At 41.4% G+C, this 144,179-nt stretch overlaps 1 protein-coding gene across 1 annotated transcript; it reads right to left on the minus strand.

The window, feature by feature from the left end:
- Window positions 1-26,336: 26,336 nt before the first annotated feature.
- prima1 (proline rich membrane anchor 1) lies at window positions 26,337-100,659 on the minus strand. Its single transcript, XM_041214664.1, has 4 exons — window positions 99,819-100,659; window positions 99,582-99,729; window positions 53,583-53,712; window positions 26,337-29,106 (listed from the first exon to the last, which is right to left on the minus strand). The coding sequence occupies exons 1-4, from the start codon at window positions 99,900-99,902 to the stop codon at window positions 29,007-29,009; spliced, it is 462 nt and encodes a 153-aa protein (XP_041070598.1). The 5' UTR covers window positions 99,903-100,659; the 3' UTR covers window positions 26,337-29,006.
- Between the last annotated feature and the right edge of the window lie 43,520 nt (window positions 100,660-144,179).

A 144,179-nucleotide genomic window follows, 5' to 3' on the forward strand; every position in this document is an offset into this window, starting at 1 on the left:
TCTTTACTGGGGACAGTGGCTCATCCCATACTTACACTGTCAGGGAGGGAAATACCAGCAGGGTATTGGACAAGGGAGGGGCCACAACCATGGCCACTCTCCTCAACTAACACTCATTTTCAGTGCAGTTGACTGGATAGTAATAAGGGGCTGAATTTTTCACTGAGTGGGCAGGCGCGCGCCCAATTGTAAAATGACACGCAATGATGTCAGGTGAGCGACCTGACATCATCGTGCACTCGCGCGATATTTTGGTCTGCGGGCACACGTGGGAGTTGGCAGCGCGCCCGCCGACAATTGACTGCCTATTAAGGCCATTAAAGTAACAATTGAATGAAGCATTTCACTGACAATTTTGGATTTGTTATGAAATCTCATCCACGGGCGGGATGAGGTTTCCAACAGGAATGGAAAATAAAATAAAAATTTTGAAATATCATTTGCGACATGGCCCTGCTCATGTGAGGGGACATGTTTTTAACATTTGTAATTTCTTTATTTTTGGGTTTATAAATCTTCAGCTCCCTGAGGCAGCTCTGTGCTTCAGGGAGCTTTCATTGCACACAGCTGCGCACATGCGCAAACTTCCATGCTCACCCTCCTCCCACCCCCATTCCGGTAGCACTCAGCGTTTGACGCTGGTTGACCATTAATTGTCCAGCCAGCGTGAAATCGAGCTGGGGGCCCGATCACGGGCAGCCACAGGCTGCACAACTGCTCCAAGGCCCACCCAACAAGGTAAAAATCCTGCCCCAGGGGTAGAAATCAATTGTGGCATTCTACCACCCAGTTTGGGATAAGCCAACTCAGCAAAGAGTTAAGACTGCTCAAGCACAGTGAGCTGAATAGCCTTTCTGTGCTGTAAGTTTCTATAACTGTATATTCATCTTGAGCTAATATGGGCCTATATGGCTCAGGTACTTACTGGATGGATTCGAGCAGACCTAGATCAGATTTGCGAATGAATTTCATTCTCGTTTATCTACTAAAAATTTTAATTTAGTCTCACATGATAATTGGTGCATTGAAATATACATTGGATAGACTAACCATAATGTGCAGCCTTTTATGTGCATTTCTATTTTTATAGAGAGATCTATACATAGCTAATACCATTCAGGTAGTGAAATCCAAATTTGGCTGGAATGAAAAACAAACAATTCCTCTTTCCATTGGAAATTGGGCAGGGTGTGTATTAAAAGGCTAATCTGCTGGCACCATTTTTGCAGCTCAGCTAAGTTAAATTTCACACCTTTCAATGTCCAGCCTGCATTCATGCCAAGTGCAGTGAGTTTCCTGACCTAAAATGGTGCTAAAGTTTCATTTCATCATGATGGTGCTTTTCTCAGAGAAATATCAGAAAGGAAACATTTTTCACCCAGGGCTATATTTAATTCTTTAATAGAGTTGACATCCATACAAATACATTAGTCTTGAGGCAATATCTTAATTACCTTATTTGGTGATATTGAGTGCTATTTTGCATCATTAAATAAATAGTACTAGATCCTTTCAATGTATTTATTTCCTTTGTATTTTGTATGTTAGAATTTCACTAAGGCATCAGTCAGAACGTGATCACTTGCAATTTCTGAGGCTGTGTAGATGCAGCAACGATAATTTTTTTAAAAAAGAAAACATTTCATTTAATTCTACTAACACCTCAATTCACCTGGATTATAGAACAGCATGGTGATCACATCAGACATGAATCTAAAAATATATTGGAACAAAATTGCTTTAGTTTTATAGAAGATTCACTGCAACATTATAAGGCTAGGAACCTATAAGGTGTTCAAACTTTGAGATGTCAATTATTGCCATGAAGCAATTAATGTAAATAATATTATTGGAAAATATTTTTCTTTTAAAATTGAGTTTAAGTCTATGGATGTGTCTTATTTGGGTTAAAGCCAGCTAGTCTGGGCGCTTTGATAGGTACTAGTTTTGAGATGTAAACAGAGAGGTAGAGTGCATTTGCATTTTTCAAATAGAGCATTCAAGATTGGGGTGAAAACTGACGCCGATCTAGCAGATACCAAGCAATATGTTTATATTACTAATGAAATTGCTACTATGAAAAGGGTTTTATTGTTAGAGAGGTTTAGCTCAGAGGTTCGTGATACAATGAGGGTTTATATTCAATGGGGGTGGTAGGTATAGCTTCAGCAGTTTTCGTGTGTACAGCGCAGAAGCAATGTAACATCAAAGCAGCTGTGAGCCTACCAAATTGAAAAGAACCCTGTTTTGAATTCATAAGCTGAAAATGCTTTGCCAGGTGTTTGGTTAAGTCTATGGGTTGCTGTTGCCTTGATGGAGATTAGTTTGGGAATTTGTTGAAAGTTATGATAGTAGTAATTTGAAGCCATGTGTATATATATTTTAACCTGTGTAAATTAATAAAATGTTTCATTTAGTTTAATGTATAGCCTCGAGAACTAGTGGTCTGATTCCTGAATTTAGAATCACAACTCAAACATAACACTTAAAATTATAGGTTATGGCAGTTGTTTAAGCTTCCCTCTGGGAACTTTTAAATAACTCAGCTTTACCAACTGTATTGGTCTTGCTTCAGACTGCAAGGACCTTATGGCAAAAGAAAATCATGACATGGACAGCTGCAGGCAGAGCTCTCTATGCTCTGCTTCAAGGCAAGCTTTGTGGCTGCATCAAGAGTCATAGCTCCACATTAACCTGCTTTGTGAAACAAAGATATATCACAGAATTATTCAGATAGAAGTGCTCCCTGAAGACCCATGCTGGGTCTGACCTTCTGTGCAGTGCCTATCTCCTCTTCCACTGTCCAGCTTCCCCTGCAATCTTCTGCTTGCTTTGGTGCGCCCCATCATTGTCCAACCTTAAAGACATCCCGACTAAACCACTCATGACTGCTGTAAAACTGTTTTAAACACTGTCAAAAATAGTGTAGCATCAGCAAAAACTTCTCAGAAGTCAGAATTAACTTTAAAGTTATAAAAGAAGCATGCAATGGCCTGAATTTTGTGCTTATAATGATGGTATAATTGTCAGGGTTTGCTGCCATGACTGTCATACTGATGTCAGTGATTCCCTGGTCCTCCACAGGGTGCGCAGTTGAAGTCCCCACAGAGTACAATCAATTTTAAATAATTGCATTTGGCAAAAACTTCTACGTTTATGCTGTAGTATTGCTGTTTAAAATTCCTGAAAAAGTTAGACCGTGTCAAGGAGGTATAACTGCATTTTTAATGGTGTACAAAGAAATAACTACTCATCAACAGCCTCTCTGGCCCTGAAAAATTAATTTTATACTTGTGTAATGTCATTTTTTCCAATATGATGAACATTTATTGGTTCAAAATATTTTTAGATTTATGGATGTCCCATCCTTGTTTTTCTCTCTGTAAAACTTATATTTTAAAAAATCAGAATGTTTTGCTTCCAGGTTTTCTGTTGGTGAGAATTCTTCAATGTGATTGACTGTTTACTCTGCTTGATGACAGCATTGATACTAGATACTGGGGACCCCTTGGCACCAAATTCAAATGAATGCCAAGAAAGGGGCAATCCACATCACAGAGATCATTGGATCTTTGTGGACAGCTTTCTTTGAGCTCTCAGCAGAGAGCATAGCCGCTTCACCACTGACTGCAAAATCTGGATCCATGATTGATGAGCAAGTTTATTGCATGGTGAGTCAGGTGCCAAGGCAGAATAATATCTCAAAAGGATCCTGCAAAAAGTGTAGAACATATATTTAAATATTTTATTTAGCATTCAACATGCTTCCAAAACACACCCTGGACGCCTGTGGAGCAGCCGATCCGAAATTGGATGCTTAAGTGCCTGTTTGGTGCCAGAAGTACAGGCACAACACCAATGAATTTCTGTGCCATAGAATTTTTCAAACTGGACCTGAAATTAAAAACAGACAAAGGTTTTCCATTTAACAATAAATGAGATGAGCAACTAACATAAGTTCTCCATTATTTTTATTGGCAGTGGCTGGAAGGGAAAAAACAAGTAAAGGGACTATAACAGCCATATGGACCACTGGAAGAAAAATATGCTGGAGCTAATTCAGTCTTTTTAAGAGCTAAACACCTGGAACATTTGCCTCATGATTCCTTAACTCACTCTGGCAAATACCAATCTGGTGCCAAATGTAGTTGATTTATGCAGAATAATTGATTATTTGAATACCATTCCTTTTATTTCTTTCTAATCCTCCCCAATCGTGCAGCACTTCAGATCACAGAGAAACAACCTCACTTGATAGTTACAGAATTCCTCACATTTCAAACAATACCAAAAAGAGAACCAGTCAAACCTACTGACAATTCTGAACAACCATCAAAAAGATGATTTTATCATCAGTAATAAATAAGTTGAATTTTTTTAAAAAATTCATTCACAGGATGCGGGCTTCGCTGGCTGGGCCAGCATCTCTTGCCCATCCCTTGAGAAGGTGCTGGTGAGCTGCCTTCTTGAACCGCTGCAGTCCATGTGGTGTAGGTACATCCACAGTGCTTTAGGGAGGGAGTTCCAGGATTTTGACCCAGCAACAGTGAAGGCATGGTGATATATTTCCAAGTCAGGATGGTGAGTGACTTGGAGGGGAACTTCCAGGTGGTGGTGTTCCCATCTATCTGCTCCCATTGTCCTTCTAGGTGGTAGTGGTCATGGGTTTGGATCGTGCTGTCTAAGGAGACTTGGTGAATTCCTGCAATGCATCTTGTAGATGGTACACACTGCTGCTGTGCGTTGGTGGTGGAGGGAGTGAATGCTTGTGGATGTGATGCCAATCAAACAGGCTGCTTTGCCCTGGAAGGCTTCTTGAGTGTTGTGGGAGCTACAATCATTCAGGCAATTGGGGAGTATTCCATCATACTCCTGACTTGTGCCTTACAGATGGTGGACAGACTTTGGGGAGTCAGGAGGTGAGTTACTCATCGCAGGGTTCCTAGCCTCTGACCTGTTCTTGTAGCCACAGTATTTATATGGCTGTTCCAATTCAGTTTCTGGTCAATGGTAACCCCAGGATTCAGTGATCGTAATGCCACTGAACATCAAGGGTGATGGTTAGATTCTCTCTTGTTGGAGATGGTCATTGCTTGGCACTAGTGTGGCGCGAATGTTACTTGCCACTTTTCAGCCCAAGCCTGGATATTGACCAGGTCTTGCTGCATTTGGACATGGACTGCTTCAGTATCTGAGGAGTCGCAAAAGGTGCTGAACCTTGTGCAATCAAAAGTGAACATTCCCACTTTTAACCTTATGATGGAAGGAAGATTATTGATGAAGCAGCTGAAGATGGTTGGGCCTAGGACACTACCCTGAGGAACTCCTGCAGTGATGTCTTGGAGCTGAGATGACTGACCTCCAAAAATCAGAACCATCGTCCTTTGTGCTAGGTATGACTCCAACCAGCGGAGAGTTTTCCCCCTGATTCCCAATTACTCCAGTTTTGATAGGGTTCCTTGATGCCACACTCGGTCAAATGCAGCCTAATGTCAAGGACAGTCACTCTCAGCTCACCTCGGGAGTTAAGCTCTTTTGTCCATGTTTGAACCAAGGCTGTAATGAGGTCAGGAGCTGAGTGGCCCTGACGGTACACAAACTGGGTGCCAGTGAGCAGGTTATTGCTAAGCAAGTGCCGCTTCATAGCACTGTTGATGACCCCTTCCATTACTTTACTAATGATTGAGAGTAGACTGATGGGGTGGTAATTGTCCGGTTTGGATTTGTCCTGCTTTTTGTGTACAGGACGTACCTGGGCAATTTTCCACATAGCCAGGTAGACGCCACAATGGTAGCTGTACTGGAACAGCTTGGCTAGAGGCACAGCAGATTCTGAAGCACAAGTCTTCAGTACTATTGCCGGATTATTGTCACGACCCATAACCTTTGCACTATCCAGTGCCTTCTGCCATTATTTGATATCATGCAGAGTGAATCAAATTGGCTGAAGATTGGCATCTGTGATACTGGGGACCTCCAGAAGTGGCTGAGATGGATTATCCACTCAGCACTTCCAGCTGAAGATTGTTGCAAATGCTTCAGCCTTTTCTTTTGCATTGATGTGTTGGGCTCCCCCATCATTGAGGATGAGGATACTTGTGCAGCCTTCTCCTCCACTGAGTTGTTTAGTTGTCCACCACCATTCATGATTGGATGAGGCAGGACTGCAGAGCTTAGATCTCATCTGTTGATTGTGGGATTGCTTAACTCTTTTCTATCACTTGCTGCTTATGCTGTTTGGCACGCAAGTAGACCTGTGTTATAGCTTCACCAGATTGTGTTTGAGTACAATTCTGCTGCTGCTGATGGTTCACAGCACCTCATGGATGCCCAGTCTTGAGTTGCTCGATCTGTTCAAAATCTATCCCATTTAGTGTGTTGGTAGTGCCACACAACACGGTGGAGGGCATTCTTAATGTGAAGGTGGGACTTCGTCTCCACAACAACTGTGCAGTGGTCACTCCTACCAATACTGTCATTGCTAGATGCATCTGCAGCAGGCAGGTTGGTGAGGATGAGGTCAAGTATGTTTTTCCCTCTTGTTGGTTCCTTCTCCACCCACCCCAGATCCAGTCTAGCAGCTATGTCCTTTAGGAGTCAGTCACCGGTAGTGCCACCAAGTCACTCTTGGCAATGGACATTGAAGTCCCCCGCCCAGAGTACATTCTGCACCCTTGCCACCCTCAGTTCAACTGTTGAAGAGCCATACAGACTCGAAACGTTGACTGTGTTCCTCTCCACAGATGCTCTCAGACCTGCTGAGTTTTTCCAGGTATTTTTATTATGAAGGAGTACTGATCCATCGGCTGAGGGAGGGCAGGATATGGTAATCAGCAGGTTTCCTTGCCCATATTTGACCTGTCCTTCATGGGGTCTGGAGTCAATGTCTAGGACTGCCAGGGCAACTCCCTCTGTAAGGCAGCACTCCCAATTTTGGCAATAGCCTGGTCTGTCCAGTTTCATTTCTTTTTTGGAGCGATTTGATACAACTTGAGTGGCTTGTTCGGCCATTTAAGAGTCACAGGTAAGGACAACAGATTTTCATCCCTAAAGGGCAATCGACAATGGTTTCATGGCCATCATTAGGCTTTTAATTCAAGATGTGTATTGAATTCAATTTGAATGCCACCCTCTGCTGTGGCAGGATTCGAACCAGGGTCCCCAGAGCATTACCCTGGGTCACTAATTCAGCGACAATACCATCGCACCATAAGGTCCTTTGCTCTATTCCCCTGAATTAGCATCAGAGGACCTGTCAGGGGCTACTCTATGGTCCTTCTGCAATACATGTGCATAAATCTCATTTGTCTAATCAGAATTTCGATTGGTTCTTATCTGTTGCATTTGATCTAAATTCTGAAAGTGTGAAATAAGGCAATACTCCTAAAATCCTACTAATGTTTAATGTACAGGATATAGAGGCTCAGTTGTAATTATAAGGGTTTAAATATTCACAGCACAACTGCTGCAGCTTGGCAGCACATTTCCAAGTGCCCTAATTACCCTGCTCAGTGATATTTTAATATCTTGGTATTTTATTGAAGCTTCATCTGACAATAGCCAATCACTAATGCTAAAATCTATAATTCTAATTAACATATGATAAGGTGGGATCCGAGGTCATGCAGTGACCCAAGCAGTTTACTTTGCTTTAGATTCTGTTGATATTTTGTGAACTTTGTACACAACTTTAAAAAGTACAATAATCAGTTGATATCAAGAATGATTATTATTTCCACACAGGAGGAGGCTATTTGACCCAATATGCCTGTGCTATTTCTCTAAAAGAGCTCTCCACTCAATCCCATTTCTCTGACCTTTGAAATATTTAACATTTTTTTCTCTAAACATTTATCCATTTCTCTTATAAGAGCTATTACTGAATCTGTTTTCACCACTTTTTCTGCTAAGACATTCCACAGCTTCAGAACACTCTACTGTAAGTGGAAACTCCTACCCTCTCCTTTCATCCTTTTGCCGATGAGCTTAAATGTATGCCTTCTGAGTTACTAACTCAATGATAGCTGGGAATACTTTTCATAGGTACATTATAGGAATCCAGGCATCATGTTGGAATGAACCTCCAGCCTGCAAATATGCTTGGGCAGGGCCCCAGGAAAATGGCAGTAAGTCAGAATGGAACAACAGCCCTTTTCCCACACACCAGAGTGCTTAAAATGGGCTTCAATTAATAATGCATTACTATCTTCTCACTTTGGACATTAATTGAGGATATGATACTGGTGACCTGCAGTGATGGCTTTTTACTTTAACAAAAGAAGTGAAATATACCACAGGCGTGATGCTTTAGCTCTTTTGTTGGCATGGGGTCTAGGTACAGCATTAGCCATAACTTTAAATCAATTGTGCTATAAGGTATTGCGTTAAATAATTGATATTTTAAATATTTTATTTTCAATGCCAATGCAAAGGATAGTAGTGTTATCCTTCACAGAATATCAGCCTGGTGGGTGGTTTTCTCAAAGCTCATATTAGTATGAACTTAGATTTCTGCGCATTTGTGTTGGAAAGGGAATGAAATCACATTTTATAATTATTAAGTGGATTCTCTTACTATTCTTATTTTGGATCGCTGGTCTGCAATTATTAGTCTTTTAGAGAATTTCAAATTTCTGAATTTACCTAAAAAGAAAAAAAAAAGTTCATGTCTAAGAAGAAGCTTTCACATTAGCAAACCCACTCCAGAAATAAAGCAGTTTTTTGAATTCCCTACTTTCAAACAGCAAGATGACATGATAATTTCAGCCTCAGCTACAATGTGTAGAAACTATACCCAGGCAGCTGAACGCACCTGGGTGGAGCAATTAAAATCGGAGATGCACAAGAAGCCAAAAATACATGAGCTCAGCTTTTTAGGCAGGTTTGGGACTGGAATAGATTATAGAGCTGGAGGGCTGAATGGTCCCAGATTTGCACTAAGTGCGGTAGCGGGCGTGAAAAAAAGATGTTTTAACCGCTGGCCGCAATGGCGGATTTTCACACTGTATCATCACCTTCCCGGCGTGTCCCTCCTCATTAATAACGCATTCACAGGAAACCCGCCGGATCACTGGCGGGTGGGCTTGAATTTTCCCGCCACGCTGTGACCTCAGCGCTTCCTCACGCCGGGCGCCATACTTAAAGCGCACGAGAGTGCAGCCTACCTCACGTCTTCAGACAGGACTGCTCCAGGCAACAGACGACCCTGAAAGCAAGGAATACGGAAGCCCCCAAATTCAGTGCCGCCTCTCTGGGGCAGCTGCTGGACGCAGTGGAAAGCTGCCGCAGCGTCTTCTACCCCCGAGCTGGCCACAGGAGGTCCACCAGAGTTATCAATCCGGTCTGGAAGGCGGTGGCAGTGGCAAAGCCACTGGAGCACAGAGGAGGTCAGCCATCCAGTGCAGGAAGAGGATGAATGCTCTCATCCGTTCCACCAGGGTAGGTCAATCACCTCATCACTCTCAACTCACACACTCACAAACCCATCAAATATCCACAGGGACCTCACACCTCAAGGGACAACACCACTAACTCTCACAGACACCCTCACATCTCCATCAGGCTCATATCCTCTCGAGCTCGAATCCTCATCCCGTCCATGGCTTCTCTCACCACATAAACATTAGACGCAATGGCATGTGCCCTACTCACACTCTCCCCATTTGTTTTCATGCAGGAGAAGCTAGCTCACAACAGGAGGGAGAGGTCCCAGACTGAGGGTGGAGTTGCTGACATTAGGCTCCTTACTCACTTAAGGAGCATGCCATTTTGTTGACTGGTGAGGATGTGGGCCCTGCCTGCAGCGATACTGAGGTTGACGGCGAACGTCTACGCGAGGATCCTGCACCACCTCATCCCTCTCTCAAGGCAACTGTGAGTGCTCTCTCTCCTGTTTTTGACTCTGCTGCCTTGCACTAATTAACTCTAGTTCACAGGGAGCACTGTTAAGTGATCAACGCCCTCAGCCAACCAGTCCCTCAGCTCCTTCCACGTCCTCACCTCCAGCCAAGAGACTTATCCTCCACTAAAGAAGTTAAGGAGCTGTAAATGAGCAGCGTTTATTACAGCGCTTACCCACATCCTCCAGTAGTACAGGGAAACACTTCAGCGGGACCTAGATCTAGAGCAGGCTTGCGTTCACAATCTGGTGGTCACCACATAGACACGTGTCTGCAGCAGGAGGAGGCAGGTTCAGCCAATCTCCCCAGCACTTGGAGGACTGCTGGGGAAGAAGCATTACTGAGGTCCGAGTCAGATGACGAGCCTCTGGATTCAGCCTTCCAACTCATCGTGGAAAGTCAGCTGAAGGCGGGGGAACACCATACAGGGCTATTGGAAGCCTTCAACAGAGTGGCACACGAGTCAAACCATCTGCTCCACCTGCTCTCTGATGAAGTGGTGCCCACATGTGTGTGCATGGAGGTCTCCATGGTGTCATGAAGAGATATTAATGTCTATAATGTTATTTGAAATTATTTTTAAATTAGAATTGTAGTAGGGTCTATGTCTATGTTTGTCTTAGTCACATGCACAGGCTGTCTCCACCCCTGCTGCGGATGTCAGGGCAGCACCTAGAAGTGGAAGGCCTAGAAAAGTTAAGAAATTCTGATCACAAGTGGTTGCACGGGTGAACACATTTTGTCACTTTATAATCTGAAAATATATTCACTTTCACTGAGTAATATGTAATGGTGTCTTTCAGCTCCATTTACAGGCTTCATGAGTCCTCCCCCTGCATCCCCCCACCCCCCACCTAGCAGTTCAGCTGCACACAGCCGGACCACAAATGTTTCTGGAGAGAGAAGAGTATGTGTGGCAGGACCTTTCGGAGCCTCGTGCAAGCTCTCTCCCACGCATGGGGAGCCTTCATCCATCACACTCATCTCAATGGCCTGAGTATTTTCAATGCTGCCTGCTGGGGTTCTCCTTCAGTTGTCCATCTGAGCCGACCTTCATCTCTGCCCACCCACTGATCACACTCCCATGCAGTACCTGTGTCCATCCAACACAAGGCTCTGTTCACATAGTCGTAGTCAAGTTTCTCATTAGCTCCCCTGCCCTTTCCCCTCCCCCATCATCTCCTTTCCCCCATCACAGTTAGTCCCCGGGCATTACCTTCAACCTCCCCGCTGTTACCCTATAGACCAAACCTTTGTCATTCCAGGATGTTCAGGTGAACATGCACGTTCCCTACCTTCCTGAAAATCCCACCCCCATCCACATTGACCACCCTGGCTTCCTCCTTCCCACCCCCAGTGCCCATGTTTGCCTCCATGTCCTCCCCAACCATCCTCTGCATTCCTTCTACCAGTACCGATCCACCTTCATCCTCCCATCCTACCGGTTCCCTCTTCCCTCTCTCACACTCACCATTCCCTCCTACCATGCCCACCCTGAGTTTGCTCCCCAGGAAGCAGTTGTTGAATCCACAGACCCCTCCCTTGCATGTTCACCTGGATATTCCACCCTTCTTACCCCTTCCTCCTTCCTCCACCCTTACTTCCTCCTCCTGCCCATACTCCCTCCCCCCTCCGAACTCCCTCCTCCACCTGTCACCTGCCCCCCTCAGAACTCCCTCTTTCCCCCAGACACCTTCCCTGGACCGAACTCCCTCCCTCACACCTTCCTCCCCCCTTATACCTAGCTCCCCACTTGCAGCATTCTCCCCCATTACATCCTCCTCCTTTTGTAATCCCTCCTCCCCCCGGACACACTCGTTCCCCATCCCAACCCACCGCTCCCCACCCCACGACCAACATCTTTGTCCCCCACCTTGCTGATCATCTGTATGAGCCCATGGTGAAGTCTTTGAATTTCCGAAGCCGGACCGAAGCATCAACGCAGACCATGGAAGATAGTGCGAGGCCATGCCGAAGTCTGTGAAGGACTGAAGCCTCAGTGAAGTCAAAGTTGTTGGGTGGTGACCTTCCTCTTTCCGAGAGCTACTTTGCAGCAGAGCCATGTGCATGAGGATCCTACCAGCATGCGATGCTTGTGTTCCTGCAGGGTCCAAAAGCTGTAGGGCTCCAGCATCATCTTCTCCTCGGATGTCCGCGATCTAATCAATGACCTAATGGTAAGTGCCAACTTCTGCATGTTGCGCTTTTTCAGACATGTTCTGGGCTAGCGTGTTTTCCCACCAGTGTAACGGTAAATCGGGCGGGGGGGGGGTGGGGGGTGAGCGGGGAGGGGGACGATTCCATTTGGGCCTTACTTTGCATCCCATTAGTGGGATGCAATTTGGATTCACAGTGGCCTCCAGTGGGATTTGCGATACCAGCGGACACCGTTAGATGAACCCGCTGTGATTTTACAAAAATGCCGTGAATCTGATTTCTGCCCCTCCCACCAAATTCTGCCCCACCATGATGCTCGCTGCCAATGGGAGTGGAAAATGCCAGCCAAAGGCCATGGAGGGATTTGAAAATAAGGGTTAGAATTTTAAAATCGAGGAATTGCTAAAGCACAAGCTGGTGTTAGTCAGTGAGCAAAGGAGTGATGGGTGAATGGGACTTGGGAACCAACTGGAAAGCGATAACTTAGATCTCATCGTTTCTAAATAGGATTCTAGTACAGCAACAACTTGTATTTATATAGTGACTTTAACATAATAAAACATCCAAAGCTGCTTCAGAGGAGCTTTATAAAGTAAAATTGGACACTAAGTCACATAAGGTGATATTAGGGCAGATGGCCAAAAGTTTTGTCAAAGAGGTCATTTTTAAGAAGCATCTTAAAGGACAAAAGAGAGATGGAGAGCAGGAGAGGTGTAGGGAGGGAATTCCACAGCTTAGGACCTAGGCAACTAAAGGCCCAGCTACCAATGGTGGAGCAGTTAAAACCTGGGTGCTCAAGGGGCCAGAATCTGAGGCAATGGAGGCATTTGAAAACAAGAATGAGAATTTTAAAACTGAGGCATTGCTCGACCGGCAGTTAATGTAGGTCAGTGAGCACAGGGGTCATAAATGTTTGGGACTTGGTGCGAGTAAAGATATGGTTCTGGACGACCTCAAATATATGAAGGATAGACTGTGGGAAGCTGACCAGGAATGTTTTGGAATAATCAGTCTAGAGGTAATAAAAACATGGATGAGGGTTTCAGCATCAGGTGAGATGAGGCAGGGCCAGAATTGGGCAATGTTATAGAGCTGAAAGTAGGTGGTCTTAGTGGTGGGGTGAACATGTTATCAGAACACATCTCAGGGTCAGATGTGACACCAAGTTTGCAAACAGCCTGGTTGAACCTCATACAGTTGGCAGGGAGAGGGATGGAGTCAGTAGCTAGGGAATGGAGTTTGTAGCGGAATCTGAAGACCACAGACTGGAGGATTTTCGTGGATTCCAGAGGTCTTTAAAAATGACGGGTGGGACTCAGATGTGGAAATCCTGACCCCCATTTCTGGCGGATCCCATTTTTGGCGGCTGAGCATAAACCATCCAGGTAGGAAACCTGAACTCAGCATTGCCATTTGAAATTTGTTCAAACAGACCCCATTTTTGCTGTTCCAAGGGTCTTAACTTGTAGTGTGGGAACCTCCATTTTATGGAGGAAGCATAAACACTCTTGTAGAGTCGATAAGGTCTGTTTAAGTGGCATGATCTGAAATGATTTAAATCCCCAACCCTTTAAAAATTGAAAAAAAATCACGCTGCAGCTTTCAGTTAGAGTAAAAAGCAGACACCCATTGCTGGGTGCATTGATTAACAGGCCATTTGGTGTAGCTTAGAAAAAAACTATTATCCATCTGTTCCTGCAGTTTTAGTAGGCTTCATTGTTGAAATTTCCAAGGGTTGTTAGCATTATGAATACTTGTCCGAATTTCAATAACTCCAAGACCATTTATCTCAGGGGGCTGGTTTCAAATTTTGATTGACAGTTTTAAGTAGATATATGTTTGCTTCTTTTTACAATATCTGACCACTTGGAGGGAGTAAAATTGTTTAATGGGCTTAATGAATGAGTTTTTTTTTCAGTTTCAAATGTACATGAGTGAGATCTCCCTTAAATTGTTAGACATTTAATTGCTTTTTCCCCCACATGACTCCTGAGATCTGCCCATAGTGGACATTGGGTGAACAGCTATGGAAGTGCCATGGGGGCATGGAGGTGTCATAGGGTTAATGGGAATCTGAATGGTGAGGCTAGGGGGCCTAATAGCCTTTTATACAACTGGGCCTAAATCTCAGAGAATCAATTGTGCTTCCTAACCTGCACACCTCGGCACTTGTCCACCTCAGTGCCACCTCCGAATTGCCTCTGGAGGCAGCAAGCTGGACTCCATGCTGGCCCTGCCTTCCCAGAATGAAAATATGGCCCTTTAAAAGGTGGGACTGCTGAGTTGTGATACTTCCTGGTGCTAGCTTCACACTCTATGCCAAAAATCCAGCTTAATAGTTTTGATTTCCAAATATTTAGTTGGAGGAAATTTGTACTTGATGTTGGGCAAGAAGTCTGATAACTTAGCAACAGTGGAGAAGTCAAGAGGCTAAAAGCAAAATACTGCAGATGCTGGAAATCTGAAATAAAAACAGAAAATGCTGGAAAAGCTCAGCAGGTCTGGCAGCATTTTTAACTCTGAAGAACCGTCACAAGGACTCAAAACTCTGTTTCTCTCTCCACAGACGCTACCAGGCCTGCTGAGGTTTTCCAGCATTTTCTGTTTTTATTTGAGAAGTCGAGAGGGTTTGTGGTGAAGTAAAACTGGGTGTCATTAGCTTACATATGAAAACTAACAATGCACAGTTAATGCTGTAGCTATACTGTATTCAAATAGCTTCCACTAAAAACACATCACAAAAGGTTATTTTTATTTTTGCCTAATTTACTAAGTAAGGATCATGAAGCCAGTTCCAATAAAGCAGATAATCGAGCCCTTAATAAAAATGTTAATGGAAGAGCAGCAACTAATCACATAAGATTTACTTTTCCTTCTGGCTCTGACACAAGTCCATAATTTAGTATTACATAAACATATGCAGCTTTTCTTTCAGGCAATAAAATCCTATGAGCTGAAACTCTTCATCTGCCATCTCAGTGGTGATCCTCTCAGGAAGATGGGTCAGTGAACTATAAGCTAATTAATAACCAATGCTATTTCATCTGCCAGGCAGACAAAGTTGTCCTTGGGTAACATCTCAAACTTCTGCGGAAAACAGTGTCTGAAGATCACTTGTCACAAGATATTATCATCTCTTATCGTTGCCTATGGCTCTGAGACGGAACATAGTTTCATTGTACTGTTGCAAAGAGGTTTTTGTCCTATTATTTGATCACACTAAACATCAACACTGACATCGCCACTTGTTTTACTGGGATCAGACACATCTTGCATTGTTTCCAACCAGTAATGAAAGAAATCCTGGAGACAGTCAAATAAAATTCAGGATCATTACTCATTTAAAGAAAAAGTTTTGCAGCCCTTAGACCTTCACCAAAAAATATTTCTTGAATTTGTCAAGGACAGCGCTACCTTTATTAAATTGTAAATTGGACAACGATTTTTGGCAACCTCAGATGGACAGTTAAATGCAGAATTCAGGAAGTTGCTGTCCAAGACGCTCTGCTTCTCTAGAAGCTGCGCTAGAACATTATCTTACCAAAAGATTCATTATTGAAATCCATGGAACTGTGTGAGGTTGTGGTACATATTTGATGGAACTAAACTCATCAGAACAGTTAGGCCACAGATTCAGCATGATCTCACTGAAAGGTAGAAGAGCCTTCAAAGGCAGTGTGGCTGATTCCTATTCCTTTGTTCCTAAAAGGTTAGGGCTTAAATATTAGATATGCTTTATTTACTGCAAACAACCTCTCTGGCACTGAAAATTAACTTTTCATGCCTGGAGCCTTATTCCTTCAGTTTTAATTATTGTTGGAAATTTGAAAAAAAAATATTTTTTACTTTTTATTTCTCTTTCATCTCTCTCTTAATCCCAGCTTTCTTTCCCTATCTTTATTTCATTTTTGTACCTGATTTGACATTGAATTAAATATTCTAGTTGGCACTTCCTGTTTCAGACATTCAATGTTCATTTAACAATTCTTCAATCTGGTTGGCTAAGGAGATACACTATTGCTTGGCCCTGTTCACACACATACCATTTTTAAACTTTGTTCATGGGAGGTGATGTTGCTGCCTAGGCCAGCATTTATTGCCTATCCTTAATTGCTCTTGAGAAGGCCTTCTTGAACCGCTGTAATCCATGTGGTGTAGATACACCCACAGTGCTGTTAGGGAGGAAGTTCCAGGATTTTAAACCAATGACAGTGAAGGAACAGCGATATATTTCCAAGTCAGGATGGTGAGTGGATTGGAGGGGAACTTCCAGGTGGTGGTGTTCCCATGTTTCTGCTGCCCTTGTCCTTCTAGGTGGTAGTTGTCGTGGGCTTGGAAGGTGCCATCTAAGAAGGCTTGGTGAGTTCCTGCAGTGCATCTTGTAGATGGTACATACTGATGCTACTGTGCGATGGTGGTGGAGGGAGTGAATGTTTGTAGAAGGGGTGCCAATCAAGCGGGCTGCTTTGTCCTGGATGGTGTCAAGCTTCTTGAGTGTTGTGGGAGCTGCACTCATCCAGGCCACCACACTAGTTTTAACTATCTTACTGTAAATAATTTCCGGTACAAAGTCCAATAGAAAGTGTGTGGTAAATGTACGTGAAATGAACCGATGACTCCATTCATTTGCTGTAGAGAGCATGCACATGGCTGTTCCATGGTAGTAGGATTTCCTGTGATACAGGGAGAGATCAACCCCACACTTATGACTCTGCGGGCACCAGCACCACAAAGAGTTCCACTTTATTGATGTGCAGTCGGTGTGTGACTATGCAGAGGGCATCATGTTGGTGAATGCCCACTATCCTTTCATCTTGCACCAGTCAGGTATTCAAGCTACCATGGTGAACCAGAAGGCGGTTACTTGGTAACAAATTCTACCCACTCTATGCATGCTTTGTGATTCCCCTCTGCCACTCATCCACACATGTACAGTGCATGTACAACAAAAGTCACGTTGCAATCAGGAGTGTGTCATGGAGCAAACCATCAACGTTCTAAAACAATGGTTCAGTTGTCTAGACTGCTCAAGCGAGCCTTACAATGCTCGTTGGAGCATGTCTTCAAATTCACGGTGGCTGCTGTGTCCTTGCCACCAGGTCTTTGATGAAAACCTCAGGAGGAGGAAGAGGAGGAGGAAATGGAAGTCTAGAGGCATTCAGAACAATACAGCTTTGGACAGGTTGTCCACGAGTGGCTAATCAGCCCCCAATTCCATGAATACAGCCCCACATCACTGCTGTTTCATAATTCCCTACCTTTCCATCTCTCTGCAATGGACCATCACAGTGTCCTCTTGGCCAAAACCCTGAAATGAGAGACACCACAAAAAAAACTATTTCATAATAACTTTATCCAACAATACCTACAATAATATATTTAACATTGAACAAGTCACCCTTGTACTTTCGCTTAGTGCCAGCCTTGCAAGTGCCTTTGCCTAGCCTATGCAGGGATGTCCCAGGGGTTGCAGCATGACTAGTGTCAGGCTGTTGTTTTTCATTGGGGGAGGCTGCAGATGGCCTTGCAGGATGACCCGCTAGTAGCTCTGGGCCTTAAAAGCCTGACTTTGGACTGCACCACCTCAACATTGGGCTGAATGGCTGAGAGGCAATAGCAGCAGTGGTAGTGGAATGGCAGTGTTGGGAGCACAAGTGCTGTCGTCCTAAGAGGGAACAGCAGGTTCTTGCACCTTGAAGCCACTGCCACTCCCTTGGGGAGCCAATCGTAGTAATCTGCTGGATCACAGAGTGTTGGGCTGCAGTGAGAGCCTACATGCTCCTTTGAGCACTGGTATCTGCAGCCATGTTGGCAGCAGACTGAGCCCGGCATGGTACCAAGCTTGGCCTGCATGGCAACAAGTATAGATCTCATGACTTGGACACCTCAGCACCAAGATACTTGATGGCTTCTGTCTCTGTTGCAATGGAAGCTGAAACAAAGGCCACCAAATGCTGCAGCAGGGCTAGGTCCACAGGTGCTGTCATGTAGTTGGCTATCACTTCCACATTCGAAAGGGTGAGCTCCAAGTTCTGCAGAAAGTCCTGTGCCAAGTTCAATCATAGAATCATATAGAAACCAGCACAGGCAAGAGGAGCCAAATGACCTCCTTGTGTGCCGTAAACTTCCTATGACTCGACGTTGGAATCATATTCCTACATGCTCCTTGACAATGACAACAGGTTATCTGGCAGGCCTACCGATGCATGAAGCATCTCTGTGCGCGTGTCCATCAGCCTTTTCTTAAACCCCACCCCATCATTTTCTGAGTCCTCTACTGCAGAACACGTCTGCGCCCTCACCCTCTAGGGAGCTAGCACACATGCTCCCCTTTCCCCGGCTTCGCCGCAGCTCAGTCTATCCTGATGACTCACCACGTGCTGATCCCACCTCAGTATCTGAGCTGGTATCTGTCGGTATCAGATCAAGTGACGGTGCTTGTTCATCAGACATATGCTCTTACTCACAGCCTTCACCATGAGGCTACACTGGCTGGTCAGACAGATGTTCTTGGGCATCTGAAAAATGCAGAGGGGTTGAGGTGAAGAAAGGGGAAGGGGTTTGGTGGAAACAAAGAGGCCCACGGTGGCCTCACCTGCAGCTTGTACTTCATTCCAGATTTTGGGAGAAGGTGGAATGGGATTTGAGAAGGTGCATATGGCAGGAACATACCATTATCCCGAATGTTCTTGGTGACATCTGTTGCAAAGGCTGCAGTCACTGCCTACTGATGAACAACACATCTCCTCCACAGAGCTTAGGAGTTGGAGGTATGCTTATGATCTGCGGTTCTCTGCTACTTCCCCTGCTATGTACAAGCTTGTCTTGCAAGAGATGGGGAAGAGTGTCAGTGACTGTGTTACAATATATTTGGGTGATCTGCTTGTCATAGTGAATTGCTTCAAGTATGTGGAAATTGTGTGAAGTCTGTGTGAGGGTGAGGTGCAGTCGTGAATATCAGGCATGAGTCCCGCTTGTTAGAGGGTGTGGCACATTGAACAGCGTGTGAGATTGGTGAAACAGTGGGTAGGTGATGGCATTGGAATACACATTCACTGACCATGACAGGTCGTGTGAGGTCATTGCACATTTACATTACACTGCAGTCTTGCTAGATGCCTTGAAATGCCTTTCATTGCTATCTGCTCCCATTCCCCTCACAATGTATGCCTAGATGGCCGCTTGGTCCCCAGCAGAAACATGGGGTGGAATTTTCTGCAGAGGTGGCCCCTCCCTCCTTCTGAAAAGTTGGGGGCAAGCCTGTCTCCACTGGCTCGGGAAGCCATGACCGTATTTTGTGGTCCAGCTGTTAATTGCCTGAGGTCCTGGCTTCTTCCTCTACGTGGGAGGAAGTCCTACCTTCAAGAACTGCCAGCCAAATAGATGGTCAGCAATGCTCCAATCCCAGCTCTCCGGGGTACTGACCACTACTGAGACTGCAGTCAGTCCCCAACAAAGAGCTATGGAGGAGGCCGAATAATGAGGCAAGCTGGGGCAGCTTGACCAGGGGCAGTCAGGTAGTCGCTGCATTTGGGGTTGGTGAGGGGCAGAAGGAAAGATGCTGATTGCTGGTGGAAGGTGTAAAATTGTGGTGGTGATATCTCTCCTCTTTCCACCTCTTGCACTAGGGCCTTCAGTGGTGCTTCAGAGAACCTGTAAACTCTCTCGTTGACCTGCTACGCTTGTTATATGCTGCACTTTCTTCCTTCTCAGGAACACTTCAGGAAATAATTCCACCGTCTGCTGTAGCCCTAAGAGGTGCAGGCTGGCTTTAAGAAGTGCAGGCTGCCTATGAATAATACTAACCTTGCATGTGAGGCCTCTTCCTGAGTGTGCAGCCATCCAGCAGCGCATTTAGCATTCTACAGTCATGGTAATGAGCAGGCAGCACAAGTTTTGGCTGCTGACTGTACCACCTCAAGCAGGCATAAGATAATCGCCAATCCCCACACCCAAAAACAGGCACTATCTGATTTTTAGCTGCATATTTTGAAAGCAAAACATAAACTGCAGCCTTATTGTGTTTAATACCAGGGTGCAAAATGCTGAAATAGATCTAAATCAGTTCATCTGTTTCAACAGTTCAAAATTCTGCATGCCTCATATGATTTTTTAACAGAATTTCTGTTGAAACCCAGAGAGAAATATTAAGTTACAGATATTATTAACTAAAATTTTTCAATATATAATATGAACAAGTTAACGCATTTACTTTTTAGTCAGTATAGGTGTAAGAGGGAAATTATCAATAACAAAATGTAATGTGAATTAGTACACAAGCATTAACTTGATCAACTTTCCTCTAATCACATTGTTACTTCCCTTGTTAGCCTACTGGAGCTGAGTGGATATGAGGTTAAGATCTGAAAGCTATCAGTTATGTTTAATAAGTATCCAGAAGGGCTTTGGACACAATCTTCGAAAATCTCTTTGTAAACACATTTCTTTCCTTTTTGTACATTTCTCAAAATAGTTTTCCTTGTAAAACATCATTTGTTCTCAAATCCTGCAAGTCTGTCCCTTCATTGAGAAGAACTCAATGAACTGGCAATCCATTACATTGTTGAATATTATCTTGCAGCAGCAGTTGAAGTACATGAACAAATTACAAATGAAAATATAAGATGTTGATTAAAGTGTTCCTTTAATTTATCGTAGTTATTTTGTACCTTTTCACCAAGTGTCAAGAAGATCTCATTCTGGCTCGATATTTGCTTGTTAATCAAGAAAGTCAAAAAAATCTATTGTGTAAGGACTAGCAAATGCATATAAAAGGCAATTTTACAGTTTAATTTTATTGAAAATAAAAAGATCAGTGGGTGCATTATAAATAGACTGATGTACAATACATGATTAGCATACTGGGTCAGCATTGAAAAAGCGTATTCTGCATCAACCTATAGTCACTACAATGTACATTAAAGGCTTGTTCTGAAAGGATGACAACAATAAATTCAATCTCTAATTTAACTTTTCCACCAAAGTTCATTTTCTATAAAGATATTTCTTCTGTATGTAAATGTGCTGAAGGCAAATTTCTGAATCTTAAATATTTACATTCATGCATTAGTTCGCACTATTGGTTGTGTCTGCAATACATTTTAGATTATAATTTCAAATGCACAGATGTTGGGTATATTTTAAGTTTATATATCACAAGAGCCAATGTAACCATATTTTGTTGGATGAATCCGCTCTTGCAAACAGGAGTGATTATGTACGTAGCAACTAACATCGGCTATTTATTGCTAAAAAGAGCAGCTGTATCCAGTAGCTCACGTGTGCTTGAGCTGGCTGTTTTAAGGCCTGATAAATGAAAACAGTAGTATTTAAAATAACATTACAATGAAATGCTGCTGCAGTCCATCTTGGTCCAGCATGCTGCTTGTATTTTTCTCTAGCATTTTCTTCAAGGGTAAGTTATTCTTATGCAAGGAATCACCTTTGTACTTCGTAGGAATTCAATGGAAAATCCCTACTTTAATCTACTTTTTTTCAGATGTTGCATTTGACTTCAAAAGCAATGTGCCTGTAATAATCTCATTATGAACTTGACAGAGAACTTCCGATTCTGGTCTACTTGGTTCCCTAAATCATTCTTTCACAGAAGTTCATGGTTAGCAAAATGCCTCAAAATGCAGGTAGGAAGGCAAAAAGTCCAATGATCCAAATATCGAAATGGGTTGTGGGGGTGAAACATAGAAACTAGGAGCAGGAGTAGGTCATTCAACCCTTCGAGCCTGCTCTTCCATTCAATATGAACATGGCTGATCCTCTATCTCAAAACCATACTCCATATCTCTCCCCATACCCGTTAACAACTTTAGAGTCTAGAAATCTATCTATTTCCTTCTTAAATATATTCAGTGACTTGACCTCCACCGTCTTCTGCAATAGAGAATTCCACAGGTTCACCACCCTCTGTGTGAAGAAATTTCTCATCTCAGTCCAAAATTACATACCCATATCCTGAGACTGTGACCCCTTATTCTAGACCTCACCAGCCAGGGGAAACATAATATTATCCCTACATTCAGTCTGTCCAGCCCTGTCTGAATTTTGTATGATCCAATGAGATCCCCTCTAATTCTGCTAATAGCCAGTGAATACAGGCCTAGTCAGCCCAATCTCCCCTCATACGACAATCCTGCCATCCCAGGGATCAGTCTGGTGAACCTTTGTTGCACTCCCTCTATGGCAAGTATATCGTTTCTTAGGTAAGGAGACCAAAACTACACACAATACTCCAGGTGTGGTCTCACCAAGGCCCTGTAAAGCTGCAGTGAGACATCCTTGCTCCTGTACTCAAAACTCTTACAAAGAAGGCCAACATACCATTTGCTTTCCTAACGGCTTGCTGCACCTGCATGCTTGCTTTTAGTGACTGGTGTACAAGGATACCCAGGTCTCTTTGTACATCAACATTTCCCAATCTATCACCATTTAAATAATACTCTGCCATTCGGTTTTCCCTACCGACGCTATATATTATAAATTATACTACATATATACACACACTTTAGGGTCTATATATGTATATATATATAGATCCTAAAGTTGATATAAATTCAGCAAGTCATCTGAAACTCTAGAGATTTTTTTTATAAAAGGCTGTGTGAGATTTTAAATGAATCTTTATTTTTAAACTGCCTGTCAAGCTTTCATTCTGATTTGTTGCTGGCATTCAAAGAAACATTTGTGACTGAAGTACTCTGACACTTGTGACAATAGCTTAGATATTGGTGAGAAAACAATCATAAAAATAAATTATATACCCTTATGAAACTGCCTGTATTACAGGGATGATGTTCTGTCATTAATTTAGTTTGTTTCTCTCACTTTGTCATTTTCCAGTGTTGCCACAATATTTCAATGTATTTTCGAGTGAAAACTGTACTCAGTTGTACTCCAGGACTGGAAATGAACCATGTCAATTAACAACTAAGAAATATACAGTGCCAAAAAAATGTTGCAAATGCATAAAATGCTGAGCGCGTTGAACAAAGCAGCAGCTACACATGTCATGCAGCAAATGTAAAGTGATTTTCAAGGAAGCAAACCTTGACAAGACTTGTCAGTATTAAAGGCGCAAATAAAGAACAACTAGGTATTATCTGGTTTATACCTTTTACGATAACAAAATTTAATCTTTCTATTGGATGTAAAATGCTTTGGGATGTCTTGTGGACATGAAAGGATATTATATAAATCCGGGATATCTTTTCTTATGTATTAATACAATGGCGTAGATTTTCATCTTTACCACCTGAGTGGAGCACAGAAAGGAGAAAATGGCAGGGAGGATTTCACGCTGGAAGTGGGTTCTGTAAGAGACATGTGATCTTCCCTACCATATTTCCCTTTCTGTGCTATGCCCAGGTGATCTTTCATGTAGTAAAGATACAAATCTCACTCTATATATACAAATGTCAACTTATATTTCTGTTGCAAAACTAAATATGTATAATATATAGCTGCAAGTAAATCTGGAGAAAAGGATGTTATTAGAGCTTTGATTAACTTGCTATAACTCAATTCGACGGACTGAATCTCAAACCCCCAAACTGTCGGGTGGAGGTCATGTGAAACATTAAAATCTTAAACCTGCCCCCAACAAGTCCACCTCCGTGTTTAAATGAGATGGAACAAGGGCCGGGCAACCAACTCACTGTTAGAAGGCGGGTTCACCAATTGGATATTTTAATGAGGCTAGAAGCCTCTGATCTAATCTGATTTTCAGGGCTCCCAGGTCTCGGGAAAGCGGAAGGCAACTTTGGACAGAAGCTAAATGCTTCACCCTAGCTCCCCAAATCAGACATCATCTCCCGACCGCCCCCAAAACAAATCAGGGAATCGGGCCACCGTCACCCCACCCGCAACGAGCAGGAGGAGGCAACTTACCTGAGCTGCAGTCTCCTCCAGAGTACTCCCCGCTTGACTGGAAGCCAAGCCTGTCAACAAGTTGACTTCCGGATGGGGAGTCTGTCAAAGCAAAATTACACACACTGTGGAGTCAAAACTCCATGTTATGTGGGGAAACCTGAACTTCTGGGTTTGCCAACGGAATCTCTGATCCCCAGCCTGTGCAACTTACCCCAGTCAAGATTCAGCCCAGTGTTTCGGTGAGCCTTAAATTTTCCACATTATATTCCATGGAAGCTCGATCATGAGGGGGCAGTAATGCTAAGGCAATTTTGTATAGTTGATAGCTTTTATGGGTTAGCATGTTGGAACATTCTAGAAAGCTCTATGAAGTGGTAGAACGTGGGTTTGTACCTGTGAGCCCTTGCATAGTCTGTTAACAGTCTCAACTGTGATGTTAGAGAGAAGCACTGTGCAACAAGAGAGGTATTTCTCTATGGAATGCAGTAGAAGTTTAGTTTGCCCATCCTCAGATCAGTAACAGCCAAATGTTAATTATAAATCTCAGCCTAACACATTACTGTATTAGCCTGGCCATTTTATAAACAGAAGTTTTGTTACAATGTGTCAATTTGTATGCATTCATTTTCCTTCCAAGTGGGCAGCTAAACTGTTCTTAGACCTCCGCCAATATTTTAAAAAATGTATTCGTTCATGGGGTGTGGACATTGTTTGCGAGGTCAGCATTTATTCCCATCCCTTATTGCCCTTGAGACGGTAGTGGTGAGCTATCTTCTTCAACTGCTACATTTCATGTGGTGCAGGTACACCCACAGTGCTGCCAGGGAGGGAGTTTCAGGATTTTGACCCAGCGACAGTGAAGGAATGGCGGTATATTTCCAAGTCAGGATGGTGTGTGACTTGGAGGGGAACTTGCAGGTAGTGATGTTCCCATGTGTGTGCTGCCCTTGCCCTTCGAGGTGGTAGAGGTCATGGGTTTAGAAGGTGTTGTCGAAGGAACCTTGGTGTGTTGCTGCAGGGCATCTGTAGATGATAGCGAGCAGGTCTCCCTAATTAATCAACTGAAAGATTATGAAATTAACAGCGCAAAAAGCGAGAAAGGAGTGTAAATTTGGGTGAGTGAATTCAATGTCAGATGACAATACAGAAAGAGAATTAGAGGAGGAAAGAAAAATTGGATTGAGAGAAAAGACAGAAATGAAAAAAATACTTGCTTTTAATTTTACACTTTTTATAATCTCCAGCAATTGAAACCTGAAGGAGTTAGAATCTGTACTTGCAATAGATAATTTTCAGCATTGGAGAGATAGCTATCTCTCTAATAATTAGTATGTACTACATCAATAAAAGGGCATTTAGACTTAAATGGATAGGACTTAACTTTCTGTCCAGAAGCAAAATACCGAGGATGCTGAAAATCTGAAATAAAAGCAGAAAATTCTAGAAATGCTGGCAGGTCAGACAGCAATCATGGAGTGAAAAACAGAACTTCTGATAGAAGTTCACAGAGCTGAAAGCCAGGCTGGATTTTACAGGCCATCTGCGAGAAGGGAAGCAGGGCAGGTGGACCAATAAAATTGGGTACTGTGCCATCCATGGCATGCCTACTGGATAACCGCCCACCCTGTCGTGATTTTATGAGTGGCGGGGTGGCAGCGGTTGGGCCAGCTGCCCATGGCCCAAATGAGATACTTACTCGGGCAATTAATACCCACTTAAGGACCTCAACCTGCGCTGCTCAGGTTTAGTAGGTGGTGAGAGATGCCTGCGCCCAATATGCAGCCCAGCTGATTTGACCCTACAGACTGCTATCCAGTGAAGGGGGGGGGGGGTGCCTACTTTCTGGATCCCTGGTGCCAATCAGAGGCACCCCCACCCCCCCCAACAATTTTCTCTGCCTGTGCTCACCCTCCCCTCTTGCGCTGTCCAACATGCTCCTTCATTCCCTTTACCAGGGCCTGCCAATCCAGCTCTGGCAAGATCCCGAACTTGCCTGGGTGCTGGAGAATACTTGATTGCTCTTGCCCTGGCCCTCATGCAGTAACGGCAGTGGCCGCCACTCCTGGTGGCACTGCCAATACTGCAGGGCTGCTGGCCTCTGACTGACTTCCTCCTGGAGTGTGATAGGAGTCTCACCTCATTATAATAATTAAAGGCCTGTTGGCCAAAAAATTAAAGCAGGGCAAGTCAGCCAAGCTGAGCCTTGGTATAATCCAGCCCATTAACTCTGTTTTTCTTTTCACAGATGCTGCTTGACCTGCTGAGTATTCCCAGCATTTTCTGTTTTATTTCAGATTTCCAGCATCTGCAGTATTTTACTTTTGTTTCAAAAGTTAAATGTTGCCCATTTCAAAGTACCCTTTTAATGACACAGTAAGTACTAATTACTGCCAAGCAATCTCTCTGGTACTGAAAATTAACTATTGCAAGTATGGAGCCTAATTTCTTTCAGGTTTAATTATTGGAGATCTCAAAAATGTAACTTTGTGTGGTGAGTTTGTTTGTTTCTACTGCCCATATACAGCAACTTCACACCGTTCAATGCATTTTCATAGTGAGGCAGGCAGCAACTCGTCATTTTCACAAAACTAATGGTGAAGTGGCACAACTCAAACATCAACTTTTGAATATTTGAATTCAATTGTGTGTCTGACCCTCATCTGAAGTTGCTGGAGCGTTTGCGCTAAAATAAGAATCATTAGTCTCATAATTATTTTGACAGTAAGTTACGACTCAATGTTTATTAGGATGTTATAGTATCTGGAGGATGTGCAGTGATCATGGAAATATCTCAGATCTCTAGAGAATGCCATTTTATACAGTTTAGCAGCCTTCTGCAGATATCCACGGCAATTGCCAACAGGAGTTTTTCTACTTGTCAGATTCTATTTTGACTTAATTACTACTTCACTGCTTAGGAAAGTACTTCCATAATGAATGGCAATAGAATTGGAACATAAGTTTCAACTTAAGAAACCTAGTTGAAGGATCCCTTTCAAGGCTGAAAAGAGCAAAGAGTAAATTCAACATCCAACACTTCCAGTGCTGAGCTACCACAAAAGCTGGGAAATTATGGGTACAGTATTGTAGCCCTTTGTGATCAACATTTCATTTACGTGCAGATCAATAAGTTTAGATGTAGCATAGTGGTTGGAGGCTGTCTAGCTTGGGTATCAAAAGGATGCTGATTCTAGGAGGAAAACTGACATTGTTCAAAACTTTTGCTCTGTGTTTAATTCTATACATGGACTTCAATCATGGCCACAAGGCATCAAAGCCAATTTCTGACTCCTTTGTAATCATCTACAGAAAAGTACACTGGTTGGCTACTAAGTGTTGATGCAAGCAACATTTGTTGGATAACCTGCACAAAGTTGCTTCACTGTTTAAGAATTTACAAGAACAGGTATTTACGAATTAAATGACTAGATTATAAACCTATGTGCTTCTAAAAGCTTTGTGGAGAGTTTAGAAGATTGCAATCAGAGGAAGCTGATCCTGAACCTGGGCCATGCTAATCATTTCTGCATTCGGTCTACGTACATTCTCACTTTTGCATGCAGTCAATTTGAATATGTAACAAAAGGCCATGTTCTATGTGTACAAATCATAAACATAAAAAGGAATAACTCAGGAACTTTACGGTTAAGATTTAGACAGTTTAACCCATTATTGAATATTATCAGCAGTTACCACAGAACATAATTATTTGTTGTTCATTAAAGAAGAATGAAATGTGGCTTTAGTATTAGAAAACATCATAAAACCAGAGATGTATTTTAGTCATATCTTCGATAAATTAGAGCCTTTTTTACACTGGACTACATTTGCTTTTGAAGTCAATTCGCTTCAGTTTCAGAATCATAGATGTGAAAGGCACACACAACTCTTTCAAATTTCTTTCATGTGTCATAAAAGAACTCCGAGCCTAAAACAGGCCATTTGCAGAACATACTCTTAGATTAAAAAGGAAGTTTTCTTTGTAAATTAGAAGCAATCTTTAAAGTACAATGGAAAATGTATTAGAAATATTTATATAAACAAGAATCCAGAAGTGAAAAGCATCAATGCAAATAATGCAAAAGTTTAAGGAAATGGGAAGTGATGAGAAATCTGCCCTGACTGACTTTGACAATATTCATTGGTGGCAGAACAAGTTCAACAATGTTTATTACAAAACATTATGTTCAAAGTTCTACAAATCATTATACAGTACATGTTTGATATAGAAAATAAATGTTTCTAAGTTCAGTTGAAGTATAAACCACTTGATTTGGTCCTGAAAAAAGAAATGTAATATTTTACCAAGTTTGTGACTATTAACAGCATTCTTTATTGTGATTTAAAATAAGCAACCTGGGATAAAACCTGCCAGTGTAAAAAAGGCTTTAACCAACAAAATAAAACTATGATATGCCAATGAAGCACCTGTTTTCAAAGTGATTCACAAAACTTTACTGGCTATATTTTCTGAAAAAATTAGTACATTTTGATGAGATGTCTTCAGTTAAAGGAAATTGCATAGTCAATCAGACTGCAAACGCGCTGTGTGTGATGAACTTTGTTGGTCCATTGGTTTTATGGAAGCGATCTGCTCCCTTTCACTGTAGCCTGTTTTATTCTGGAGACATTGGTCAAGCAGGTAAAGGCTTCAACATGACCACCTCCGGTCGCAACTGAATACAGCATGTTAAAACTATTCTAGTAGATTGCAGTTATTTTAGAGAGAGTTTATAGATTGTTTGCAAGAAGTAGTTGAGATTCACCCAGGATTGAGGCATCTTGAAGTTGTTGCTTTCAACGGAAGCTGCAAGCAGCGATTATGCCTTATTATGAGGCCTTGTCTCATATTTAGTTTGATTGGCAGGCTTATCCTTCACCTCACAGTCAATGTGGCTGAAGGGAAGTCTGTTTCTCTGCTCTGAATAACTGATGTGTTCACTTTTTTCTTAAATGAAGTCCTTATCTTCGGAACACCTTTTCAACCTTTACACACAACACAAGTGTGTATTTTAAACTAGACACTCTCTTGTCTTGAAATAACTTGGTGGCAGTATTTTTAAGAAGCTAAATGATTGCACTATTTGCGTCCGGCATTTTGTCATTTTGGGAGGTCATTGCATATTCAGCTCGACTTGTCCCATTCTCTTCTTTCCGCATCGGCTTCCTGATTCCAGTGAGGGAAGGATGGTTAAATGTAATGAAAAACAAAACAGAAAAAAATATTAATTGTTAGTACTTATTAATCCCATGCATTTTATATGTTTTTGGAAAAGGGTCAAGTTTGCAGTTTTAAAAGGGAGTTTTCCACCACTTTTGGAAACTGAACGTTGAGCAATGTTTAAACTGTTAAGATTAGTCTGAGTGCTTGAGGAACTATCACACACCCCTTTCATTTTAATCACCACATTTCTGCATCAAAGACTACAGAAGTGTCATCATTAACTGTTTAAATTAAATTCCATTACAAAGGATGTCCCATGTATCCAGCATGCTTATTGGGCTGCTTTTACAAAATAGAGGATAAGAAATTCAAGGGCATCATGCCCAGGATTTTCCAATATTCACTCCTGAAGGAAGAGGCTCTGCATTGGAAGGCCACAACTGTAAAAGTTGCCCTTATGCCTTAACTGTTAAAGGACGTAAAGCAAATAGTTTTTCACAGAAGCAGGCAAATGACCCAATCCTTTTAACAAAGCATAGTTTGGGTTTATGAAGAAGAATCAGCAGCATCATTTTCCATAATTATTATAAATTATTGTTCAATGATTACATTGTTATCAAAGTTCACTAATTATAAACTGGCCAACTGGCTTGTTAAAATCCCACAACTTTTTGCTTATTGTTGACAGCTATGATTACAGATTTGACAATAATCTATTAAAAAGACCCTCACCTAAACAGAGAATACAACATAGGTTATTTTTCGGAGAACCAGTTACATAAGAGACAGCTATTTATAATCGAAAAGCAGTTTGATTAATTTTTAATGATTCCACACTAACGCACACTGAGAATGTGTCTTAATATATTATACATTTCTCGTGCTAAAAAATCCTTAAAGTCATTAATGCAGTACAAAAGCTTTGCATGTCAGATTTGCTAAGTACATTCATAAAAATGGTCCTTCCACAAAGTCTTAAGCGAAGAGGACGTGCACTAGACTGCAAGAGCTGTTCATTGCTATAAAAAATCTCCAGTCCTGAAATGTATAATTTTACTACAACAGTATATACAAGTCAATTCAAATAAGAATCGACTTTTGATTCAGTCCAGAATGGATCTCATGACTGCAGAAACAATTAATTACAAACCATGGAAGTTTATTGCAACTCAAGAGTGGAAATGCAATTCCAATTTCTGACTTAAAAATGACCACAAATCAATTCTGAAGTAAAGATATAAAGTACTTTCTATCAAATTCTAATAGAAAAGAGTTGCATGTTTAACAAATGTATATGCCACAGGGTAGAAAAGCACAACATTCCGTTTCAGACACAATAGGTGGGATTTTCTGGCTCCGCCCACTGCCAGGATCGTCCAGCCCCGAAAATCAATAGCTGGGCCACTGCATCCTCCCGGTGGATCATGCCACAGTGGGGACAGAAAATCTTGGCCAAAGTCAGAGATGTGGCCATAATACCACCCAAACTGGGAAGCCAATGGCCAGCCTGAAATTGGACATCAGCCCCTACCTATATTACATGAGTCTGTTGCCGGTGCCTGTCATGGGCTTTTTCTATCTAATGTGGCATGTTGCCAGTGTCTGCCATTGTGCTTTACCTATCCAACATGGACATGTTGCCGGCACTGTCATTGGGTCTTGTCTTTTTAACTTGGGCGTGTTGTCAGTGCCTGTCATGTCTCCACAGGCAAGCTGGTTCTTCTGATTCGAATTTTGGGAGAAAACCAAAGGATTTTCATTGCACCAACAGGAATTTATCATGTTTGAAGACTTTGATAAGAGTGCATACTGTTGCAATAGATGACTTGGTCTCTTTCCTTTAACAGATACCACCTTTCCTTACAAAGGGTGACAGCCTCACACCTCACTTGTGTTTTTATATGCTGCGATGCTCTTTCAGGAATAATTTGTAAAGAGAAAAAATAGTTTGATAATCTTCGTAGAAAATCTTGTCAGAAGATCAGTAGCCTGAAGCAATTTAAGTAACAACAGGTAGAGAAGACTCAATGCTGTGGCTAGGGGAAATTGCTGAAATTAAGCATGCTGCCTGCTTGCTACAGGCAGTGACAGGCAAGGGCAACTTGATAAGTGGGCTTGTGTCAAACTTTTACAATGTCAAGCAAGTGATATCCAAAGATCAATTGGACAAGAGGCAGCCTTTGCAGTGCGTGAAGAAAGCTGAATTAAGAAGAATATAGCCAATTAAATGTGAGAGAAAATTTCATCTTGACACAAAGATCATTTGTACTGGTACAATTTTCTAACTAGTCTACACTTGCACACAGAAAAGGCAGTTTTAAATTTTTGTGCATTAGCTGATGTTAAACTCAGCAAAGGATAAATGGGGCAAGGTAAAAAAAAAACATTGGGAGTAGTTGGAATTTTGTGCTGAAGTTGCCAAAACACAAAGACAGAAGATGATGACTTCTAAATCTCATGGCTGGGAAGTGGCTGCTTCACTGACCAATGGGAAATAATGTAAATGCTTTCAGATCAACTCAAAGTTTATGCTGAATTCCAGTTAGTTTAAGAGTGAGTGCGATGACAGTACAACCTCACCAATAACTATAAAATTGACTGTTGTATTCAGTTCCCTGTGTTGTTGGTGATTCTGCACAGTTCAGTGTTCTGTTACTGCTATGCCTGCATCAGCTAATTTGTAAGGGGTAACTGTATAACAATAGCCAACATACTACTACATTGGTTGATCAAGAATGTTACGTCGGTTTTGAATTGACTTTGAAGCATCAGTAATAAACACAGTGGCTGCAAAATATGGCTCCTTAGTGTCCTTATTTTCGCTAGGGGCGAGATTTAGTGCATCAGTGCCACCCGTGCCAGATTCCATTTTGGTGAGGGTGTTAGCACGGGTGTAAGGAGTGTGCACTGAAAGCATGCAATGTAGGCAGATCGTGAAGTCAGACAGCGTGTAATGCTGATTTGACATGAACCATGCCATTTCTGACCTCAGTGTTACAGTAAACACCCTCTCTTAAGCACACGCAACTAAACATGAGGAGTTCAGCATCAGGGAACAAGCCCCCGTCAGTGCTAATTAAAGGGATCATCAATTAATTTTGGCTTAGTTGCTGATTAATTTCTACTGGTTGCTGCTGTGTTTGTACAAGTGCTGTGAGTTTTCTACTGTTATATAAAGGTGGGGAAATCTACAGGGAGAGGTGTTATATGTGATAAAGTCCTTGGTTCTGATTTCAATGGTTCAGCTCAGACCACTTGCTGCTTGTTATGGACGCTGTAGTTACCATCTCCCTTGGGCTGCTGCGTGACAGCACAATTGAGCAGAAGCAATGTAGAGGACAAGCTGCTCACAAAGAACACAAGAAATAGGAGAAGAAATAGACCATATGACCGCCATTCGATACAATCGTGGCCGATCTTGGGCTTCAACTCCACTTCCCTGCCCGTTCCCCATATCCCGATTCCGAGACACCAAAAATCTGCCAATCACCCACCACACCCCCTTAAATGTATTCAACAATGGAGCATCCGCAACCCTCTAGGATAGAGAATTCCAAAGATACACAACCCTCAGTCCTAAATGATCGGCCCCTTACCCTGAGACTTTACTCCCGTGTTTTAGATTCCCCGACCAGTGGAAACAATCTCTTCGCGTTTACCCTATCAACCCCCTTCAGAATCTTATACGTTTCAATGAGGTCACCTCTCATTCTTCTAACCTCCAGGTAAAATAGACCTAATTTGCTCAGCTTCTTATCATAGGACAACCTCCCTCATCCCAGGGAGAAATTTAGTGAATCTTCACTGTACTGCCTCCAATGCAAGAATATCTTGTCTTAAAGGTGGAGACCAAAACTGCACATAGTACTCCAAAATCCTGTACAACTCTAGCAAGACTTCTTTATTCTTGTACTCCAATCCCCTTGCAATAAAGGCCAACATGCCATTTGCCTTCCTAATTGCTTGCTGTATGTTAATGTTTTGTGTTCCTTGTACAGAGGAGGAGAAGGTTGAGGATGGGGGGTGCTCTCAGCAGGAGGCCCTTTTTACCCGTGTTCTCAGGGAACATTTCTTTTATCTCAACCTCACTGACCAGCCATATAAGTAACGTGGTTACAGGAGAAGGGCAAAGGCTGGAAATTCTGTAGAGATTGACTCTTCTTCTGATTCCCCAAAGCCTGTCCACGATCCATAGGCACGAGTCAGGAGCGTGAGGGAATACTCTCCAATTGCCTAGATGTGTGCAGCTCCGATAACACACAAGATGCTTGACACCATCCAGGACAAAGCAGCCCACTGGATTGGCACCCCACCACCACACTAAACTTTCACTCCCTCCACCATCAACTCACAGTTGCAGCAGTGTGTACGTCTACAAGATGCACCGCAACAACTCACCAAGGCTCCTTCGACAGCACCTTCCAAATGCGCAACCTTTGTCACCTAGAAGGAAAAGGGCAGCAGATGCATGGGAACATCTTTGCTTTATGAAAGAGGTGCTCATTGAAATCTGCTGCTTCTTGCAGGTGGGCTGCAGAAGTGCAGTGAGAATGACTGCCCTTGGCAGCATTTGGGCGAGTGTGGCATCAAGGATCCTTAGCAAAACTGACAATGAGAATCAGGGGAAAACTCTCCAATGGTTGGAGTCATACCTAGCACAAATGAAAATGGTTGTGGTTGTTGGAAGTTAATCAGTCAGTCCCTGGGCATCGCTGCAGGAATTCCTCCTAGGCCCAACCATCTTTAGTTGTTTCAACAATGAACTTCCCTCCATCATAAGGTCAGAAGTGGGGATGTTCACTGATGATTGCATAATATTCAGCACCACTTGTGAATCCTCAGATACCAAAGCAGTCCATGTCCAAATGCAGCAAGACCTGGACAATATTCAGGCTTGGGCTGATAAGTGGCAAGTAACATTCACGCCACACAAATGCCAGGCAATGACCATCTCCAACAAGGAAGAATCTAACCATCTCCCCTTGACATCCAATGGCATTACCATTGCTGAATCGCCCACTAACAACATCCTGGGGGTTACCATTGACCAAAAACTGAACTGGAGCAGCCATATAAATACTGCAGCTACAAGAGCAGGTCAAAGGCTGGGAATTCTTCAGATAGTGACTCACCTCTTGATTCCCCAAAGCCTGTCCGCCATCTACAAGGCACAAGTCAGGAGTGTGATAGAATACTCTCCACTTGCTGGTTGAGTGCAGCACCAACAACACTCTAGAAGCGCGGTACCACCTCGGACAAAGCAGCCCATTTGACTGGCACCCCATCCATCACCTTAAACATTCACTCCCTCCACCAGCGATGCACAGTGGCACCAGTGTGTACCATCTACAAGATGCACTGCAGCAACTCACCAAGGCTTCTTTAGTAGCACCTTCCAAACCTGCTACCTCCACCAACTATAAGGAACATGGGCAGCAGATGCATGGGAATGCCACCACCTGGAAGTTCCTCTCCAAGCCACACACCATCCTGACTTGGAAACATATTGCATTCCTTCACTGTCACTGGGTCAAAATCCTGGAACTCCCTCTCTAACAGCACTGTGGGTGTACCTATGCCATAGGGACTGCAGGGCTTCAAGAAGGCAGCTCAACATCAGCTTCTCAAGGGTAATTAGTGATTGGCAATAAATGCTGGCCAAGCCAGTGATGCCCACATCCTGTGAACAAATAAAACAGGGCAGGGATGGCGCTGCCAGTGGCTATGAAGCTGATGATGGCTATGAGCTCCTTTGTAATGGAATCCTTCCAAGTGGGAACAACCGCCAACTGTAACATCTCTCCATTTGACATTCACTGCTATATAATGGTGTCACTGATGCTCTGTATGCCAAGACATGGGAAGACATTGCATTCTGTCTGACCAGGAAGAAGCAAGTGGAGCCAAGTTGGTGCTGGACTCCTCTACATTCATTGACAGCGATCGCAGGTTTCCTGGCAGCCTTCCCAATGCATCAAGCATTTTATTGCGCATGCCCATCAGTCTTATTCTGTACACCATCCCATTGAAGTTGCATCTCAGTCCTCTGCAACAGAACTCGGACACAATCTCGCTTTCCAGGAAGCTGACACCTACGCAGCCCTTTTGCCCTGGCCTAGCTGCAGTCCAGTCATGGCAGCTGACTCACCACGTGCAGATCCCATCTCTATGTTACCCTCTGAAATACCTGCAGTGCTAGTATCTGAGCTAAGTGGGTGCAAGCATGTGACTGAGTGATGCTGTTTCATCATCGTCAGCCTCTTCTTCTTGCACTTCATCTTCCATCACTGCCTGGTCAAGTGGCAATTCTTGGGTGTTTGAAAGCAGAAATGCATAAGGATAGGGTTGCTATGAGGGGATGGGGAAGGGGGAAAGCAAGTTGTGCATGCTTACTTAACCTGCAGCTAGGGAATCACAAGGTATTGTGGGATTGGTGGTGGTGGGGGGGGGGTGGGGGGGGGGGGCGGCGGCGGGAGATGGGATTTGAGAAAGGAGGGTTTGAAAAATACAGTCAGTTCTTTCAGCCACGACGCTGGCCACAGCCTCAGTGATGACCACTGCATAATGGCAAGCTACCTTTTATCCACTGGGGTTAGGACATGCAGTGTGCCTTTTCCCTTTCAGTTATGTGCCATCCCGTACTTCAAGAGAGAAGGGGCCGTGTCAATGAATGCGGCGCAGGGTGCTTGGATGATGTGGTTACCGTGTGCCAGGTGTGATATGTGCATATGATGCATCCAACACAGCTAAGTGTGCGAGGCAGAGGCGAAGCTATGAAAGTGAGGCATGATTCGTAATTGTTGGAGATTGTTGAGAGGTGTGTGAGGCTAGTCGTGCAATTGGTGAAACATTACATTTGAAGATGCATTCACAAACATTAGCCATTCATGTGAGACCACTGAACATCTTTTGACACCAGTCCTTGGGACTACACTTCTGGAATTGACCAGCACAGCTATCTGCTCCCTCTGTCTACTCAAAATTTGTCCAGTGAGCCTCCTGGCCCCACTGGAGGAGTACAGGATCTCCCTCTTCCTATTGATCTACCACATCAAAGGCTCTAGCTATGATGAAGAACCTTGGAGCCCACTGTCTGCCATGTTGTGCCATTCAATTGTTGTTTTTCAACATGGAAAATTCAATGAATTTCAGCACCTGCTCCAACCAAAATGCTCCTTCCCTTTAAGAGGTTCATGCTGCTTGAACTAGTGCAGCCTAGCTTGAACTTATAATACCCTCTCAAGATTTTGCGCTCCATGATAAGAAATGCAGCCACACAACAGTATGCATAGCACTGGCTGCCCTGTACAATCAGTATAATGAGGAGGCAGTACTAAGTTTGCAGGTTGCCTACATTACAACAAAAAGGTGAGGGTTAATCGGGTATTGTGATTCCCTGCATCTGTTTTCAAGCCATGTCCAATTTTTCTCCCAGTGACTGCCCAACTCTATTAATGTATTAAGTAAGTTGTAGAGAGTCTATAGGAGAATTTTTCCAGGCAGATAATATACTTGAATGGCCTTTCTTTTTTCTATATTTTTTCTGCTACTAAGTGAAAGCCTTGTCTGCTTACTGAATTCAGTAAACGATAAGGAATGGGTTAACAATTTACCCAACAAACTACTCATTTTTTTCTTTTTGGTTAGATCTTTGATCATATTTGACAACCTATCTTGTTCACAACTACTACAATTTATATTTTTCAGAGATTTCAAAAACAAAAGGTGTACATCTTTACCTTTTATTCATTTTAGTTTAAATGTATTGCTTTCAGCCCAATTAACTGAGTAAGCTGGATAATCTGCAAATTAAATCTGCAGTTGTCCACCATATTTTTTTTTTTACATTAACATCCGGCAACTTCAAACTAATTTAATGTTTTTTGCTTCCCAAGTCTCAATCAAAGAGGTTGTCGGGTTTTTAGATTACAAGAAGCAAGTAGGTAATTTTGATGTCACTATCATTAAAACTTCCTTTTAAGAGTAAAATGTTGTTGCTTATTAGGTAACAAACCTAATTAAAGGTTAACTATTAGGCAACAATGTAAAATAGTGGCAATCCATTAGGTAGCAGCTTTGGGAATTGCAGAAGTTAGTGATCAAACTAATATTGGTAAAATTCTTCTAATTAGAATTTGATCTGTTCCTCAAAAAAAAAATCAAAGCACAATAATTATCTTTTTTTTTAAGCTCCTTTTAACAGTCATGGACAAATATTCTCAGCCGTACATTTTCATGTGCAGACTTAAGCCACATAAAAATGTCTGCCCTCTCAGATCTGGGTTGTAATGGCAACATGTTGAGGGGAAGCAGACTCGCAGCCTCTGTGCATCATTTATTGAATTTTGTTTAAAAGGTATTTGCTCCTACATAAAATTCTAACTTTGTCCTGAGATCATTTTGGTTGCTTTTAGAATACAGTAATGCCTGAAACATATCCTAGACTTAGCTATTCCTTGTTTGAAATATTAATTATGTGCCAAAGATTAATATTAACGTTCATTGTAAATTTAGAACTGGAGCAAAAGTCAGGGTTAAGACTGCTACCTATAATTACCTAAAGTATCATCCACTTACAAGAGTTCTGAGGATTATTGTTAACCTTGTACAATACAGGCTAAAAATGACAATGTAGAGAAATTTGATTTTTAACATTAAGAATCACAGAATGATGGTTCTAGCATTTGGTATAATGATTGAAGCTATTTAGTGTCATCTGACTACAAAGACGTTTGCTTAAATCTACTCTATGAAGAAATGTGGAATGAAACATACAATTCAGAGAGAAAGCTGAATAATTCATGAGACTTACAGGCAGTAATACGGTGGTTGCTGACGAATAAGACAGTTTTTAAAAAATTAAATCATGGGATGTAGGCATTTCTGGCAAGTCCAGAATTTATTGCTGATAACTTTGAGGAAATGGTGGTGAGAGGCCTTCTTATATAGCTCCAGTCTCTGTCATGAAGGTACTTACTCTCACAGCACTGGTGGGTAGGGCAGTTCCAGGATTTTGACCTGGCAATGCAGAAGGGGTTATATTTCTAAGTTAGGATTGTGTATTTCGAAAGGAAGTTTCAGGTGGTGATATTCCCATGTCGCTACTCTGATTTGCCTTTGTAAGTGGTAAAGGTTGCAAGTTTGGCAGGCACTATCAAAGGAGCTTTGGCAAGTTGCTGCAGCCACTGTGCGCTGGTGGTGGAAAGAGTGAATGTTGAAGATGGTGGATGGGTGGCCAATCAAGATTTTCCCGAATGGTGTTGAGCTTCTTGTGTTGTTGGACCTGCACTCATACAGGTCAGTGGGCATATTTCATCACATTCCTCACTTGTGCATAGTAGATAGTGTACAGGCTTTGCAAAGTCAGAAGCTGAGCTATTGGGTGCCAGAATTCTGAGAGGCTGACCTGCTCTTGTAGCCACAGTGCTTATGTGCCTGGTCCAGTTCAGTTTCTGGTCAATGGTGACCCCCAGGATGTTGATGGTAGAGATTCAGCAATTTTAATGCCGTTGAATGTCAAGGGGAGATGGCCGAAATCTCTCTTGTTGGAAATGGTCACTGCCTAGCACATATGTTACTTGCCACTTATCAGCCCAAGCCTGAATGTTATCCAGCGACTGTGTACAGACATGAACTGCTTCAGTGGGAGGAATCACCTGCCCCTGTTGGCGGCAGGCACCATGGCAGGGCAGGGGATGCATGCAGCTCACTAAACTCTGGCCATCCAAGTGGCGGTCAGCACTCTCCGGCATGTGTTAAGCGGCCTTGAGATGGAGCCAGAGCCACACATGTAAGCATGAGAGGTCCCTAGGAGACCATTGCTAAGCCATGCATCTCTCTCTTTCATCCTGCAGGAGCAGTACATCAGGAGCCTGGTGACCTAGCTGTACGCCTCATGGCTTAAAGGGGGCGGAGACAAAGGAGAAGAGAATGATGGAGGCAGGTGCGCTCAGGAGGCCCTCATAGCCTCTAGATTCATGGAAGATGATGACGACATGCAGTAAGGATCCTCACATTGCATCTGTGAACCTTTGACTGGCTGATGGCAATGCCCATACCCTCGGTGATAAGGCTTCTGTCATGGAGATGCAGCAGATGCCCATAGTCTCTATATTCTAAGAGGATGATGATGACATGCAATGGGGACACTCCATAGATCCTCACATAGTTTATGTGAATGTCTGACTCCTGTCTGGCTGACGGCAGCTCACTTGCGCACTGTGAACAGGTCATATCATGGCGATACAGCAGGGAAACTTTAACTTCTCCTGATCTTATAGCATCCTTCGTAACCTGAACCCTTCAGGACCACACTGTCGCTGGGCACAGATGCTGATGCGGGGAGTTGGGGGTGGTGGCGGGGGTGGGGGGATGTTGGGCATCATTGACAAGGCCAGTATTTGTTGCGTATCCCCAAATGCTCTTCCAAAGCACTTATTTTTTTTTAATGTGGATTTATCCTGGGCTGCTCCTAGCATGTTTAGAGCTGCTCGGGTGCATAGTCCTTTAGATCAATAAGAGTGTGAAAGCACTCCTGTTCCTCCAGGTTCCGGCATCCCCCTCCACTAGTTCCATTCCTGGCTCTACTCCCCAGGACTCCCTCCCTTCAGCACCCCTGGCTCTGCCCTCCTCCCATGCAGCAATCCCAACCCCTCCATCCTACCCACTCAGTCCTGCTGATGTCACAAACAGCACTGGATTGACAGGAGGTGGGTGTGTGTGAGGGAATTGGCGGGTGCAAGAAGTGGAGGTGTAGGGAGATGCAATTAAAAGTACATCAAATAGAAAATTGAAATTCAGTAAAAACCACTTGTCTGTCATTGAGCTGAAGACAGAACTCAAAGGCATGTCTTCAGCTCATGACATTAAAGGGGGTGTCGTTTCACCAATAATGTGCTGCTAGGCCTCTCTAGTCAGTTTGTCACTGAGCTCACACTGTAGCCAGGAGAGCAAATGTCCGCTGCTGCTTAGGGAAAAGGTAAATTTGTATTTTTTCACGAGGTCAGCAGCGATCGCCTCCACTTTGTTGCTGACTGCAAGATTTGGGCCATAAAAGCAGATAGTAAAGGCGCTTAACTTTTCCCTTGGCAAGTGGCAATCCTGGGCAACTCTTTTTGCAAAGCCAGCAACATTAGGGGCAATTTTAATCGATGCTGGCCATTGTTATAGTTGTGTGCTGCTGTAGCCTATTGATATGCCATCTAACATACACACATTATATAAATTTAGAGCTAATTACCATTAAAAGCAACCCAGACTAATCATAGAGATAAAAACAAAAAAACTGCGGATGCTGGAAATCCAAAACAAAAACAGAATTACCTGGAAAAACTCAGCAGGTCTGGCAGCATCGGCGGAGAAGAAAAGAGTTGACGTTTCGAGTCCTCATGACCCTTCGACAGAACTTGAGTTCGAGTCCAGGAAAGAGCTGAAATATAAGCTGGTTTAAGGTGTGTGTGTGGGGGGCGGAGTAGTCATGACTATGTAGTTTACTATGTGCTTAAAGCATTATGGGATGCAGTAGTATAATGCTAATGTTGCTGGACTAGGGATCCAGGGAAAGTGTTCAATTCCCAGTTGGGGAATTTAATTTCAGTTAATAAAATCTGGAACTATTAATTTTGTATCAGTAATGGTGAGCATGAAACAACTGAGTTATTGTAAAACTCCCATCTGGTTCACTAATGTCCTTTAGGGAAGGAAATCTGCAGTTCCTACCCGGTCTGGCCTACATGTGATTCAAATGTGGTTGACTCTTAACTGACCTCTGAAATGGCCTAGCAAGACACTCAATTGTATTCAAGGACAAATACAGATGGGCAATAAATGCTTACCAGCAATGAACAAAAAAAAACATGCTGTTTTGATTATGCAATGATAATTTTCATACTCCATCAACAACCATGGATAGCACCTCAGTTAATTAATTCTCAAAGTATATTTGTTTCTGTTGTGCTATTAGACTAATGGATTCACTTTACTACTAAATCCCAGCTGGTGGAGATTTGCAGCAGCTATAAACTACCTTACTGGCATAATTAACATTTATACAGGGGATGGCTGTTGTTTCTTACAGTTTACCCTTGTCAGCACACAAAATGACTTTTCAAGTATTTATAGCTGTTTTACTGAGTACTGGGTGCAGCGAACCTTGCCACTACACATTAATCCTATAACTGCTGCTTTGATTACTGTGTTATAACATCAGGCTCACTGGCACAGCTTTAATCAGCATGGAACAAGATTTCCTCTGGTGGTGTTAGAGGCATTCTAATCATTTCAAGCAAAGTTATGAACACTTTCTTCAAATTTCTAAAATCTCTCAAAGCTAAATACTGCAGATGCTTATTTTGCCAATTACTAAATCTGTGATTGCTTGCACAGGTGGGAATAGTTTCTCCCTATTCACTCTGTCTAGACCCTTCATGATTTTGAATACCTCTATAAAATCTTCTCTTAGCCTTCTCTACTCCAAGGAAAACAGCCCCAACTTCTCTAATCTACCTTAATAACTGAAGTTCTTCATCCCTGGAACCATTCTCATGAACCTTTTCCTAAAGTATGGCACCCAGAACTGGATACAATGCTCCATTTGAGGCTGAATAAGTCTTATACAAGTTCAACATAACCTCCTGGCTCTTATACTCTATGCTCCTATTAATAAAGCCTAGGATACTATATGCTTTATTAACCACACTCTTAATCTGCCTGCCATCTTCAATGACTTATGCACATGTACACTCAGGTCCTTCTGCTCCTGCACCCACTTTTGAGTTGTACCCTTTATTTATATTGTCTTTCCATGTTCTTCCTACCAAAATGAATCACTTCACATTTCTCCACACAGAACAACATCTGCCACTTGTCTGCCCATTCCATCAACTTGTCTGTCCTTTTGAAATTTTACACTACCTCCTCACAGTTCAAAATGCTTCCAAGTTTTGTGTTGTCTGCAAATTTTGAAATTGTCCTTTGTACATCAAGGTCTAGGTCATGAAGATACAAGAGAAAGAGAAAGGGTCTCAATACTTAACTTTGGGGATCTCCACCATAAACCATCATCCAGCCTGAAAATCATCCATTACTCTGTTTCCTGTCACTCAGCCAATTCTGTATTCATGTTGCTACTGTTACTTTTACGTGTTATAACTTTGCTCACAAGTCTGTTGTGCCGCACTGTATTAAATGCCTTTTTAAAATCCATGTACACCACATAAACAGCATTGCCCTCATCAACCTTCTCTGTTACCTACATACGAACATACGAATTAGGAGCAGGAGTAGGCCATTTTACCTGTCAAGCCTGCTCCACCATTCATTAAATCATGGCTAATCTGATTGTGGCCTCAACTTCACATTCTGCCTACCCTGATAACTTGTTAAGACAAGATCGTCTTCAAAAAACTGCAGCAAGTATAGTTAAACATAATTTTCCCTTAATAAATCCATGCTGGCTTTCCTTAATTAATCTGCATTTGTCCACCTGACTATTAATTCTATCCTGAATTATTGTTTCTTGAAGTTTCCCCACCACCAAAGCTAAACTGACTGGTCTGTCTTTGTCGGGCTTATCTTTACATCCTTTTCTGAACAAAGGTGTAACATTTGCAATTTTCCGGTCCTCTGGCACCACCTTCGAATCTAAGGAAGGCTGGAAAATGATAGCAATTTCCACACCCACTTCTCGCAGTATCCTTGGATGCATCTCATCCCACCCTGGTGCCTTATCAACTTTAAGTAGACAGCCTATCCAATACCTTCTCCTTATCAATTTTAAACCCTTCCAGTGTACAAATTACCTCCTCCTGTGCAGCATGTTCTTCACTGGTAAAGGCAGATGCAAAATATCCATTTAATATCTCAGCTATGCTCCCTACATCTATACTTAAAAGCCTTTTTTGATCCCTAATCAGCCCTACTCCTCATTTTAACATTTATATGTCTACAGAAGATTTTGGGGTTCCCTTATATGTTAGCTGCCAGACTATTTTCATACTCTCTCTTTGCTTCTCTCATTGCTTTTTCACTTCCCCTCTGGACCTTCTATATTCAGCCTGGTTTTCCATTGTATCATCCATCTGACATCTGTCATATGCACACTTTATCGCTATCTCTTTTGTCATCAGGGAGCTCTGGATTTGTTTGCCCTATCTTTCCCTTTCACGGAAATATAACTTGTGTGTGCCTGAACTCTCTCTTCTTTGAAGGTAGCCACTGTTCAGCTACTGTTTTTCCTGCCAACCTTTGACTCCAATTGAATCAGCCCAGATCCAGTCTTACCCCACTGAAGTTGGCTTTCCCAGTTAATTCTTTCTACTCTGGATTGCTCTGTTTTTCCATAGCCAATGATCACTGTCCCCTAAATGTTCCCCTACTGACACTTGACCCACTCATTCCCAAGAACCATGTCTAGCAGTGCCTTCTTTCTCACTGGACTGGAAACATAATGCTAATTTTCCTGAATACACACTAGAAACTCTTGCCCCTCTCTGCCCTTTACGCTATTACTATCCCAGTCTATATTCGGATAAATAAAGTCTCCCATTATAACTACTCTATAAGTCTTGCACTTCTCTATAATTTCCTTGCCAATTTGCTGCTCTACATCCTTCCCATTAGTTGGTGACCACTAGACAGCTCCAAGCAAATGTAATTTAGTCAAGCATAACAACCCATTCCTAAAGACACAATGACTGCCTTGCATTAGATTCTTCAAGAGGCTCCCTTATATTATGCCTTAAAATACTTTCAAACACTTTTCCAATAGAAGGAAGGCTAGCTGGACTATAATTTGATGGTTCAACCCTCAACCCTTTTTTCAAAATACTGGTCACATTTGGTATTTTCAGATCCTCTGGGATTTGACCTGACTTCAATGAACTCTGAAAAATATCCACTAGAGGACTTATAATCATTCCTTAATACCTTAAAAACTTTGGAGGGAAAGCTGTTAGATCCAGGAGCTTTATTTGCCTCGAACTTCAATAATCTCCCTAATATGTCCTCTCTTTTTCAGTCTACATTCACCTTTAAACTGTACTCCCAATTTTGGCATTCCTCCTCCACTTCTTTTAGGAGCCATGCTGGAAAAAAACAGTTAAGTATTCTAGCAATTTCTCCCTCTTCGGACTACTTCCCCATTCTCTTATCTTGGTGCATCAATGCCTCTTTGCATCCAATATTTACTCCTTAAATACTTCACTGTATTGCTTTATAACTCTATCTATGCTTTCCTTGTGATCCCTCTTTGCAGCCCTAATCAGTTTCCTCGCATTCCTCAGGTCTGTATTTTGTAGATCTCTCCATCCTGTTTCTTTCCTAAACATTTAAAACGCATGTATGTGTTCTATTTCTCTCTAATGCCAAGAGCTTTGTTAGTAAGTCAAATTGGTCTTAGTCCATGACATATTTATGGGATTATTTCCTTTTTGCATCTTAAAAACTATTCTGTTGAAACTCTTCCACTTTGCTTCTATGTGGCCCTCTCCCGGTATCTCTTCCTATTTTAATATCCCTATGTATTCTCTCAAACTATTGAAATTAGCTCATTTAAAATTTAACTTTCTAATTGTTTCTAACATGAATGTCACTGGATCCCAAATGTTTCCTCACTCCTATTTTGCTTAATGTTTTCTCCTCATTCATTAGAATTAAATAACTCACTAAATTAAATCCTGGAATGGAGGGATTGTCCTATGAGAAATGATTAAATAGGCTGGGCCTTTAATCTTCTAAACTCTAGAGAATAAGAGTGTTAGGGGGAACTTAAATATATATATTTGCTAAACATACTTAATCTCCAAGCAGCAAGGATGCTAAACCTATTGACAGCTGAGGGTAAGCAGATGGACAGTGCACACAAAGGGGCTTTGAGTTTTGTGTGTCTTACAAAGTTTCAAGAGATGAGCTAATGTCTAAGCACAGACAGAACCATTCAAGTAGTACAATGATGTGTTGAAGCCTTGAGAGCTGGACTGGAGATAAAACAAAGTTAGTTTAGGTATACTCCTCTCTCAGATAGGGCAGGTGGTTTAGCTTAGGTATGGAATGACACACAAAGACAAGAGAGGTCTTTGAAGAAACACAAGCAGTCTTGAGTTGTGTGAACCAAGGTCTTTGTGTACATGTTTTAATTTTGATTGGATAATATAATTATGTATACACCCTTTAGAATAATTGGTTAGCAAAATCACATGTCTATGTACTCAATAGATTAGTTTTAACATGGTACCTATGTGTAGGTTACTGATTGGATATATTCAAATGTACTCAAATGTATTGTGATAAAAAGTACAAAAGTAATGAAATGTAGTCAGTTAGGGAGCTGGGTCTTCATTCTTAGGAATGATTGCGGCTCCCTTGCATATGCTTGAATAAAACCAGTAAAAGAAGCCTGAGTCTCTCTGGTTGCTATGTGGTCGGGTTTGTAATTTCTCCTCTTCAACTGCCCTATGTGGTAATTGCAGGATTGGAGGGAACACCCTCTTCAAGAGGTGATCTCATTCAAATTTACAAAATTCTTACAGGGCTTGACAGGGTAGATGCAGGAAGGGTGTTTCCCCTGGCTGGAGTGTTTAGAACCAGGGAACAGAGTCTCAAAATAAGGGGCAGGTCATTTACAACTGAGCTGAGGAGGAATTCCTTCACTCAGAGGGAGGTAATCTTTGGAATCCTCTGCCCAGAGGACTGTGGAGGCTCAGTTGTTGTGTATGTTCGAGATTGAGGTCGATAGATTTCCACTTATTAAAAACATCAAGGAATATGGAGACAATGCAGGAAAATGGTGGTAAAGCAGAAGATCAGCCATGATCTTACTGAATGGCAGAATGGGCTTAAAGGCTGAATGGCCTTCTCCTGCTCTTACTTCTTATGTTCTTATATTGCATTAATACTTGTGGGTTCTTTAACGTAAAGAAGAATTGCAATTGCATTAAATCTTCACTCGCATATAGACTGTCTCCAATAAATGTCTGTCACACACTAACTCTTTGGGTGGAATTTTCCATTCTGGAGGCTAAGTGGAGCGGTAGGCAGGAAAGTTAGCATGATTCCTACTGGGTGGTGGTGGTAATCCATGCAATCTTCCTCTTTTCAGCTAATTAATTATGCATCAATGAGGAGCTTGTCAACTCTCATGGTGGGGTTGACAGGGATTTGTCTGCCCTGCTGTTATCTCATGGGGTCAAAGTCCTGGCACCATACTTAAATGGCACCTACACAGACTTTCACTCACTGCAGGCCAAGTGTGTTGTTTCATTCTGGTTCTTAATGGTGTCCAAAAGAACCAAACTCTCCGCTCCAACATTCGGCAAGGCCTCCCTGGATACTCTCCTCTAGGTCATCTAGGAAAGGCGGGAGGTCCTCTTTCCTCGGGATGGGAGCAGGAAGTCCTCCCACCTGCCCACATGGCCTGGCAGAGGTTGCCAGGGAGGTCAGTGCAGGAAAAGTATGAATAACCTGATCCACTCCATCAGGGTAAGTAACTTCTACTCACTCCAAACTCTCACTCTCATAAGAGCATCAGGCAGTCTAAGAGTTAGAGTCCACAGGGATGTCACACACTACCAACAGATGGGACATTAGCAATGAATGTCTGCTAGCTACTTTAAGTTCACCATCTCATGTTGGTTCTTGCACAAGTGGAGTGTTAATCCCTTACTGGGGAGGGCTCAGCAGACACAACAGGCATGCATGCTTCTGAATTGTTCTTTCATCCATAGTGCTCACAGTCAATCCATCTGTCTTTATGCAATACAAGATTGCCCACCACAGAAGGGAGAGCACCAAGGCCAGAGGGGGAACAACAGAGTTGAGGGCACTCACGTGCAGGCAGAGTTCGCTGGAGAACACAGAGATCATTCCTGCATGGTAGGCGAGATTGGCCTCCTCCAACAAGCCAGTGAGGGTCCATCCAGTATACATTGGCCACATGCAGACAATGACGGTGAGTGAAGCCTATCATGTTGAAGCCTGCCTAGTTAATCACTGATTATCTCTTCTCTCTATGCCAGCTACCAGCAAGAAATGGCAAAGGCCGTCCTCAAGCAAGCAGCTTAGCCCCAGCAACAGACCAGCTCAGATGAGGATGCCGAAGAACCACTGAACGAAGTCCCATGCACCCTCCACCAGGACAGATACTTGCACCTCGGTGGGACCTAGTTTTAGAGTAGGTCGGTTTACAATCTGGTGATCACCTCATCGATACGGGTCCACAGCAGACGGAGGCAGTGACAGCCGAGGTCTCTGACACTCGCAGGACTGCTGGAGACCCGGCCCCTGCTGAGTCAGAGTCAGACAACGAGTCTCGGAGAAATATTGGAGATACAGAGACTGGCAGGAGAAAATCAGCTAGAGTTGTCAGAGGCTGTCACCGGACTGTAAAGTAAATTGAACTGGTCCATCCACATTCTGTCTAATGTCGTGGCTCTGGCATGCGAGCGCAACGAGGTCACCATTAGAAGTGTGGCGGCTCCTTAAGAAACCCAGGTTCAGCAATTTTTGCCAAATTTGCGCTGAGACGTGTGCACCATCGCTCTTGCACAATGGTGGTATGAGTGTTCATTAACTGTATATATTCTTCACCATTGTAAATATAGTTCACATTTATCCTTCTCCCAAGTCTCAGGTATTCAATGGCTAATTGATATCTTGCAAGGACCCGCCTACGTTCATTCAAGGGTCTAAAATGTACCACCCCAGCCAATTATCTCCCATCTGGATCCTCAGTTCCATTAACTCTCACTCAGTCTCATCACAGTGATTTGCCCTGACACTAAATGATTGAAGAAGGTTCCACTCGGTGACATTTGAAATGTCTGTGAGAGAGGAATGAAAGTCTGATGGCAGAGGTGTGTGCTCATTCTGATGAAGCCGTTTACTCACCTGTGAGGGTCTTACTCTGCTCCTGAATAGCTGCCTAGTGGTGCTTTATGGAATACTTCTGTAAAGGCACAGTATGCAAATCAATGTGGAATTCATTGCATGATTGTGCACTCATTGACTTAGGGTAGATAGAAAGGTTTTGCCTTTGTGAGATGGGCAATGTTGAGGACTGTGATGCTATGAAAGCGATGGCTTGGCACATCTCCTGGGTACTAAGCAGGATCTACGAAGGGAAGAAGTTGTCGGTGACTGCTGTGTCAATACTGACTGGGCCTCGTCTCTCCCAAATGCCAAGATAACATAGAACATAGACTTTACCCTACATTTGTAAGAAGCCTGTCATGATTGCTTGTAAATAATCAAATGATGCTCCTACAGAACCACCCTCTGTGCAGACAATGTGAACATAACTCGTAACTTTGGGTCCATTGTGTCCTGATGTCCAAAGGCATATTGGGGCTCAGTAGCAATATGAGGACTCCGCATTATTCATCCACGAGAGCAGAAAGCAGGACAAATCCAACTTGACTCTGATTGTTATCACTACAGTGACAGAGATTGAGGGGCAACTTGATAGAAGTTTACAAAATTATGAGTGGGATAGACAGAATAGATAGTCAGAAGCTTTTTCCCAGGGTGGAAGAGTCAATTACTAGGGGACATAGTTTTAACGTGAGAGGAGAAAACTATAGAGGGACAAGTTTTTTTTTACGCAGAGGGTAATTCGTCTGGAATTCGCTGCCAGAGGAGGTGATGGAAGCAGGTACGATAGTGGTGTTTAAGAGGCAGCTTGACAAATACATGAATAGGATGGGAATAAAGGGATACGGACCCTGGAAGAGCAAAATGTTTTAGTTGACAGGTAATATGACCGGCGCAGGCTTGGAGGGCCAAAGGGCCTGTTCCTGTGCTGTACATTTTTTTGTTCTTACCAATTGCTGACCTACCAGGCTACTCTTGATCATCAGCAAAGTGATGAAATAGATTGTCGACAGCGACGTGAGAGTGGACAAAGGGAAATTTTCATCACATCCACTGACTTCAATGATTGCTGGCTCTGGGGGTGGGGAGGGTGGTCTTGAGGCTGGCGTGAGAAGAGATCCACAGTACAGCCTGTGGCAGAGTTGTGCATAACAGAGTGTAACCTAAGGATCTGCATGATAATTTGTACTTGTGCCAAGTCCTGGGCCTGAAATTTTTCAGTCGGTGGGTGGGCTCGGCGGAAACGGGCAGGGTCGGAGCTGGCCGCAACCCCGCGATCGGCTCTGTGCCGCCATTTTAAGGCAGGTGGGCCAATTAAGGTCTGCCCAGCGTAAGGTGCGAGTGGTCACCTGTGCGGGTGGGGGGAGGAGAGGGAGAGAGAGAGAGAGAGAGAGAGAGAGAGCGAGAGAGCGCGAGTAAGTCAGGGCCAGCGCTCTTTCGTGCATGTGCGCGAGAGTGCTTCAATCTCCCTAAGGCACAGAGCTACAACCGTCACAAAAGCAAAAACATTTCCTCCCAAATTTTGTCTGAAGGCACTAACTATTCCTTGGGTATTGGCAGCAAGCTTCAAAAGGTACTAGTTGCCCTCTATTAGCCTCCTAATACATTGTATTTGAGTTTATAACTTGTGTGCAAGCCAGGCCCTCTTCTTGTTTAAAGGCCACACACACACACTCTCCTTCAAGGACTAATGGATAATAATCAAGCGTGGAACCCCTCATTGATTTTTATCGTCCTTGCTCAGAGGAATCTGAGGTGAATTCTAACACCCCTACTGCTACCCAGAAATGAGATCATTTAACACAGGGCAGACATGGAAGTGAATCTGGAAGCATTAGGTGATGGGTTCATCCATTAGCCTAGAGAGGGCTCAGTTCACCATTTATGGGAAAATGCATATTTTCATGGAAAGACAAGCCACATCTGCAACCTATGCGGACTTAACAGCTGTCACAGCCAGAATCCCACTGTGACAGAGGATAAAGATTTGTTAAATACTCTACCAGAGCTTGCTGAGATGGAGTCGTGTGATTGTTCCACTTGTCAATAAAGATATACCTCAGAAGTACCAAACTCAATGTAATCTTAATTCCTCCGCATGAGTGACAATGAAAGAGATTTGGGTATTTGCTTCAAACTGTGAACAGAATCCTTCCATTTGTCACCACTAAGCTCCAAGGTGGGGCATCTGTCAGGAGTAAGTAGGAAATTGGCTGTACAGGAGATATGGTAGCCAATTTGCACCTTGTAGCCAAGAGACTTAATGTAGCCTGAGGCAAAACTTACACCATCAAGGATAAGCAAGAGAGGCTATACTTGAAGCAGAATCCTGCAGAAGTGTTTTATATAAATGTACAGAAAAACAAATTAACAGTCTATCAACTTCCTGTCAAGGTTACTAACATCAATTATTGCACCATTAACAGAACTAAATGATTTTAATTAAATGGGATGGGCAAAAATGACACAGTCCTAACTGAATGCTATATATTCCCTAGGTAGACAACCATGTTGTGGTAAGAAAATCCACTGCATTTTACCCCTGAGAAAAATGAATGACAGGAGTGACATTAACACCAAGTGGAAAGTGACAAACACACAAGCCGATCATCTCAATCTCACATTTGTTGTTAAAGTAACAGGCTATGAAGTTGACCGGTGGAGGACTAATATAACTTAACCAGCAATCAATAAGCACTTGTGGCATGCCAATAGGCTACACGAGAAATTCAAGTCTTTCAATCAATCTACAGGTCTTCATTCTGTGATGGAACACAGTGGAATGGATTATTACCAATTCATCATGGCTTCTGTTATGACATTCAGTTTTTATGCTGGTTAAATAGTAGGCGAGTAAACTCGATTGCAGTTAAGATACTAAATGGGGTCATGCTTGGCAATCCATCATGTAACAGGACAGCTCTAGAAGAGGAACTTAACCTGGTCTGTCTTATTAAATGTACATCACTATTTCACTAATCAAAACTGTATATTCTGAAACACGGATTCAATTTCATTCTTTTTAGCAATTTTGAGAGATGTACAATGGAGAACTAGTGTAACCCTGTCATATCTCCATATATAAAAATAAAAATTTGTATTTGTACAGCACCTTTCACAATCTCAGGGCAAAAGTGCTTTGTGGCCAATGAAGTACTTTTTGAAATGTAGGAACCTTGGCATCTAAGTTGAAGATGGTGGTGTAATGGTAATATCATTGGATTAATAATCCAGAGGCCCAGGCTAATGCTCTGTGGACATGGGTAAATTTCACCATGGCAGCGAGCGGAGTTTAAATCTAATTAATAAATCTGGAAAGCTTGCCTCAGTAATGGTGCCATGAAACTCTCATCGATTGTCCTAAAACCGATGTGGTTCACGAATGTCCTTTAGGGAAGGAAATCTGCAGTCCTTACCTGATCCAGCCCACATGTGACTCCAGACTCACAGCAATGTAGTTGACTCTTAGCTACCCTCTGAAATGGTCTGGCAAGCTGCTCAGTTGTGCCAAATCACTCCAGAAAAGTCAGAAAGAAATAAAACCTGATGGACCACGACTTAGGCACCGTAGACAATGGCACATCCTTCCCAGTCAACCCCACAAAGTCCTCCTTACTAACATGTGGAGGTTTGTGCCAAAATTGGGACTAGTCAAGCAACAGTCATACTCAATCCTCAACATCTGTGGGTATGCAATTCCTTTTCTCCTTTAAGACAATCCTTAAAACTTACCTATTTGACCAAGCTTTTGGCCATATGCCCTAATATCTCCTTTTGTGACTTATGTCAAATGTTGTTTTATAATGCTCCTTTAGAGTACCTTGGAGCAATTTATCACATCAAAGTGCTATATAAATATAGGTTATTGTTGTTCACTTTTCCAAATTTTTAAAATCTGCCATCACAGAATGTAATTATGTATCTAATGCCAGAAGTCAATGAAGTTCAAACCATCTCAACAACTGAAAGGGTCAAGAAGAGGTCAGAAAGGGCTTTAGGATTGCGGTTGAGCCGGGAAGAGTAGAAATATTTCTCCCAGATCCACATTCTGGTAAGTACCTTTTTGGCGATGGCTTCCAATAGCCATAGAAGCACAGACAGGTGCAAAGACAATTTGTCCCATTATGCCGTTACCAGTTCTTTGGTAAAGCTATCCAATTAGTCTCAGTTGCCTGCTCTTCCCCTAGATCTATAATTGCTTTTTCTTCAAGTAATTATTCAATTCTCTTTTGAAAATTACTAGTGAAATTACTTTCACTACTCTTTCAACAGAAATGCCAACTTAATGAAAATAAATAGGCTACTTTCTTCATTAGGCACCGAAAAAAAGACTTTTAAGCACATTATTCACTAATATTGTATGGAATGTTTCAACCCATTTGCATATTATCCCCTCCATAACATGCACCTTGTGTTATTTGTCTACATGACATATTCCTACAATCTTCAAAATACATTTAATCCTCAAAATTGTGCAGTGAGGTACAAATGTGCAAGTGATTATTGACATCTAATTCTTCTCTATTTCAGTGAAGGTGCTAAACCATTTATTTTAAACAGGCTTAAACCTGAATAAAACAGTGGTGAGAGTAATTCTGGAAATTGGAATCTGACAATGTAGTTAGTCTGCAGTACCTATCACCTGATGCTGCCGGTCTTTGATTGAAACTTACAGAATACTGAAAGGCCTGGATAGAGTGGACATGGGGAAGATGTTTCCATTAGTAGGAGAGACTAGTACCTGAGGGCACAGCCTCAAAGTAAAGGGAAGACCTTTTAGAACAGAGATGAGGAGAAACTTCTTTAGCCAGAGAGAGGTGAATCTATGGAATTCATTGCCACAGAAGGCTGTGGAGGCCAGGTCATCGAGTGTATTTAAGACTGAGATAGATAGGTTCTCGATTGGTAAGGGGATCAAAGGTTATGGGGAGAAGGCAGGAGAATGGGGTGGAGAAACCTATCAGCCATGATTGAATGGCGGAGCAGACTCGATGGGCCGAATGGCCTAATTTCTGCTCCTATGTCTTATATGGTCTTATTGTGAAAATCAGCAGTGGTTATAATTTTAATGGGAACACTCTGCAAAGCTTCACTGCCGTTGGGCTTGGACACAGGTCTTGATTATTGGTTACAGTGAGGTTTGTTCTTATAAAAATCCACTCCATTTCTAACCAACAAGACATACAGCCATCAGGACCATTGAATAACACATATGTGTATTATACAAAAGGAAAAGCACTGCAGATGGATTTAAAGGCAGCTGTTGTTCAATTTTGCAGTTCAAGTAGTGTTCATAAACTGTTCCAATTTGCTCTTCTTGTTTATGAACTGAGCTGTAGAACGTGTTTTAAACTTTACCCACAAAATCACTATTCTATATATTCTCCTTAACACCTCATAATAAGCAGATGTGACTATGTTACGGTAACTGTAAAATCCAAACTGCAGGTATGCAAGTTATTACCATTTATAAAGGCCACGTTTTGGTTTGGTTTTTATGCAAACTGACTGATGAAACAAGGAAGGTAAAGCCATAAAAAGAAATACCACAATAAACCAATAGAACACTCATATAAGTCAAATTGGTCCACAGAACATGAAAAGTTTAGGCTTACCTTTTTATTGCTTTGTAGCAGACAATTACAGCTATCACCAGGAAAACAAGTGTGGCACAACCCACAGCGATTAAAATGACCATGTCCTTCCACCAGGGCTTTAATGGAGGATAATCTGTTGGTTTTACAGCTGTATCAAGAAGAAAAAAAAAGTTTTTTTTTTGCATATTATGAATTCCCACTCATGTAGTAAAGAGCATTCCAATGGGGCTGGTGGAAAATATTGGGAAATAACAAGAGCATCACATTTCTCCAAAATCATGCTATTTGAAAGCAATGAATATACAATTTCCCAAGATGGCCACAGATTGGTGACTGAAAACGCTGTAGACTTTTTTTTTTTATTACTGCCATTTTAGCATGCTTTGAGTGGCAATGTTGTACAGTACAGCAGGTTAGTAGATTTTATTTAGCATACCTTTTCCAACTTGAACTTCCTCTTTTGATTTTGGTTGAAATGTCGCTGCATTATTTTTTATAATATATATCACACATTTTTATAATATGTTTTTATGCTAATGTGCTTTTATGGAATTCATTTGTTCACTGTCTTAATGAAATTATTAGCCTGTTTAATTATTTTAAACTGATTTTGTTAAAACACTAAACAGAAGATTTTCAATTACAAAATAACCTCTAAATGCAAATTACATGAATGAGGGAACTGGGTAGCAGGAATTTTGGTGTTCGAGTAAGGGAGCTGAATGAACATCTAAAAATTAAAACATAATTGTTGAAGCACACTGAATTAAAACTAAAATTTCTCTGCAAGTCCATTCATTTCCCTTGAACTGTCAGGTTCAGTACCTCTTCCAGCACAGCCTTCATAATGCCATCAACGCTCACTTTAAAAAGAATCTAGACCAGATAAATCTCTAGACTGAAGATATATCTTCTATATGTATGGTAATGCCTGTGGAACCATATTGTTGTAGGGTCAATTGTTAATAAGTTATACCTGCTAGCTCATCTTGGAATCCTAGTAATAATTTAGAGGCCGGGATAAGGGTCTTAACCTGACGTTTGTCCTTAGGTTAAGGCACAGTTATAGCAATCAAGCATTTTCCACTTTGAAGTAACCACATAGGGAACTTGAAACAGATTAAGTGAGTTGCAAAACATCACAATAAATTAGTACTCCATAATTTCCATTTCTCTCCCCCATTTGTCTCTGTCATCATTTCGGGTAAATATTTAGACACTTGAAAATTTTAATCTCCATCCACAGGCGGGATGAGGTTTCTTGAAGAGTTTATAAGTTTAATAAAAAATGTTATTAAAATTCATTGATGTCCCAGCTCATGTGCCACTGTCACATGAGGGGACATGTCTTAAACCTTTTTTTAATTCAACTTTTCATAATCAAAGTAATTTCCCTGAGGCAGCTCCGTGTCTCAGGGAGATTTCTGCGCTCTTTCACGTGCACACGTGAAAGAATGCAGGCCCCGACTCTCCCTTCTCCCCTTGACCGCACAGGTAGCACTAAGCGCTTCCAGCTGTGCGTCACGCTGGCAGGCCTTAACTGGCTCAAGAAAATTCTCCCCACGAAGTTTAAATTTCACTGGGGGTGAGGGGGGTTGAGGAAGCAGGAGGCAGGTTTGTTTTTGGTTCAGAAACACGCATCTGGTGGGAAACTGATTAAAGTTCAGATTTTCACAAGGCTGTGTCCTTAATTGATATGGAGTTGGGTTTCCTATACACTTAGAGCAGGGCAGATGTGGGGGTCGGCCAGTTGAAGTGTGGGACTCAACATCCCATGGCAGCCATCACTGAGGCTGCTGGTTGTCCTAAGGGGGAAATCTGCTGATTGTGCCAAAACTTTCCACTGCACCAGAGGGAAGTGAGATGTTACAGGAGAGTCACGGGTTAGCTCCCAGGACAGGGCAGACCCTCACTTCATTGATGCCGACCTAGATCTAATACTGGGCACTGATCAAGAGCAGGGAGGTCTTCTTCTTGGAGAGTGGCAGAAGGAGGCCATCTCGTCATGCAGTAGGGGTACCTCTCTATTCTGCATCATCTTCTGCCTCCAATTCCTCCTCCTCTCTGGAGGACATGTTATGGGGAGTGCAGCGGTCCTCAACAATGACGGAGACTTGCACGAGGGCATTGAAGGGCACCACCCGATTGGTCCAGCCATCAGAATCACAACTTCAGAACCCTGCTGGCATGCTAAATGCTTGTTCTACTGAGCAGGTGGCATTGGTTGTATTGCCTTTGTATCTCTGTCTGGGACTCCCTTAGCATGGTCAGTTGCCATCTCTTCTTGGGATTTCCCTTCTTTCTCAGAGTACATCCTTGCACTTTGTTTGGGGGGGGTGGGTGAAGTGAAGACCTGAGGCAACTTGAGCTGGTGGAGGATGAAGTGTTATGACAGCTGCCAGGAAACTAAATGCACACATGGAGGAATCTCTTGTTGTGATCCCAGACCAGCTGGATGTTGAGGAAATGGAAGCCCTTCCTGTTGGTGGATCTTACTGGCCAGTCACTAAGTGCCTTATTGGCCATGTGGGTACAATCAGCGATTCCCTGCGCCTGGGGGAATCCAGCGATGGAGGTACACACCACTGTCCTCTGTCCCTGTAAGGCCAGCATGTCATTAAGGGAATGTGCTATCCAGCTCTGGCAATGAGGGCAGCAGTGAGCAGTGAAATATATGAGTAGCTGTTTTTCAGATGCCGCTCAGTTCTGCAGCTAATCCTTGGAAGGAGTCAGAAGCGAAGAAATTCCAGGACACAGTGATTGCCACTGGCAGGGAATGGGGACCAGTGCTACAAGGTGCGAGGTCTCCAAGTGTCTGTGACCACTTGCCTGGAGTCACAGTATTCTGTGGCACTGGAACTTGGTCATATCCAGGTAACTCCCTCTTTGGTGGTCAATCCTGTATTGAAGGTTTGGCTCTGTTGTCTTGCTGCCCATCTTTCCTCTCCTGTGCATTCCTGATGTCCGTCTGGGCTCTGGCTTTCTTGCTTGCCCCTCATCACCACAGGGCTCAAAATCCGACAGTCCTGCCCCCCGTGCCAGCTGCAGCTTTCCTTCTGGGCAGGTGGCAGCCCAATTTTCCTTGGTAACCTAGCCCCATGCTCTTCTGCCCCCACAATTCCAGCAGTGTGGACACATACCCACTCTCACTGTTGCCTGTGAAGTGCCAAGGACACCCCTTTGTCAAGTGCCCAGTCCCCCTTTGCTCCGCTGACCCTTCAGGGTGGAGATGATGCCCTGGGGCATCCTTAATTGGCTCTCCACTATGCAACTGTTTCCCTTCAGCTGTTCCGCAACTAACAGCTGCTGAGCCCCCATCTGCCCCTTCAGTTAGGCCAACCTTCCTCTTCCACAAACTCCAAATGAGCTTTTGAACAAGTTCAATTGGCCTCAGTTGGAGAAAGAATGGGATTCTTGCCACACACTCATCAGCCCACGCCCCCACCATCATTGCCGGTGCTGGTATCAGCGCCTTAATGTCAACATGCCACCCGGTGCCAGTATTTTTGGCACCCCCACCCCACCCTGACCCCACACCCCCCCCCACCGCCATTGTTTCCACTTTTGGGGCAGGCCCTGAAAATTCAGTCCTCAAAATCAACAATAATTTTGATCTCAAGGCCTCCCAGTTGTCCAGGTATGTTCGGGACATAATTGCACAATTTTAAACCCGGTGACAACTGAAATCAAAAATACTGTAGAGCATAAGCTTGTTGCACTTTGTGATAAGTAGACACACTTGTGCAGGAGTCTAAGGTTGAAGTTAAATTGTACGTCTTAATTTGATACTGAACTAGTACAGATGATCAAGTTGTTTCTTTAACGTACCAAAGAACCTACAATAAAAATAGATGTGAAATGAAGAGCTATTCAGAATAATGCTCTGTCATTTGGTATATTTTAAACTTAATTATTATAAACTTATTTTAAGTAGGTGTTGCACACATACATATATATTTCATATCATTCCTATGCTTTATATGTATCGTCCACATTCAAAAATGCCACGTAAAATGATTGACTTTATTTCTGACTCAAACAGACTGATGCAAACAGATCTCCACCCAGAACATCCCTGCCGCTGAATGCTGCCTAAAATGCATTACTGATTCCAGATTAAGTAGCAGCATTAAGTCTCTTGTGACCTGACATTTCAAAATGTGAAGGTAGAGTCTTAAAAGTATACTCAATGCATGGATGGCATATGCTGAGCTCTTCTGGTTTACAGCATGTGTATGCACATTCCACATCTAAGAGATTGCACAGGGAATTTTTGCAGCCCTTGATCTATTCTGAAAACTATTAGCCAAGTCTTCAAACTGAGATAAAGAAAATGGTTGCGCTACATGGTGGAATTAGGGAACCAGCTGCTAAAATGTAAATTCTAGGAAATTTATCACAGAACTAAAATTGCTTAGGAAATAGATTGGTGCATTGCCAAAATCATGAGGAAGAGACAAACGAGAAGAAGCCTTTCAGCCTCGGATTTTTCCCAAAAAGCATTTAAATCATTGTAAACCTATCAAAGTTATTAATGTAAAATAAGTGTAAATTTAAAAAAGTAGTCTGATTCTTTGCACCTCACAATTCCCAAAAGCAGCAAGCACAATATCCTGCACATCCAACAACAACCTCAAAATCATATTGGGAGCAGAAGGATTAAATCTCTACCTATTTAATGAATCTGATGTTTCTAACACTTACAGGGATTCTCATTATTGATTCAATAATCCAGTCATTGGCCAGAATCTGTATTGTAGTATTTAATTCAAATCTTGGCTTATTCCTACAGTGCTGAGTGAGGGAAAATACCTTCATTTGTATAGCTGAATCAGTGTTCTGTGATACATATATATTTAATAATGTGCCTACATTAAAGCAAACAGGTTACACCTGAGAGAGATCTAAGGCAAAATAAAAACCTAAAGTAATTCATACTAAGCAATGCGCAATTTCTTCAGAACTACTTAAATGTCGTTAACTTTAGATCATCACAGGTTTATTTTAAAATGCCTGACTAGTTCCTGGTGCAAGCATGGAGCAACACATGTATCCTGGTGCACATATACTGCAATTTTGCTCATCTCACTGTACATATTTCCACTTCAATGGTAGTGAGTGAGTGACTGCCAGTTGTTGCTGATCTCAAGGCCTCAATTAGGAGTTAAAAAAAACTGCCAGTTGTTGTACTTGAAGTGGCTGATTCATTTTTCTAATGCAGCGTGCCTCTGATCTGGTGGAAGTAAAAATTGAGAGCTTTCTTCAAAAGGGCTGGTAATGCACTTCACCGCTTTGCCACCCAAGTAAGGTAACTGAAAATGTTTCAAATAATTAGCATACAAAAGGAGAGTTCAGGACTAACCATCATTTTCAGAAAAAGTTGTTCACAAGATTAAATCAGCTGTGACAGGACGAAATATAAAACACATGCTAGAAAGTATTAGAGGCCTTAAAAGAGGTTCAGAATTGGAAACATAAACACCACTGTCAGATTGTAAATTGAAATCTGGGAGTTTTGCCAGAAGAAATGTTTGTAGGAAAGTGTATTCAATCTTGTAAAAATTATTATTGGTATACAAGGCAACAGACTAAAACAAATGATAAAGCTTTCATGTGTTCACCTTGTCTGAGACATTTTTGTAAACCTTTTATGAATCACAGACAAATAGATCTTGGACCTCATGGTAAGGAATTTTGATATATTTGCCACCTTCTACATGCTAATTGCCCCAGAAAACTAAACATAGTTAAAATAACATTACAGGGAAATGCAATTTTGGGAGGTCATTTGGTATCATGCCATTGATAATCAGAACAATGCTTGCTTTAACTTAAAGGGCTAAAACACGTAAACCAATAAAACATAACAATCAACATAGTAGTTGTAATGTGAAATTTTCTTCATCTCATTTAATCATCCACTTTGGAATAAGTAATCAAATACAAACCCTAACTGGACATTTTGAAAATAAAAAGGAAAAGAATACTTCCATGCAACTGTAATAAATATTCGGGATTAGTCTCAGTTTTGTTACAGTTGTGAAGAATTTTAAGCACGTTAACTCCTCAGCTAAAACAACAGACAAACGTCTGACAAATGAATTTAGCGTTTGAATACGAGCATCCCAAGTGTAAATTCAGGACCTAGATTATTTTGCTGCCTGTAAGCTCTTAAATCTGTCCGATGGTATAAAACGCCACACAGTTATCACTTCAATAGGTATAGGAATGCAGTAATATTATTAAAAATGTAAATTATAATTACTACACCACCACCATTATTCATTATCTTAGCTGCCTAACTGAAAAACAATACAAGCTAAATTAGACTGCCATTGTCAAATGAGGGCCAAGATGTACACACATACTTCTAACAGGAAGTATGCACGATGCCATCTTGGTAAAGGGGTCTCTGTGCACATGATTCATGACCACCAGCAACATGCAGAGCAGCAAAGTGATGATACGAATCAGTGTGCAACTCTGATAATCCACTGCTGCCTTTTTCCAACTCCACAATGCAATCAACACCCTGTCTCAATCTCACACAACTGAACACAATGTTGAATAAAGGATCAAAACCAGAACTATTTATAGTGATCGTGAAGTACTTAAAGGTTACTTGTTGGATTATTCCATCTGGCTGCTTGTGTAATGTGTGTATTTTGAAGGTTGTTTATACTTGGTTCTCTCACATGTTCAGCCATTCTTTGGGTTCAGTAGACAAAAGATTCTTAACATTTATTGAAGCCACGATGGACCACCATTTTAATTGGTACAGCTTTTAAGCAGTGCTCAGCACTCATGATATTGGGTTCCCTGCTGATGTGTGCTGCCAGTGAACAGCATGTGAGACACTAGTTGAACAGAACAGTCATTTAAAACACCAGGCAGCACAAAATGTGTTACCTGCAACATAATGAACAGATGTGGATTAAACGTATACCATGATCTCCACGTGTTTTCTGGAGTTCACCAATTTACCCTTTGTAACTCACCTTTTCTTTATTAATAATTTCCATGCAATAAAAAGAGAGGAAGATTGAAATGAAGTCACTTTTTGTCACCTGTCAATTATTTCCAGAAGCTTTGTAGAGTAAAATTTTTGTTGTCTGGCATGGTCCAAGAAAGGGTGGTGTCCAACATTGCCAAGTATTGGGGAGTTACATTTACTGATGGAATACACTGCAATACTTGTTGTATAAATTTTTAAAGAATTAAAGTACAGTACATTTTAACATGAGGAATAAATTAAAATACAGGTGCCAATCAAGAAGGAAAGTACAGCGCTCTTATACTCTAGTGTCAGCTTGCCTATTTGCCATCTGCCTTTTCTACGCGAAAGTAGATGGCAGAATGTGCAATTGCATAACCTCTTGTGCAGAGTAACAAGTCTGCCTTTCAGAAAATTTAATCAGGGTATCAAGAGCTGAAGCAACATCATTCCAAGTTCTCTTCTCCTCTTCACTGAAATTTTCTACTCCAAAGTCTTTTTCAGTGTCCTTGGGCTTTTGAGAATTCACAACACTCTTCATTATTTCTGCACCACTAACCGTGTGCGTCATTTCGACCTCCTTGTCAGCTTCAGCACACACTTCTTTCTCACTTCCAAGTGAGAAACTTTGTTGATTGGGTGTGTACCAGGAGTATCATTCACCATTTCAATAATTTGGGCTAATTGCAATTTTTCTACGTCTTACATTATATCCTTCAAAATCATCTTTATCAGAAGAGCCTTCTGCAAACAGAATATGCAACAATATTCTCCAAGCTCTCCTTAATGTTTTGCTTTTCATTGAATTCCAGGCACAGGGGCCACCGTAAAAATTGCACCTTTAATGCTATAAAGAGATTGAAAGCTCTGTTCAGTGCATTTGTAACCGATTAACTTTCTCATGAAATCTCTTCTGTAATAACATTTCATATTCTGGATGACACCCTGGTCCATAGGTTGTGATGTAAGGTTGTGTGCACATATACACACAGACACAGGATACAGCTCTGACTAGGTGTTATCTTCAGGCCAACTTCTTCCAGACTCACAATTACACTCTGCTACTCCCATGTGACTCTCTACATCATAGTGAGGGTGGTATTGTTCCTCCAATCCCACACTAACGCTTACAGTCCTGGACACCCAATACTACAGGTTGAATCAATGAGGTAACATTGGTAGGCAGGAAATTGGTAAAAAAATATTACCATTCACTAACTCAGATTCACGAGGGTGAGCTTGACAATTATCTAGCAATAGAATAGAATTTCTGGCTGCACCACGGTGACCCAATAAAGCACAGTTGGTACAGTGCTGGATAACAAAAAGTTTACTGCATCACCTTCTACACAAATGCAAGTGCCACAGAAACATTCTATAAAGTTGAGGGAGTTGTTTCTTAAGAAAAATTAAACCACTTGGATTGGTGGCAGCAGGAACTACAGATGAATCCTGAGCATCTGCCACACTCATGGCACAAACTGATCAATGTGGTCCTTTAAAAGGTAGTAAGCCCTTAATTTGCACATGCAGCTCACCCACCAGAAGTTGTCAGTTTCAGGCTGCTAATGTCATCAGTAGCGGCCATCAGATAGGCCCTGGGAGAGGGGTGACATTGAGCTGCAGGAGCTGATTTTTAATTGCACTATTCTAGCTCGCATTCCATTCCCTGTATTGATCATTGTTTTGAGAGAAAAAATATTCCTTTAAAGGCAAACCAAGGACACAAATTCTTTGAATTTATGGTGTAGGACTCCTTTAAAATGAAAAGTATAATCTATGATCATAGTCTTTTACTCGCAAGTAAATGGTATTTCCTTTCATCATCACTGTAAGTCTGTATGCATTAGGGAACAACTGATTTCCTAGGGTTTTTAAGAGACCAAATCTGGAAGAAAAATACTTGGATGCATTAAGAATACACCGCTTGAAAATAGATTTCTTGTGAAAATGTGGTATTTTGCAGTCAGTCAGACTTTTTTTTTAAACTTTGTCAAGATTTTCTCAACCTGACTACAAAATAACTGTTTGCTTTGAATAATAGCTTTGCCGCACAAGTTTGAATGTTAAGTAATCTAAATGTCCAATAGGGTACCAAATATGTTCTGAGAATTTCAGTCAGTCATTACTACTTTATGCAACAAAGTATGGTTCTCTATATACTGCTTAAAATGTTGAGGCTTTAATAATTGCAATATGCATAGCTACTGCCCTACTTGTTAGACAGTTTGTCCAATACTAATGCTCATTTTCTACCTTAGATAGCATTGTGAATTTGAGGTTCATTTTATGCTCCAAAATCTAAATTGTAGGGGTGGATTTTATTATTCACCTCCTGTGTGGTAATCTGATTGCTGCCCTCACAGATTTTCATTCTTTTTAAAGCCCAGTCGGTAAAGATGAAATCTACCACAGGGTCTCATGTGGTTTTCCAGTCTGGGATTATACTTGGCATGAACACACTGTCTGAATTGATATTGGCTCCAATGAACATTTGCTCGTTCATGTACACTATCTCTTTCCTCCTTCCCCCCTTTCTGAAACTGCAGCTTAATAACCAGGTATTAATAGAATCTGACTGAGGTCTGCAACAAACTTACAGGCTATAAAATCGGGTCCTCTTGTCCATTCAAGAAAGGGGAGTTGCTAGGAGTTTTTGATGATCAATTATAGTTGCCTGAAATCACTGGTACACCTGGAAAAAAAAACTTACCTTTCTGAAAGTAAGAGACCTTTTGGGATTTTCCTGTCATCTAGGACTCCTGGATAACCATGAATAGGGTGGGCAAATTGCTTGTCCACTGAAAAAATTAAAATTTACCATCTTCCCTCCCAAGGGTAATGCTTTTGATGATTATTTTAAAAGTATGCATGGTCAGGTTGGCTTAGTGGGAGCAATCCTGCCTAACAACACTTTGAATTTTGAGTCATGAGAGTTTTGGGTTCCAGCCCCATGACAGGACTTGAGCACTAATATTTCAGTGCAGATTCAGGCACTGCTGCATTGCCAGTGTTGTGGTCTTTTGGGTGTGATGATATACCTAGAAGAAACAGTGCAATGTTGCCTGTTCACAACTAAGTAAAATCTCCCCTAGCGCTATTCAAAGAGCAGAGTTTGCCCAGTGTCCTGGCTAACCACTTATAGCTCAATCGACACCACTAAAACAGGTTAACCTTGATTTCACTCATCGCTATTTATGGACTTTCGCTGCGCATTTCAAAATACTTCACTCGTTTTCAGCACTTTGGGTTCTCCTGAGGATGTGAATGTAGCCATGTAATTACAAATTCATTATACTGTACCCTCGATTTAATGGCTGGCATCTTTTCTTTGTTTTGTCTGACTTAGGTACAGCACCTAACAGAATAAGGAGATGATTGCGTGACTCCCAAACCCACACAATATTTGGAAAATGAGGACAGATGGATGGAAATACACAGATATAGGCTCTTCAGCATGCTTACTTTGAAAACGGTGACCTCGATTTTACATTGGTGTGGAATGGGTGCTTGGTAAGCGACAAATTGACATGCTGAAGCCTAGAGAAATTTTAGCTCCCAGTTCTCAAGGCTGGCTGCAAGTTGGAGCAGGAATTGGGTAGCAGAAGGTCACCTCTAAGGCGGCAAAAAAACAGTCCCAGCTGGGTTAAATGTATTGGAACGCTGTAACAGGGGTATCCCCATCAAAGGAGGTAATAGGAAGAAGGCTGTGGTGAGTGGTTGTCTTGAACCACTACAACCCATATGATGTAGGTACATCCACCATGGTGTTAGGGAAGGAATTTCAGGATTTTGGCCCAGTGAAGAAACAGCATTATAATTCCAAGGGAGGATGATATATGACTTGGAGGGGAACTTGCAGGTGTTGGTGTTCCCATGCGTGTGATGTCCTTGACATTCTAGGTGGTATAGGTTGTGGGTTTGGAAGGTGCTGTTGAAGGCAACTTGGCAGGTTGCTGCCATTCATCCTGCAGATGTACACACTGCTGTCTCTATGCATCGGTAGTGAAAATAGTGAACATTTAAGGAGGTGGCTGGAGTGCTGGTCAAGCGGGCTGCTTTGCCCTGGATAATGTCCCACTTCCTGTGGGCTGTTGGAGATACTCTCCACTTGCCTGGATGAGTGTATACCATCACACTCCTGACTTGTGCCTTGTAGATAGTGGGCAGACTTTGGGGAGTCAGGTTGTGAGTTACTCACCACAGAATTCCCAGCCTCTGATCCACTCTTGTAGTCACAACATTTATAAGATTAGTATAGTTAATTTTCTGGTCAGATGTTCATGGTGTGGGATCCAGCAATGGTAATTCAAGGAGAGATAGTTAGATTCCCTCTTCTTGGAGATGGTCACTGCTTGATACTTTTGTGCCTTGAATGTTATTAGCCACTTGTCAGTTCAAGCCTGAATGTTGTCCAGGTGTATAAAAATAGAATATATGAGAGTAAACTGGCCTGAAATATTAAAACAGGTCATAAGATCTTCTACAAGTATATAAAAAGGAGGGTAGCTAACTTATATATTGGCCCTTAGAGGCGGAGACAGGAAAAATGATCATAGGTGATGAAGGAATGGCAGAAACTCTGAACAAATATTTTGTAACTGTCTTCATAGTAGAAGACACAAGTTACATTCCAGAAATACAGAATAACCAAGTGGCTAATTTCTCATGCAACTGGAGTCTAGATGGGGTTCTTTGGGACTTGCCTATTCTCCCAAAGTAAGCTGCGCAAGACTGTAGTTTGTTAAAACCACTGCTCCTTATTTACAGTTACAATATACATATCGGAACTCTGTACAATGTAGTATAAGGGTCTGGCAGATATAGGGTTAACGTGGGACTGAGAACAGTACCGCCCACACAGTGATGTAAGAGAACACATACCCACACCTAGCAGTCAAGTGTTGGACAGAGCAGTGTGCACCAACAAGCATGGACACAGCTCCTAACTTGGGCCCTCTACTGCATATATGTACGTAGTTCTTGATGCTAATAAGTACATTTAGTTAACCTACTTAAGACTACGAAGGCTTCATTAAGACCTACCAAATGGTATCCAACAACCCACAACATGGTGGAAGCTAGTGAAAAAAACACAAAGCCTCGTAAAAATGCAGAAAAAAACTAAAATCTTGCAAGGCTAAAGAAAAATTCGAAGAAGCATTCTGACCTGAAGAAAAGCTTAAGAAGTAGATGCATAGAGGAAAATCGCCAGGGAAAAGCTCCAAAGTAAGGCTTGGAAATTGAAGGCAGGAATTTAAAATTCTTGCACTACAGCAGAAGATGCCATTGAATTCTTTGGAAGTCCACCTTCAATTCCCAGAGAGGGTGCAGAGTTAGAAGACTTAGTATAGGTGAGTTAAAACTTATAAATTCCAGGATACAGCAAATCCTCAGAAACTTAGTAATCAAAAGTGCCATTCAAAAACTCTTGGAAAAATCAGACAGTGCCTGAGACGTGCTCGCAGCAAAAAAAAAAAAGGGAAACAAATTAATTAATAAGAACTGCGTCTAAAGGATAGACTTTAAAGACCAGCAAAGGCTGGGATTTGACACTTATGCGACGCTAAAGCATAGCACTGGAACAGAGAAGTCTACAGCCAGTCAATCCAAGCAGCCATTGTTTAAAAATGTTTTAAAGACACAGTGTGAGTGCCATTGCAACGGGAGCCAGCCAAAAGCAGCAGGCACGGATAAACCCTTTGGCTTGAAAGGCAGCACTATCTTGAGTTTCAGCAACTTCTTAAAACTGAACTTACATGTTTGTCAAAAATTTTAAAAGTGTATCTTTTTGACAATCTTGACATATTACCTGAACTGCAACAGCAGGTGGCAGTGCAGAGCGAGCAGCTGGCTGTTAGTGAAGGAAAGCTATCTGACATTGCAAAAGAAACAAACCCTCCAAAAAGGAAACTGAAATAAGATCAGAAAATGTTCATACCACAGCTGAAGTGGAAGATCTGTCACACAAAATTCAAGTTGAGTATATACCTTTGAAAATGCACGATAAACTAAAAGTCTTTAAAGAACCAATCCGTTCAAGATCTGAACTAACAAATTTCTGAGGTGTCACAAAGATACATGGAGGAAATAATGACTCTGAATTCCATTGTTGGCAAATCAAAGCGGGAGTCGGGAAAACTCAACCAGCATTACAGCCAGGCACAACAGCAGGCACAAAGTGTACTCAAAGACGTTGTGGCCTTGGAAGGCTCTTTGAGGAACCAATACATGCCCCTGGAAAAACATGACTTAAAAAAGGAGTGGAATACCACTTCAGAAAAAGTTGTGTTAGAAATACTAATAGTGACAAGGCAAAGCACTGAAGCACAGAGTGCAAAGGCAAGAGCTGAACAAGAAAATAAACAGCTTAAAAGAACAGCTAATTGTCCTTCAAGGTCAAACTCAAAATGAGTCGATAACCCTTCAGTAGCAGGAAGGAATAAAGATACCTTAAACAGCAGGACAAACTCAAAGAGACTGTTAAACTATAAGAAAAGTAAAGATGAAGTAATTGAGCTTCACAGAGAAAAGTAGAATCTGTTGAAGGACCTTCAAATGCAAAATGCAATAAGGATCCCTCAGGTCAAAATATGTTCCTCTGGAAAAGTTATGAAGAAAAGCAAAATGCATTTAATGTCATTCTGAAAGAACTGAAGAACCAGCTGTCAGAGAAGACTTGGGAATGTTTTATATTCCAGGAGGAAGTCAAGAGATACAAGAAAGAGACTGCAGAGCTGAAGAAAACAGTTGGACATTTGGAAGAAAACTTGGAAAACTTCATTTCCAAAGAGATATATCAAGAAATGAAAATCAAGAACCTAGAATGGCAACAGAAAGAGTGTGAAGAGTCTCAGAAATAATTAACAGAAGCACAATTATAGAATGCGAGCTTGAGTGATAGCACAGAGGAATTATACTCTGCCAAGGAAAAACTGATTAGTGTAGAGAATCAACTTTCATGTTCGAAAGAGGATTTTGTTAAGAAAAAACGAGAACTAATGAGAACACTGGAATGTCATTCACATAGTGTAGAACACTTGTAGAAGCAAATCAAAATAAAAATGGATCTTTAATTAAAACCTGATGAACTTCAAGCATCAGAAGTATCCAATAAGCATCGTGCAAAATATTGGGAACAGGAGAAGGAATTGCTGATGAATCAGAACAGTTGATTGAAACCAGAATTAACAACCAAAACTGATAAACCTCTTGAATTTCAGTCCCATTTGAACAACACAAGGATGAGATACACAGTCTGAAAAAGCAAATCCAAACTTTAAAAGCAGAAAAGGTTAATTCTACAGAACAGTTTTTACAGAAGGTTGAACCAATTAACTGAAAGAGTGTAAAGAGCAATCAGTGACCGTGAAAGAAAGATTCTGAAGAGAACTGAATTCCCAGGTGCAGATAACTCAAACAAAAACAATTCAACTGACCAGAGTTGTTGCTGAGCTGAATGAAAAAATTCATAAGCTTGAAAAATAATTTAAAAAGAAATAAATCAAAAAGTTGGCTAAAATTGTGAAACAACTGGGAATGAAGGTTTCATTATTGAGACATGAACTTCCATTTGCGTTGCAGTGAGTCGCACAACAAAAGAGGAGAAAAAAGTGCCATGGAGGTGAACCCCACAACACTCATCCATCCCAGAAGAATGTTCCATCCCAGGAAAGAACAACAACCACCTATCACCACAAGTGCTGAATCAACAAAGAGCAGTTCAATACTAAGGAATGGAAAAAGAGGATGAAAAGGTACCCAGGTGCCAGAACAACCTCCAAATCAACTGAGTTTGCCTGCAATGACAGAGCCAACCACTCCTCCGATAGTAGTGCAAATGAGAGATATGGAAAGGTTATAAGGCCCCCAGACCTGCTGAACCTATGAAATCAGAGACTTAAAAGTGAGTAGTAATAACAATCTAAATACAAGGGGTAAACTAGAATAATTTGAAAAGCATTAGATTGGGGGAGGTGTAGTACAAGGGTCTGGCACATATAGGGTTAACATGGGGCTGAGTATAGTACCACCCATACAGTGATATAAGAGACCACATGACCCGCACCTAGGTGTCAGTCCAGTGTTGGACAGTGCTGTGTGCACCAACAATCATGGAGACAGCTCCTTTACTGTATATATGCACATAGCTCTTGCAGTTAATAAATACATATTTAAGACTACGAAGACATCAATAAGACCTACAGAACAGTATTCGAGGTTGGAACTCTGCTCCCTCCAGATCCCTTTTACTCAATCATGTGATATTACATCATCATAATATCAGCATCATGTGCATCTGATGTTAACCCTTTACTCTACAATTGCCAGGTACTTTTGTGCCCTGAATGTCACTAGCTACTTAACAGTTCAAGCTTGAATGATGTCCAGGTCTATAAAAATGGAATATGAGAGTAAACATACTGTAGGAATTTCTATAAGTACATAGCAAGGAGAGTATCTAACTTAACTAATGGTCCCTTAGAGACAGAGACCAAGAAATTAACATAGGGGAAGGAGATGAAGAAATAACAGAGACTTTGAACAGCTATTTTGCAACTGTTTTCATAGTGGAAGACACAAGCTACATACCAGAAATATAGGGTAACCAATGGGTTGAGAGTGAGGAACTTAAGGTAATTAATAACAGCAGAGAAAAAGAATTGGAGAAACTTAAGGAACTAAAAGCTGAAAAATCCTAGTACCAGATGAAAACAAGAAATTACAGGCCAGTTAGCTCTAACACCAGTGTTTAGGAAAATGCTAGAATCTATCATTAAGGAAGCCTTAACAATGCACTTCGAAAAACCATAGAATTATCAGCCAAAGTTAACATGATTTTACGTAAAGGAAATCATGTTTGACAAATTAATAGAGTTTCTTGAGGATGTATTTAGCAGGAAGATTAAGGGGAACCAGAAGATGTGGCATTCTTGTTTTTCCAAAAGGCATTCAATAGGGTGCCACACAAAAGGTTAATGTGCAAAGTAAAGGTTCATGCAATTGGGGGTAATATAGGGATGGGGGAATTGGTTAACAGACAGGTAACAAAGTAGGAATAAGCGGGGCATTTTCCAGTTGGCAGGCTGTAACTGGTAGAATACTGTAAGGATCAGTACTGGGACTTCAGCTATTTACCATCTAAATTAATGACTTAGATGAACAGGCTAAGAGTAATTTATCCAAGTCCGTTGATGATACAAAGTTAGGTGGGAACGTAAGTTATGAACAGGACACAAAGAGGCTGCAAAGAGATATCGTCAGGTTAAATGAGTGGACAAGTATGCAGTATAATACGAGGAAGTATGGGGTTATTCATTTTGGTAGTAGGAATAGAAAAGCAGAATTTTTTTTGAAGGGCCTGAAACTTATAAATGCTGACACTCAGAGGGACTTGTGTGTACTCGTACAAGATACACATTTAACATGCAAGGACAGCAAGCAATTAGGAAGGCAAACTGCACTTGGCCTTTATTGCAAAAGGGATTAGAGTACAAGAATAAGGAAGTCTTGCTACTGTTGGATAGGGCTTTGATGTCACCACACCTGGAATGCTGCGTACAGTTTTAGTCTCCATATTTAGGAAGGATATGCTTGCCTTAGAAACAGTACAACAAATTTTCACTAGATCAGTTCTTGGGATAAGAGAAATGAGTGGCTGAGTAAATTGGGTTTGTACTCTCTGGAATGAGAGGCGATCTCATTGAAACTTACTAGATTCTGAAGGAGCTTGGCAGGGTAAGACATAAACGATGTTTCCCCTGGCTGGGGAATGTAGAACACAAGGGCATAGCTTGAGATTAAGGGGATCGATCATTTAGGATTAAGATGAGGAGAAATTCCTCCAATTAGAGCTTGTGGACCTTTAGAATTATCTACTCCAGAGGATTGTGGATGCTCCAATATAGTCAACTGAAATCAATATATTTTTGATCTCTTGGGTAATCAAGGGAAAAAGGATGTGGGCAGGGGTAGATGATCAGCCATGGTTGTATTGAATGGCAGAATGGGCTCAAGGGGCCAAATGGTCTACTCCTGCTCCCAAATATTGTGTTCTTACGCACATGGACATGAGCTGCTTCAGTTTCTGAGCTGTTGGGAATCGAACTGAACACATTAGCCTCAATCCTCAATTCTGACTTTGTTGGAGGGAAGGTCATTCAAGAAGCAGCTCAAGATGGTTGGGCCTAGGCCAGTGCCTGGATCCTGCAGTGATGTCCTGTGGCTGAGATGGCTGTTAGGTAGATGCCATTTTTGTAGTTGTACTGGGATAGCTAGGCTAGGGGCACAACTAGTTCTGGTGCACAAGTCTTCACTACTACAGCTGGAATGTTGTCAGGGCCCATAGTTTTTGCCGCATCCAGCACCTTCAGCCATTTCTTGATATCACATGGAGTGAATCAAATTGGTTGAAGACTCTCTTCTATAATGCTAAGGGGTGGACCACAGGAGGAGGCAAGGTGGATGATCCATTTGGCACTTCTGGCTGAAGATGGTTACAAGTGTTTAAGCCTTGTCTTTTGCATTGATGTGCAGTGCTCCACCATCATTGAAGATGGGGCTGTTCATGGATTCTTCTCCTCTGAATCATTGTTTAATTGTCCACCACAATTCATGACTGGATGTGGAAGAACTGCAGAGCTTTGATCTGATCCATTGCTTGCAGGATTAGTTAACTGTGTCCATAGCATACTGCTTCCACTACCTAGCATGCACATTGACCTATGTTGTAGCTTCATCAGGTTGGCACTCCTCACGGTTGGTCCTCTGGAGAGATGGTAATAGTAGAGTAGGTGATATTTGGGGCCATGAGGTTAAGATTGTGGTTGAATGCAATTCTGCTACTGCTGATGGCCCACAGCACCTCATGGATGCCCAGTTTTGAGCTGCTAGATCTGTTCTAAATCTATCCCATTTACACAGTGATAGTGCCTCACAACACTTCTCCTCAGTACATCATTCCTACCAATACTGTAATGGAAGATACATTCTGTGACAGGGAGATTAGTGAGGACAAACTTAAGTAAGTTTTTCCCTCTTGTTGGCTCTTTGACTACTGGCCACAGGCCAAGCCTGACAGATATAATCCCGAGCCACTCTTGGTGATGGGCATTGAAGTCCTCACCCAGAGTACATTGTGCCCTTGCTACCCTCAGTGCTTCTTCCAAGTGGTGTTCAACTTGGAGGCGTACTGATTCATCGGCTGATGGAGAGTGGTAGGTAGTAATTAGCAAGAGATTTCCTTGCCCATGTTTGGCCTGATACAGTGAGACTCCATGGGGTCCCAAGGCAGCTTCAGCCCAACTGCATACCACTGTGTTGCCACCTCCAGAAGATATCCATTGGGATAGGACATACCCAGATTGATTATTAAGGAGTCTGGGACATTGGTTATAAGATGTGATTTGATAAGGATTGACTACATCAGACTGTTATTTAACTAATTTGTGGACAGCTGTCCCAATTTTGGCATAGGGTCCCAGATATTAGTGAGGAGGACTTTGTATGGTCGACTGGGAAGGGTTTGCTATCTTTCCTCAATTGCTTCCATTGCACAGGTCAATGCTGGATGATCTGCTAGTTTTATTCTTCTGCAATGCTTTGGCGTCTGACTCATTGCTATGCTGAACAGTTTTGTGTCTCTCACCTTTATGTCTCTTACCCCATCCCCTCATTTATAGTACATGAGGCAGCTGTGATATTAAAATGACAAATAGATTATCAGTAGCTACATAAAGGCTGAGAATAAATTGAATTATCATAGTCGAAATTTGACAACGGATTTCAACTGGGAAGCTGAAGCTGTTTTAGCTTAAGGTATCAATTTTCTATTTATGTGCAGACTGCAATTTTTCCAATTGAAAAGAGCAGAGAAAGACAATCAGTTTTTGTTTCATACTCCACATAGTCTTTCATCTATTATACATCATTGCCCTCCTTGCAGAAGAAGAAAATCCACTAAAAGTGATTCAGAAATCAGTGATGGCTAAAGTGATTGCAGGAACACTTAATCTTTGTTTCTTACCATCTAATATACCCGAATGAACATAGCAGGTCAGGCAGCAGGTGCTGAGTTTTTCCATCGTTTTTTTATTTCAGATTTCCAGCATCTGCAGTATTTTACTTTTGTATTGAATTGGGAATGTAGCTTAAGGTCATGTAGGATATGTCCCAACCACAAATGATGGCATCTCTATTTGGAACTGGTGTCATTAACTACATTTCTGGAAACCAAAACCTTTGTTAAACCTCCAGCCTCAAAGACGTGGCAAAATAGCAGTGGACTTTTACTGCAGCAGGGCCAGAGGTTTCAGATTGTCTGCAAAACCTTTTCTTTTTGCAAACAGTTGTGATACCTCTTCCTTGGGCTGCATTCCATGAGCATTTGCAGAAGCCTGAACACTAACAGCAATATCAGGATCCCCATCCACTGACCTTAGAATGTTGAGTCTGGGGCTACTGTAAGTCTAAAATGCATCTCACTAATGTCTTTCTCTGCAATTTTAAAATGGAAGATTTGCAGCCTGCCCAAATATAAAATTGATATCTTAAGCTGAAACAACTTTAGCTTCCAAGGTGAAATCCAGAGTCTAAATTTGATGATAATTTAATAATCAAGCTTGGAGATTAGGAAATGGGCAAAGATGTGAGAATAGCATGGTCGTGGCATGGTATGGCGCTCAACATCTTTCCACCAATGAGATCGTCTGTAAAATTATCAGAGCAAACTACACAGTCTAGCCCTGTGCACTTAAAACTATCCTTGTTGTTCATCTCTGAATCCTCACTGACACATCAATGTGCTTTGCAAGGTATAGTATCCAAAACTAGACAGCATTCTGAATGTAGCTTCATCATTAAACCACATAAGGTTGGAATAACTTGTGTTCCCACGTTGAGAATTTTGCATTCCAAGATTACTTTTTTTAAAATGTATCACAAGCCATGATTGGCAGCTTCACATTGACTGGATACTTTCCAGTGAATAGTCACTGATCACATCATAATCCTCTTCCATTTATATTTTTGATAATGGATAGTCCTTCATTCGGAGTAAGGTTTCACATTTCTTGTTCCAATACTTCATATATTCACATTTAAATTCATCTGCCATTCCTTGATTTGTTCAAATCCTTTTAGAACATAATAGTTATAGAATGCTTGTTATAGGAAAAGGCCCTTCATCTCAGTGGAGACATATCTTTTCCAAGTCTACTTCCCGGCCCTTTCTCATAAATTTAAACCGATTTTTTTTCAAGTTTTCAGCTAAATTTCTCTTAAATGACAAAACTGGCTTTGATTTAAAATTCATTCTGATCTCTCCCTTTACAGTCCTCGTAATAATACTGATTTTACAACCTCTTATTACTGAGTATTCATCCAATGGAATTAATCTATTTAGTTTCCCAAATCCTATTAATTAGATATGCTTTATCTTCTCTGCTCCAATGAATACACACCTATTTTTTTTAATAGGTCTCTCATCAAATGATTTCAATATTCTCATATTCAGTGACATTTCAGTGTCATCCCCAAATGTTGTTACTCAACATTGTGGACGGGCAGAACACTCTCAAAAGATTCTTGTGGAACTTGACTAAACAAGGACTCCCAGACAGATCTATTCCTATTGATTACCATCTCTTTTTTCTTGTTTCTCGATGTTTTTTCAATAATTTGGCAATATTTCCATAGGCCTTAACCTCCTTTACCAATTAATATGTGGAGCTTTATCATCAAATCTCTTCTCGAAGTACAAGCAGGTTATTTTCATCAAATGAACTTCATTAACCTGTTTAGCTGTCTCCTTAAAGAATCCTAGTAGATTTGTGAGGCAGCTAAATCCACAATGACTATCCCTTTTCTTCAGGTGAACATTGACAGCATCCTGTAAAATCACTTCATACATTTTCAGCAATATGATTGTTAAGCTAATGTGTTTATAATTCCCACATTCTTAACAATGGAAATGTTTCTCAAATCTACTGTACAGGTTTGTTACCGATTTTTTTCTTCACTCCGAATTAGCAGCAACTAGATTCTCTGAAAGCAACCCAAATGGAATATATCAGATTACCATAAAAAGATTAGGGCATCGCCTTTATCAGTCAAAGTACAAGGTGAAAGAGATTAGCTTTTGCCCGCAGAACATAGGGTGAGGTACAGAATATAAAAACTGTTTAGCAGCTACTAAAATATACGAATTGAAAAATGATTTTCAAAGGAACACAAGCTGCATGAAGCTTAATGTGCTAACAACTAATTAGTAAAGAAAATTACTAAAGAGCAACAAAGGAACTAAGCCCCACAAGTACTCATGGAAACAATATGGCTACAAAAGGGGCATTGTAAGATGGGTAATTTGGTAAAATTAGACACTGGATATGATAATAATCCAGCATCCATTTGCCAATGTTGGAAGAACAGCATTAGAGACGAGGTAAACCAAACCTTCTGGTACTTAGATATGCTAGAGATAATGACCTCACAAGCAATCCAATGTCTAGACTGTAGCAAGTAGGCTATAGACTGACCTAATATTAGTTTGAGAATTGCTGTTGGTTCACTATTTCACCAAGGGCTAGCTGTGGTTTACTAAGAAGCTTGCAAGAACGGGAAACATGGCTAAATTAGGCGGGATGTGAAATTTCGGTTTCCTGATAACGGTTGAGATGCAGAGATAAAGTCAGCTGAATTTTTGTGCCATGTCGGGCTTCACGCCGGCCTGTGGCAGGTTCATACTTGTAGCATGTTTCCATGCCATTGTTATTAGCATAAATTTTTAAAAATTACACCCTACCTTAAAGATAAAGTCAGTGGTGCACAAGAATCTCTTGGCACCCAATTTGAGAGACCAAATGTAAACTGGGCGACCGCTTTGCAGAACACCTGCGGTCTGTCCGCAAGAATGACCCAAACCTCCCTGTCGCTTGCCATTTTAACACTCCACCCTGCTCTCTTGCCCACCTGTCTGTCCATGGCTTGCTGCATTGTTCCAGTGAAGCCCAACGCAAACTGGAGGAACAACACCTCATCTTCCGACTAGGCACTTTACAGCCTTCCGGACTGAATATTGAATTCAACAACTTTAGGTCTTGAGCTCCCCCCTCCATCCCCACCCCCTTTCTGTTTCCCCCTTCCTTTTGTTTTTTTTCCAATAAATTATATAGATTTTTCTTTTCCCACCTATTTCCATTATTTTAAAATCTTTTATGCTCTCCCCACCCCCACTAGAGCTATACCTTGAGTGCCCTACCATCCATTCTTAATTAGCACATTCGTTTAGATAATATCACCAACTTTAACACCTATGTGTTCTTTTGTCCTGTTGTTTGTGACATCTTTTGATGATCTGCTTCTATCACTACTTTTGCCCACAACCACACCAACCCCCTCCACTTCTCTCTCTCTTCTCCCTCCCCACCCCCACCCCCCCCCCCCCCCCCCCCCCCCCCACAACACCTTAAACTGCTTATATTTCAACTCTTTCTTGGACTCGAACTCAAGTTCTGTCGAAGGGTCATGAGGACTCGAAATGTCAACTCTTTTCTTCTCCACCGATGCTGCCAGACCTGCTGAGTTTTTCCAGGTAATTCTGTTTTTGTTTTGGATTTCCAGCATCCGCAGTTTTTTTGTTTTTAACCCAATTTATGTTTGTTTAAAAGTGATGTGCACCAGTCAGCTTTGTGCAGTGTTGGAGTTCAGCAGTTTTCCTTGTTAAACTCAATGGCACAAATTCAGGCAACAGGTGAAGGGTAGCTTTCATGGAAGCTGAGGACCAGAAAGGGCAAGTCAAGGGTGAGGGGGTTGCGGGTAGGGCTTGAAAAGGTCCTTACAGGCCTTTGAACTCATCTACAACATTTTAATTATCCCTGCTGATGCAAAGAAGGGATGGCCAGCTGAGCCTGCAATTTCAGCCACATCTCAGTGAGTGGTGAGTACAATGCAGGACACTAACAAGAACATTCAATAATCAGTGATTATTAAAACACAACATTTTTATTCTAGAAGAAACAATGTCCCTAACTCCCCTGTAACCACCAATCTATGGCAACCATGAGGCATGCCAGCACAGTTAGATCTCTGACTAAGCTAGTCTCAACAAATAACAATGAAACACAGTTGAATAATTCAAATAAAACAAATGTAATGTGAAATATTTACAAATGAAATTTAAATTTGAAAAAAAAAACACCCATGCCAATTTTGTGTTCTCAATATGTCTTATGTGAATGACAATGGGTTTGGGCAAGGAAGTTTTGGCTGTGATGCAGAGTCTCCCTGTTTGGCCAGGAGGCTCTTTTATAGCCCGCCCATAGCTGCAGCATTGTCAGCTGGTGGCAGGTTTCACCACTGAAAAGCTTCCCCCACTGTGAAACCGCACTTGTTTCCTGTGCACACAACTGGCCATTTAAATTTTAATTGTAATCATGTGGGAAATGGGAAATAAGAGTGGAAATGGTACACACTTCTATTTCCGCCATAGGGAATGGCACACCACTGATAAAATTCCACCCTAAGTTTCTAAGAGAATGTATGCCTTTTCGCTTTTGTTTATTAGCATGTTGGTAAGAAACCCAAAGAAAATCAGGCAGCTTTAACTCTCTAAATCAGCTGTGAACTGTCATTATAAGACACATAAACAGCTAAAATAGCACTGGGAAGGTTAAATAAGCTGTTTGCTTAGCAAAATTGCTGTACAATTAGATGCTACTACGTGCAAAACCAGACAACAGAAGTGTTCTGTGGATGAAAGCACACAATTTATAGGGTTGATGGTCCAACTAGTGCACTCAGCATAGGAGGAAATGACAGTAAGGCAAATGTATCATGTATTAATTCCTGGTTTAATAGTCAACCAGACTGCATAGCGTTTCAGGGACCAATTCCTCATTTTCCCTGACCTCTGTTTACTACCATCACGAGTTGTGCGTGCTGCTGCTCTTCCTCTATGGTTGGGCATCCTTCTAGAGCAAATTTTATGAAGAATGCGACACATAACGATGATGCTGGAGACTCTGACATGGGCTCCTGATCTATCCAGTTATCTGAAGCAATGCTTCAAAATTGTAAGCCCAAGCCTCCTTCAACAGCACCTTCCAAAGTACATCTCTACCACCTGGTACCCAATTATACGTGCATTATGCATGTTAATACAGAGAAAACTCCTTGCATTGGCAGATATATATAAGACATTGGAGTAAACTATTTGCATATGCACACAAAAGAACACTTGCAATGCTTTTCCCTCAATCACAATTTCCATAAATATTTATACTAATTAATTTCTAAACTTTTCAATCTATTACAATAATACTAAAACTAATACTAAAATGAAATGTACAGCTGTGAACTTTTCTGTCAGTGCAGCTACTTTCTCTTAAATGTTTCCTTCTGAGGTAAAAACAAAGTGAAATGAAATCTTAAGTTCAGCATTAATAAAATGCAGCCACTATCCATGTATTTTAAATTGAAATTCTGCATTGAATATTTGAAACTGATATTTTACAAGAATCACTGTTTACATTAACTATAAATGTCACAACAGTAGTGGAATGTCATGAATATCACTGACTGGGTTGACAAAATAAATTGCATTATCTGAGGTTACCCATAGGCAATATAACATAATATCAATAGTAAACCAACGTTCTTCATCTTTTTACAGTAAATTTGAAGGGGATGCTTCAACACATACACAATTTATTATGCATTCTAAAAATAAAAATAAGTTTAATAATTATGCACAATTTATTTTTACAGATACACATAAGTACAAGGTTAAGAAAAGTGTTGAACAAAAATCAAATCATCTTTACCATCCTACCACACAGAGCAATGCGTTCAAATGTGTTTTGTGATAGAAGAGAACAAGCCATGTATGAGGAAGGGTGTTAATTGCATAACATTGGGGTTAGAGTTCATTTGTAATAACTTTTACATTCAATAGGGGTAATTTTGACTTTAGGCGATGTTGTAAGAAGTGACATCAATTCAGCCATTCATTAAACTGGTTTCTGTTTCCACTGACTTGCATGTTCAATTCACTGGCCCAAAGTTACATCAATCAGGATCATAGTAAAGTGACTTAGCAACTACATAACTAAAATTGAATGGAAAATAGTCAAAGAAAACAAGGGATGCAACCGTGCAATAAAAAGTCAAAGAAATGAGAAAGAACTAGAACTCATTAAAAAAAATTACAAATAAGAAAAAATTAACTCAAAGTTAAGGTAATGTCCTCATGGACTGTTCATATTGTTAATTATCAGCTTAGGAGGTTTAAGTAAATATGATAAATTCAACATGACTATCAGATTAAACAGGCTTTATTTTAATGGAAGTGAGCGTAAAGTAAGAAGGTAATCACAATGTAGAAACAGGATGGAACTGTATGCAAAACATTTACCCAGTTCCAACCAAGAAACTCTGTTTCCTCCCTTCCAATCAGTTATCAATCCAATTTTCTGCTATCCCTAAAAATCTAAAATCTTTAGTCTCCAGTTGGGTACATTGTTCAAGGCCTTCTCAAAGATGACATATACCACATACAGTGCATTTTCCACATCCACCACATCTAACACTTCCACAAAGAACTCCATCATGTTGTCAAGCATGGCTTTGATTTCTAAAAATTCAAACTGCATGCTTCTAACCAATTTCTCTTGCCTAGATACTTAATATTTTCATCTTTAAAGATTTCAAAACTTGTCCTATTGCAGGTGTTAGGTTAACTGATTTGTAAGTGCCTGAGTTAGCTCCGACTCCCTTTCTGAAAATGGCCAGGATATGCGAGCTCTAATCAGCTGGATGTGGATGCTGAGCCTCGGGTGTCATCCACAAAGAGGGCAATTCTGGAACAGCAGCAAAAAATGAGAGAGGTTCTATCATTAATTTCAGACGCACTACACACCACTGGAAAGAGATTGGAGGAGTCCATCTCTAGCATGAGACTTTCCTGCAGGGGTGCTGGGCCTGATATTTAAATATATAGAAAGGCAATTTAAAGGACATTTAACCCATTTAACACAGCCAGTGCATGGGTTTCCTGAGCTATCTGAAACATGCAATGTTCAAGTGAGTGGGTTCATGTTGGTTTTCCAACACACCGGCCTTTTTTGGCATTTTAAGCACAAGCACCAATGCCTATCCCTGCGACATGGAGGTTAAAATTCCCGCATTCACTCTCACTGGACTCTGCAAAACAATTGCTAAAGCTTCTGTTGTTTTACCCCATTTCTGTCAGGATCCTTGGATCTATGCCTTCAGAACCCACCACTTGGCTCTATTTCAGTTTAATTAGCTTTTCTAATACTTTATTTTTATTTGTTACGACCAGGCATGAAGGTGAACTGGCTCCCTTCTATTCAACCTCTTCGGTTGGTCACAACAAAGGTTTAAGTTTCTTTTTCACAGGGATATGCCTTTCCTAAATCAGGATGTATTTAACTATTTAAGCTACGAGCAATAAGAAGCCAATCAAATAAGCTTTCCTTGAGTCAAAGAAAGAACAAATTCATTAACCCCTAAGCCCAAGAAAAATAATAAAAATGCAACATCACACATTCGGCTCTCATGCAGTCATTAGAGCCCCCACACATCAGAAATAAGGAGAGTTAGAGCCCCCACACATCAGAAATAAGGAGAGTTAAAGTCCAACAAAAACAAAAGTTAAAAGAATATAAGGTTAAGTGTCCCTTGATCATCCTTGAGGTGTAGATTTTAAATGTTGCAGCTGATTTAGGTTAGCTAGTTTCTTGGATGCAGTCAGATGAAGATGATGTTGCAATTATTATGAGATCTCAGTTCACTAGTAGGTTTCTGGCAGAGTCAGCTTCTCGAACCAAGTGACATGCTTATTCCAAAAGAGAGACAGAGAAAGCGCGAAAGCGAAAGAGCAGCCCTCAGCTTGTTTCCTCTGCTGAAGGTTTTCTGGACACCGCTCGTGTACCCTGCAATCTCTCTCCAGTGGCTGGCAGCCCTGCCTTGAATTACTACGTCCAAGAGGTTTTGGGTGGCTCTGTCTGTGGCAGCTATTGTTTCAATATCAAGTGCTTTCTGCTGGAAGTTGAAAAATCTTACTTTCAAAGCATAACCTCATAACATTTATTATGGTGCCTCCCATTATCTCCTCCCTACTATCCTCTTTTGTAAACATGTGTTCAAATTACATGCTAAGCATTCCTGCGCGTTTTGTTTATCTGCAACTAACTCACTATCCTCTCAAGGGTCCGACCTGACATTCAACAATTCTCATTTTGTTAAACTATTTGTAGAATAATTTACTGTTCTTTTAACATGTTTTGCGATTTTGTCCTTGTACCATTTCCCTGCTTTCTTTATCGCTCTCTGAACTTGTTCTTTATATTCTCATATTATCTCTTATTTTTATCATATCTATAGACTCTCACATCTTCTTCTTTAGCAATTTTACTTTTCCTTTGTCCGTAGCTTTCTATAACTTGAAGTAATTGCATCCCTTTTAATTATGTAGTTTTTCAACTTTTTAATCTGCTTTTCAAAGATATCACGTCACGAGTCAATTTCTTCTTCCAACCTTACTCAGCTAGCTCACTCCTCACTTGTCTAAAATGTTCCCTATCCCAATATACTAAAGCCTATGTGAATAAAATTTGAAAGAGATGTAAGACAGGCTTTTGATTTGCTAAAACCTGTTTTACATGATTGCAGAGTGTCAAAGTTACCCACTGTAAGGTTGGCTTTCCCTTTCCTTCCTTTACTTATTGATGTACATCATCTGACGCAATTATGCTTCCCATTAGCAAAGCATGTATATTTTAGATTACAATAACTGAGCCAAATCTTTTTCATACTGACAATTAGTGGACAGGTAATCAGATTAGCTGGAATTGAGCTGTTTCAAATTATCAGGCCAGCTCTTGTGCTGGTAAATAACTCCAGCACTTGCATTGTTGGATGGTCAGCTACTCTACTTGAAACATTTTGTCTGTGTCATGAGCTTGCTCTATCGCTGTGCTGCAAACCATCTTCTTAAACCCCTTTCCCTTGTCTCTTCCATCCTCATTTCCAAAAATAATGCAAGGAGGTCATGGATTTCTTTGACTATCAGGTTGAGATCATCTCATCAACTTCCACTGTCAGGTCCCTCCCTTCCATTATTCCACCAGGCCAAACTTCCTCTTAAGTTCCCTGCTACCCTAGCTCTGAACGTACATCTTTCTCTAGGTTCTCTCAAATCTACCCTCATGCCGTCTCAACATGAGACCCATCTCCTGCTCCATCCACTCTATTTCTATTAAACTGCTGACCACCCAACTTCCCCATGTTAGCTGATATTGTTAGCAGTTCTCTCTTCTGGTGTTGTCTCTCTCTCTCTCTCCTTTAAGTCTACCACAATCACTCTCTCCTCAAAAAATTCATTGCAAACTTCCACCCAACTCCAATTTCCGTTTCTTCTCCAAAGTCCATGAACATGTTGCTGCTACCCAAATCTGTGCCCATCATTCCCAGGACTCTGTTTAAATTCTTCCAATGTGGTTTCTGCCCCCGCCACAGTATCAAAATGATTCTTAATGGCCATCAATGGCACAGTTACCAAAATTGGGGATGCTCAAGAGGCCAGAATTATGCGGACATAGATATCTCAGGGATTTGCGGGACTCTTTACAGATTACAGATATCAGGAGAAGCAGGTAATTGCTGAAAAGGCAACTTTAAGGGAGAGAAGGCTTCTACAAGGCCCTCTCTCTCTATTTGGGGACTTGGGTCAATGCCATAACTATCCCAGATACTACTAACAGGTTTAATAAAGCAATCCCAGGGAACAACAGGAACAAAAGCACGAGTGTAAAGCTGGCCAGGAATTCCCTCCTTACTGGCATTTTTATGCCAGAGCAACCAGAGGTGACTCTGCTACTGGCCTGCAAGGGAAACGGAGGTTGGGACGGTGAGGTAACACAGGGACTGACTATTCAAACTTGCTCCATTTTCTTCTTGCTACATCACAGCCGCTCAAAGAAGTCCACATAACTTTCCATCCATTCATTTAAACAAGAAAAAAAAACAGCAATTTTCAGGTTCCCCTATGAGGATCCAATCCCAGGTGACTGATCTTATGCTTTTTAATGCTCCCATGTGAATCAGGAAATTCAGCTGCAGGAACAGGAGAATCTTCCACATCACTCTAATTAGAAAAAAGATGATCAAAATGGGAAATAAGAATTTTCAGTACTTAATGCCACTGAATGGAATATCTGTGGGAGGCTGTATTTCAAGAGATACTTAGGATAATTTAGTTATTATACCTGTTTAATCTCCCTTCAAATAAACTAAACATAAATGTCAGTCATATAATCTTGTTAGCAGAAAATTACAAAAATTACTTTTTCTTCAATTCACTGAATATTTTAAAAGACTTTCCTCTCAGTGATTCAGACAGACGTACACTGTCTGCAGTGCATAACTGAATCCAGACCTAACAAATGCTTTTGGCTGCCGCTATCTCTCAAAACTAAAATGATCTCAGAGCCATGCAGACTAGCAAGATCTGAGGTTAGATCCCTGTCCTGTGCTGAGTTTCCTGATCCCTGCCAAGGTGGTGTTGCAATCTCCATGGGGGAAACCGTAAACCAAAATAACCAAATTTACCCATTGATCTCCAAATGAAGAAAATACCAACAAGATTTCACTTTCTCTAACTTTTACTTTAACACAAATCAGAATCAACATAAATTAAACGTGAATCAACAGGCAAATCACAGTTGATACAAACTATAAATTACACATGGAATAGCTGATACAATAAACTTTATCTCACGGAGTTAGCAGGCACTCTGCTTGCTGACCGCCTTCCTCTTTCCAGCACTCCCCTTTCCTCTATGGACTTAACTAATTCTCCACAGACATCAGCTTCTGCATAAACAGTGTTCCGCCCATACAATCTTTTCTCCATGGCATACTTTTTACTTTCTGCTTTCTGTCTCTACTACTTTCTCTTTGTCACACACATTTACGTGCTGATCACCTTCTGCCTGCAGCTCTCCTTTGTGTCTGGCCACATGGCTTTCGTTTCTCAATTTCCTTCCTTTTATTACTGTTTCCAGATCAAGGGTCGGCAGGTCACATTGACCACTATTTCTTATTATCCAAGAAAATTACAATTGATTCCTTTACAATGGATGCAGACTCTTCAAAGTCCTTTTCAAACACTTTTAAAAACAATTACAGTTTACCTAAACATTTTACTGTAATTACAAATTTTCCTTACTGTTACTGCTTCCAGGTCAAAGGTTGTCTGTGAAGCTGCGATACTCTCTGCACGAGGAAAGTTGGGGAAAACATTTCTATATTTCAATCCCTACCGGAAGTAACACATCTTGGAGAAACAGGACAAGGCTCTACTCTAAAGCCCTTCCCACAGTTGAACTGCCTGCTAATATTCACCATCAAAGCTCCTACATGAACAAAGGCTACATGAGTTATATGTTAGAAGACAAATGCCATCAACGGAAGTGTATCCTAGTAAAAAGGACTAACTAATGCCTTCAGGATAGGTAGGCATAGGGAGAAGCTCTCTCATTTGTATTTTTCAAGTGAAGCAATATGGTTTATGATGCATTTTGTTGCTTGAAACTATTTACTTCTGTGGCTCCTAAATTCAGCGTTTTTAAGCTTCTTACATAAGACAAATCACTGAATGAAGAAGTTGAAATCTAGCATCACACAAATAGATCAGCATAGAGGTGCCTCTCAGCAAGCATCAAAGCTTTTCATTATGTAGAGTCATTTTAACCTGACTGGGCAATGGATAACTAACGTGACCCGATGGGTGAGTTAAATTAAAATTACCACAGAGCTTCATCAAAACTAACCAGGTGCTGGCTGGAAAATGTGCCACCAACAAAAATGGAAAGAACTGGACTGTAATTACTTTTTACAGAAATCTTTCATGCCAGACTACTAACTTACATGTTTATCCTTCATAAAGTATAACTTCCTAAGTAGCAGCAGGGCCACAGACTACTCAAAAATAGCAGGCACAACAAATGTTTTACATTGCAAATGCTCCCCTTCACGGGGTGTTTCCCTTTAAACTTTGCATTAGGCAACTCTTTATCTAATTATTAAGGCCTCCGAATTAGGCTGTGAATTATTTAGTTTTGTCCTTTTTATTCAATGGACTATTAAAACCTGGGCCAATATGATGGAAATCTGAGCAACACTGGCGCCTGCTGTCTGGCTTTGGTCCTGGTTAATTTTATGGCTCAATGAGAAGCCAAGAAGGAAGAGAGAGGTATATAGAGCAAGGATGATCAGATCAGACATGGCAATCATCTGGATTCTGATAAGAAATGTCTGAATTGACACTGCTCAGTAGAAACAGTTGCAAATGAATTGCACAGGCACTTATTCTGAAATGATTGCTGGTTTAAAGTCAACTCCAAGCTTGAGTACTTTCAATAACAACAGCTGCCAGAGTTTCATTTAAATCATGCAGAGATTATTACTATGTACCGAAAGTCTGTTGGAGGTCACAGTTGAGTTTGAATCCAAATGCTTCAACTAAAATGTGGGTGTGGTTGCTATTATTCAGTAACAATGAATAAGAGTCAAATATGTTTCAGTGGTTAATGCTTGTAGATTGCTTTAACTGTGAAGTTTTACAAACCTTTATTAGAAATGGTAGACAGATATCTGCAATCTGGTAGAGTTTTAATGTGAAGGTTAATGGGTAAAGATTTTCAGCACTGCAATCAATTTCTGAAAGAGTTTCATTTGACAGCCACTGATACCCGATGAAAATGTATTATCGCAACTCACATTGCTGCCACTCAAGAACTGTTGCTTTCCTTGCTTTAGGCACTTTTTCCTGTCTTGCATCTTCTTGTACAAAGTCAATTTTTCATGTAGGAAGGCAAAGCTAGCCTGAGTAAATACAATTAGTTGGTGCCAAATCAAACTCATTCCCTCAACACAAATTATAAAGCGCTGATTGGATCAAACCGCTTTCTGATGCACAAGACAGCGAATGTTTCTTCTGTGTGTATTGTGCTGCAATTTCCTCTGCACACAGAGATTTCCTCGCTCTGTAATGCCCAGCTATTTGCCCAAAGGGGTAAGGCTCCTCCAGTGATTTTAGTAATAATGCTCCCATGCCAGTTTGTGCTTCTTCTGTACAGACTATTTTTTTCTTGCCCGTTAGGACTTTGATACCAAATTTAGAGCTGTAGCCAGGCTAATTCAAGGCGAAAAGCCTGGTGTAGTCGGCCTTCAGCTTAGCTGATCTGTTTCCATGATAATCCACCCAAATAAGTTGATCAGTCATGGTGTAGCATTGTTCCAACTCCAGGCAAAGCAAACGTACCACTTGAGAAGCCTACGAGTCCACCGTGGCATCACATTTTTTTGTCCTGAGACCATTAATTTTCTCACCTGTGGAAATCCAAATTCCCACTCAGCCCAGCAGGGACTCTCACCAACAAAGTAGGTGGAACAGTTGAGTTACTGGCTGAAATGCCTCTTATTTTTAAGCAAATTGTAATGCTGATTATATGTGAAGGTACAAATGCAATTACCATGTATGCAGTGGCACATACACACTATATGGACTGCAGTACTATTATGCCTACATAGCGGTAGGAACAGTTGAGGTAACATTTTCACCTGTTTAAAAGAATGAAACCAGAAGACTTGGCATTAACTCAGGCACTGGAAACAACAAAGGCACACACAGCCCTGTCAACACTGCAAAGTCCTCCTTACTAACATCTGGGGCTTGTGCCAAAATTGGGAGAGCTGTCCCTTGCTAGCTAAGCTGAGTAAAATTTAATTAGTTAGTGCCAAATCAAACTCATTCCCTCCACATAAATTATAAAAGTGCTGATCAGATCAAAACCCTTTCTGATGCACAAGACAGTGAATGTTTCTTGTGTGCACAGAGCAGCATTTCCCTCTGCACACAGATTTCCTCACTCTGTAATGCCCAGCCAGCTTCTCAAGTGGTACATTTGCTTTGCCTGGAGTTGGAATAATGCTACACCATGATTGATCAACTTATTTGGGTGAATTATCATGGAAACAGGTCAGCTAAGCTGAAGTCCAACCACACCATGATATCAAAAGGCTGAAAGAGCTGGATACTGGAAAAGCTATGGGCCCTGACAATATTTCAGCAATAGCACTAAAGACATGCACCCCTGAGCACCTTAGCCAAGCTGTTTCTGTCCAGCTATAACACTGGCATCAATCTGACAATGAGGAAAATTGCCCACAAAAAGCAAGATAAATCCAATTCAGCCAACTACTGCCCCATCAGCCTCCTCTCAAATCAACAGCAAAGTGATGAAAGGTGTCAGTGAAAATGCTATCAAGCAGTATTTACACAGCAATACTCTGCTCAATAATGCTCAGTTTGAGTTTTGCCAGGGCCACTCAACTCCTGACCTCATTACAGCCATGGACACAACAGGTTAAACCAAGAGGAGGTGAGAGTGACTGCCCTTGATATCAATCCAGCATTTAAATGCAGAATTTAGCATCATTTGAAGTTGCAAATTTGAAGTCATTAGGAATCAGGGGGAAAGCTCTCCACTGGTTGGAGTCATGTCGGGCATAAAGGAAGATGGTTGTGGCTGTTGGATGCTTTTTTTTTATTCATTCATTCACGGGTTGTGGGCTTTGCTGGCTGGGCCAGCATTTATTGCCCATCCATAGTTGCCCTTGAGAAGGTGTTGGTGAGCTGCAGTCCATGAGACATAGGTACATCCACAGTGCTGATAGGAAGGGAGTTACAGGATTTTGACCCAGCAACAGTGAAGGAACGGCAATATATTTCCAAGTCAGGATGGTGGGTGACTTGGAGGGGAACTTCCAGGTAGTGGTGTTCCCATCGATTTGCTGGGAACACCATCATTTAGAAAGCTAATCATCTCAGTCCCAGGACATTGCTGCAGGAGTTCCTCAGGGTTGTGTTCTAGACCCAACCATCTTCAGCTGCTCCCTCAATGTCCTTCCTTCCATCATAAAGTGAGGAATAGGGATGTTCGTTGTTGATTGCACAATGTTCAGTACCATTCAAAATTCCTCAGATACTGAAGCGGCCTGTCCCAACATGCAGCAAGACTTGGACAACATTCAGGCTTGGGCTGATGTGACAAGTAACATTCGTGCCACACAAGTGCCAGGCAATGACCATCTCCAACAAGACAGAATCTAGCCACTGACATTCAATGGCATTACCATCGTTGATAAAAATGGTAATGCCCCACTATCAATATCCTGGGGGTTACCACTAACTAGAAGCCATATAAATACTCTGGCTACAAGAGCAGGTCAGGGACTCGGAATTCTGAGGTGAATAACTCACCTCCTGACTTCCCAAAGCCCGTCCACTATCTACAAGGCACAAGTCAGGATTGTGATGGAATACTCTCCACTTAGTGGGATGTGTGCAATTCCAACAATAAAAGAAGCTCAATACCATACAGAACAAAGCAGCCCACTTGACCAACAATGCAACCGTCAACTTAAACATTCACTCCCTCCATGATTGATGCACAGTGGCAGCAGTGTGTACTATATACAAGATGCACTGCATCAACACACCAAGGCTCCTTCGACACACCCTTCAAACTCTCAATCTCTGTCTCTAGGACAACAAAGGCTGCAGGTGCATGGGAGCACCACCATCTGCAAGTTCCCTCCAAGGCACCATCCTGACTTGTAAATATATCATCGTTCCTGTCACAGGATCAAAATCCTGGAACTCCCTTCCCAGCACCATTGTGGGTGTACCTGCACCAGATGGACTGCAGTAATTCATTGCCACCTTGTCAAGGGCAATTAGGATGGGCAATAAATGCTGGCCTTGCCAGCGATGCCCACATTCTATGAAAGAAAGAATGAAAAAAATACTGGTAGAATAGTTATTTTGACATTAACTCAAATGACCAGAAACTTGCATTTTATGCAGTGGTTAATTTTACATGTAAACAATTATAGCACAAACACTTCAGCTCCCACTCACAGTAGGAAAATAGTTTTTTGAGCCCATAACTTATCTTTTCATTTTAACCAGCTACATCTTACTGGAATTCATTAAATGATTTTGCTTCAATTACTGCCAGTCCTAAATAAATCAGCCTGTATAACAAGGGTCAGTTGGCTTATATCTAGTTGCTAAGACTGTGTTATTACATCTAAGATTTTATTGGACAGTGTTTTGAAAATGTCTAATTTTATGATTCGTATGATTTGGGAGTATAACTTCTAACGGGGATTAAAGATTGAAGTTTTTAAATGTATGATAATGGAAGCACCCACTGGGGTGATGGTAAACAGACTTAAAGTAAATGAAATTCAATGGATGGCATGTGCTTATTTAATAAAGTCATAGTTAGAAGTGGAATTTTTTGGCAGAGGTGGGATGTTTGCAGTTGTTTTCATACTGGGTTTTAAATATTCATTTAGTTTCCCAGAACAAAGGGAATGCTAGGGAATGGGAGGTAGTGGGTGCTATTTAATAGGATCTGTAAGAGCAGGAAGCATGGCGGCCATGGGGGACTTAGGTGGGAGCCAAAACCTCGGTTTCCCAAAGTTGGGTTGAATTCATGAGATAAAGTGGGTGGTGTGTCAGTGGCGGAGCAGCCAACACACCACCAGGTGGTCGAAACTATTTACCATTCATTTGCCTACCATGCATCCTTATTAGTTTTGAAACACACCAAATTAATTTTGAAAGTAGGACTTAAGTCAGTTGCACACAGGACACTCATGCCTCCTGTTTCCCGATAGCTTAAAAGCTGGCATGCACCAGGTGAGGTTGTTCTATCTTTGGATCTAGTGGTCTAGCTGTGTATGTCCAAGGGAGGCAGCTGCACCACACATGGCGGGTCAACAGTCATGGAGGTACTTTGAGCTTGAAGCAGAGCAGGTCCAGCTGCATGGGGAGGTGGTCACTGGTCTGAAGGAGAGTCAAGGGAAAATGAAGATAGTTGAAAGATAATGGTTAGATGCTCCAGGTTTATTGAGGGAAGGAGCAGGGTAATGTTGGAAGGATCAAAGGAGATGGGAGGAAGCTCAAGGGTGACAGAGGAAGGGTAGAGTTGGATGGGCTCCAGTTGCAATGTGACAGTGTTAGTGTCCATTGAAATGGCTGCTAAGAAACTGATACCTTGCTGGAGATCATGTGCTGTTAGGAAACTTTTACCTCAAAAGGATTGTTGGGAGGAGGCCACTGTAGAATGGGTAGATTTGTGCGTGTGGCCCATGGGAGGGCTGATCAACTGCAGCTGCTCTAGGCATGAAACCAAGTCAACAGAGGTGCTCAAATCATTGTCTGTCTTGTTCACACCTTTCACTTTGTGGATCTGCCATGGGTCTCTTGAACCCTATCTTTTTGCAATCTTGGGCGGTAGAGTAGAGGATTTGCCAGGAGGAGGTCCTTTGTCACACAACAACAAAGGCCACATAGCCATCACCTGGCACCAGCCAAGGGGGGAGGAGGTTCGGATGAACCCAACCAAGGCCATCTTCATCTCCGAAGAGCATTCGGAACTCAGTTTCAAAGAAGAGGCATACTTTACTTGAAACATTAACTCTGTTTCTCTCTCCACAGATGCTACCAGACCTGCTGAGCATTTCCAGCACTGTGTTTTTCTTTCAAATTTCCAGTGTCCTCAGTATCTTGCTACCTGACCATAATTTTCTCACCTGCAAACATTTACCTGCTCCAATTGTACATTCACCCCTGCCAGGCTCAATTTGGAGCAACCTCACTACACACATCCTCTACTCTCTCGAAGATAATGGGAAGTGCCCTGTTCTGAAATGGGCTGAAAAGCTCTGACTCCACTGAGGATACCGGCTTTGCACTGATACTCAAGTCAATGAAGTTGTCTTGAGCCATCTCTCCGCTCTTTGCTCACAGTGTCAAGGCCATGATTGCACGAGCAGCGTATTACATCTCATGCTCATCAGTGACCTTGGTCAATCTGCTTGGCAAGTCAATTATGGGGAGGCCAACAGATGCTGCATGTGCAGCCATGTCATGTTGCCTTGAGAATACAAAATCACGTCAAATACATTACCATCCAATAAAGACTGACCTCTAACACACTGCCACACTGTTGCCTATACAGGTGAGATGTCCCTCAATCCCCTTCGCTCAGCAACAACTGCCAAACATAAAGCATGACAGTCAAGGAGGACAAAAATCACAGAAACGCTACAGTGCCGGAGGCTATTCGGCCCATCGAATCTGCACTGGCTCTCTGAAAGAGCATTTTACCTAGTCCCACTCCCCTACCTTATAACCATAATCTTGCACATTTGCTCTTTTGAGATAGCAATCCTTTTCCCTTTTGAATATCTCAGTCGAATCTGCCTCCACCACCCTCTCAGGAAGTTCATTCTAGACTCCAACTACCATCTGGGTGAAAATGTTTTCCTCACCTCACTTCTATTCCTTTTGCCAATTACTTTGAATCTGTGCCCTTTAGTTCGCGATGATCTCGAGTGGGAACAGTTTCTCACTATTTATCCTGTCCATACCCCTCAGGATGTTGAATACGTCTATCAAGTCTCCTCTCAGCCTTATTTTCTCTAAGGAAAACAGACCCAACCTCTCCCCATAGCTACAATTCTCCATCCCTGGAATGATTCTTGTGAATCTTCTCTGTACTGTCTCCAATGCCTTCATATTCTTCCTCAATATGGTACCCACAACTGGACACAGTACTCCAGATGTGGCGTAACTTGTATCTTTTACAAGTGCAACATGACCTCCTTACTCTTGCACTCAAAGCCCCTATTAATAAAGCCTAAGATACTATATGCTTTATTAGCTGCTCTCACAACCTGCCTTGCTATCTTCAATGATTTATGTACATATACACCAAGGTCCCTCTGTTCCTGCACCTCCTTTAGAGTTTCTCCCTTTATTTTGTACTGTCTTGCCGTATTCGTCCTGCCAGAATGAATCACTCACTTCTCTGCAGTGAGATCCACCTGCCACTTGTCGGCCCAACCCACCAACATGCCTAAGCCCTTTTGATGTTCAAGACTATCTTCACAGTTGACAATGTTTCTAGTCTTCGTATCATCTGCAAATTTTGAAATCACGCCCTGAACACTACAGTCTAGATCATTAATATATATTAGGAAGAGCAAGGGTCCCACATTGCCCCCTGGAGAACTCCACTATAAACCTTCCTCCAATCTGAAAAATAACTATTTATTACTACTCTGTTTCCTGTCACACAGCCAATTTTTTTATCCAAGTGCCTACTTTCTCTTTTATTCCACGAGCTAGAATTTTGCTTACAAATCTGCTGTGTGGCACTGTATCAAATGCCTTTTGAAAACTCATACACCATAGACTACCTAAATGATGAATTTGTTTAAATATTATCTGATGCACTGACAGCATTCTTTTCTCCATGTAAATGCAGGTAATAATACTCAAGTCCCTGGGGAAGCTGGAATTGGCATAGATTGCTCTGTTCAAAAGTTTACCTGAGCATGTTTGTCAAATGACTAAATCTGTGTCCCTTTAGGAATACTTCACCAGTCTGCTCCTTAATGCAAATGAATATTGTCCTTTGGACATTGTTTCAGATGTCCCACTCCCGGATGATTGCAGACAGCAAGAAATAAATACCCGGTTAATCTGTTTTTGATGGTAAAGACTAAGACACTAGAAGAATTTCATGGTTCTTCCTTAAATAGGTTTTTTACATGCACCTGAAAGAATTGTCAGAGTCTTGATTTAACATCTCATCTGAAAAGCAGTACCTATGTCAAAGCAATACTTTTTCAATACTGCACAAATATGGCAGTTAATATCATGTGCTCACAATGGCGCAGAATGGGCTTGAATCCATAACCTTCTAGGCCAAGAGGTTAAGTGGGTGATACTGAACTAAAGCTGACCCTTGTGGACACACTTTAGGAAGAGAATTAGTGTATATTTTACACACTGATTTGCCTTATATCTTCTTAAATGCATCCTAACTCACCTCATAAAATCAACAAATTACAGCCACTACCATTACTTAGTGATTCTCCGATAACTATTGCCCTATATAATAAAAAATCTAAAGATTAATATTCCAACCTACAGAAACTCAAATGAATCTAGACAATAAAATTCTGGAAGGCTTTTTTGGTTGATATACCTTATCCAAACTACAATATTAATTAGGCTTGAAGATTAATTGACTGTGATATGTATTAATATGCAAGAAAGGCAACAGCCCAGGTAACTCAAAAGAATTGAAAGTCTTACAGCGAGACTGCTTCTGAAGACGTTAATGACACTGATTGACTAAGAAGCTTCATGGATAAAGGGTATTGCTCTGACAACATCAGTGAAATACGAAATCTAATAGAACTATGCAACCAAAGGTAAAACACCAGGCATGGCAACTTTCCGAGATGCACAGAAAGCATTAACTGGGTGAATGGAACTTCTTTCAGCTCTATGTGTATTTGGATTTGGTCCCATATTCAATAATGACACAAATAGTGCACAGCTCACAGACATATATTCTGGTTAAGCGTCAGTTGTGGCCTTCAGGTAAGCACACAATAAGGCTTCCCCTTTCATTCCGTGGTAGATATTATTCCTTTCAAGTCTCTTACTGGTTGATGTGCATTTGCAATTAAGGTAATAAAAGCAAGTAAGACGTACCATGAAAATACACTTTCTAAACAGATGACACATTTCAGCTATTCAGTTCTCTAGCTACAACATTTATTGAGACAAGGCCAAAGCATATCTAATATCAGCAGTTCTGGCCATTACTCCCACCCCAGCCCCTCAAATAAGAGGGAGATGGTGACGTAGTGGTAATATTACAGGGTTAGTAATCCAGAAGCTCAGGCTAATGGTTCAAATCCCACCATGGCAGCTGGTGGAATATGCATTCAATTAATAAATATGGATTGCACAGCTGGTCTCAGTAATGTTAACCATGAAACTAATCATCAATTGTTGTGTCCGATCTGGTTCACTAATGTCCTTACCTGGTCAGTTGACTCCAGATCCACAATAATGTGGTTGACTCTTAACTGCCCCCTGAAATGGCCTTGCAAGCTACTCAGTTCAAGGGCAACTAGGGACAGATAACAAATGCTGGCCTCGCCAGTGATGACCACATCCCATTAAAGAAAAAAAAACACAGTTGATCCATAGGAGATTAGATTTCCACATTCTTGCAAGACTTAACAAACATCAAATTTCTTTTAGCAGTTTTGAAATAAAACACCTTTGTTCATAAGGCCATGTGACTGAGGAAATAAAGAGGGCAATCCAGCTAAAGACGCAAGAGGACTGAATTCTCACGCCTAGAGTATTTCATGATCTTTCACTCATTTGCTCCGTAGGAACTTTCTAGGCCCTCACCAAGCGATAATGGAATTAATATTGCAATTTACAAGAATCTTGCAGCACTCTAAAGAGTGAAAACTAACCAGAGTCAAATGCAGCCTAATTAAAGGTGCAGAAAGTTATGTAAGCATGTCAGGAAATAGGTCAGGTGCTGGTTCTGGAAAAGAAAAAAATGGTTTACCATTCTATTAAAGCATATTAAGAAAATTGCTAAACCAGAGCATGCTAACAGCCGCAGGAAGGGAGAATGGACTTGGACTTTTATAATACTTTTCATGTAACAGCCATTTTCTACCCAGCAAGATTCCACAAATAAAAAAAATGAATGAATAAATGACCAGATAATTTGTTTTTGTTGGTCCTAATTTGAGGAGGAATGTTGGCCAGGATGACAGAAAATGGTTATGATCCATTTTCAGTTGCATCAGCAGCGATGTATAGAGTGTGAGAGATGCAAACAGACAACCTGAGGCTGGCCTAAAGTTGGACTTGTGATCTCATTTACATTATTTGAATGAGTTACTGGCACCCATCATGTCCGGAGAGGCAGCTTGCCCGTTTTATATTGTTGGCTATTGGGACACTTGATTTTCAATTTAGCAATTTAAACTAGGCATTGGGTCTTTCACAAAAAAATGCAAGGAACATAACAACTGTTTATAGCAGTTGTCAGGAACTCCTGAAAAATGGCTAAATCCAATACTGGGTCTGGCATCCTTGGGTGCAGGTCATTGGTCATTGAAATCGGTCCTTGTTTGTTGACCCTTTTTGTACAACCATAAGACACAAGCAACAAGATCTAATTTCTACTCCAGAGCTTTTTTTTTGTGTCCACCAGAATTGTGTAACATCTCAGATGAAAGATGGTACTGCATCAGGCTTTCTTCAACAGCACCTCTATTCCCTATCACCATCACCTCCTTTTTCCCCTCCAAGTCACACACATCATCCTGAGTACTAAGGCAGATACCATCATTCTTTTCTTACTAGGTCAATATCCACGATTTCGTAATCTAATACCAATGCAAACACCACAAAGACTGCAGCAAATGAAAGAGAAGGTCCAACACCACCTTCACAGGGCAATTATTGATGGATAATAAATATGACCTGCATTCTCTGGAAAAAAAACCTACATAACCACTTTTATTAATAACTTCGTGATTAGTAACATAATCTAAAGATTAAAACATCAGTCCAACCCAACTAATAGCCAGGAGTCAAAAGCAAAATACCACAGATGCTGGAAATCTGAAATTAAAACAGAAAATACAAGAAATACTCACCAGGTCTGGCAACATTAGTTGAGAGAGAAATAGAATTAACGTTTGAGGTCCATGACCTTCCTTCAGATGAGTTCTGAAAAGCTGACACTGTTTTTCTCTCTCCATAGATGCTGCCAGACCTGCTGAATATTTACACCATTCTCTGTTTTCACATCATTAATAACTAAGATAACTGTTCTCCAAAAAAGATAATTATGCACCCAACCTATTGTTTTGAGATGTGACCGTCAGTGCATGCTTCATTCTCTGTTGTCATTAAATCATATCTGCATAAATAAATGAGGCACTGTAAACAAGTCAAACTCTCAAAATATTAAGAAAGTAAGTTTCTTCCTGTGTAATATTTTGTATGGTTGAAACTGCTCAATCTGTATAAAACTGCTAAACTTTCAGAAAAGTTAGCCTCTTTCCGAGTCTTTTAAATGCTTAAACTTCAATGAAAAGAGGAACTATAATAATAAATGCAAGTGGATAACCAAGGCAGCTCTGTACATTTTAAAAAGTATAAAGAAACAAAGACTCTCCAGTAACACAAAGGACTGAATTTTTGCACAAAGGGAGAGGCTGTCCTTCTGCACAAAAATGCTGGCAAAGGCCCAAGACCAGAACTCCCACACCTGAACTAGGCCTCTGCCTGGTTGAGGTGGGGGGGGGGGGGGGTGCGCGCGCGCGCGGGGGGGTGGTGGGAGTGAGCCAATTTCTAAATAACATATTCATGGTTCACGGCGGCAGCTGCCCCCATGAATCAGCATGTGATTTTAGTGAGGTAGGAGTCTGAAATCCAAAGTGTGCACATTAGACCAGGTAAGAGCAGGTCTGAGCCATGTTATGTGTTTGGATAGCCAGGGTACCCCTTTGGAGAGGCAACTACCCCTTTGGAAATGGTCCCTGGACAGCTTTGCTACAGGTCAGGTGCCCTTTTGGAGAGGTAAGGCACCCTTTGGGAGAAGTCAGGTACCTGTTGAGATTGTTAAAAGTAGATATAATTACTTGCAAAAAGTGAGGTCCCACTGGGACAATCAAAGCTGTCAAAAAGCAGTCAAAGAGCTGTCAAAACTGTCAAAGCCGTCAAAGAACTCGAACGCTGTCAAAGCTGTCAAGGGATTTAACTCAGCTGGGGTTTAATTTTTGTTAAAAAAAAGTGTGGAGTTTAAAAAAGATCAATGCTTGATACTTTACTTTCTGTTGATATAAGCCTGGGGGTCATCATTATAGGATTTGTGCTGCATGACTGATTTTATAACCTAACATTTTCACAATAGTGTTTCTATTAAGTGAGAAATTTGATTAACAGATTCAAATGGTTATAGCATAGAAATGCTTGTTTTCATAAGAGATTAAGTACTTAAGTGAAATATTTGTTTTTATAAGAGATTAGTTGAAAGAATTTCAATGTATTGAATGAGGAGCCATGGGGTGGGTAGAGGAGCATGGGGGGGCCGTTGGTGTGTGGTGGGAGGGGCATAAGGATGCAATGTACTAGGTGCCATGGGGTTGAACAGAGGGGCATGGGGTATGAGGTGCCAAGGGGGGGGGGGAATGAGGTGGCAAAAGTGGGCATGGAGAGTGTGTGGGAGGTGAGGGGTGAGGGCATTTTTTATTGCATTCATTTTTTTAAAATAACTTCAACTAAGTGCCAGTGCATAGAGGCAGACCTTCTGCACTTATTCTGGGACAACAGGTCTGACTTCTAATCCAGCCTGTGCCCCCAGAATGAAAATCTGACCTTTTAGGCCTTTTTCCTGGGTTGGGTTCACTGAGCTGGGAAACGTGGTGGTAATGTATGAAAAATGCTATGTCAGTTCATGTATAATTTGTTACAGGTTCAAAGCAAAAAAAAAATCTAGTTACTTACTGCTGGGCATTTTTCCCTTGGAGCTGAACCAAACAACAATTAAACTCTGAGCTACCTGACTTTGTTTACCTCAGAACAATTAGCCTTTGTTTCCTTAAACAGAACACTATTCCACTTTAGCAGAATAATATTCTGTATGTTACACAGTATTAAACTCCTGTACATAAAGTGCAAAGCTTCATCTCATTTAATGTGAACAATGCCAAGGGACATCCACTAATGATGCACAAAAGAGAGCATATTTAAAGCTTTCCTGTGTTTCTTACACACTTAAACAGGTAGTTGTTTCTAATTTAGTGGCAAACATATAAATTTTTAAAACCGTTGCAAGTAAGCTTGTCTTGTAAGTAATAAGATAAAGTCACGTTTACAATGAATATATTTTACATGATTGTAAAGAACATTGATAATGAAGGTGTAGATTTGTTTCCGGTCACTACAGTTTGAAGGAGATATAACTAGTCTGACCTGGCCCTGAGCTCTGGAAAGCCCTCCCCACACCTCTCCATCTCATTTTCTTCAAAACACTCCATAAAACCTATCTCCATGACGAAGCTTTTGTTCACCTGATCTAATATCTCCTTATGTGGCATGGTGTCATATTTGTTTTATGCTGCTCTTTTGGGATATTTTATTACATTAAAAGGTCCTTTTAAACTGTTGTTGACCGAGAGCAGGGTGAAATTTATACTGCAGGAGTAGTGATCATTACAAGCATACTTGCAGCAGATAGTTATTTTCTACTGAGTTAATTGGGCAAATTACTCTTCACTATATGGTTCTCTGAATAGTTGGGGCTTTTATATATTTTATGGGATGAAATTGTATGTTCTTGGATTGGACCTACATGAGGGAATAAATAACTCAATTAGAAATTAAAGAATTTTTCCCCCTTCAGCTTACACTTCATGCCAAAACTATTCTAAATAAAGATCTAATTTGTTGCAAGGTTCCAATATTTATGCATATTTCCTCAAAAAATTTCTTTCTAGAAGCTTTTTGTAAACAAGACAAACATAGCCTGTTGAAGTCATCCAAATACATTTCTAAATGTTAATGCACAACAGTGATTTATAAAATAAAACCAAGGTTATGTTTCAACTGATGAGAGTTTTGCAGCGCAGACTAGATTCTAGCAAGTAGGTGGTTTACTGTTGAAGAATAATGTACACCTCTCAATCTCTTTCACAGTGCATTGTGTAGCACAATCATTTCACTTACCAGCACTGCAATGAATCTTTAGCAAAAAATGCAAAGAAACTGGCCATGTAGGTTATTGCTTCAGTTCATTCACAAAATAGCTATCCTAATGTTCATGCTAATCATTTAAAAATATATCCTTTCCTCCGTGCTATCACAGGAACAATTCCACCTGATAACATGAACAGCACAATTATTAGCCTGAAGTTGCATAATCTCATGACTACAATGATGTAATTTGCTCTGGCTATGCACTGACTTGATCTATTGTTATGCATAGCTAGAGCCTGAGGCAGGCTTTCACTGAAAGCTTGCACTTTACCCAAGGCAAAGCATGGACATCTACTCTGTATTTAATAAATCTCAGAAAAAGGAAATCCTGAATAACTACCAACACTAAAAGCAAACGGGAAAATAGAATTTAAAATGCCACCAGTAGAGATGTGAAAACTGTCCCACATTGATTTTACCTTATTAATCTTCTCAGAACTGCTTGAAACATTGTGCTAAAAACAAAAAAACTGCGGATGCTGGAAATCCAAAACAAAAACAGAATTACCTGGAAAAACTCAGCAGGTCTGGCAGCATCGGCGGAGAAGAAAAGAGTTGACGTTTCGAGTCCTCATGACCCTTCGACAGAACTTTGACAGAAACATTGTGCAGTAGTTTACAGTGAAATTTAATACAGTATATATCCCAGCAGAAAAAAAAACCTTAAGAATTAGAGTCCTGAACAATGAATATTTGGATTATACTAAACAAATGTTTGTATCACATTTTGGGAGGAACTGTGATCTACCATTCTTACAGTCATTAAATCAGAATCATATAAGATCACAGGTGATCCATGTCCTTAACTTTCTAAAACAGCTCAAGGATCTCAAAACTTCATAGATTCTTCAGGTTTTCGTTTAAAAATCGTGTTTAAGTAATTTTCGGCACAGCAACTAATGTTAATCTCCCGGCGCTGCGGAACTTCACTTAAAATTAAGAGCTTTTTGTCACTGCTGCTGATGAGTGGAACGCCCACAGCAGCCAAGCAAAGGCAGACTCGGCCAAAAGTCCAGAAAGGGTGGGAGGAAGTTAAAAATTGTAGGGGATGAGATCACGTTCATCTCTTAGCTCGGGGCGAATTTAAACTCCTGGCCTTGCTTAGGTTAGAGGAACTCAGTAAGGAGGAGGGCGGCCCTCGCCACTCAGCCTTCTCTCTCTCTAAACTGTATCCATCGCTTGAGTGGGTTTTTCTCACTGCCACACACACACTCCCTACTCGGGCCTGAGGTGGTATGCTAAGGGCATGTTTTCCACTTACTTGGAGATGCCAATTGCCTGGGCGGTGGCGGGGGGGGCGGTGGCGGGGGTAACGGGGGAGGTCGACACGAGCAGATCTCATGGCAGCTGTCAGTCACCGTCTCAAAAACCGATCTCCCGCCTGATTTCTGGAGTTCGCCCTGAGAAAGCTGGCAGAGTAAAACAAACTTACATTAAAATCAAGCACGGAGGAGGGGGTGGGAATAACAAATGCAAACCACATCTGTCCACTACTCACCTGAAAGAAAAACACCAGCAAAGTGAGAAGATAGCGACTCAGAATCCAGGGGTAGAGAGTAAATGGCAGGTCAGCGGTCAGCATTCCGCCTGCACGATTAAAATTCAACACGTTAAACTGGGGCGGGATTACCGCACTAAAAGACGGCAAATCGCTTCGAATTTGAAAGGGTCCCACAAACTTTCTCTTGTTGTTTGAGGAGGGTTAGAATGTTCCAGAAAGACGTTCTGTCTCTTCACAGTTAAGTTGTCCTTGATGACTTGTTCCCCGAGACATGAAGCAGTTTGAGCCTCTCTTCATGCACTGGAGTGGGGGGGGGTGGGGGGGCGGCGGATGGCGCTTAAACTGGCTGCCGCCAGCAGAGAGAGAAGAGGAGGAGAGATGTCCGTCCCTTGTTTGAGACAACTTGGATCTTCTGTTTATACTGACAGAGAGAGACCAGACCTGCCTTAAAGTCGCAATGGCCGCAACGCAAAACTGCTTGTCTGAAAACAGGTATTCAGCGATCCGGAAAAAAGTTAGCAAAGCTCAAAGGGGGGCGGGGGCGGGGGCGGGGGGCGGTGGAGGAATCTTCTCCCAAACCGTAGTTTTAAATGATACGAAGGAATCACGCTTTCAGGCAATTGCTGCAACAGGCAATGTCCAGTGGGCACTCAAGGCGTTGTAAAGGCATTTTGGAGCCAATCCGTTTTCGTCTCCACTTCGCAGTTTGACAGGGAGAGGCACACAGCCGGCCAGCCGCCCTCCCACAGGTCGCCTCGGATGTGACTGAACGCTGGCCACTCGCGCCAAATCACCTCGCTGTCGCTCCTTTTGAAAGACAGGTGGAAGGGGTGAAAAACAGCGACGTTGCAAAGTAAACGAAAATGCACCCCCCCCCCCTTTCTCTCTCTCTCTCTCTCTCTTTCTTCCTCCCCACGCCCCACTCCCTCCTCTTGGTTAATCTTTGGTAACGCGCTAAATCCCCGTCGCCGAAAATGTTCAGAGCGAGAGTGTCAGTTTGCAACTGTGCGAGCGAGAGTCCCGAGAGCTGCTATAAACGTTTTTCACATCACTCCACTGCACCCGGGCTCATTCTCGAAGTGAGTAGCATCATGTTGGATCTGCATATGCGAAGAATTTCCCTCCAGCTCGCCTCTGAATTTAATCTATGCTTAGCACGCTGCAGCAATTTTTCAGACCGATGTAGCGTGTCCATTGTGCACTACCCTATATTTGACAGCCACTGACTGCTTTGGCTTTATTCCGCTGGAATATCAGTGTGCGGGCTCAAGTGACTGTGCTGTAGCCTCAACCCCTTCCCTCTCCCATGGTTTAGGTCTTGAATTAAGAGTGTTCGGAGTCCTGTGGGTCATGCTCGGTCTTCTTTTGCCCTACGTTCAAGCCGCGCAGAAATGCATTGGTGTGTACATCCCCAGGTTATAGTAGAGCAAATGCAGGCACTCAGCACACACTGGGTTCCTCCTGCGTGTTATCTAATATCCGCCATGTTGTTGTATGATTATATTCATCAATTGTGATTGATGCATAGTGAGAGTTCCGGCGCCGTGATGTACTGGGAACCCCCAAAGTTGTGATACCCACTTATATTTTCAATGCGCGACTCCTATTCAGTAGCTGATAGTTCTCTAAACACATTTTAGTTATTAAAGGGGAAAAGTTCTCAACTTACATTTAACATCGCCTACAATGGAATTTGTAGTGTTTAGAAGAAAACATTAAGCTGGTTAAAAAAGTAATTCAAACGTACCCACAGAATGAGGCATATTTCAGTGTAATGGCATCCGCATTGAACTTTTTACACAATACTTTCCAGACACCTCCTGTCCTGCAACAGCCCAATTTCATGAAGTTAACATAAGTGAGCATGATCTGTTACATGACAGTTTATTTATTCCACTTCACGTTGTGCCGGTCATTCTTATGGGACATGGGTTTTTCTTGTCCAATTTTTGTTAATAGATTGCAGTTTGATAAGCCGACAAGTTACAGAAGCCAAGACATTAACAAACTCAAGCTTCATAAAGTGCTTTTACTGTTAAGTAGGCTTGTCAGTGTCCATAATGCAGATATTATTCACTCAGATACACAAACTTCAACATTTTGTCCACTAAGGCATGATTTCTTTATATTGTCAGATTCCCAGTTTATTCAATTGATGGAGAAACAATTAAAATCTGAATGTTACCAAATAAGTGCCTTAAATTTCATACAGCTGCATATTGGTAATTTGCAAATTACTGAGGTAAGCTTCTGCTTTCAACTATCACGGGAAATCAAGAAAAAATATTTAGATCTCTAATTTAACAGGCATATCTCAATGGTCTAGACTTTGAACTCTTGATGTGATTTTCGTGGTTTAGCATCTCCTTTTGTAACTCTTTCGAGTACAAACCCGTTTCCATCTGTTTCAGATGAAGTTACATTGTTTCATAGTTTGCTATTGTGAGATTTGAACTCTCGATCTTGGGGTTACAAACCCAGTACCATAACCACTTGGCCATTTAGGCCAAGTGTTTAGACGTTGAAAAAGGTAGTTATGTGAAGGTAAGCCTGATCACTTACCACCCAGGTGGTAACACGGAAAATTTAAATAATTATAAACTTAATTTGATTTGGCAGTCAGTTAGGCTACTCAATCAGTAGTTAAAATTTCCAATCTTACACCTTGAGTAAACAAAAATAAGTAGTTAGTGACAAGAAATATGAGAACCTAACATGATAATCTACTTTTAATGTGAAAAGACAAACCGTGTATTGACGAGGGAAAAATGCTAATTCTAATGAAACAATTCATCAAATCTCAGGGTTCTATTTTGGAACTAAATAGATTCTACTGATGATAGAAGTGAGTGTATTTTTTTAATGCAATTATTAAAGTTTCTATACTTTTCAGTTATCTAGGATTCTTTTGTATTCTTTAATAAGTATGCTGTCTTTAATATATTCATGTAGAGAGTAGCAACAGGCAAATTAATTCATGCTAGAATTGCATTTGTCTACAGTATTTTCAACATATATTCACTTTCCTTGCAGTGCAAGACTGTAATAAGCTGCAAAGAGGATTTGCATATTGCAGTATATCAATTTCAGTAAAATCAGTCTGTATTACTGCATAGTGCCTCCATACCCACCAATAGGGTGAATACATTAATTTGTCTAACATTAAAAAAACTCAATTGACTATAATCTGCAAGTGTAGATTGTCTTTAGCCTCTAATCCCTGCTTATTCTACTGTGGTTAATGCTTCTTTGAACTGCCCAGCCCTTTCCACTCAAACATTGAAATACCACATCCTCCTTGCTCTTTCACAATCTACTTGTTTTTTTCATTAGTTCCTGATTTAATACATCACTGTCCCTACACTTTTAAATGCCAGCAGTATATAAAGACTCAGTTATATTTTTGCTACTTTAATTAAAGAGGTTGGATAAAGATCATGCTCCAAGAAGTTTCCAACATTTTAAGAATTATGAATAACACCAAAGTGCAACACACATTAAAACATTCTACACCCAGTCTTCTTTACAAAGGAGCTTCAAGCTTCCATAATCTAAGAGATCACATGTCTTGTCTCTTCATCTGAGTGTGATTTATGATGCCATTAGAGAGTACCACTTTGTGATTTAGAAGTTGGCATTTGCTTTGAGGAAATTGAATTTATAACCTTCCCTTTTATATTGGCTCAATGAATGTTTCAGTCCACCAGCATATAGCATTTTCCAAAATATTCAACCAGAATTTGTAAATTTACATTAATCATTTTCTGCAAGGCAATATGTTTATCCAAAAATATCAAAAGGTAGGATCTTATTCCTAATTTCTTTAAACTATTTATCCCTGAAGACATAGCAAAACCTTCTTACTATGATTCAAGCTGCTCAAGCATGACCTGATGGCATGCATCCTAGAGTCTTAAAAAAGTGGCTGCAAAGATAGTAGAGGCATTGGTTATAATCTTCCAAAATTCCTCAGATTCTGGCTGGGTCCCAGTGGATTGGAAAATAGCAAATGTAAGACCTATATTCAAGAAAGGATGGAGAAAGAAAGCAGAAAACTATAGGCCAGCTAGTTGATGTCTGTCCCAGGAAAATTGCTAGAATCCATGATTAAAGACATTATAGCAGGATACTTAGAAAATTATAATGTGATCAGGCAGAGTCAGCATGGTTTTGTGAAAGGGAATTTGTGTTTAACTAACTTATTAGCTTTGTTACAACCGGGATGGGAGGAGTCCACAATTTCTCTAGCCCCACTACTCCACAGGTCACACCATAAGTGCAAATGTTTAATTCGCTCACCAAAATGGCCAGTTGTTTACTTTGCTAATGCTAGACCCCGAACAAAAGAGGCTTTAACCAGGCTTCCTTCAATAAACTCAGAATAATTGATTTATTATGAAATTAACATTTTTTAAAACAAGTTGAAAAACTGGTTAACATACAATTTGTAATCCAGAAGTGTAATGATTTACCCCTTTTAAAATCCCAACACACAAAAACAAAGGACAAGACAAGTAAGGTCTCTGCAGAGGTTGGCATAAGGGAACACTTTATAATAAAGGATAAAGTTTGAAAAGGTCTTCATGTCAATGATTAGGTGTTCTTGCATGCTAAGTTGGAGTGCCAGTCACAGTATTGTCTAGAAGTCCTTTCCAAAGGATCTTTGGTGAAACACTGTCTTTGTTAACTCTTACTTGTCATAGCTTCACAGGCTTTCAAATACAGATGAGTTATCCTGAGATGAGAATTTTCTGGCTGAAGGTGAACACCCACTCTGGACCGCAGGCAATAGAGAGAGAGAGGAACAATCTTCCTCACAGTTCACTTCTGAGACGTACACTGAGTTCAAAAAACATGTTCAGACAGAACTTCTCACAGGCCAAGTGTTTGTCAGATAATCAGCAGGAGCCCACAATCTGGCAGCAGCAATTTTTTATTTTTATTTTTAACACTAGTAAAAAAAAACTCATCTCCCCAGGTATCTTGCTGGTCATTTAGCTGAAGTCATGTGATTTCTTGGAAAAAGCAGACAAAAGTGAACTTACAACCTTTAAAAAATAACTCAAGAGAGTGCCCAAATAATTCAATGTCCTTCCAAGTTTTTTTTTTAAAAAGCACATAGCTCTTGGAGATATGGATTCCTAACAGAGTTCTTTGAGAAAGTAATAAGCAAGGTGGATAAAGGGGAACCTGTAGATGTGGTGTACATGTATTTCCAAAAGGCATTTGACAAGATACCACATCAAAGGCTATAACACAAAATAAGAGCTCATGGTGTACGTGGTGACAGTCACTTGGATAAAGGATTGGTTAGCTAACAGGAAATAGAGAGTCGGGATCAATAGGTCTTTTTCGCCTTGGCAAGCTGTAACAAGTAGAGTGCCGAAAGGATCAGTGCTGGGACCTCAACTATTTACAATCTATATCAATTACTTTAACGAAGGGACCAAAAGTATGGTAGCTAAATTTGCCAATGACACCAAGATAGATAAGAAATTAAGTTGTCAAGAGGAGGTAAAAAAGTCCACAAATAGATATAGTTAGGCTGAATATGTGTGCAAAAATTTGGCAGGTAGGAGTTAGGAAGTTTTATGGCAGCTGTACAGGGTCTTGGTGAGACCACATCTGGAGGACTGTTGGTAGTTTTTATCAAATAAGGAGACAAAGGATATAATTATGTTAGAAGCAGTTCAGAAAAGATTCACTTTATTCATTCCTGTGACGAAGGCCTTATCTTATGAAGAAATGTTGAACAGGTTGGACTATACCCATTGGAGCTTAGAAGAATGAGACGTGATCTTATTGAAACATAGAAGATCCTGAGGGGTCTTGATAGGGTAAATACCGGGAGGATATTTCCTGGTGGGGAAAATTAGAAATCGGAAACTCAGTTTAAAGATAAGAGGTTTCCTGAAGATGGAAATGAGAGGAATTTTTTTCTCTGAGGGTCATCAACCTGTGGAATTCTGTTCCCCAGAAAGCAGTGTAGGCTGGGTCATTGAATTTATTCAAAGCTGAGTTAGATAGATTTTTGACAGACAAAGGAGTCAAGGATTATGGGGGACAGATAGTAAAATGGAATTGAGATCACAGTCAGATTAACCATGATCTTATCAAATGGTGGAGCATGCTCGAAATGACCTACTCCTGCTCCCAAGTCCTATGTTCCTAGATCCTTTGCTTTTGTTCAATCGGGCTGTGCCACACAGGAAATCTAGTTTTGCTTTATTAGGAAGTCTTTTTATGGCTGAACTTTAAAGCACTTAGATCACATTTCTGGTAGTGATAAATATCATTAAACAGCACATCTACTGACAAACTACGGTTACTACAGTTAGGATTTCTTGAACTGAGCAAGGCCAAGTCACATGGGTAAAGCAAGAAGGAATTGCCACTGAGACATCCTGTGAGTACATATCTGCAAAGGACAAATCCCTCTCCTGGGATTCAAACTGCCATTGCTAATATTGAACATTGGAAGACCATCTTAAAAGTCCTTTAGAGAATCGATGGAACATCATACACAGCTTTGTTCTCATGATTCAGCTTTGTATTAAATGTATCTGTGTCCACTACATTTAGCCATTACTTAAAATACAAATTGAGACATTGACTGAAGAGATGAAATGATGTTCCTCTTCCTAAGTGAGGTTACCCTGTTTGTGGAGAGGTAGCCTTATTGGGAGTCTTACATTTCATGCGGCATTGAAGCATTGTTATGATCTCCATGGGGGAACCGTAGACCAAGACAACCAAATTTATTGAATGAACTCCAGATGAAGAAATTACCAACAGGATTTCACTTTTTGTAACTTTTTCTTTAAAATGAATCAGAATCAGCATAAATTATAAGAGTTAACAAACAGATGATACTTCAAATAAAAAGTCATTACAACAAAGATGCATCTTACACAGCCACATTGCACCCAAAGACATGTTGCACCATGTAGCAACACAGTTACACAATATTTCTTTATTCACACAGAGTAGGTCAGGAGTCCTACCTGAGAGCAGCTTTCACCTCCCAGTTTCTTCAATATGATTATCACCAGCCAGGTACACTTCTATGAACCCTGTTTCCATTGGATCATGACAGCCCTGATAGTGCATCTTTCCATACCTTTGCAACCAACCAACCAACCAACCAACAATAACCTGGTTCATGGTTTGGCCACTTATAGTGAAACACACAGCTCTTTACCATCTCTGAGCTACTCACACAGCCTTCCAGGTTTTAGACATTTTACTGTGCTCATGTGGTGCCTCCAAGAGCTCCTGCATCAGAGTGCTGATTATCTTCTGTCTCCAGCTTTCCTTTGCATCTGGCAAACAGCTGCCATATTTTAACTTCCTATTGGTACTGCTTCCAGGTGAAAGGTGACTAGGTCACATGCGCCAGTATCCTTTTATTATGGAAGAAAATTTCTATTGATCCCTTTACTATTGATACAAACTCTTAAAAGCCCTTTTCAAACATTCTTAAAGCAATTGCAGATTCCACAGACATTTTTTTAAAATTACAAAATTTCCTTATGATAATCTTTTAAATGAAAACCAAATCAACAAAATTGGGATAAATCAGGCACAGCCCCTAATTCAGGTCAGCTGTAAAACCAAGGACAAGGTTTAAAGGAACCTTACAAACTTTAAATCAAAATGTGATTAAAGGGGTCAACAAAACACCCCAGTCCCCGCGGTGCCCACCGAGCATGGAAGGCCTCGAGCGTGTCAGCAGACACCGCCTGCTCCATCTCCAGGGATATCCGGCAGCGAACGTAGCCGCGGAAGAGGGACAAACAATCGGGCGGGACTCCCCCGTCGATCGCCCGCTGCATGGACCTGTTAATGGTTGTCACAGCATGATGGTGCATTAAACTAATAGCATATTAAATTGCTACTGCAAAACTCTAATGACATGAATTAAGGATACATTAATTAGGAAGCCATTTCATATGAGCCACAAAGAGTAGTACTGAATTATATTAATAACCAGCTCTTACAGGCCTTGTGCTTGGAGAGTTGCCTTTTATACAGAGAGCTGAATCAAGCAGTGAGAAAACAACTGCGTATTGTGTTTTGACCAACCAGTTCTTTTGCTGAGGCAAAAACACTTCAAATACTTTCAATAAGCTTTTTGAAGAATGGGCAAAGTTCAAACTGCATTGTTGTTCCATCTTGGATAACCCAGCTATCTTGGTTGGCACTTGTAACACTAGTAAGAAAAAGCAAAAGGCATATGTTTATTAAAGTGCCTGACCAAGTTATGTGCCTGATTTTAAAAAAAATGACAAGTTTAATATTTAAAATATATTTTTAAAAGTGCTTAGGTAAATTTAAAATATATGTTAAGTATTGTCTATGGTACATATGTTACAATCTCTTGGAAAATTCTGTTTGGACAAAATATTAATGTAGTGTATCACGCTTTGTTTGTTGTAAGTAGCCTGTACTACTTCCAGTTGCTATGAATTTCGGTCACAATTTTCTACCATCATTGATCATTGTAAATTGCTATGTCAACATTTTCTATTTACTTTTGCTGTTATCTGTGACAATGTAGCCTGTAGCCACTAGGTGGCCTTTTGGAACAAGCTTCTGAAGTCTCCTAACACCATATTGAATAATCAAAAAATCTTCATCAGTTGACTATGGAAATCCAGTAGGCAATTTACCAGTAATTTACTTTATTAACATATATAAAAGTCATTTTTTTAGCCATTGTTTCCTAACAGTTATCCCTCTTCCCCTCTTTTTCTCAAAGGGTCAATTCCTTGATGGATTGCACCTCTATGGGAGTTAAGCCAGCCTCCAGGACTTTGCTCAGCTGCCCAATATTCAAGTGTGGGTATTGACACTGAACATTGGAAGGCTAGTCAATCACAAAGGGTATTACAACTGCTGCCTATAAATATGCACTTCCAAGTAGGGAAGTACTCGATAGAAAGCAGGAGTAGGAACCTAAAGATGCTGAGGCTAATTGTAACTCCTTCTATCATCATTATAGCTAAAGTTGGTTAACTCAACATAGATGAGTTATAGACGTCAGGATCTACTGGCTTTGTATGGTTCATTTATTCACTGGATAAACCAGTTGAATTATCTATCTAGGAACCATCTAAGAATATAGGAAATAGGAGCAGGTGTAGGCCATTTGGCCCCTTGAGCCTGCTCTGTCATTCAACTACATTATGGCTGATCTTCTACCTCAATGCCATTTTCCTGCACTATCCCCATATCCCTTAATATCTTTAATATACTCAACAACAGAGCCTCCACAGTCCTCAGCGGTAGAGAATTCCAAAGATTCACCACCCTCTGAGTGAAGAAATTCCTCCTCATCTCAGTCTTAAATGGCCTACCTCTTATTCTGAGTCTCTGCTCCCTGGTTCTAGATCTGACAGCCAGAGAAAACATCCTTCCTGCAGCTCTCTAATCGAGCCGTGTAAGAATGTTTTATGTTTCAATGAGATCACCTCTCATTTTCTAAACTCTAGAAAATATAGACCCAGCCTCCTCAATCTTTTTCATAGGACAATCTTGTGATACCAGGGATCAGTTTGGTGAACCTTCATTGCACTCTCTTTATGGAAAGTATATACTTCCTTAGGTAAAGAGACTAAAATTGTACACAATGCTCCAGGTGCAGTCTCACCAAGGCTCTATGCAATTACAGCAAGACTTCTATACTACTGTGCTGAAATCGTCTTGCAATAAAAGTCAAGAAGTGCTGAGAAACAAAGGGCATTGTATTATTTCGCATACACATAATTATATAGTTTTGCATACACATAAAACCAAATGATTCTTTTCATGGAATAATGTGATGAATGACTGACTTGTAGGTGTAATGCAGATCAAATAACTGAAAACTTTGGGTAAGGAGACATGCTACTGGACCACTCTGGGGAAAAAGAACTTACCTGGCAATATCCTTAAGAAATGATTACATCTGTAACTGCTAGAAATTGTGCTTTTATGTTCTCTCAGCCTTCTACAATAAAATGAACAGGATCTTGGATATATCTACAACTCAAATCATAACAAACCATGCCCCACTGCACTTTCAGTGTAATCAGTTGTATCTGCATGCCACAGATCAGTCCTTGGGGATGTTTGCTTGCCAATATTTTGGAGGCTATGTCAGCTTTACTTTTAAAATCTTTGGTCAGCTTTTGTTAATTTTCTAAAGTATGTCTACAGGATCTCTAATCTAGGATCATGTTTTACAGGTACTTCGTCTTTCATGCTTCGTAACAAAATTACTCCAATGCTCATGATATTTGTAAAGGAATGCAAATGCTCGGTATTTCAGAGGAAGCTATCAATGAATGGGTCATATTATCTCGGAAAAAGGATAACGCCTTTGACACAATACCAGAGACAAAATAACTTGAAATCCAGCTAATTTCACGTTATAATTAAAGAATGTCAAGTCATTATAGTATAGAAATTACGTTTACATGCCTAATGCACTCTGATCAAAGTTCTTTGTCCATCATTTTAACAAAGATCCAATTCCAATTGTTTCAAACAGGTAACACCTCCATTAAATTAACAATAGAGGAATTTGATGCCAACATGTCAAGCTTTTGTACAATAATATCACAGTGTCATTTCTGTACTTCAGTTCTTACTGTAAATTCATTTTTATCCTTTAATTTAAAGAAAGTAGCAATAAATTGTTTTGGAAAGATTATTCACAATTAACAGTCAATGGTATAATCCTTGTTGCTGCCAATTAGTGAACAGTCATACTATTGGCTTTGTGCTAATGTAGAGCTGTTTTGGATGTGCAACCAGAGCAAACTGTTGACAGCTCTAAAGATGAGGCATGCAACCACCTCCGTGAAGTAGTCTCACACCTTTTGGTTTTCATGTTGGGTGCGGTACAATTGATGTTTAGTGCAAAGCCAAGATTAACAAGTTCCAAGGCAGTTTTTTAAAATATTTTAGTTTTCAAAACAAATTGTACACAGTGATAGATGAAGCAGAATTTTAATATTAATAATCAGATCAGAGCTTAATGACAGTAAATATTTTAAGCTATACTGCTAAATACATACATCTTAAATTTTTATAAAAATCTTGTATATAATTTTTATTTTGTTATTCATATTTCTGGTTGGATTTAATTTGTGCTCATTAAGGAGAGTGATATCAATGCTGTAGTACTGACCAGCATTCCACTTTTGGTGTTAGTGTCAGCATCAAATGCATTTTGAGGGTGACTACAACACAGATACAGAATACAGCTGTCTGCTCAGCTCCAACAGTTCCTTGGAAAAGCTCCTGAACCTACTGCTTCCCTCATTTTTCTAACCTCTCTGAATGAAACTTGTATGTTTCAATACCAAAAATTGTATTTCTTTAAATATTCTTCTTCGTCTTAGAGAAGAAATGGTTTGTGAATTCAACAAAAAAGCTAAATCTTGAGCAGTTTTCTGTGGAATCTGTCAGTCATTCATGACATGCAGTAAATGAAGGTGAGGGGGGGAAGGTCAGAACCATCTTGAATGTCCATGATGGTAACTGTTATGTAAATGTAATGTTAAGTCCCTATTTTTCAAAAGCAATGATAGACAGCCCTCTTGTTGCAGGCAGAAAGACACAAGAATTTTCCTGCATCTTTCCCATGCTTCTGGTCTCAGATTTACATCTGGCGCTTTCAGCTGCCAAGGCCCTGAGCTCTGTAATTCCAACCCTAAACATCTCTGCCTCTCTAACTCTCCTCCTTTAAGATGTTCCTTTAAAACTTACCTCTTTCACCAAGCTTTTGATCATCTATCCTAGTACCTCCTGTGGCTTGGTGTCAAATTTTGTTCGCCTGTGAACCAGTCTTGGATGTTTTACCATGTTAAAGGTGATACATAAACCCAGGTTATAATTTTATCTCATTGACAATTTTAAGGATGAGTCTGAGCAGTGAACTACTGAACAACATTTGAAAGTGGTGTGGTTAAGCTTTGCCTGTCATCTATTTTGAAAAGATGTGAATTAGTTGTAGGAAAAGAGCAACGCTGACTACAGTAGTATCAGAATGCATATGTGCAAATGTGAGAAGTGTAACAAATAAGGTTGCTGAGTTAGCTATAGGCACAAGTTATGATATAGTGGCTATAATGGAGACCAGGGGCAGGAATGGGAACTAAATATTTGTGGCAACAATGTATTCTGGAGGGATAGGTAGGGATAAGAGGCGGTGTGGCAGATAAAAAGATAGAATTATAGTTCTACAGAGGGACAATGCCTTAGAGGGTTCAAACGCTAGTCTATTCGATTAGAGTTAAGGAACTGGAAAGAAGCTGTTACATTGCTGGGTGTTTATTGTAGGTCCCAAATACTGAGATAGAGGAATAAATCTGTAGGCAAATTTCAAAGAAATGGAACAATAATAGAGCAGTAATAGTAGGGGACTTCAATTACTCTAGTATAAACTTGAAAAAAAGTGTTAAGGTCAAAAAGGGTGAAGAATTCCTAAAATAAATGCAGGTGAACTTTCTTAATCAGTGTTTTTGAGCTCAATAAGCAAGGAAGCAGTGCTGAATTTAGTCCTGGGGAATGATGTAGAGTAAGTCAAGTGTGTTTCAGTGGGGTGGGAGATCATCTGGGTAATAGTGATCATAATATAATTAGATTTAAAGACAAAGGAAAATCAAAGGTGAAAATGCCCAACTGGAAGATAGCCAGTATCAGTGATTTGACATGGGTGGACTAGAAGCAAAGAGTGTCCAGGAAAACAGTAAATGAGCAATTGCCAGCCCTCAGGGCAGAGATATTTTGTGTAGAAGCTAAACATATTCATATAAGGAGGAAGGATGGGGCAACAGAGCACGAGCGCTGCTTGGATGATAAAGGAAATTAGTTGGGAAATAGAAAGATTAAAATAACACAAATAGCAGTTTTATGACAAATGTCAGGTATGAAATGCAGTAGAAAATCTGGCAGAATACAGAGAGAAGGGCAAAGAAAGAGTATAAGTAAAGATTAACAGCAAGCACTAAAGAAACCCAAAAATCTTTTGTAAACATAAAAAGAAAAGAATAACTAAAGGAATGGTGGAGCTAATTAGAGACAGTAAAGAAAATCTGGTGGAGGCGGAAAATCTGAATACCTTCACAAAAGAAGAGGGTGAAGTTAAAGGGCAGAATTTTTCCCTCATCGGTCCAACCCGAACGGGAGTAAAATAGTGTGATGACATCAGTCAAGCATCCCGACGTCATCGCGCACTCTCGCGATGTTTCGCTTGGCAGGCACGCACAAGAGGCTGCAGCACCCCCGCTAACAATTAAGAGGCCTATTAAGGCCCTTAATCAATTAATTAAATGGAATTTTTCCCTGCCTGTCTGCCAGCGCTGTTGGCCTGCGGGCAAGCTGGCCAAGTGGCTTTTGAGTTTTTTGTGAAACCTCATCCACGGGCAGGATGAGGTTTCGACCAGTGATTTAAAAAAATAATTAAAACTTTTAAAAATCATTTGCGACATGTCCCTGCTCATGTGACAGAGTCACATGAGGTGGCATGTAGTCCTTATTTTTTAAATCTTTATTTTTAATGTGGAAAATCTTCAGCTCACGGAGGCAGCCCTGTGCCTTCAGGAGCTTTCTGTGTGCGCACCCACACACATGCACTGACTTCCATGCTCCCTCCGCACCCCCCCCCCCCCCCCCCCCCCCCCACCCCCAACCTAGACAGCGATGAGCTTTTCATGTTGATTGGCCAGCCAGCATGAAATCGTGGTCGGGACCCAATTGCGGGTGGCAGACCATTGCTCAGCCACTCCTGGACCGGCCTGACAAGGGGAAAATCCTTCCCAAAAACACAGTTAAGGAGAGGGAAGTAGAGATATTTGGAAATGATAAAATAGATTAAAGGGAGGTGCTAAATAAGTTGGCATCATTCAAAGTAACTAATCATTCAGTTCAAATGTGATGTATCCTAGCTTTCTCATGGAAGGATGGGGATAACAGAAGCTCTGATCACATTCTTTCAATCCCCTTAGGATATGGGAATGCTGCCAGGAGCATGAATGATTGTAAGTGTTACAAAAAAGGGAGTGGAATTAACCTGGTGACTGAAGACCTGTTGGTCTAATATCAGTTTTGAAAAACCACAAGAGGTCATTGTCAAAGACAAAATAAATTTTCATTTGGAGAATCATGGATGAATATGAGACAGCCAGCCCAGATTTGTTAAAAACAAATTGTGTCTGACTAACCTGATTGATTTTTTTTGCTGAAGTAACAGAGAAAGTTGATGGAGGTAATACAATAGATGTAGAAATGGACTTTCAAAAGTCATTTGATAAAGTATCACCGAACAAATTTATCTGAAAAACAGAAGCAAATGTGACTAAAAGGACAATTGTTACTTGGATACATAATTGGTCAAGAAATAAGAAGCAGAAAGTAGTGGTGAATGGCTGTTTTTCTGTTTGGAGGGAAGTGCACAATAGGTCTCCCCATAGTTCAGTATTAGGGCCATTTATTGTTATACATAAATGGTGTAAGGAGTACAACTTTGAAGTTTGCAGATTATACTTGGCAATGTAGTAAACAATGAACCCAATAATAGCAGACTTCAGTAGGACATAGATGGACTGGTTAAAAGGACAGACCCAATTTAATGCAGGTAACTGTGAAATGATGCACTCCAAGAGAAACAACATGGAGAGGCAGTATAATCTAAATGGTACTATTCTGAGGGTGTTTTTTTAAATTCATTTATGGGATGTGGGTGTCAATGGCTGTAGGAGGATGTAAATACGATGGGAACAAAGACTTGGAGGGAGATGTAGGGTAAAGGGTTAACATCAGAAACATAAATGATGCTAATGTGATAATGATGTCAGAACACATAACTGAGAAGTAAGAGAGATTTGGAAGGAGACAAAGTCCCAATCTCGTGTAGAAATCCAAATGTGTAAATATTGCTGTAGATAAGGAGTAATGGTTTTAAGGAACTACAGGCTTAAGCAGCATACTTAGAGAGAATAGGCAATCCCCAAAACCCCAGTCTGACCCTTACCACACAATGAAACACTGCTATGCCAGCATTTATTGCCCATCCCTAATTGCCCTTGAGAAGGTAGTGGTGAGCCGCCTTCTTGAACTGCTGCAATCCATGTAGTGTAGGTACACCCACAGTGCTGTTAGGAAGGGAGTTCCAGGATGTTGACCCAGCGACAGTGAAGAAATGACAACATAGCTCCAAGTCAGGATAGTGTGTGGTCTGAAGTGGAACTTGCAGGTAGTGGTGTTCCCATGCATCTGCTGCCCTTGTCCTTCTTGGTGATAGAGATTGCGGGTTTGGAAGGAGCTGTTGAAGGAGCCTTGATGAGTTGCTGCAGTGCATTTTGTGGATGGTACACAGTGCTGGCACTATGCATTGGTAGTAGAAGGAGTGAATGTTTTAAAGTGCTGGATGGGGTGTCAACCAAGTGGGTTGCTTTGCACTGGATGGTGTCAAGCTTCTTGAGTGGTGTTGGAACTGCTCTCATCGAGCCAAGTGGAAAGTATTTCGTCACGCTCCTGACTTGTGCCTTGTAAATGGTGGACAGGCTTTGGGGAGTCAGGAGGTAAGTTACCTTCCACAGAATTCCTAGCCTCTGATTTGTTCTTGTAGCCACAGTATTTATATGGCTGTTCCAGTTCAGTTTCTGGTCAATGGTAACCCCCAAGATGCTGATAGTGGGAGATTCAGTGATGGTAATGCCATTGAATGTCAAGGGGCGATGGTTAGATTCTCTCTTGTTGGAAATGATCATTGCCTGGTACTTGTGTGGCATGAAAGTTACTCACCAAGGCTGAATGTTGTCCAGGTCTTGCTGCATATGGCCATAGGCTGCTTCAGTATCTGAGAAGTCACGAATGGTGCTGAACATTGTGCAATTATCAGCGAACATCCCCACTTCTGACCTTTTAATGGAGGGAGTGTCATTGATAAAGCAGCTGAAGATGTTTGGGCCTAGGACACTATCCTGAAGAACTCCTGCAGCAATGTCCTGGGACTAAGATGTTTGACCTCCAACAACCACAGCCATCTTCCTTTGTGCTAGGTATGACTCCAGTCAGTGGAGAGTATTCCCCATATTCCCATTGACTTCAGTTTTGTTAGGGCTCCTTGATGCCACACTTGGTCAAATGCTGCCTTGGTGTCAAGGGCAGTCAATCTGACCTCACCTCTTCAGTTCAGTTCTTTATTAAGTGGTTGCAAATGCTTCAGCTTTGTCTTTTTCATGGATGAGCTGAGCTCCCCCATCAATGCAGATGTGGATATTTGTGGAACCTCCTCCTCAGCTAGTTGTTTAATTGTCCACTAGCATTCACGACTGGATGTGCCAGGACTGTAGATCTTTGACCTGCTCCATTGGTTATTGGATCACTTAGCTCTGTCTATTGCTTGCTGCTTCCACTATTCAGCATGCAAGTTGTCCTGTGTTGTAGCTTCACCAAGTTGATACCTCATTCTTAGGTATGCCTAGTGCTGCTCCTGGCATGCTCTCCTGCCCTCTTCATTGAACCAAGGTTGATCGTCCAGCTTGATGGTAATGGTTGACTGTGGGATATGCCAGGCCAAGAGGTTGCAGATTGTGGTTGAGTACAATCCTGCTGCCCAGTTTTGAGTTTCTAGATCTGTTCCTAATCTATCCCATTTAGCACAGTGGTAGTGCTATCCTCAATGTGAAGATGGGACTTTATCTCCAAAAGGACTGTACAGTACTCACTCCTACCAATACTGCCATGCACAGATACATCTCCGACAGGTAGATTGGTGGGGATGGGGTTGAGAAGGTTTTTCCTTCTCGTGAGTTCCCTCCTCACCTGTCGCAGACCCAGTCTAGCAGCTATGTTCTTTAGGACTCGGCCAGCTGTTTCAGTAGTGGTGCTACCGAGCCACCCTTGGTGATGCACATTAAAGTCCCCCACCCAGAATACATTCTGTGCCTTTACCACCCTCAGTGATTCCTCCAAGTGGTGTTCAACATGGAGGAGTACTAATACATCAGCTGAGGGAGGGCAGTAGGCAGTAATCAGCAGGAGGTTTCCTTGCCCATGTTGGACTTGATGCCATAGGACTTCATGGAGTCCAGAGTCAATGTTGAGGACCCCCAGAGCAATTCCCTCCCGGACTGTATACCACTATACTGTTCCGCCGTCGCTGGTGAGTCTGTCCTGCTGGTGGGACAGGACATACCCAGGGATGGGATTGGTGGTGTCTGGGACATTGCCTGTAAGGTATGAATCCATGATTATGACTATGTCAGGCTATTGCTTGACTAGCCTGGGGGACAGCTCTCCCAATTTTGGCACAAGCCTTCAGATGTTAGTAAGAAGGACTTTGCAGAGTCGACAGGGCTGGGTTTGCCGTTTTCATTTTCTGTGCCTAGGTCAATGTCAGGTCATCTGTCCAGTGATGCAAGAAAAGATGGATTTGTGGATCCACATATTTACAAATCTTTGAAGGTGGCAATTGTTATAATCCAATTAGGGAATGTTAATACTTAAAAAAGAAATCCGAACAACCAGCAATTAACTGACAGAACTACGCCACACACCTTCACGGTTTTAAGTAAAAAAAAACCTTATTGTATGTCAGAAAGATTATACAATAGGAAGCTCTATTAGCTTAACGCTATAGCTTATAAAGACTTATGCTATTAATCTCAGTTCTGCTTTCTATTTCCCCCCAAGTGTTCTTTTATGTTATGAAATCTTAAAGCTTCATTGGGACAAACTCAAAAAATATATCACTGCCCTCTGGAATTCATTCTGATTTCTCTTCAGTTATCCAGCTTATTCACCAAGGTACAAGATTTCATTGGGTCCATCCATAACTTTGGCTAAACGACCCTCCAATTTCTTCGCTAGCCTCATGACTCTGGATTCCACAACTCAAACATTGGCCTCTCTGTGACTCCTGCACAGCAGCTTAAAACATCAGAAGACACCTTTAGTTTCCAATAGCCTACTGCTATGGTTTCAAACTGCAATCGGGCTGATTACTTCTAGAACTCCAACTGCAACAAGGTTAAGTGAGAACCACTGAGAATTAATGTAGGTTTCTTCCTTTAGCTTCCCATCTTCCAATCATTTTTCCCTTGCCAACTTTATCTTATATTAAATAGCAGTTCCTCACCACAGGCTGCATCATGGACAATAGATCTAGCATTCACTCTACTTCAGGTGTAGGTCTGACTTTATATCTTGACTTCCAAGGAGCCACAAGCTACATAAGACACAGTCTCTTAGATGCTTCTCTCAACCAGTCTTATCTGCTGGTTATGCCTGAACTGAGTTCACAGAGATAACTCAAAACAAAGAATCTCACTAAGCTCCACCCACCTCCATGGCAATGTGACAAAGGGCCTGCTTCTGGTTAGAAATGAAAAATTAACTACTTTTTAATTCCAAAGCCATTCTTAAATCTGGGAAAGCTAAAAGACTCTAGTTCTTTAGCAAAGTAAGACCACTTGCTGTTTTATGACTCTCACCCTTTTACTCTGACTGCATCCAATAAACGTAAGTTACTTTTTGAATTGTAATTAGCTTAAGTCTGTGTGTTTTCCCAGCCTCTGGCTGTTTATCAGGGTTTTTACCCCACTGAACTTGCATTTAAAACTCAATTTCTAAAGCTAAAAAAAGAAACCCCTAAAACTTATGAACAATGACATTGGGCTTACATAACATAGTTAAAGCATACGTGAAACTTGGCTTTTTAAATAGGGGCAATGAACACAAAAAGAAGCAACTTATGCTAAGCCTTTACAAATCATTGGTCAGCTGGAATATTGTGTACAGTTCTGGACGCCACACTTTAGGAATGATTCTAAGCCCTTGGAAAGGGTACAGAGCAGGTTTCCAGGATGATACCAGGAATGAGGGACTTCAATTGTGCAGAGAGATTGGAGAACTGGAAATGTTCTGCATAAGGCAGAGGAGGTTATGGGGCAACCTAATTGTGGTGGCCAGAATTTTGAGGGGTTTTGATAGAGCAAGTAGGGAAAAACTGTTTCAACTGGCAAGTGGCTTGATAACCAGAGAACATAGACTTAAAATAATTGGTGAAAGAAACAGGGAAAATGAGGAGGGATTTTTTGCATGGAGGGTTGTTAAGATCTGGAATGCACCAAAACAGTGCTGGATGTCAATTCTATAAGAACTTTAAAAAGCAATTGGACTTGTCCTTGAAGAGGTCTCCTTTGCAGGGTTATGGGTAGAAAGTTGGAGGGTGGGATTAAATTATTCAGCTCTTTCAAAGAATCAGTAAGAGCACAATGGGCCATGTGGCCTCTCTGCACTATAAGACTCTATGGTCGGAATTTTCCAGCCCCCTGTTAGAGGCAGGCATCGTGGCGGACACCGATGGGACAATATGGCATGGAGTCAAAAAATCAGTTTCATGTCATTGTGGAACCAGCTAGCTATCGCCTGCTCCACCCATCAATGGCAGGCTACCTTTCCCGCCGTCCAATGTCGGGAACACAATTTCAATGCATTTGCATTTCATCAACTTGCCTGCCTGCCAGAATCATCCCCCACGTCGAATTTACTTGGCGTGGCTTCAGAACAACGTGATTCATGACAGTATTTAAAAGGCGTGCACCTGGTGAGCTGAATTTCAAGCGGAACTCAGAGGTGAGGGCACACTAACATTGCGCAGTGCTCATGAGGGTCACCCGTTGACTTCAAGGAAGAGGTGCCGCGTATTCAGGTGAAGGCGCAGGCAAGCATTTTCTCTCAGCTGGCTAACAGTGCAGTGGCAGGGCAAAGGCTGCACTGTGGTTGGGGCAAGGGGTCGGGGTGGGGGGGAGGTGCAAGGCAGCACTGTCTGTTGGAGCTGCCTCAGGGAGATGAAGAGATTTTTTTTTTAAATAATTAAAAAAATAAAAATATCACATGAGCAGGGGCATGTTATTAATGAAAAATTAAAGTTTTTATTTTATCTTTATTTGCTTTTGGAAACTTCATCCCGCCCGTAGATGAGGTTTCCAAAAAAATGCAAAGGCCACCTGGCCTTTTCTGCTGCCACCAACCGTTAGGTTGGACAGGCAGCAAAAACTTTACATTAATTGACAACTTAATGGCGTTAACAGTCCTTTAAATTGTCACCGGGCACCCTGCCGGCTCTGTACACCCGCCAACCAAATTATTGCGTGACTGAGCGTTGACATCGGTGCGCAGGGCCGATATCAACATATGTCATTTCACGCTCGAGCGGGTTGGGCGAACGCCCGCCAGCTGAGCAAAAATTTCTTCCCTCAAAGGTTACTGGTAAAATTGGTACTGTGATAGATTTTTATTATTAGAGAGGTAAAATCCAAGGACATATTGAAACAATGGGAATTCACATTCAAAGGGGAAAATATGTATAAAGGAGAGAATATTGTGTGTAAGGGCAGGCATTTTTAAGGTCTTTCACAAGTGTGAAAAGCCTCTAGTTGCTGTCTACAAGGAACCGAAGCTGAGGAAAAACTCACTTTGAATTCGACTGTCCAGGGTGTGCACTTTGCCTGGGTCTGTTTAAATCTATGTGTTTTACAATTGCCTTAATGGAGGTGTAACTGGGAGTTAGAATAATTAGGGAAGCTAGGAGTTATCATAGTAGTAATTTGTAGACCTATGTATGTGCTTAAAATTATTTCTTTTATTAAAAATGTCTGATTTATTTTTGTAAAAACCCTCTAAGCCTCAGTGGTCTTCTTTTATGAATTCAAATTATAGATTGTCTAAACTGAGTTACATGGAGAGGAAGAAAGGAGAACACTTGTGGATGGTGACTGTGAGGCATGGGAGAGGGATAGCACAAAGATGAGAATCATTATGAATGTTGTCTGTTCAGATGGGGATGTGAGGTGTCTTATGAGAGAGGAATGAGTGGGACTACAAGATGTGTTGGCATAAGGTTGTGAATGCTGGGAAGTCAGAAAGTGGGACTTGGCACCAGAAAGTGTTGTCCACTCTTTTTCTGCCCCCCTGCCTTCCTGAGGTTTGTGAACCTCTTGGTGCACTTTCTGCAGATTGGAAGGATCACGTTCCTGCTGCTGACTTCCTCAGCTATTTCCATGCATGCTTGCTTGATTTGAGAGGCTGGCTTCTTTCTCCCAATCCCTGGCAAACATAACCGCACTCCTGTCCCTCAGATCCCACAGCAGGACCTCCCGGTAAGTGATTGAGAACCAAGGTGCAACCTTCCTAGTTCTCCTTTCCATTCCTGTGATTGCCGAAGCCTCAGGAATCAATGTACAGTTCAGCCATTCTAACCCCACCTGATGTCCCTTTAACTAGCAATCTTCCCTTTGACAGATTTGCCTTTTCTGATTGGATGGGGAACCTGGAAGTGGGCTGCTAATGTCACGGTTGAGTTAAAGAACCATGGTAAAGCCCCCTGACAGAATAAATGGGTTCCCATTCCTCTACCAGCCTCCCTGCTAGGTGCAGGTCTGTTACGATAGAATTCTGCACTTTTCCTCCCACTCACGCTTTAATTATGTTTTATGATGCATGGGGGTTTGCAGCAGAAATAATTCTTCTGAGTAAATTAAAATTCAAATAGAAATACTAAAAATGATATTCATAATCTGCAGTATGCTTTTGTAGATATGGATAGATCAAACAAAGCAGTGACACCATTACTTTAATAGAGAAAGCAATTCTTTTTGAAGAAGCTACATTATCGCTTATAACAGATCTTGAAGCCATGATAGCAATTACTATATTTTAGCACTTACTTAAGGTTAGTCTTTTAATTTTCCATTTTCACTGATCACAGAAGGTTCTCCATGTAAATATCAAGGTGTTATTAAATACAATAAATAGCATTTGTTCCTGAAATGGACCTTTTCAAATCATTAATGGCATTTTCTGGAAAGCCCCAAGAATATATCTTTGGCCTTCTGCAGGTGCTTTTCTACATGCTGTCCTTCTACTAACAGAACTATACTGGAAATTCACACAGGTTTGAAAGCAAATGCTAGGCTGCATGTCTACACTGATGATACCCAGCTCTACATCACCACCTTTCCTCTCTCAGCCCCTCCTCTGTTTCTGATTTGTCATGCTGCTTGTTCAACATCAAATTGAGCAGAAATTTACTCCAACTACATATTGGGAAGATCAAAACCATTGTCTTCAGTCCCTGCCACAAACTCCGTTCCTAACTACAAACTCCACCCCTCTTCCTGGCCACTGCACTAGACAGCTCGCAACATTGATGACTTATTTGACCCTGAGATGTGCTTCTGCCAACATCCACTTCATCACCAAAGCTGCCTACTCCCACCTTTGAAACATTGCCCGTTTCCATCACTGCTTCAGCTAGGGCTGCTGCATCCCTCATCTATGCCCTTGTTATCTTTAAACCTGACTAGTCCAATGCCCTCCAAGTTGGTTTACCATTTTCTACCTCCTTACGCATTAGCTCATCCGAAACCCTATTTTAGCTTGTAGCAAGTCCTGTTTGCCCACCACTCCTGTGTATCTTCCAGGTCCAGCAAAGCTTCTTTTTTAAAATTCTCACACTTGTTTTCAAATCCCTCCATTGCCTTGCCCTTCCCTAGCTCTATATCCTCCTCTAGTCCTAAAACCTCATCCATTTCTGGCCTCTAATGCATCCCCGATTTAATCAGTCTATCACTGCAAGTTGTCTCTTCATCTAGAGATCTGAAATTCCCTCCCCATGCCTATCCATTTCTCTATCTCTCTTTCCTCCTTTAAGATGATCCTTAAAACTACCTCTTTGATCAACCTGCCCTAATATTTCCTTATGTAGTTCAGTGTCAAATTTTGTTTGATAACACTCCCATGAAGCACCTTGGGATGTTTTAGTATGTTAAAGGTGCTATATAAATGTGAGCTCTTGTTGTTGTTGTTGTTGTCTACTCTTTATATTGAACTGTTGACCGGGGGTATTAATTGAGTGATTTGCTTATGATCTAGACAAACTTTTAACATTTACTGTTATGTGAAGAAACTAAAATTGTGGACAAAGCTTTTTGATTTATAGCCTAATGGATGCCTGGCCTCATGGCAGTGTATTCACCAATCCCCCAGTCCTAGCTGTGAGCCGTGTTCAAAGAAAGTATAGATTAGGAAATAGAGCTACAAAACTGTAGCACCAATTTTCTAACCTGTATGAACTTCTAGTGTTAGGCTTCTGTTAGGAGAGTGGTATTTGTGAATTTATCCACACAATTCAAGTAGGTTGAAAAATAACCTTTTTCTATATTGCCACCCATTTTGCGATATGCAAATAAATGTTTTACTACTGGGAGAAAGGCTACAACTAATTCAACATATTATGCACTCAGGTAATGAAGAATACCCTAGGTCACTTGAAGGCAGCACTTAACAATTACATTTATGTAAATGTATTTGTTAAATTCCATTAAGTAGAAAAATCCAAATCAATACTGAAATATTTAACTGTGCATAAAAGAAATAGGAGGTACAACTGCATAATATCCAATCGAATTTACCAGCAGTCTAGACAAGCTCTGATTGATCCACAATGTAATGAAATAATGCTGTATGAGTCAGTGTACATTAAAACAGATTTGAGTGAGCATTTATCTAACTGAGTAAAGAACCATTAAAAAGTTCAATATAAATGATTATTTTGGGAAATGTGTGGCATATGATAGCATATGTACTGTTTGAGATAATCATTTAATTGAAAGGACAAATGAGACAGTAACGTACTGTTATAGAGTGGTGGATGAAACAACATTTTTTTTCACTTTTGGGTTTCTATCATGGATTTTAATTTTAATTGTTTGATTTAATACCATACAAATTCTATGTTGCTAACTATCGTCTTGCATGCTATGCTTCAATCGCTTAATTCTAATATATTTCTACCACTATATCTAAGCATGTTTGAGATGGGTTGTTGGCACCATTTGTTTTGCAGCTGTTACAGACACATACCAAGGGAGGGTGATACCCATATTTGCAATGACTGATGGGTTACATGTTCATACATGCTGCCAATATTGCTGTAGGCAATTCAACCAACTGGTTAATGTTTTATAAAAACAAAATACTGCAGATGCTGGAAATCTGAAACAAAAACAGAAAATGGTCTAACAGCATCTGTGGAAAGAGGAAAAAACAGTTAGCGTTTCGAGTCCGTATGACTCTTGTTCAGAGCTGACTTGAAAGGTTAAGTTTTTTTCTCTCTCCACAGATGCTGTTAGATCTGCTGAGTTTTTCCAGCATTTTCTGTTTTTGGTTAATGTTTTAACTTCAAGGACACTTTCTCTTATCTATTTCTAATGATGGATAAAATGAGTAATGAGACTCAAGCTGAATAACAACCTATAGCTATTCCTTCTGCTTTTGGAAACTGTGGCCCAGAACTTCTAACCTCTTGGCTGTCGTACCCCACAGATACCCCAGAAGATGCGCTGGGGGGTTCCCCTGGAAGTCCCCAGGTAAGGACTGTATAGTAATTGCCCTGGAAGTTTAAACTTCCGATGAGCATTTACCCTGCATCTGGAACCATCCGAAATTCCAATTTACACCGGAGACTTTGAATGATTCCGACTTTCTTGGCAGAGTAGTTACCCGGGAACAATTAGAAGAATTAAACCACTTCTAACTCCTGGGTAACTATTGTACTGACGCCCATGACTAACCTTCCTACCCCCCAACAAGCCCCCCCACCCACCAACCGACCACCAACCACCCCCCCCACAACCACCCCTGACTACTCCAACCCCGTCTACTCCCCCAGTACCCGTGACTACTCCCAACCCTGTTTACTCCCCCACTACCTGACTGATCCCCCTGTTGGGAAGGTGTTGGTTACAGAACTTTGTAGTCTTCAGTAGGTTAACAGCAAGTCTTTATTAACTATTTGTAACTATATAAAGGGTGCAAGCAAAGAGCTGTCTCCATGTCTAGGTCTTTACACAGCTCTGTCTGACACCATACTGACCCTAGGTCTGAGTCATGTGCCTTCTTACATCACTGTATGAGGGTACTGTACTCAGTCCCACATAACCCCATATGTGCCAGACCCTTATACTACACCCCTCCCCCAGACTTTATCCAATGTATATGAAGTTACACTAGTTTGCTTCATGTCTTACAGTGTTATCAGTTTCATGCATTTACATTGTCCTTAGCACATTATTGCTATCCCTACCATAATATTATCACTATCCCATCTCCCTGCATCAAGTCCTTGAATTTACAGGTTCATGTGGTCTTGAAGCCTTACATCCTTTCCATATCTCGTTTGCATTCTGTCAGAGGAGTGGTAGGCCTTGTTTGTTCTGATTCTTGCTGTTGGCTTGGAAGTTGGACTGGCATTTGGGTATGCTTTCATTCTTTTCTTCCATTGCATCATGTTGAACCACAGTTGGTCAGTTCAGTGGTTGTGTTGCTCAGTGGTTACTGCTTCTTGTGGAGTGAACATATAAACTCTGCAGGTGCCATACCCTTATACTACACCCTTCCACCCCCCTGACTGCCCTCCCAACATCCCGACCCCGACTCCTGACTAACCCCACCACCCCCCGACTAACCCCCTCACCCCACGACTATCCCCTGACTACCATCCCGACCAGCCTCCGCCGCCCAATTACACCCCCAACCCACAACCACCCTCCCAACCAACCGACTGCCCCACAACTCCTGATTATCCCCCAACCCCCGACTACCCTCCCAACTACCCCCTACTCCTGTTGACTACCCTCCTGACTACTCCCCATTCCCCTGACTACCCCATCCCTTAACTGACCCCCTTACACCGCCCCCCCCCCAACCCTGAGCTCCCAAACCTCCCCAACCCACCCTAACCCCCATTCCATCACCCCCGATCCATCCTACCCACTTACTTTATAGACTTACCTTCCCCCTGGCTCCTCAAGGTGACATTTAACCACAGGGACCTTTAAATTTACTGCATTACAGCAGCTAGTGCTGTAAAAAGGGGGTGTGACTTCACTTCTCCCTGATGCTGCTGCCCTGCACTGGAAGGACTCGGGAACTTTGGCCTCGGAAGTCTGGGTGAGAAATGTACAGCCCCCAGCCTGAGTACATAAAAAAGAGAGGAGTGGCAATCTGGCTGTGATTGCCACTCCTGGGAAGTTCTGAGGTATGTACGCAACCAATCAAATGTATCAATCACAGAAATGAAATGAGGAAACACGACAACATTGTCACAGATGTTGATTCAATTCATTTATAAATCAATAACTAAAGAAAATAAAATTGTCTCCCTCCCTCCCACTATTTTTGTACTTATTTTGCGTTTGAGTATCAATCTCAAGGTTTGCTTTGCATCAAAATTATGGAAGAAATGAATGTTTGGCTTTTCTATTGGTTGAAGAAATTCCAGTTCACGGCCATTATAACTGTGCCCTACGTAGAAGCTTCAAGAACTTACTTATGCAAACAGGCAATCAGCACCAGCATGATAACTGTAAGAGCCAGCGGTTTTAGCAAAAATCCATCAAATGGTTGCATAATCTATTCTCAGAATTGTAAACATAAAAAAAGCAAATCACACCAGATGCTGAAAATCTGAAATAAGAACAGAAAAATGCTAGAGACATTCAGAAGGCCAGGCAACATCTGTGGAGAGAAAAACAGAGTTAAGGTTTGACCAAGTTGTAGAGACCTTTGCTGTCCCTTTTAACAGAAGGCCAATTTTACTGCAGCTGTTTTAAATACCTTGGGCCGTTTCAGGACAAGTCTCAGCCCTGGACAGTTTCAGCCTGCTCCACTTCCATCACTTTATTGACCTAGACTTGAGCATCTTGCCGGCACGCGAATCACCTATGGAATATGATGCAAACTGGAGGAATTGCAGCTGATGACTCCATCCAGTCAGAACTTTAGTCCATAAGAGCCTGAGAAACAGGAACGGGAGTTGGCCCATATGGCACTTGAGCCTGTTTCGCCGTTTAGAAAAAACTAACCATCGACAGCTCTCTGGCATAGAGAAATCCAAAGATTAACAACCCTCTGAGTAAAAAATGCCCTCTCAACTCAGTTCTCAATGGCTGACCCCTTATCCTGAAACTAGCTTGTTACATCGGTGTTGTCTTGAAAATAAGCAAATGATGGACGTACTAAATGATTACTTTTGTGTCAGTATTTACAGTATGGGAAGAGGTCAGCATGTCAGACATCCCAAGGAATCCTATTATTGAAACAGAGTCAGGGACTCAGCAAAGTTAATATAAGCAAGATAACAGTAATGGAAAAATTAATGACACTGAAGAACAACAAATCTCCAGATGGTTTTTATCTCAGATTTTCAAAAGAAGTGGGATAGAACTTTGCAGTTACCCTAATTACAAATTTCCAATGTTTTCACAATTCTGAAACAATTCCTTTAGATTGGAAAATGATGAATGCCACTCTGCTATTTAGTAAAGGTGAGAGAGGGAAACTGGGGAGTTATGTACCAGTAGGCTTAACATCTGTTGTCAATAAACACCTAGAGTCTATAATTAAACAGAGAGTTACTGAGCACCTTGAAAATTTTCAGGTAACCAAAGAGAGACAGCATGGATTTGCAACAGAAAAATCATGCCTAGTGAATTTGATTGAATTTTGAAGAGGTGACTAAAGGAGTGGACAGGGGTATATCTGTGGACATTATTTATTTGGATTTCCAGAAGGCATTTTATAAAGTCCTTCTTAAGAAACTGTTAACTAAAATTGGATCTCATGAAATTAAAGGCAAACTATTGACCCATTTAGGAAAATGGCAAAGCAGAAGGAGACTGAAAGTTGGGATAATATTCTAATTGGCAGGATATGACTAGTGGTGTCCCACATGGATCTGTGTTGGGGCCTCAATTATTCTCTGTTATTAACAGATGATTGGATATAAAGCCACATGTCCTTCCCCATTAGTTTGATTTTTCCATTTCTCATAATAACTATCCTTGTGGCATCTCAGTGTGACTGCAAATGTAAGTACAAATTTAGCAGTCATACACTCCGAGGGAAAGCTGTGCTGGAAATTAGCATTCTTTTGAGATAAGTTTATTGCATTGTAATGCCAATTCACCACATTCCCACTCCATTTGAACGTGGCTTTTTGCTAATAGCACTGGATGTACCTTATTTTCTCAATTACTATTAAATTAATTGTAGTTAAGTACTGTAGACTCAAAAGCACTAGCTACTGGGCTGAGACTTCAAGTCTGATTCACTTTAGACCATCTTAAGCATAAAAGAGGAAATATCAATCTGGACCTGATTCAAATCAAAGAACCAGATATAATAGGACAGTGTTCCAACTCGTGTCACCCAGTTCCTAAAGAACTGTATTTTTGATCCAAATAAGTTACTGCAGTTACGTCAATTTAGACAACAGCATGGAAATATAATCAAAGCACATCTTATCTCCTCAGGCAGCTGTATAACTTTGCCTTTGGCTCGCAGAACAAACAGCATAACTCAGTCTTCTCGAAAATGCTGGATCGATTCCAACAATAGTTGCTCATTTATTTTTCAATTTGCAGAGATAAAATACAAAAGGCATATAAAAATTGTAATGTGTCCACAATAACAGGTTATAACATGGGGGCCAGGATTTTCCTGCCCTGCCATGAGCAAGGCGGTGCCCCAACCAGAAGTCCATTTACTTGCAGCGAGACCGGAAGATCCCAGTGGTGGGCGGGTGTGGAAAATCCCACCTGGGAATTTTGTCTTATTTCAATGAAGCGTCAAAATTATTCTCATCCTAAGTGTGTTCTTTGTTAGCATGATTCTATTTTGCTTTCTTTCCCACTAATAATTGTTGTTGTTGTAGTAGTTATGATTTTTTTTTAGTGTGTAATGTACCTTTAAGAATAATACTTGTTCAGGAAGATCACATGATCTGTGGTAACCAAAAGGAGAGTAGCGTGGGCTACTTCAGCAATCAGTGTAGAAATAGAGTTGGAGTTGAAAGCACAAATGTAGTTGCTGCTCAGCATATTGTAAATAAACATAAAGTTTCCACCCAAGAAGTGTCAGCAGTTCAACTCTATCATTAATGATACAACTCGGTCACCCTACAACAAACTGGCAACAAAGATAAAACAGGATTGAACAGAAGGTATCAAGTTAAAAAGAAATCGGCACCATAACTTGCCCAGTGATTGTAAGTAGCAAGCTCTGTTAGAATTGAAGAAGTTATCCCCTCTCAAATTGCCACAATTTGGGAGAATTGATCTTTTTGAACCAGCCACAGACGATTACTCTCAATACATAGAACGCCTCATATTCTTTTTTCAAGCAAATGAGATTATGGGGGAAGAGGTGAGCAATCCTCTTGAGTATTTGTGGGAGCAAAACCTACAGTCTGATTTGAAGTTTGACAGCACTCAGTGCCCCAGATTCGAAGAATTTCAATGAGTTGGTGGACCTCGTGAAATGTCATTTTCAACCAAAGCCCTCAGTCATGATGCAAAGGTTCAGGTTTAATTTGTGAAATAGAGCCCTGGGTGAGACATGCTACATTGCAAATTTGAAGCAGCTAGTGGAACATTGTGAGTTTGGTACGACTCTGAACGACATGCTCAGAGATTGTTTAGAGTGTGGTGTGAAAGAGGACACTATTCAGAAAAGATCCTTATCTGAAGTGAACCTGGATTTCAAGAAGACATTAGAGATAGTGTTGGCCATGGAAAGTGCTATAAGAGATTCAAAAGCAATACAGGGTACGCAAAATGACACTGTCCTCCACAGCAGGCAGGAAACTCCTGCTGAAAGTGGTGCAGAAAAGTGAGACTCTGCCAAGTAGCGGGAAACAGCCCCCACTAGCCGAAGAATAATGAAAAATATTTAGCAACAAAATCAAAGAATTTTAATAGATGTGGAAACAAGCAATCTTTTAGCGATTGGCAGTTAAAAAAAAAAATCAAATGCTACTGTTGTCACAGAAATGGACATATGATGAGGCAGTGCAAGGAAAGATTCAAGCAGGCTTGTAAACAAAAGAAGAAGCCCAATGAAATTTACAATGTAGAAGAGCCTGAAACAACAAATTCAGATATTTACTCGTTGTTTAATCTGAAAATTGGAAGGGCAGAACCAATATTTGTCACAATGAAAGTAAATGGCAAACCTGTTAGAATGGAAGTGGACACAGAAGCTTCCACTACAGTAATTAGGGAACACACCTTCAAATATTTGTATAACGGTGAAGATCAATTAAGTTTAGAAGAAATAGCCGCCAAGCTAAAATCATATACAGGTGAAGACATTCAAGTAAAAGTTACGGAAGCCAATCGGCAAAGTGGTAGTAGGTGAAGGGCCAGGCCTCCAGGGGCAAAATTGGTTAAAGGAGATTAAGTTAGAATGGGCTGAAATTTTCCAGTTGAGAGTAAGTGGGCTACCAGAGCTACTTAGGAAGTATGCCACCGTCTTTAAAGATGAACTGGGGAAAATCCAGGGCCTGCAGGCCAAGATTCATGTGGATCTGGAAGCAACTCCTCGCTTCATGAATGTGAGACTGGTGCCACATGCCCTGCAATAAAAAGTCGACACTGAACTGAACAGACTAGAGAAACTGGGCATTACATAATCTGTTCAGTTCTCAGAATGAGCTGCATCCATAGTTCCTGCCCTTAACGTCCCAACCAAACCCAACCAAAACGTCCAAATCTGTGGAGACTACAAACTGACAGTTAATAAAATAGCTAAGCTAGATAGGCACCCAAATATCCAAATATCAAAGACCTGTATGCCAAGCAGGCAGGAGGGACAGCGTACACAAAGCTTGACATGAGTCATGCTTGTCAACATCTAGAGTTGGATCATGCCTCCTGGGAATTTGTCACAATTAATACCCACCAAGGGGTGTACAAATATACACGATTGCCTTTTGGTGTCTCCTCCGCTCGTGCCATCTTACAGAGAATAACGGAAAGATTACTGCAGGGACTGCGCCAGGTTGTAGCCTATTTAGACGATGTATTCGTGACAAGATCCGCTGAAAAAGAGCATTTGGCAAACTTAGAAGAATTCTTAAAACATCTCCTCCAAGCGGGAGTGCGTTTAAAAACAGAGAAGTGCACATTCTAAGTGAAGGAGGTAATCTATTTGGGTCACAGGGTCTCCACCCGGTTCAGGAGAAAATGGGAGCCATAAGAGAGGCACCTGCACCAAAGAACACCTCAGGGCTCAAATCATTCCTAGGAATGATCAATTATTATGGGTGTTTCTTACCCAATTTGTCTACAGTGCTGGCCCCCCTGCTTTCTCTACTCAAAAAGAACCAATGTTGGTCTTGGATGGCGCCCCAGAAAGAAGCTTTCATAGAGGTGAAACAATTGTTGCACTCGTCCAAACTATTAGTGCATTGTGACCAAACAAAAGAATTAGTGCTGACATGTGATGCATCTCCCTACAGAGTGGGAGCAGTGCTCTCTCATCGGCTGGACGATGGCATGGAATGGCCATAGGCTACATATCAAGAACGCTCACCACAGTGGCAAAGGGATATTTGCAGATAGAAAAAGAAGGGCTGTCCATCACCTTTGGTATCAAGAAGTTTCACCAGTACGTACACAGCTGTCATTTTACAATCGTTTCACGCCACAAACCATTGCTGGGATTGTTTAAGGAGGACAAGGCTATACCACACATAGCCTCAGCAAGAATACAATAATGGGCCTTAATTCTGGCAGCATGTGAATACACTTTTGTACATAGGCCTGGCAATCAAATCGCAAACGTTGATGCCTTTAGTTGTTTGCCTTTACAAGGAAATGATGAGCATGTTCCAGTCCCACAGGAACTTCTTTTAGTGTTTCATTTCTTAGATTCCTCGCCGGTATGTGCATGACAGATCAGAAACTGGACAAGTCGGGACCCAGTCCTATCTCAAGTATGGGAACAAGCACTACACAGTTGGTCACAGGAGCCCGTATCTGACGAAATGAAACCATATTTCAACAGAAGACATGAAATAACCAACCAGGATGGCATCTTATTGCGGGGAGCATGAGTGATAGTTCCTCCAAAGGGAAGGGAGACACTTTTAATTGAATTACACAGTGCCCATCCATGAATTTCCCGAATTAGAAACATAACACGCAGCTACCTATGGTGGCCAGGAATGGATGGCAAAACAGAGAATTTAGTAAAGCACTGTGTGCAATGTCAGCAACTGTGAAAGTTACCAGCAACAGCTCCATTACACCCATGGGAGTGGCCAGGTAGACCCTGGGTGCAGTTATACGTTGGACCTTTCCTGGAAACAATGTTTCTGCTCATTGCCGATGCCGATTGAAAATGGTTGGACGTTTATGAGGTGAAGTCACCAACGTCAGTCACTAAAATTGAGAAACTACGTCAACGTTTTGCCATTCGTGGACGACCAGAAGTAGTTGTTTCTGATAACGGCATGACATTTACGAGGTTTATCAGCCTCAACAGTGTCACTCAGGTGAAAACTGCACCGTTCAACCCTTCCTCAAACATATCGTCTGAAAGGGCGGTTCAAACGTTCAAGACAGGCATGAAAAAGCTTACTAGTGATTCCTTTGCAACCAAGCTAGCATGCTTTCTTTTTCATTACAGGACTACCCCTCACATAACAACAGGTGTCACACTTGCGGAGTTATTGTTGAAACGCTGTCTCAGGATGAGATTGAGCTTACTAATGCCAAATTTAGAGGGGAAGATGGAAAGGAGTCAGGGAAACCAGAAAACTAGACACGACTGGCATAGTCGCAAGAGGAAATTTACTGTCGGAGACCCGATATACCTGAAAAACTTCACGGAAGGACCAAAGTGGTTACCGGGTGAAATAAGTGCGGTGACTGGACCTCTATCTTACCACATAGAGGTGGAAGGCCAGGCCATCCGTAAACAGGTGGACTATTTAAGGAAGAGAGAGACAAATCCCCAAGATTTGGTTCCACCAGTGATCATGACCAGGTCTGCATTTCCTGCTGAGGATAATCAACACAGGATTGACATGCCTGATGCTCCTGTAAGAGTTGAGGGGACAGAAGTGCAAGTGGCCACTGAAGCACCTGATGTTCAGGCAACTCCATTAGAGGAGGTACCTGACATAGGCCAGAAATCTTACATTGATGGGCGGGCAGGCCCCCCCCCCCCCACCCTCCCCGGCAACGGGCGGGCAACCGAATTCCGCCGCTGCAACGGGGCCTGCCGCCATTTTGAGTCGGTGGGCCAATTAAGGCCCACCCAGCGGCCTGCCCGACAGGAAGTGCTATGCGCTTCCTGTGCGGGGAGCGGAGGAATTCCACATCTGTCAAAGTGCGCTCTTTTGCGCATGTGCACGAAAGAGCACACTGCTCCCTGAGACTAAGTGGTGTCTCAGGGAGATCACTGACAGTGTAAAACACATTAAAAATAGAAAAATTATTAACATGTCCCCCTCATGTGACAATGTCACACGAGATGGGACATGTTAATAAAAAGGACATAAACTTTATTAAACTTTTAAAAAACGGACATGAAAGCTCATCCCGCCAGCGGATGAGGTTTCATGTATTATCAGGAGCCCGCTGGGGCTCCTGGCCTGCCCGCTAGCCTTAAGGTTGGACGGGCAGGGTCTTTAATGATCTTAATTAGCCTGTCAATGTCATCCCACATCATTTTCCCGTCAGCAAGCGGGCCCCAGCCCCAAATCACCGACGGGAAAATTCTGGCCTAAGAATCTGAAGTTGTGGAGCTGCGACATTCCATACCAGAAAACTACCTGAAAGACTGAACTTGTAAATTCCTTACTCGGTGTAAATATTATGTTGTCTTGAAAAATATGTACTTGTAAATATAATATGTATAGCCGAGTTAAAGGGGGAGGAATGTAGTAATTATGGTTTTATTTAGTGTGTAATGTGCCTTTAAGAATAATACCTGTTAAGGAAGATCACATGATCTGTAGTAACCAATAGAAGAGTAGTGCGGGCTACCTCAGCAGCCAGTGTAGAGATAGAGTTGAAGCTGAAAGCACATGTGTAGTTGCAGAGTATATTGTAAATAAGCTTAAACTTTCCAGCCAAGAAGTGTCTTCAGATCAACTCTATCATTAATAATACAACTCGCTCACCCTACAACAGTTGTTCCCAAATTAATGTCATTTTGGCTGCAGTTTTACTTTGCCGATCAAAGATGAAACTCCTGCCAACCTTAAGTGTTAATCCTCAGGGGGAGTAAATATTCAAAGTTGTCCAACAAATAATAAGGCTTGGCTTAGTTAACTTTCCTCTCCCCACCATGTGCACAGTAGTTACTAATTCCATATTATACTGAATTTGCAGCTAATCTGAATTAAAATGTGTCCTGCAAATTGTACCAATTTGTTTACTGATTTGTTACTGTATAATGAATTTGATTTTAAAGAAACTGCAGATTCAAATGATTTCTGAAATGAAAGACTCAGCAGACCAGTCAGCATCTATAGAGAGAGAAACAGCGTATTGGGTCCAATTTTAACTTTGTGTAAGTGAAAAGGTTTTAAATGGATTGAAATTAGGTCTGTTTAATATGTTTCAGGTCGATGAAATTTCATTAGAATTCATGAAAATTCATTGAACTTTCATCAAATGATTTCTATTTGACTCTGATAAAATATCCTGATTTTTATTTCTTGTGCTTTTCAGGACCTGTTTATAAAATAGAGAGCATGAAATTCAATGCTTATACATCCTAGCAACCGGCCATGCAAGTTCAAAGAACTTTATTTCACTTGGATGTAAACTGAATTTGATCTCCTTTGTAATCTGAATATTTATTTGGATATTTTAATTGTAAAAGGCATTTTATCTGTCGATTGAGCTTGGACTGGTAAATGGTTGTTGTGTGCTTTCCTTGACTAATCATCGAAAAATGAGAGGGCAGGAGAAATAGACTCCAGCATGATGGCACTTGCATGCACACTTCTGTGGTTTATTTAGAGTTTGGACATGAGCTTGTCCCATGACCTAAGCACCTAAAAGTGACCTCAGCCTCTACTAAAGCAAATCAAAATAAAGAAATTATAAATAATTTCCTTGAATTACTCTCACTCCTGTGGATAAAAATTGAATCAGTAAATTTCCACCCCAACTTCATTATTACAAATGGAGCATGCTTCAAATATGTTTGATTTATGTCCAACACAGAAGTCTATTTCAAAAGCTTGTGTTCACTATGAACTGAAATGTGACATTTTTTATGAAGTAATTAAGATTAGGAAGGCTGAGTTACCACCATGCTTTTTGGATTCCTCTGACTGAAAGGAAGCATCAATTTAACAAACCAGATATTTTGTGCCAAAATAATAAATTATAGTTCTGACATTCCACTTTGGCAAAGATGCTAATTTGCATCTAGTGCAGGACAACAAGAAAGGGTTAATTAATTATCTCCAATAAAGGAGTGTCTAGGGAAGAGTGATTATAATATGATAGAACTTTACGTTGTTTGAGAGTAGTTAAGTCCAAAACTGGAATCTTCAATCTGAAAAAAATAAACTATGGAGGTATGAGGGGCAGTCGGCTAAATTAGATTGGAAAACTAGATTAAAAGATAACAACGGTAGGTAAGCAATGGCAATCATTTAAAGAATTAATTCATAATTTTCAGCAACTAGATACTCCCTTAAGGAATAAAACCCCACAGAAAGATTGGGAAAAAAAGAAAAACATGCATTTACATAGCACCTTTCACACCCAACAGGTGTGTCAAAATGCTTTATAGCCTATGAAGTATCTTTGAAGCATAATCACTGTTGTAAAGTAGAAAATGCGGCAGCCAATTTGCACATAGCAAGCTCCCATAAACAGTTACGAAGAAGAGTCATACAGACTCAAAATGTTAACTCTGTCTTTCTCTCCACAGATGCTATTAGACCTGCTGAGTTCTTCCAGCATTTTTTTCATTTTTGCTTCAGCTATTGATCTCACACTGGGCTTGCTTTTCAATATTGTACAATGCAGAATAGCACTTTATCCACTGGATAATCCATTTTGATGCCTCTGAGGACTTTAACGCTTTTACAAGCATTTTATTTGACAGCTTTCCAGTTGTCAGAACCAACAACCAGGCAACCACATTATTTATTGGTCACTTGCCTTTTCCAATTACAGCACTATCATCATTCGCCTTGGCAAACCTAGCTATAACTCAGGCTGTAGCAGTTCATGATGAACTGCAAAGGAGGCAACACCATTTTTACTCGCCTTTAAAACTCATCCTGCTTCCAATCCATGGTTCACATCTTTACTCTGCTGGTGTGATCATCACTGTGGCCATCTTGCTGAAAATTGCAGAAGTTCTGAAATGCCCACTTCAGAATGATGCCAGCAACTTCTAAACAACAGCAGGTGGGGTTCCAGACCAGTCCCCTTTCCCGGTCTGCTGAAAAGAACAGAAATGGGGGTGGAACGCCTGCTTTCGCTGCTTAGTGGCCATGTTTTTCCTTTTCCTGATTCCGCGTGTTCCCGAAATGGGACCACAAAATACAGCCCCCTGTACCTGGCTTCATGGTAGAAGACACAGGGAATCAAGGGATTAGGTGAAGGTGAAAAACTCAAGAAAACTAGTAACTGTAAAGGGAAATATTGCTGGAGAAATTAATGGGACTAAAACTTGACAAATCCTCCATATCTGATGGCCTGCACCCTAGGGTTTTAAAAGAGGTAGTGACAGAGATAGTGGATCCACTGTCTTTGATTGTCCAGCATTCCCTAGATTCTAGAACAGGCCCCCTGGATTGAAAAGGCGTGAACATAACTTTGCTAATCAAAGAAAGAGGGAGACAGAAAGCAGGGATCTATAGGCCAGTTAGGTTGACATGAGTAATAGGGAAATTCTAATCCTGTGGTTCTTAATACAGGCTGTTGTTTAGTTAAGCTGACTAAATGAATAAATTTCACTCTATGAACAGTCAGAAAATCATGGACAATGTGCATTCAAATTTCCAATATGTGCTCTGGCTGATGAGGCCTCCTGCTAGGAATGTGAGTCAATAAAATTGCCCCTCATATTCCCCCTTGTGTTACATTTATTGCTCTGATAGTACCATGTATCCATTGTGGCTTTCCTGCAGGCTAAATGTTAACACATTTTAACACGTTCTAGCCATTTGAATAATAAATAATTTATCTGAATGAAAGAAAAGAGACTTGTGATTCTGTAACTATTTTCACTGAAGCAGACGAGGCTCAGCAGAGATTTAACAGAGACTTCTTTAAGGTTTAAAGGGTTGGGACATGATTGATGGAGAAAGTCACTTTTCTCTACTTTTGGTGTTGGGGGTGAGAGTTCAACAATTTAAAACTGTCACAAGCACAGTGAGCAGACAGCTGATCTCAACCAGATTCTGATTTCAGTTGCAGTGCTACATTTGGCCTCTGGATGCCTGGATTAACAGTAGCCAGGGTTCCTGTTCCTAATATAAAAGCAAAATACTGCGGATGCTGGAAATCTAGAACAAAAACAAAAATACCTGGAAAAACTCAGCAGGTCTGACAGCATCTGTGGAGGATACGGTTGACGTTTTGAGTCCGTATGACCCGTCATCAGAACTAAGACATATAGAAATGAGATGAAAATATAAGCTGGTAGAAGGGGGTGGGACAGGACAGCTTGATAGGGGGCCAGTGATAGGTGGAGGCTAAGAAGAGACTGCCAAAGATGTCTTAGACAAAAGGACAAAGGAGTGTTGACGGTGGTGATTTTATCTAAAGGATGTGCTAATGGGGACATTAAGGGAAGCAAGCAAGACAAGCTAGTGGCAGATGGCACTAGTGGGGGTGGGATGGGGGGAAGGGATCGAAATGGGCTAAAAGGTCACCCCTTTGTCCTTTTGTCTATGACATCTTTGGCAGTCTCTTCTTGGCCTCCACCTATCACTGGCCCCCTATCGAGCTCTCCTGTCCCACCCCCTTCTACCAGCTGAGTTTTTCCAGGTATTTTTGTTTTTGTTCCTGTTCCTAATTACTATTTGATGAGTTCTGTTGGAACATGCCTGTGTGGGCGTTGTGGCTCAATGTGATATCTTCCCTGGTCAAAATGCTTGCTAGCAGTACTGGTCACCGGCCACATGTAAGATACTGCACCATAGCTGGGACCTGTGGGCCTGTGCCCTAGCAAGAATCAGCAGTTTCAAGAAATAAGAAGAGTAAAAGAGAGAGGAAATGGAATTAAAAAAAGCAAAAATAATCCTGAATTGTTTCGTGTTACAGGATTGACAACAATAGTTATAGGCTGCAAACTCTGGCTGTGCCACTGATTCCAGTATACAGAAGTCTGAAACTTTAAAAATGTTAGCTGGACTGCTTCCTACCACTTCTCACACAACCCACAGTGTGCAATATGATTGTAAGGGCACTAGCGCAGGCATGTCCTTTTGGACCCTGGAGGCCCTGTTAACAACCTCTCTTCACTATGCATGAGGGACAGCCCAAGAGTGTTCTTCAAAGGGATCACCATGAAACTTTCAGGTGAGATGCCTTTGTCTTTGTTTTGCTGCTGCAAAGTGAGATAAGTATTGTGTTGAGTGATATTGGAGGAGTTCGGAAAATATTTTTGTTTTACAAAGTGGTGATGCTGAACTTTGGCAAGGAGGTCAGAGGAGTTGGAAGGCCTGTCAGGGGAAAGTCTGCTTTTGGTCATGGGGTTATAGTTGCAGTCTCTTTCATTCTGGACCACGACAGGGAGACAGAGCACACATACCAGACAGGAAAAGCTGTGCAGAAAGGGCGAAGGAGGTGGGCTCTCAATGGATAGTCATACCCAACAAGGGTCTTCAGAGGGAACTATTCCTGCCTCCACCTCAGCTATGAGCAGTGTCTAAGTGGCTACGTTTCACTTGGTCACTGAACTGTGCCACTGCCATCAACCTGCAGCTGCACAGCAGGGCAAGGGCAATGCTGCAAGTAGTTGTGAAGATCACTATGCCCCTCAATCTCTATACCGGCAGATCCTTCCAGACAGGAGCAAATGACATTGTCAACATTTCACCATCCATCACTGCATCAGAAAGGTGGCAGAGACCCTGTGTGCCAGGAGAGGGGACATTTTTACTTCTCTCTTAACAGAGAGAAGCAGGAGGATCAGGCCTTTGATTTTACCTGACTAGCAGGACTTTCAATGACCCAGGGGACCATTGGCTGTATGCACATGACTCTGCAGGCATATAAATGTGGAGATGTACCGCAATAGCAAAAGCTACCAATCAGTAAGTGTGTGGCTGATATGCGAACGTGTGCAGGCCATCCAGTTGGCAAACACCCACTATTCTGGCAATGCATTTATCCTACACCTGTCACCATACCTGCCATCTTTGGGTCACCATAAAGAGCCAGAGGCTATCTGCCTGATGACATAGACTATCTGCTCTACCCCTGGCTCATGACTCCTCTCTGCTACCCAACCACGTTGTGGACAGCACGTTTACAATGAGAACCATGTCACAACTGGGAACATCAAGGAGCAGACCGTTAGCATTTCACTGCCTGGATCACTCGAGAGGAGCCCTGCAATACTCACAGGAGTGATCTCCAAATTTGTTGTGATCTGCTGCCCCCTCCACAACTTTGCTCTCAAGAGGGCGCAGCAGGTCTTTGGAGGGCACCTCAGAAGGAGAAGGAGGAAGGGAGGAGGGCTCACTCTGGGCAGTTGTCTGTGACCGGCTACTCAGACACCAGTTCCCCTGAAATTTCATCCATCACATCACTCCATCATCACTTACTCCATAATCCCTCAGGCCTTCCCACCCCTCTGCAACTTATCAATTAACACCTAGTTATCTGTTGGAGCATAGACTGCTGGACTGCTGTGAAACCCTGCACCCCCCTTTGAAAATCATTAGCTGCAGCCATGATGGCAGAAGTTTGGGCCTGCATTGCAGCAAGTATGGATCCCCTGACCTACATCTGTGCTTCCACTGCAGCACTGAGATGTGGTTGCTTCTGCCTGTGCTGCAGTGGAAGCTGAAACGACCACCAGGCCCTCCACCATGGCTGGGCCCACAACTGCTGTCATGGAGATGACCATCACTTCCTCACTGGAAATGATGGGCTCCAGGATTTGTGCAAAGTCTGCCGGGTTTTTAAAAATTTCACTACTTTCTGCTCCAATTGTTGGCTGTCACCTATTTTATAAGTAAATGCAGATGCTCTTTCCAGTGCTTTGCTCACCCACCTAAAGTTTATTCTCTTTTGTTCTTTATCCCATCCTTGTCACCAATTTTATGTCTTGGGTAAATGGGTTCGTTGATCAACCAAACTCTAACTGTAGGCCTTCCTATGTTCTCTTCAGTACTGCTTGCAATCAATAATGGGGAGAGACTGATGTAAGAATAAACAGTGATGGTTTATGGAAACATAGGGCAGAGCACCAGATCATACGTGCTCACTCAGAAGCCTCCAGAACTAGACTTACAGTTCCCAGTTACCCGCGCTGTACAGTGATTTGTCAGTGCTGTCACATGATCAGTACACTTGCATTCTCTTAAAGGGACAGAGCACGTCTCTTTACCCCATGACCTTCAAATGAAGTCATCGAACTTTTCCCATCACTGTAGCCAAATTGTCAGGGCAAACTCTTCACTTCCCTGACTACCTACTCCCAATCCCCTTGCAGGGTATGCCTTGCGGGCCTCTGCTCTTTTCAACCTCCTGGAGTAAGGCCTTCAGCACAACCTCAGAGGACCTGGGAGCACTCTTCCTGGCCTGTGGCTTCTTGACAAGTTTTCTTCTTTACAGCAAAGCCTTTCTGAGACTATAACCACCAACTACTGTCACCTGAATGGATCTCACCCCTTGAAGAAGGGCAGACCTTTTTTAAGAAACTCAGGCTAGTTGTACATTTTTGCCAGCTACACAGGCTGCTGTGCCAATGTTGAGCATGCAGCCAGTCAGTAGTGTGTTTTGCGCTGGGCTGCATGCCACAAACGTGTTGATGATTGGACCAGGTGGGGGGGAGGATAATTGTACATCACAATTTGCTAATGAGCCTACTTTTTCCCCCATAGTTTCTGAGGATAGTGCACTTCGTATCGGTCACTGGTGAAGGGCAGAGGAGGACAAGATTGAAAATATATTATCGAAAAATCAATCTTACAGCTCTTCACTTACAATGCAAGGGTTGGTAAGGCTGCTCTTAAGCAGCTACACATTCAGCTGGGAGGTATTGACCTTTTACCCAACTCTGAATCCCTATTCCATGGTTATTTATAGAAGACTGAAATCATGCAATTCTTCTGCAAGGCTGCCTGAATTGAACATGCATTATAAACACATAAGGCAAATTAATTTCATGACAGATGTAGCAGTTTCTATATATTCCAAAATGGTAGATCACACCAGACATTAACTTGGAATATTTTTATAATGCAGTCCATTAAATTGAATATTATTATGAGTATCCTTTTTTCTTACAGAAGTGCAGTAATATAAATGCAGTGGTCATCATGACATTGTTTACTGGTATCAAAGCCTAATAAACCCTATGGTTGCTAAGTGTGTGTCACACTTAAGAAAACCCTGTTACACATCGGCCCAGATTTTCCAGTCTCCTTGTTATAAGAAGGAATTATTGAATCCTTCACATTTAACAATGTGGTTTTCTAATAACGATCCCTATCTCCTTAGCCCAGTGCAATATTGCTGCTAAAATCAAGTTATGAAAAGATGTAATGAAAGATAATGTGCCACTATAAAATGACATGAGGTTTTCTTGTTTGTAAATGTCTTAAACAGCATTGTGGGAGCACCTTCACCAAATGGATTGCAGTGGCCCATCACCATCTTCTCAATGGCAACTAGGGATGGCCAAGTAAACCTAGCCTTGCCAGAAATGCTCATATGTCAAGAGTTAATTTTTAATAACATAATGTCAAGTATTTTTGAAATAATCAGTGAGTAAAGCTCGAGGAGACCATAAGGATGCAGTAAAATTTATTGAACATTGAGTGGACCTAACATTTAATTCTACCCCCAAGTAGGAATACCAGATATTTATTATCAACTAACAAAAATGATGGATTCTCCCATTGCTTTAATGGATGAGTGTTCATCAAATAGAAAAATTGTTCACCTTCTAGGTTGGTGTCGCCTCACATGATGTTAAGCCAAACCTTGATTTGCAGATCTAAGTGTGAGTGTTATATATGAAGCCACTGTTGGAAAGGTGGGTGAAGGCACTGGCTTTGTGGCCTACCCATTTGTCCTGTAGGGACCTGACTCTATTCTCCTCAAATGTTAAGATTGCTTGCCATTTGGATCTGCACCAGGGTTTTTTTTTCCATGTAGCAGTGTTCAATTTACAGGCACTGAGATCGGCTTTCTGAATGACTTTGCATCTGAGTTTGGTTTGTCCTACAGTGTGGGTTCCTGTGCTCAGCTGGCTGGAGAATACCATCTTTGGTATGCGGGAATCCTTGATGTGAGCCACATGGCTGTTCCAGAGAAGCTGAGTTCTGATGAGCATGCTTTCAGCACCAGGTATGCGGCACATTCAGTGTCAGGGATTTTGTCCTGCTATTTGATGTTGCATACAGGTCTTAAGCAGTGAAGGTGGAAATCATCTGGTTGGGACATCAGTAGGTCATCCATGCCTCACAGCCATACAGAAGTGATGTGCATATCATTGCCTGGTAGACTTTAATATTTATTTTGAGACAAACCCCATGTTCTCTCCAAAACCTGCAGGTGAACCTTGCTTTTGCCAGGTGATGGATGATTTCACCATCCACTGTGGTCCTTACCAATACTCCCTAACAAAAAGAAAGGGAATACCAATAAAAATATATTATTGCTGAAGCATTAAAATCTTGACAGGGAAATATAAATGTTCAATGTGATCTTCCTGAAGATTTTGCCCATTTCTAACCGTGTAGCATACTTTTAACAAGAATATCAAATATCTTTCAGATGAACAAAATCTTCACAGTGAATGGACCGATTGCTGATGGATTCTGCCATACTGCACTGATACAATTAGTCTGAATGCAGAGAACCGTATAATAATACAACACAGAAAATAAATGACAACAAATTAGATGGTGTCATAAATTATGAAGTGCTTCGTCAGAATGAACAGCATTAAGAGACAGACATAATCCTAACTAAATACAGCTTATATTCATTGCCACAGCAGGGGATATTTGAAACATTAAGAACAATTTTATTAATTAATGCCCCACCGTTATGTGAGATAGCCAGCTTGCATATCCCGACTGTCCCAACAACTGTGCTATTTTTGAACCATTAATCATTTAATGGTAATCAGTCATTATAAGGCCTGGATTCATTTAGCAATATTTTTAACTAGTTTTCTTAACTGACTAGTGGATATAAGGCAATTGATACTGAATAATTTGCAAAGATGGATAACGATTGGAAAGGCTTTAATTTTCTAATTAAACAATTAAAACCCATTTAAGGTCAACAGTTTATAAACAGTGATCAAGGCATTCCTTCAATGGCATCACATGCTACAACACCAAGCCTGGCATAAGAGGTTCAATCCATGAAACCCCCTATCAGTCTACTTTCAATCAACAGCAAAGTGATAGAAGGTGTCATCGACAGTGCTATCAAGCAGCACTTACCAATAACCTGCTCACCAGTGCTTAATGGGTTCTGTTGGGACCACTCAGCTCCAAACCTCATTACTGCCTTAGTTGAAAGATGGATAAAAGAGTCCAAAAATAAGATGAGTGACTACCCTTGATATGAAGACAGCATGGTCCAACTGTTACATTCTTCAGATTGTTGGAGGCCAGACACATGATGGGATGTGTGTCGGGACCCTGTGGAAATCCTGGCATGCAGACTTCTGTGGGAATTGCCCCGGAAGTTCCAACTTCCCTGTTCCCTGGGACCCTCCACAAATGTCTCTGACTCTGAGCTAGAGTCAGAGGCTTCGGACAGCTTCTCCGTACTTGCCTGGGTAGTTACCCAGGAAATGTTAGACAGATTAAAATTTCATCTAACATCTGGGTAACTCCACAACTGAGCCCCCAATCAGTTCTCCTGACAACCTCTTGACCATTCAACTGCTGAAAACTCTCCATTGGTTGGAGTCATACCTATAGCACAAGCGATGTTAGTAGTTGTTGAAGGTCAATCACCTCAGACTCAGGATATTGCTGCAGGAGTTCCTCAGGGAAGTGTCCTGGGCCCAACCATCTTCAGCTGGTTCACCAATGACTTTCTCTCCATCATGAGATCAGAAGTGGGGATGCTTGTTGCTGCTAGTATAGTGTTCAGTCTCATCTTGAACTCCTTAGATAATGAAGTAGCCAGTGTCTGCATGCAGCAAGACCTGGGCAATATTCAGATTTGGGGTGACAAAAATCATTCATGTCACACAAATGTCAGGCAACTACTACTTGGCAAGAGTGAATCTAACCACCTCACATTGACGTTCAATATCATTATC

This window comes from Carcharodon carcharias, chromosome 20 (genome assembly GCF_017639515.1).
Source record: "Carcharodon carcharias isolate sCarCar2 chromosome 20, sCarCar2.pri, whole genome shotgun sequence".
Classification (NCBI taxonomy): Eukaryota; Metazoa; Chordata; class Chondrichthyes; order Lamniformes; family Lamnidae; genus Carcharodon; species Carcharodon carcharias.

Coding starts and splice junctions, on each gene's coding strand:
- prima1 (XM_041214664.1), bottom strand. CDS start 99,902: ATGCTGACCGCTGACCTGCCATTTACTCTCTACCCCTGGATTCTGAGT. Junction 99,730..99,818: donor TGCTGGTGTTTTTCTTTCAG/GTGAGTAGTGGA, acceptor TTACTCTGCCAG/CTTTCTCAGGGCGAACTCCA. Junction 53,713..99,581: donor CAGGCAATTGGCATCTCCAA/GTAAGTGGAAAA, acceptor TTCTTGATACAG/CTGTAAAACCAACAGATTAT.